This window comes from Loxodonta africana, chromosome 3, assembly GCF_030014295.1.
Source record: "Loxodonta africana isolate mLoxAfr1 chromosome 3, mLoxAfr1.hap2, whole genome shotgun sequence".
In the NCBI taxonomy this organism is placed as follows: domain Eukaryota; kingdom Metazoa; phylum Chordata; class Mammalia; order Proboscidea; family Elephantidae; genus Loxodonta; species Loxodonta africana.
In genome coordinates, this window is record NC_087344.1 from 24,167,951 (window position 1) to 24,273,281 (window position 105,331).

General features: G+C 49.5%; 4 protein-coding genes across 11 annotated transcripts; 3 read left to right on the top strand and 1 right to left on the bottom strand.

Annotated features, from left to right (window-relative positions):
• Positions 1–6,424: 6,424 nt before the first annotated feature.
• C3H19orf38 (chromosome 3 C19orf38 homolog) lies at positions 6,425–19,937 on the top strand. The gene is made up of 7 exons (XM_003413369.3): positions 6,425–6,594; positions 8,087–8,395; positions 10,356–10,448; positions 11,143–11,170; positions 12,001–12,044; positions 13,705–13,742; positions 19,204–19,937. The coding sequence occupies exons 1-7, from the start codon at positions 6,564–6,566 to the stop codon at positions 19,351–19,353; spliced, it is 693 nt and encodes a 230-aa protein (XP_003413417.1). The 5' UTR covers positions 6,425–6,563; the 3' UTR covers positions 19,354–19,937.
• Positions 19,938–21,171: 1,234 nt separating this feature from the next.
• Positions 21,172–65,864, top strand: CARM1 (coactivator associated arginine methyltransferase 1). Of its 4 annotated transcripts, none has more exons than XM_064280669.1 (16): positions 21,172–21,394; positions 49,529–49,654; positions 51,354–51,460; positions 52,423–52,527; positions 55,191–55,301; positions 56,204–56,381; positions 58,620–58,710; positions 58,932–59,013; positions 62,481–62,566; positions 62,742–62,831; positions 63,245–63,382; positions 63,495–63,584; positions 63,663–63,775; positions 63,967–64,044; positions 64,373–64,441; positions 64,620–65,864. In XM_064280669.1, the coding sequence occupies exons 1-16, from the start codon at positions 21,172–21,174 to the stop codon at positions 64,760–64,762; spliced, it is 1,830 nt and encodes a 609-aa protein (XP_064136739.1). In that variant the 3' UTR covers positions 64,763–65,864. The 4 variants fall into 4 exon arrangements, with proteins under 4 accessions (XP_064136739.1, XP_064136740.1, XP_023408190.1 ...); XM_023552420.2 differs by lacking the exon at positions 21,172–21,394 and adding an exon at positions 21,916–22,104; XM_064280670.1 differs by lacking the exon at positions 64,373–64,441.
• Positions 65,856–71,153, bottom strand: YIPF2 (Yip1 domain family member 2). Of its 5 annotated transcripts, none has more exons than XM_003413367.4 (10): positions 71,042–71,094; positions 70,840–70,900; positions 70,284–70,444; positions 70,112–70,192; positions 68,590–68,677; positions 67,144–67,260; positions 66,883–67,049; positions 66,618–66,800; positions 66,393–66,528; positions 65,856–66,294 (listed from the first exon to the last, which is right to left on the bottom strand). In XM_003413367.4, the coding sequence occupies exons 2-9, from the start codon at positions 70,868–70,870 to the stop codon at positions 66,412–66,414; spliced, it is 945 nt and encodes a 314-aa protein (XP_003413415.1). In that variant the 5' UTR covers positions 70,871–70,900; positions 71,042–71,094; the 3' UTR covers positions 65,856–66,294; positions 66,393–66,411. The 5 variants fall into 5 exon arrangements, with proteins under 5 accessions (XP_003413415.1, XP_010591646.1, XP_023408193.1 ...); XM_010593344.3 differs by having other exon boundaries at positions 65,856–66,309; XM_023552425.2 differs by lacking the exon at positions 70,840–70,900 and having other exon boundaries at positions 71,042–71,153.
• A 7-nt stretch (positions 71,154–71,160) lies between these two features.
• TIMM29 (translocase of inner mitochondrial membrane 29) lies at positions 71,161–73,021 on the top strand. Its single transcript, XM_003413087.4, has 2 exons — positions 71,161–71,386; positions 71,463–73,021. The coding sequence occupies exons 1-2, from the start codon at positions 71,293–71,295 to the stop codon at positions 72,149–72,151; spliced, it is 783 nt and encodes a 260-aa protein (XP_003413135.2). The 5' UTR covers positions 71,161–71,292; the 3' UTR covers positions 72,152–73,021.
• The last annotated feature ends 32,310 nt before the right edge of the window (positions 73,022–105,331 follow it).

Below are 105,331 nucleotides of genomic sequence, written 5' to 3' on the forward strand. Positions count from 1 at the left end.
CTCAGGATATAGTTCTTTGATCAGGACAGCCTCCTCTCAGCCAGGCCCACAAGCAGACCTCTCTCCGGCTTCTTGGCCTCTGCCCTGCTTGGGCAAGTGTTATAATGCTCTTTTAGCTCTGCTAATAAGTGCCTAGGGGCACCCCACTCCACCAGTAATCCTCAGCCCGAAGGCACTCAGCTCTCTTGCTCCGCTGAAAACCCCTTGCTCCTTGGGCCAGGAAGCCAACTGTGCCATCTCCTGCTGGTCTTCTGGTTGGTCTGCCTCTGCTGCTGCTGCTTCTCTGCCACTGCTTCTAGCTGTCTCTCACTATCTCCGGTGTTACAGCTCACGCTCTCTCTGTCTCTCTTCTGAGTCTAGGCAGTTTCAGTGCAGGGAACCCGGATCGAATGGACGTGCTCCACTCCTACTGTTCTTTCTTTGTGGTGGTAGGTTCCCCTCTGCTCTGGGATTGACTACTCTTTTAAGCCTAGCAGGATGACAAAACTGACCAGTCCCCTCACTAGGGTTCCATATACCTTATTTGCATGGCCCCACCCCCACAAGGGGGCCAAGCACCTTATTCACATTATTAGCAAGCTATCCAATCCACTAGGTGGGCCACAAGCACCTCATTTACATAGTCTCACCCAGTCATTTGGTGAGAGATACCAGACGGGCCATATTAAGTAATTCACTGCACCAAAAGGTCGGTTACGGTTCAGTGGTAGAATTTTTGCCTTCCATACGGGAGACTCAGGCTCAATTTCTGGCCTAGGCACCCATGTGCAGCCACCACCTGTCTGTCAGTGGAGGTGTGCATGTTGCTCTGATGCTGACCAGTTTTCCGCAGAGCTTTCAGACTAAGACAGACTAGAAAGAAAAGCCTGGCTATCTACTTCTGAAAATCAGCTGATGAAACTGTGGGTCACAATGGTCTGATCCCATTATGCATGGGGTTGCCACGAGTCTGGGACTAACTTGACAGCAGCTAACAGCAACAATAAGCTATTGGTAAAGCCCAAGTATTTGGAAATTAAGCACCATGCTTCTAAATAACCTATGGCTCATAGAAAAAATTACCAGGGAAATAAAATATTTTTTCTTAATGATAATGAAACACAACATATCAAAACACAAGTGATGCAGCGAAAGTAGTGCTTAGAGGGAAATAATGAAGGATAATAATCAGCATCAAATCCAAATCCTCACTTTTCCACTTCTCTGATGCCAGCAGCACATGAAGCACTCCTTTTTCTCACCCTGGCCACCTGGAGGTAGGTCAGAGCTTATAAGTTAGGAGAACATTGTCCTTCAGACTGCCAGATAGGCGGATGCCAGCCACAAGTTTGGGAGTCACCCCTGGGCTCCAAAACTTCTGACCTGATGGCTACCAATTCAAGGATTTTCCTTTACCCCTTCGAGATACCAACCTCAAGCTCGGGAGTCCCCTGTGGGCTCCCTCACTTCTGACCTGCTGACTCCCGCTACTCCTTTGGGTTTTGTAATTCACCGAATGACTCAGAATTAATGGAAAGTGCTATACTTTATACTACAGTTTTATTATAGGAAGAAAAGGATACAAAGAGACAAACAAAGGGTGGTCTGTGAGGGTTCTCAATGTGGAGCTTCTATGGCCCGAAAAGGGACACACTACCTTCTCATATATGCATGGATGTCTTTTACCAACAGGAAGCCCATGGAACTTCATTGTCCAGAGCTTTCATTGGGGGTCTCATTATGTCATGCAAACTCCAGGCCTTCTCACCTGAGGTTGGCTGATATCACAAGGTGGTTTTTCTGGTCTGACCAGTCCCTCTTCCTATGATTACAGGGTAATCATGAGGTATTATGTGGTAAGTCTTTCTGGCCTGGCCAGCACCCATCCCAGAGTCACCTCATCACCTCACCTAACCTGGAGTCCTTATGGAAGACACTTATATTCCAAGGTTCCAAGAGTTATTTTTCAAGAGCCAAAGACAAAGGCCAAATTGTTGTTGTTAGGTGCCATAGAGTCGGGTCCGACTCATAGCGACCCTATGCACAACAGAACGAAACACCACCTGGTCCTGAGCCATCCTTACAATCGTTGTTATGCTTGAGATCATTGTTGCGCCACTGTGTCAATCCACCTTGTTGAGGGTCTTCCTCTTTTTCGCTGACCCTGTACTCTGCCAAGCATGATGTCCTTCTCCAGGGACTGATCCCTCCTGACAATATGTCCAAAGTATGTACGACGCAGTCTTGCCATCCTTGCTTCTAAGGAGCATTCTGGTTGTGCTTCCTCCGAGACAGATCTGTTCGTTCTTGTGGCAGTCCATGGTATATTCAATATTCTTTGCCAACACCACAATTCAAAGGTGTCAATTCTTCTTCGGTCTTCCTTATTCATTGTCCAGCTTTCACATGCATATGATGCGATTGAAAATACCATGGGTTGGGTCAGGCACACCTTAGTCTTCAGGGTGACATCTTTGCCATTCAACACTTTAAAGAGATCCTTTGCAGCAGATTTACCCAATGCAATGCGTCTTTTGATTTCCTGACTGCTGCTTCTATGGCTGTTGATTGTGCATCCAAGTAAAATGAAATCCTTGACAACTTCAATCTTTTCTCCTTTTATCATGCTGTTGCTCATTGGTCCAGTTGTGAGGATTTTTGTTTTCTTCATGTTGAGGTGCAATCCATACTGAAGGCTGTGGTCTTTGATCTTCATTAGTAAGTGCTTCAAGTCCTCTTCACTTTCAGCAAGCAAGGTTGTGTCGTCTGCATAACGCAGGTGGTTAATGAGTCTTCCTCCAATCCTGATGCCCCGCTCTTCTTCATATAGTCCAGCTTCTCGGATTATTTGTTCAGCATACAGATTGAATAGGTATGATGAAAGAATACAACGCTGACACAGATCTTTCCTGACTTTAAACCAATCAGTATCCCCTTGTTCTGTCCGAACAACTGCCTCTTGATCTATGTAAAGGTTCCTCATGAGCAAAATTAAGTGTTCTGGAATTCCCATTCTTTGCAATGTTATCCATAATTTGTTATAATCCACACAGTTGAATGCCTTTGCATAGTCAATAAAACACAGGTAAACATCCTTCTGGTATTCTCTGCTTTCAGCCAGGATCCATCTGACATCAGCAATGATATCCGTGGTTCCACGTCCTCTTCTGAAACCAGCCTGAATTTCTGGCAGTTCCCTGTCGATACACTGCTGGAGCCGTTTTTGAATGATCTTGAGCAAAATTTTGCTTGTGTGTGATATCAATGATATTGTTCTACAATTTCTGTTCAGTTGGATCACCTTTCTTGGGAATAGGCATAAACATGAATCTCTTCCAGTCAGTTGGCCAGGAAGCTGTCTTCCATATTTCTTGGCATTGACGAGTGAGCACCTCCAGTGCTGCATCTGTTTGTTGAAACATCTCAATTGATATTCCATCAATTCCTGGAGCCTTGTTTTTTGCCAATGCCTTCAGAGCAGCTTGGACTTCTTCCTTCAGTACCATCCGTTCCTGATCATGTGCCACCTCTTGAATTGGTTGAACATTGACTAATTCTTTTTGGTACAATGACTCGGTATTGCTTACGTCTTCTTTTGATGCTTCCTGCATCATTTAATATTTTCCCCATAGAATCCTTCACTATTGCAACTCGAGGCTTGAATTTTTTCTTCAGTTCTTTCAGCTTGAGAAACGCCGAGCATGTTCTTCCCTTTTGGTTTTCCATCTCCAGCTCTTTGCACATGTCATTAGAATACTTTGTCTTCTCAAGCTGCCTTTGAAATCTTCTATTTAGAAGCCCCCCAGGTTGGAAGGCACTCAAAAGATGACTGGGGTAGAGCTGCCTCCTCAAAGTAGAGTTGACCTTAATGACGTGGGTGGAGGAAAGCTTTTGGGACCTTCGTTTGCTGATGTGGCACAACTCAAAATGAGAAGAAACAGCTGTAAACATCCATTAATAATCAGAACCTGGAATGTACAAAGTATGAATCTAGGAAAATTGGAAATTGTCAAAAATGAAATGGAATGCATAAACATCGATATCCTAGGCATTAGTGAGCTGAAATGGACTGGTATTGGCCATTCTGAATCAGGCAATCATATAGTCTACTATGCCAGGAATGACAACTTGAAGAGGAATCATGTTGCATTCATCGTCAAAAAGAGCATTTCAAGATGTATCCTGAAGTACAACGCTGTCAGTGATAGGATAATATCCATATGCGTACAAGGAAGACCAGTTAATATGACTATTATTCAAATTTATACATCAACCACTAGGGCCAAAGATGAAGAAATTGAAGATTTTTATCAGCTGCTGCAGTCTGAAATTGATCAAACATGCAATCAAGATGCATTGATAATTATTGGCGATTGGAATGTGAAAGTTGGAAACAAAGAAGAAGGATCAGTAGTTGGAAAATATGGCCTTGGTGATAGAAACAATGCTGGAGATCAAATGATAGAATTTTGCGAGACCAACAACTTCTTCATTGCAAATACCTTCTTTCACCAACATAAACGGGGAGTATACACATCGACCTCGCCAGACGGAACACACAGAAATCAAATTGACTACATCTGTGGAAAGAGACGAAGGAAAAGCTCAATATCATCAGTCAGAACAAGGCCAGGGGCCGACTGTGGAACAGACCATCAATTGCTCATATGCAAGTTCAAGCTGAAGCTGAAGAAAATCCGAGCAAGTCCACGAAAGCCAAAATATGACCTTGAGTACATCGCACCTGAATTTAGAGACCATCTGAAGAATAGATTTGACACATTGAACACTAGTGACCGAAGACCAGATGAGTTGTGGAATGACATCAAGGACATCATCCATGAAGAAAGCAAGAGGCATTGAAAAGACAGGAAAGAAAGGAAAGACCAAGATGGATGTCAGAGGAGACTCTGAAACTTGCTCTCGAATGTTGAATTGATGAAGGCCAAATTAGGTAAAGTTAAATTTTTTATCATACAGGAATGTATAATTTGAAATGCTTGTATTAAAAAATAAAGTTTAAAATCAATTATCTAAACTTACACTTTAAGAAGTTATAAAATAAAGAACAAATTAAATACAAGTAGGAGAAAGAAAATAAAGAGCAGAAATCAATGAAATAGAAAATAGAGTATACTGTACTACCTGTACTAGTTGCCTTCAAGTCAATTTCGACTCATAGCGACCCTATAGGACAGAGTAGAACTGCCCCATAGTGTTTCCAAGGAGCAGATGGTGAATTCAAACTGCCAGGGTTAGCAGCCAAGCTCTTAGCTGCTGCGCCACCAGGGTTCCAAAAGTTGGTACTTTGAAAAGATTAATAAATCTGACTCGCCTCTAGCAAGACTAATGAAGAAAAAAAGAGAAAACACCAATTACTATTATCAAGAATGACTGCGGGAACATCACTACAGATCCTATAGACGTTAAAAAGATAATAAGGGAATATGAAAAACTTCATACCAATAAATGTGATGACTTAGATGAAATGGATAAATTCTTTGAAAATACAAACATGCTAATTACAATAAAGAAAAATCACAAGGCACCATGTCTGGAGCAGCAAGGGAAGTTTTTCCTAAATCCAGAGGATTCTGGAGAGATTTTTCAGAGTTACATTTAAGCTGAGACCTGAAGGATGAGTGGGATTTGACCAGGCTCATAAAATTGTGTCCCTGACAGGTCAAACACATGTGCAAAAGCCCTGAGGTCAAAATGAACTTCGTGTGTCCAAGGAAAAATGTTCACTCCAACGGCCCTTTCTGGTGTTCAATGACCACACACCTACATTCTTCCCAGGGGTGAACCTCCAGGTAGACCTGCTTGATTTGAACAGGATCATTTAGAGTGACCAAAGAACCTCACTGGTAGGACAGGTTCTTGGAAGTTTTGGGCTATAAACAGGAGGCAACTAGTCATGCAATCTATGTTTTTAATGTCCTCTGTTCTGGAGCTAGTGGTGCTTTCGCCTGAGTGGTGAAGATTTTCTTCCCTGTGTCTTCACATTTGGAGTACTCAAACCTACTAAGCATTGCATTTCATACCCTAAGTTCTTTGCATCTAATATCCACTACTCTTAGACCCATTCTACAGAGCAGCAAGCTGAGGCTTCAAAGAAGGACCCTGCCTTGCCTGAGGTCACAGAGGCCAAGCCCTAACCACTATACCCTACCACCCTCACCATGCATTTATCTCAATTTTGGCATTGTTTGGGCTGCAGTTTGTGTCTTGGATGTGGGTTCCCCAAAGAGCCCACTGCCATTGCCCTTCCTCATGCCCAGGAGTTCTCTTAGGGGGAGAAAAAACAAACCAACACCCAACCATCGGCGTCTGCTTTTCCCTCCAATCTGCAGAACCACAGCCACCAAGATGCAGAGAGGTGCTAGAATCTGATGTACGTTAGTAAAAGGGGTGGGGAGAGTAGAGAGTGCCCAAGGCTGTGCAACTTCCTGCCAGTGAGGAAACACTGGGCTTCGGTAAGCACTGGTTCTCTTTTCCCCGCTCCAGCCTCACAGGAGGAGTTGGCGGGCAGCCGTGGGCCACTCTGGCCTCAGCCAGATTTCTAGCCACACGTGGGAGGAGAGATGCCCTGGACTGTCCTACTCTTTGCAGCTGGTGAGTCTAACGCCCCCTCTACCAGCCCTACCCCACTGTCCCAGCCCAACCTACCTTGCTGCTCTGGGGGCAGAAATCAGTGCAGAGCTGCCCCTTCCCAGGTGAGGCAGGAAGCTGAGCTCTGATAGATTTGGCTAAGAGCCTTGGAAACTCCCCAGGAGGTGCGTTCTCTTGCTGGGCTCCTCATCATCTCTAAGTCAAGAATATCAGAAACATCAATCCGTTGGAGGGGACATGCCCATGCCTCATAACTCAGTCCCTTCGGCCTCTGTAGCAGGAGGATCTGCTGGGGGTGGAGGGCAGAGGGTGGGCCAAAGTGTGGAGGCTGAACAAGGCAAGGCTTGTGTAGGTTTCATCTGAGCCAGACGTCCTGTTCAGCAGCCTGTGGGCAGCTGGGGCAAACACTGGTCTCTGGGGAAACTTCCTCCTGCATTAAGCCATACTCCGAATCCATATTCTTCACCACAGCCTGGGTTCTGGCCCCTCTGCCTTTCCCTCCTCCTGCTCTCCCCCTTGGCCACCCAACTTTAGCCACTCTGGCCTCTTCACTGCTCTCTTACCACACTCAGGGCCTTTGCTCTGCAGGTCCTTCTGCCCTTCTGCCCCTCTGCCCCTCTGCCCTTCACCAGGCTACTCCCTCACCTTCTCAGGGCTCAGCCCAAAACTCACCTGTTCAGGGAAGCCCTCTGCAGCTGCCCCAACTGATGCAGGCTTCCCAGTACCCTGTCTGCTTGGATGCATAGCACCCCTTGTCTCCTGGACAAGAACGTCAGGTCCAAGAGGCATGCATATCTCTCTGTCCTGTTTACTGCTCTGCTTCCAGCACCCAGGGCAGTGTCTGGCACGTAGTCAATGCTGAGTACGTATTTGCTGATGAGAGTAACAGGAGTACCGTGTTTTTACGCAAATAACCCGCCAGTTATACTTCTTTTCCCAACCACACAACCTTCCCCATTTTCATAAATGTGCTGTGCCTCGTGTTATTTATATGGTGCGTTATTTGTGAAAACATACGGTATAGTTGTGTTATTCCATGATGACTACCAAGGAGCCCTGGTGGTGCAGTGGTTAAGCACATGGCTGCTAACCGAAAGGTTAGTGGTTTGAACCCACCAGTTGCTCTACCGGAGAAATATGTGGCAGTCTGCTTTTGTAAAGATTACAGCCTTGGAAACACTATGAGGCAGTTCTACTCTGCTCTATAGGGTTGCTATGAGTCGAAATCCACTTGATAGCAATGGGTTTGGTTTTTTGGTTTTATAATGACCATCACTATTATCATAAAATGACTCAAACACCCTGTGCCAGGTACTTAATCACCTCAACCTAGCAGTAGGGCAGGAATCACTATCCTCCTGACACACATAAAAACCAAGGCCCAGAGAGGTGGAGCTACCTGCCCAAGGCCACACAGCCAGGTTGGGGAGCCTGGGCTCCAGAACCTCCACTCTAACCACTCACCCACATGCCCATCTCTTATTCTGCACCCCAGGCTCCTTGGCCATCCCAGCGCCGACTATCCTGCTGGTGCCCCCGCACCCCAGCAGCCAAGATGACCCCATCCACATCGCATGCATGGCCCCCAGGGGCTTCCTGGGGGCAAATTTCACACTGTACCGTGGGGGGCACGTGGTCCAGCTCCTGCAGGCCCCCGCAGACCAGCTCGAGGTCACCTTCAACTTGAGTCGTGGTGGCAATGAGGCTCCAGGAGGAACATTCCACTGCCAGTACGGCGTGATGGGGGAGCACAGCCAGACCCAGCTGTCGGACCTCAGTGAGCCAGTGCAGGTTACCTTCCCAGGTAAGACCTTCCCACGCCGCATGGCCAACAGCTCCACTTCCACACCACTGAGCCTTTGCATATGCTGTTCCCTAGCCAGGAACTCTGCATAGGAAAAGCCAGGCTGATAACTCGCCGTGGCTTCCTCATCTCTCCTTTCTTAATCCTCACAACCATCCCATGAGATGGGTACAGGGATTCTCCCCATTTTGCAGATAAGGAAACCGAGGCACAAGAGGCAAAGGGACTTGCTCAAGTCACACAACGAGCAGGTGGCCAAGCTGGGATTCCAGTGGGCTCCAAAGGCCAGGCTGTAAACCACCACACTAGACTACACCTTTCCCTTTCGGCCACAAACATTTGTGAACACCAACTCTGTGCCAGGCACTGCAGAGAGTGAGACAGTGTCCCTGCCCTCCTGCAGCTAACATTCCCTGGCGGAGACGGAGGATAAATAAGCAGTTCAATAAATATTCAGTATGTGAGCAGGGATAAGTAAAGTTCAAGGAAGAAATACACCCTGGCAAAGGGTGTCATTTTAAATAGAACATAAGGTGGCTACAGGAGGTCCCTCTGAAGAGGTGATCTTTGAGAAGGAGCCACCATGTGAGTATCTGGGGCACGATCGTTCCAGGCAGAGGAAACAGCCTGTGCAAAGGCCCTGAGGCAGGCTCCTGCCTCAGGAGGAACACGGAGGAGCCCAGTGGGACTGGAGTGGAGTGAACAAGGGAGAGAGAGAGGAGAGGAGGGCAGGGAGAAGATAGGGGTAGAACGTGCAGGACCTTGTGGGCTGCAGTGAGGATTTTCCTCTGAGTGAGATGGGAGCTGGGGAAGGGCTGATGTATCTCCAGCCTCTCCAGGAGAGGAGACAGGGTGTGGGCTCTGAATCCAGGCTTAAAGGGAGGAGCGATGCTCCCCCAGGGGTTCCACCTCTCCAGGTGGACCACTGTGTCACCCACAATCAGAACTTTCTGCTGCAAAGAGGTCCTTGTTGCCAGCAGAGGCCCGTATGCTGTGTGACAGAACAGTCTCTGTGTGCTTCCCCGCCACAAGTTCTGCTGTCAAAGGCCCCCTTCTCTCACCTCAGCCTTGTGGTCTTGGGGTAGGGAGGGGGCAACAGCCATCCTACCCAGATGAATGAATAAACAAGAGCTGACACTGTGAGAATCCAAGTGTGAGTCTCTCCGTCCCGCTCCTGGTTTAGCTCCTAACCTTTGCTGAGGTCAGGGCACCTCCTCCTGAACCCCCTGAGAGATCTCTTCTCTCTCCAGGGAGAGGCAGCTGAGTCCTTTGCAGAGAAGAAAATTCTGGAGCTGGGGCTTCCATCCTTCTGTTTCTGACCTCTGTGTGGGCCTCGGAGTCCACTATGTGGCTGGAGGTGGATTTGTCTGATCCCCTGGGACCCAGGCTGAAACCACCAGGACTCCTCAGATAGCAGTAACTAGAAACTTGACTCAAACTGGCTTAAGTAACAAAAGGGAATTTGTTGGTTCATAGAATTGGAGAGTCCATAAGGATATTGCTTCAGGTGTGGTTGGACCCAGGTGCTCAAAGAAGTCAGGAATCCTTTGCCACTCGCCAGTCCCACTTCCGTCTGTAAGAGCTTTATTCCCAGGCAAGTCTTCCCTGTCACGGTGGCAAAATCATCCCCTGCAGCTCCAGATGTACATCCTACCAGTTTTGCAATGCTAGCTTTGCAGTGGTCCAGCCAAAGTACCAGAATTAGCTGTCATTGGCTCAGCTTAGGCCACATGCCTTCCCTGAACCAATTGTGACGATCAGAGGAGGGAATATGCTAATTGGCTAGGCTCAACGCTTGCTTATTCCCCAGGGTCCAGCTATACACAAGCCATATGGCTGGGGAGCATGGGAGAGAGCTGGCTCCCCAAAGGTAACCTGGGGGAACCACAGGTGTCCCACCCTCTCCCTCCCCCTACAGCTCCATGACCTGCCCTCTCTCTCTTTTTCCATTTTCTCCCAGTACCCACATGGATCCTGGCATTGTCCCTGAGCCTGGTTGGAGCCCTCCTCTTCCTTGCTGTGTTGGTGGCTATTGTCATGGTGATCAGGAAAGGTAACAGTGGGCACAGAAAACACAGCACTGGCTGCCAGTTTTTGACCCCTGGAGTGCATAAACGTGCTCATGTTCACACCCATTTTTTTGGAGCACAGAGGAAGGCAGTATGGACAAATCTCACTCTAAAACGCAGCAGTGAATACTGTTCCATAAGTGAGATAAGGGTGGTAGACAGGGGGAATTGTCTGAAGTTTTTCCATGTTACCTCCGTAATTGAAAAAAAAAAAAAAAGACATGTTGGCAAGGGCTCTCCTGGTGAGTGGCAAACTTGCCAGATGAGAAGGTAAGGCTGGGCTGTGAGTGTATGAGGGAAGGAGGGGGGATGCATTCAGGGTTAGGGCTGGGGGCCTTACCAAAACCAAGCCTGTTGCTATTGAGTCGATTCCAACTCATAGCGACACTATAGGACAAAATAGAACTAGAACTGCCTCGTAGGGTTTCCAAGGCTATAAATCTTTACAGAAGCAGACTGCCAGATCTTTCTCCCGTGGAGCACCTGGTGGGCTTAAACCACCGACCTTTCAGTTTGGAGCTGAGCGCTTTAACCACTGTGCCACCAGGGCTCCTTAGGGGGCCTTACAAACCGGAAATTGCTGCTTTCTCTCTGAGATCTTTGGAGCTTTAGAAACTTGCCAGATGGGACTGGAACCCAAATCTAACTATATTTATTTGTTTTGTTTTTTGTCTCCAGTTAAAGCCACAAATGCTCAGAAGAAAAGGTGAGACAGTCCCTGGAGACTCTCGGAGGGTGGTTTTGGGGACAGAAACACTCAATCCCAGCCCAAGAGATCCCGATGGGTGTCCAAGAATCTTTTGCTAAGGAGCTGGGCCTGGTTCTTGGATTCCTATCCCAAACAGTGCCTACCAGTGGGAGGGCCAATTAATAGGAACAGGAGCCATTTATTAAGGGCCTACTGTATGCTGGTCACTGGACAACTAGGAGACTCCCAAGTAGGACCTCACATTATCCTCACTGCACCCCTGGAAACAGGCAGTATTAATAACCCCATTTTACAGATAAGGAGACTGAGGCCCAGTGCTCAGTCACACATAGAGCAAGTGGTAGAGCCTTCCTCACATCCCCTTATTGCCCGCTGCTGGAAAATTGCTGCAATTCATTTAGAAATCTATGACGGGGGAGGGGAGGGTCTGCTGGGGTTGCTCAGCACCGACTTTGCACCCCCTAGGCCGTAGCCCCGGTTCCTGGGCATCAGAATGTCTGCTGGCCTCCACCTGAGGTTTGAATCATAGCCTCACCTGGCTGAGGGGCTCGGGCAAGCGAATTTCTATTATTTCATTTTCCCATCAACCTGGCCAGGCGGTGAGAGGATGCAGACGTGGGAAGGCTCACCCAGCGTACCAGCTCCATGGATCAGGCATTGTTGCTTTCCCTCCCAGGGCACTCTGTAAGGAGGCTGTGCGGATGGGTAGGAGCTGAGGGCCAAATACTGGGGCTGCTTTGGGGCCGGGACTTCCTAAGAGGCCACCCCAGAGTGCTGGTAGGAGGCTGGGCAGAGTCCTTCTCACTTTCTCTTGAACTCCTTTGCAGAGAGCGAGAATCCTGCTGGGCCCAGGTTAACTTCGCCAACTCAGGTATGAGCCTCCTCACTCCTGTCCTCCTCCCCGAGAATGCCAGCATGCCTCATTACTCCCTACTTCAACCTTCTCCTCAGTGGCTCAGTCCCCTTAGGGTCAAGAACACCCCCTCCACCTGCCAACATCACCTCTCACCTGCTCTCCTTACCTTTCACTCACTCGCCCCTCAACCTGGAACACTCTTCTCCCTCAGGGCTCCTCTAAAAGTCACCTCCTCTAGGAAGCTTTCCCTGACCCCCAAGACAGGGTCTTGGCTTCCGACATAATACCCGTTGCTGTCGAGCCGATTCCAACTCATAGTGACCCTATAGGACAGAGTAGAACCGTCCCATAGGGTATTCAAGGAGCGCCTGGTAGATTTGAACTGCTGACCTTTTGGTTAGCAGCCGTAACTCTTAACCACTATGCCACCAGGGTTTCCTCCTACTTAATGCCTCCCCTCAATAAAAGCCAAACCAGTTTCCATCAAGTCAACTTTAACTCATGGCGACCCCATGTGTGTTAGAGAAGAACTATGTTCCATAAGGTTTTCTTTTTTAATTTTATTTATTTTGTTGTTGAGAATATACACAGCAAAACCTATACCAATTCAACAGTTTCTACATGTACAATTTAGTGACACTGATTACATTCTTTGAGGTATGCGTAGAGTTTTCAATGGCAGATTTTTTGGAAGTAGAGTGCCAGGCCTTGCCTTCAAGGCACCTCTAGGTGGACTTGAACTACCAGTCTTTCAGTTAGCAGCCCAGCACAGTAACCAGTTGCATCATCCAGGAATTCCCCAGCACCCGTCAATTCTCCTTACCCCTCAGCAGCAACACAAATAATCATTGTGTGCTTCCTACTTAACATTCACCGCCCCTGCTAAAGGATCAGCTCCACTGCAAAAGGACTGTGACCGTGACTGTCTTTCTCCCCGCTGCACTTGAGTGCTGTCCTTGTGCCTGGCAGGGACCACTCAGGAAATACTACTTGTCTTCCAGAACCTGTAGTTCTGCCAGTCTCCACTAGGGGGCAAGAGGCAGCCCGCCTGTGAGATGTGCTGTGTCTTGAGTGAAGAAACTCAATTTTTTTGTCCTACGGGTTTTTTTTTTTTTTTACACATTTATTGAGCACCTACCATGTGCTAAGATCTGGGGGTGCTGCAACAACCAGGGCAGACGTGGATTCTGCCACAAGCCCACACTCCAGCGGGGAAACTGCCCATGGCAGGGCTGGACTTTGGGATGAAGCGGTCAGCCCAGAAAAAAGTGATATTTAGGCGGAAACCTGCAAGAGGAACAGGGAGTTGCTCGGTGATAAGTTGGGACTGGGCACTTGGGAAAGAACCTGGAGAGATGGAATCGCCTGGAGGTGTTCCGGAAGGTGGGAGTGTGAGGAAAGTGTGAGTTGAGACAAGGCCTCCATCTTCTGAGAGCCGTCAGAGGCTGGAGGGGGGCTTTGAGCAGGGGAGGAACATGGTTCTGTCTGTAGGTGGAACAGTTCACTCGTCACAGAGGGTTGGAAGGGAGCAAGAGAGGATGCTGGGAGATGGGCCCTGCTCCCTTCCCCCAGTGGACTTAGGGCCTGTGGGCTGGGGGGAGGCTGAAGAGGAGGCGGTGGGCAGGGAAATTTAAACTAGTCTCAGCCCTGGCTTTTCTCTCTCTTTCTGTTACAGACATGTCCTTTGATAACTCGCTGTTTGCCATCTCCATGGTGAGTGGTTCGTTTTCTTGGTCCTAGTTGCCTGCTGACTGTCCTAACCACAGGAAGGCAGGGATTATGACTGGGCTGGGCCAACCTGGTGTCTCTGAGCTTTGGTGATCAGGAAGAAGCCCAGATTCACTGAAGAGGAACCTGTTTGTGAGTGGACAGTTGGTTCCGGAAAGTCTCGGCATGAGAGGATTGAAGTGGCATGTTGGCCAGGCCTTGGTGTAGCAGTGGGCAGGCCCCTGAAAGACACTTGCTGTGGTTGTCAGCCTTGCCTGTGCCTGCAGACAGGGATGGGGTCATGGACCAGCCTTCCAGGATGGCGACAGAGGACTTAGAGTGACCTGGTGCCCTCTTTGGGGTCATTGAGACTTGCGACAACCTGATGCATGCTGTTGTCCTCTCCTGGTAAAGGAGAGTTTACATCTGTGTTTGCTTCCAGGGAGTTCAGCTTAAATGCCCCATTGTGTGTTTCCCTTTCAGAGGGAAGGGTCTCAGAACTCCAGTTTAGTGAGGGGTGTGGCTCCTCCAGGTCACACAGTGTCAGAGCCAGTATTTGAACCCTGGTCTATGGGACTCCTCTACCTAGGTGCATCTAGGGGTGGCCTTGGCACTTGTACTTTTTTTTTTTTTGATAAATCAGAGAATGTCTGACCCATGAACACCATGGACCAAGGAAATGTTCACCCGGCTCCTCGCAGCCCAGGGGAGAGTACAGACCTGGGGTGCAGATGGCTCCACTAGAGGCAGCCAGCCTCAGAGTTTCCATTTGGACAAATGGACATTTCAGGACTACCATCAGGGAGCCTGAAGCTGAGTTGATCAGTGTGATCACTGTCTTAGTTATCTAGTGCTGCTGTACAAGAAATACCACCAGTCGGTGGCTTTAACAAACATTTATTTTCTCACAGTTTTGGAGGCTAGAAGGCAAGAAGTCTGAATACAGGGTGACAGCTCTAGAGGAAGGAAGGCTTTTTCTCTCTTTTGGCTCTGGGGGAAGGTCCTTGTTTCTTCAGCTTCTGTTTCTTGGTTCCTTGGAGATCTCATGTGGCTTGGCATCTTTCTTCCCCCATCTGTGCTTCTTGGCTTAATCTACTTTTACATCTCAAAAGAGATTGACTCAAGACACACCCTACACTAATATTACCTGATTAACATAACAAAATCCATTCCCAAATGGGATTCTAACTACAGCTATAAAACCCCTTGCAGCTAGGGTAGTGGATTCCAACTCACAGTGACCCTATAGGACAAAGTAGAACTGCCCCATAGGGTTTCCAGGGCTGTAATCTGTATGGGAGCAGACTTCCACATCTTTCTCCCACAGAGCAGCTGGTGTGTTTGAACCACTGACCCTTTGGTTAGCAGCTGAGCATTTAACTACTGCACCGTCATGGCTCCTTAACCATAGCTGCAGGGGTAGGATTTACAACACATAATTTTGAGGAACACAATTCAATCCGTAACAGCCACCATGGACGGGGATGATAGTGGATTGGGCCAATTGGCAACCCTAGCGGGAGAGCATTCAACACACCCTTCTAGGGCATCTGGATGGTAGCAGGTGGAGACATTGGGAAGAACAAGACTGTTTCACATAAACAGAGGATGCTACGTAGAATGGAACGATGGGGTAGGCGGTGACCAAGAAGCGATTTTAGATGGGAGGCCAGGAAGAGCCCTTCTGAGATTGAGCAACAAGGAGGAGGTAGCTGGGGAAGAATGGGAATATTTGATCTAGGCTGAGGACACATTCTTGGGATGGTCCAGAATAGCTGGGATGGAGTGGAGTGAGGAGTCAGAGAACTTTGGCTTTTATTCCAAGTGAGGTGGAGCCATGGAGGGTTCTGAGCACAGGAGGGCGTACCCTGTCTCAGGTGTTCACAGGCTCCCTCTGGTCACTGTGGGGAGGACAGACTGTGGGGGGCGAGGGTGAGATCCAAAAGACTAGGGCGGACGGACAGCACTGGTCCAGGTGTGCGAAGTAGTGTATGGCTTGTTGGCAGTGGAAGTGGAAGGAGAGGTCAGATGCAGGGTAGGGGAGATTCAGGGGATGGGAAAAACAGGAAGGGGTTGGGTTGGAATGAGGGGGCTGGGGGCAGCCTACGGAAGGAGGGAGACTGGGATGGCTTCTAGGGTTTTGGTTTGGATGGTCTGCCCTTTCTTGGGATGGGGGAGGAGCAGGCTTGGAGGGACCAGGACAAAGAGACAAGTCGCCTCACCCGGTGGTGCCCAAGAGCAGATGGAGGCATGAGTCTGGAGTTCTGGAGAGAGGTTCGTTCTGCAGTCAGCCTCAGAGTCACCGATATACAGATGGTGGGGGGAAGGGGGCTTGGCACAGCTCATGGAACAAACCCCGAGCTGTTAAGGAAAACCTCACAAGCAGCGCAAATTCTACAACTTCCCGTGAGGAGCCACGCTGCCCAAGGCACCAACCTGGTGATTTTTCCTTTTAAAGGCATTTTATGTGAAACATTGGAAAACAGAGAAAAGCAAGGAGAAAAATCATTTGTTTCTGGTGATTTTTGTCACCATTGTTCCTGGTGACTTTTATAAAAAATTATGCATTTTAATTGTTTAAATTTTCACATGTGCTGTGTGTTTATATATCTGTATTCAAAATTATATATCCAGACAAGTTTCCTTCTATTGCTAACCCCTCTCCACCCACCAGCCCTCCCTCTACATGTACACAGGTAGTCACTGTTAGGAGCTGCTTGGGACAAATGCAAGCCATGTGAATATTGTTGTTGTTGGCCCCTGACTCATGGCGACCCCATGTGTTACAGAGTAGAACTGCCCCCTAGGGTTTTCTTGGCTGTAATCTTTATGGAAGCAGTCTACCAGGCCTTTCTTCTGCGAAGATGCTGGGTGGGTTCAAATGGCCAACCTTTAGTTAGCAGCCGTCACAAATCAGCAATGTACCTCCAGGCTCCTCGTGTGAGTAGTGTTGTTGTTAGGTGCCTGTCTTCGTTATCTAGTGCTGCTATGACAGAAATACCACAAGTGGATGGCTTTAACGAAGAGAAGTTTATTCTCTCACAGTCTAGGAGGCTAGCAGTCCGAATTTAGGGTGCCAGCTCCAGGGGAAGTTTTCTCTCTCTGTCAGCTCTGGGGAAAGGTCCTTGTCATCAATCTTTCCTTGTGGAGGAGATTCTCAGTGCAGGGACCCCAGGTTCAAAGGACGCACTGTTCTCCTGGCTCTTGTTTCTTAGTGGTATGAGGTCCCATGTCTCTCTGCTCGCTTCTCTCTTATTTCTCAAAAGAGATTGGCTAAAGACACAATCTAAACTTATAGACTGAGTTCTGCCTCATTAACATCATAGAGGTAGGATTTACAACACATAGGATAATCCCATCAGATGACAAAATCATGGACAGTAACACAATACTGGAAATCATGGACTAGCCAAGTTGACACATATTTTTAGGGTACACAATTCAATCCATGACAACGCCATTGTGTTGATTCCAACTCATAGGCACCCGGTGTACAACAGAACAAAACCTTGCCTGGTCCTGTGCCATTCTCACAACTGTTGTTATGCTTGAGCCCATCGTTGCAGCCACTGTGTCAATCCTTCTCATCCATGGTCTTCCTCTTTTTTGCTGATGCTTACCTTAAGCATGATGTCCTTCCTGAGGGACTTGTCCCACCTGATAACATGTCCAAATTACCTGAGATGAAGTCTTGCCATCCTTGCTTCCAAGGAGCACTCTGGCTATATTTCTTCCAAGATGGACTTGTTCGTTCTTCTGGCAGTCCATGATGTATTCAATATTCTTCACCAACATCATAATTCAAATGTATCAATTCCTCTTTGGTCTTCCTTATTCATTGTCCAGCTTTTTTGCATGCATATGAGGCGATTAAAAACACCACAGCTTGGGTCAGGTGCACCTCAGGCCTCAAATTCATAAGGTTTTCACTGGCTAGTTTTTTTCAGCTGCTAGGTCCGTTTTCCTAGTCTGTCTTAGTCTGGAAGCTCTGCTGAAACTTGTCCACCATAGGCGACGCTGCTGGGATGGGAAGCTTCCAGCATCACAGCAACACTCAAGCCACCATAGTACAACAAACTGACAAGTGGCTGGCATGTGATTATAGCCCATCTATACCCAAATCCTCATCTACGGACTTGGACTTGAACGTGCAGGAGATTGTGACGATGACGCAGGACTAGTCAGTGTTTGGTTCTGTTGTTCATAGTTGCCTTAGTTGGAGTTGACTCTATGGCAGCAAACAACAATGATATATCCTTATTCATTTTTTTACACAAACCATAGCATGCTGTACCCACTGTTATGCACGGTGCTTCTTTTCCTGAATGGTAAATTCTGGAAACCTTTTCTTGTGTCTTTCCAAACTGTTAGCTGTGCAGTTGGTTAAAATAACAATGAAGCAGCTGTCATGTCTTGAGCTTTTACTGTGTTGAGAGCCTGATATTCAGCTTTACACCCTGTGAGGTGGGGTTGACAGTTCTATTTACAAATGAGGACCCTGAGGTTGGTTATGGGCCTTACCAGGGTCACCCAGCTAGGGAGGGACTTTTGTTTTAGCAAGTTCATCTCTCCTTGACTGGCATTTGCGGCAGGAACCTCCAAAGTGGAGGAGGGAGTAGACTCTTGAGGGAGCCTGGAAAGGGAGGGGAGGAGGTAATAGTAATTGCTTTGTTCATTTAACACTTACCAAAAACCAAAGCCAAACCCATTGCATTGACTCCGACTCATAGCGACCCTATAGGACAGAATATAACTGCCCCATAGGGTTTTCAAGAAGCGGCTGGTGGATTTGAACTGCTGACCTTTTGGTTAGCAGCCTAAACTCTTACCCACTGTGCCACCAGAGAGCACTAATAATGTGCCAGGCATTTCACCTATTTAATGCCTTTATTAAAAGCCTCATAGCAACCCTATTGTTGTTGTATGCCCTCGAGTCCATTCCGACTCATAGCAACCCTATAGGATAGAGTAGAAATACCCCATAGGGTTTCCAAGGCTGTAATCTTTATTGAAGCAGACTGCCGTATCTTTCTCCCGTGGAGCTGCTGGCTGATGGACCACTGACCTCTTGGTTAGCAGCTAAGCCCTTAATAATCATGTGTCACCAGGGCTACTATAGCAACCCTAAGAGGTGGGTATCAGCATTCTTCCCATTTTGCAGAGGGGAAACTGAACACAGATGAGTTAAATCACTTGGTTCAGGTCACACAGCAAGGAAGTGGTGGAGCTGGGATGTGAACCCAGGTTGTCTGGCCCTCTATGCAACAAAGAGGACAGGAAAACTGAAGCCTGGGTCACATGGATGAGCCCAAGGACCCTGAAGCTCTATGCGTGTGTTGGGGGGAGGGCAGTGTGGTGAGATGAGATCTGATGAGCTAGGGAGTCTCAGGCTTAGAACATGGGGAAACCCTAAATCCTGAAACCTGAAATCACCCAGTTCTCTCCCACTTTTCTTCCATGGACAAAGAAAATAGCTTCAGACGAAGATGTGGCCACCCTGGATGCTCACTCTAGCTCCACTGCAGCCTCCAGCGTCTCCGTGCCCCAGAAGAGGCCCACCTCCACATCATCCTCACCTGAACCCCCCAACTTCAGCACTTTCCGGGCCCCGCTCTGATCATTGGGGCCCCTATGCCTGTGTGTCCTCCATTCTGCCCTCTCCTTCAAGCTGGCCAAGCCGTGAGGGGTCTGTGCTCCTTCCAGCTACTTCTGGGGGCTCTGGCTGGTGTTTTCTCAGGGAATTGAATAGACAAGATGAAGGGGCTCCTAGCCTTGGGAGCATCCTCATGGAGGAGCAGGAACAGGAGGGGCACAGGCATTGGCCTGTAGCCTGGACAGAAAGCAGGAAGCCCCTCTTTGGATTCTCAGCTTCTCAAGACCACCGGGGAAGGAGATGGGGATATCTTTTGGCCCCCTAACTGGGCCACAGGAGGGCTGCGCTCTCCACAGGTACCTCTCTCCAGCACCTGACTGAGGCACCGGGTTTTTGGAGCTTAGGGTACCTGGAGGCATGGCTAAATTATTAATTATAACACATGTTGAGGTGTTTCTAAGGCCCCTCTAGAGTGTAATTTTTCAAGCCTGGGACCCCTGGGGTCCAATCACTGGATACCTGGGGGGCGGGGTAGTGCCTGTTCACTGGTTGTTTGAGGCACTCTCCCTCAGCTGTGGTCAGGGTGGGTGTGGGGAAGCCTGTGAGAGCAGACGGGTGCTACACTGGGTTTCCAGTAAGGTCCTTGCACCGGTGGGTACAGGAGGTGGAATGATGTGGGGAGGGAATTGGGGAGAATAGGGAGTAAATGAGGAGGCCCAGGGAAGGGTGGGAGCTGGGGAGGATGGGAAGTGGCCCCAAGCCACCTTGGGGCCCCCAAAACGGGATGGGGGCTTGGAACAGTGGAGAGGGGGGAAAGGCGGCTCCGATGGAAGATTTGTGTGTGACGGGGAAGGGGCACTTAGCCCTGCTCTGCTGGATTCTTGGGCTATCATTTGAGGGAGGGGAGAGTTACTGTAGGAAGGAAGGAACTGAGAGGGCCCAAGGGGCTTTTGAAGGGGTCAGAGTTTTTTTCTGGGGGGAGGCGACAGTGAAGGCCGCAGGTGGTGGAGGAAGCAGTGGGAAGGAGGTGGAGATGATAGAGAAAGGGAGAAGGAGCGGTTGAGTCCTAGGGGAGGGGGCGTCCAGACAGGGTTCAGGTCGAGGACAGAGACTGGATCCATCTCAAAGGGCCTTTCCAGGCAGGGAGGACCGGGGTGGGTGGGGCTATGGGCCGGGTGGGGCTATGGGCTGGAGGCGTGTCCCTTGGCCTTGACCTCGCCCCCCAGCGCCGGTCCGGTCACAAAGCGAGTCTCAACTGAGGGGAGCAGGGCAAATACAGTGGTGGGGCCTCGTTGAAGCTTGACTCCTCTTCTCTGCGGGCAGCCTTACAATACCAGGCGGGGCTAGGGGGCGGGGCCCAGCTTCAGGAGCGTATCCGAGCTGTCCAGCCCGGTCAGGGGAGCCTTCTCACAAAACTCGACCGTTGGGGAGGGACGGGCAGGGACGGGGAGAGACGGGCAGGGACGGGGAGGCGGGGCCCCGGGGCGTGTTCGCGCTGCCTAGCACCGCCCCCTGACGCACGCTCCCGCCCCCTCCGCTCCTGGGCCACCGAGCCACCTCACAAAGCGGCGACCGTTCACGTGGGGCGGGGCCGGGTGCGCGTGCGCGAGGCCCGGCCCCGCCCCTGGCGCGCTCTCTCCCCGCGCCCAGGACCGCCGCCAGGGGCCGCTGCGCCACGGGGCCGGGCCGCGGCGGCGGCGGTGAGGCAGCGCGCGGCCGGCAGGCGGCGCTGCCCGGCTCGGCCTTGGCCTCGGCCTGCGCGGCGGCAGCAGCGGCGGCGGCTACGGCCTGGGCCCGGGCGCGGCGGCGGCGGCGGCGGCGGGGCCTGGAGCCGGATCTAAGATGGCAGCGGCGGCGGCGGCGGCGGCGGGGCTGGGCGCGGGCGGCGCGGCGGTGGCAGCCCCTGGAGGTGCAGGGCCCTGCGCAGCCGTGTCCGTGTTCCCCGGCGCCCGTCTCCTCACCATTGGCGACGCGAACGGCGAGATCCAGCGGCACGCGGAGCAGCAGGCGCTGCGCCTCGAGGTGCGCGCCGGCCCGGACGCGGCGAGCATCGCCCTCTACAGCCGTGAGTGCCGGGCCGCCGGGGCGGGCAGAGGGTCGGGCGGCGCGTGGGGACTCGCACGAGGCCGGCCGGGATGGGGGTTCCTGAGGGGGCCACACAGGTCCGAGGTGCGGGGCCCGGGGGCCCGAGCGTGAGGAACCCTGAGCTGTGGGGGCCTGGCGGGGGTCCCTAGGGCTGAGCTGAGGCCTGGAATGAGAGCCGAGGGACCTGGGTGTGGGGGGCCCGGAATGAGGGGTGTGAGAAACGGTGTCACGGGGCCGAAAGAGAAGAGAGGGCGTGCGTGGCGGCCAGAGGGGTGAGGCGCCCAGAGTAAGGAGGGACGCGGGAAATGGGGGAGCGAGGGGCTTGGGATTTGGGGGGCAGGGTGGGCAGGAAGTGGGGGCTGAGAATGGAAGGTGAATTCCGAGGAAGCAGGGCTGTGGGGGCTGGGTGGGAAGGAAAGAGGACCTGGGGTGTGGGAGGGCTGGGAGCCTCGGGGGCGGGTGTGGCCGCCTTGGCCGGGCGGAGGGTGGGCTAGGGGCTCAGGACAGTCGGACAGTGGTTCCTAGACTGAGGTGGCCAGGAGGACCTGGTTCCCCCCATCTGGAAGGCTTGGCCGTCAGGATCTCCGGAGTGGGCAATTCCTGGATGCGGGTGTGTGAGCCGCAGGATGTGCCCCTGGTGGAAATGTGTAGGGACAGGGCCGAGGCTGAAGTCCGGCTTGGAAGTAAGAGGTAACCTCCTCTCTAGCCACTGTCCTGCCTTCTTTTGGGAGATGTGAGAAGCTGGTTACATCTTCAGAAGCTGATTTCCAAAACTGACATTTCTGTGGAACAGAATCTTACATGTGTTTGCCAAGTACCCTGAGTCTTTGTAGTTCCTCCTTTTCTCTTGTTACTTTCTTTTCTCATCTATTCTCTTGGATTCCTGGTTCACATTTTGCTATTCTGTTTCATTCTGCTTTGTCTCCCAGGGTTTCTCGTTTGGATGCTCTGGGGAGGGGGGATCTGTCCTGGCTTTGGCCTGTAAGAATTTTTGGCCACTTCGGGGATGCTGTGTTCCAAAGAGAAGCCTCGAGCAGTGGGTTCTGGGAGAGTTTTCTTTGCACCTTGGTTTTGAAAAGATAGGCTGAAGTGTGATGCCCTCTCTGCTGGTGCAGGTCTGGGGTCTTCTTGGACCAAAGAAGGGAGAAGGGTATCCCAGGTGGGAATCATCACTCTGGACAGATACTTAAGCTCCCTCTTAAGCTCAGCAGAATCTAGAGATCATAAGCACGGCCATTCATTTGGCAAGCACTTGTGGCTAACTATACTGGGCGGAATAAAGTAGGGCAGTTTTTCTCAAACTAGGATCCCAGAACTTGGCCTCAGAGGGCTTACTCTCAAGGAGTTCCAGGGTTTGTTGTTGTTGTTCGTTTCCCAATAAACTTTTTTATTTTAGAAGTTTTAGATTGATAGAACTATTGTGAAGATAGTACAGAGAGTTCCCATATATCCCATTCCCAGTTTCTCTGATTTTTAACATCTGACTCCAGGAGAGATTTTACGTTTTGTGTTTTTGTTTGGTTGATAATCTTGAAGTTATTACTTGTACTAAAGACAACACTTCTTTTTTAAAGGTAACTCATAACAGAAACGTGCTTAAAGAGGAAAAAGTCTGCGTTTTTCAAGCTGGGCTCCTTAATCCGGGATGATGTATTATTAAGTAACTGGAAGTTTTTTCATTTATGATGCTCAAGTAACAGTGGCGTGGGGTTAGGAGTGTGGCTCCTGGAGTCGGCCAAAGCTGGGTGTATCAGTTTTCTACAGCTGCTAAACGGTTACCATAAATGTGGTGGCTTAAAACAACAGAAATTTATTTTCTTACAGTTCGGGAGGCCAGAATCCGGAATCAAGGTGTCAGCAAGGCGGTGCTCCCTCCGAAGTTTCTGGGGGAGGATCCTTCCTTGCCTCTTCCAGCTTTTGGTGGCTCCAGGTGTTGCTTGGCTTAGGGCAGCATCACTCCAATCTGCCTCTGTCTTCAACACGGCTTTTTCCCCATTGTCTTTGTGCCCTCATCTTTTCTTGTAAAAGCACTTGTCATTGAATTTAGGGCCCACCCTATATCCAGGATAATCCTATCTCGAGATGCTTAGTTATAGCTGCGAAGACCCTTTTCTCAAATAAGGTCACCTTCAGAGGCTCTGGGGGTTAGGATGTGTTTATATCTCTTTTGGGAGACATTGTTTAATCCACTATATGGGTTAGGCTCATGCCCTGCCATTTTACTAGCTGTGGGACTTTGTGCCTCAGTTTCCTCATTAAATCGTGTGGCATAAGGTGTGTGCTCAATAAACGAACGAAGGTAGCACCTGCTCCGGTAGTGGGCTGGTGATGGCCACGAAGTTGGCTGGGTTACTGCTCAGGGCGAGGCAGCACTTGTTCCTGAGAAGGATGGGAGAGAGCGGGTGCCCAAGATGGAATTGCTCTGAAGTGTCCCAGGGAGAGTACAAAGTCCTGGTGTTGGGATGTGGGGCGTACGTATGTTTGGATCTGAGAGCAGGCTAGGCTTGGAGCACTCACCAACAGTTCCCTGGAAGAAGAGATGGTCCAGCCACTGCGGGGACGTGGGAACTGGGCGGGCCAAGGGGAAACACCCCCTCATGACTTAGGGGTAAACCAGGCTATGGAAGCTTTAGGCCCTCTCTCTCTCAGTCTTTTTTTTTTTTCCCAGTTGTAAATATATGTAGCAAAATGTTTGTCATATCATCACTCCTCATATGTACAACTCAGTGACATTGTGTTCATCATGTTCAACCATCACCATTAGGTTTCCAACGTTTTTTCATCATCCTTAACAGAAGCTCATTGTCGCCTAAGCAGTGACTCTCCCTCCTGCCCACCCTTGGTAACCACTAATAAATTTTGGTCTCTATACATTTGTCTATACTAAATAGTACATATAAGTGGGATCATGTAATATTTGTCCTTTTGTGTCTGACTTGGTTCACTTAGCCTAATGTTTTCAAGGTTCCACCAAGTGGTAGCGTGTATCAGGATTTCATGCTTTCTGGCTGAGTAGTAGTCCATTGTATGAAGGGATCACATTTTGTTTATCTATTCATCTTTTGATGGACGCTTAGGCTTCCACCTTTTGGCTATTATGAATTGTGCTGTAATGAACATTGGTGTACATGTATCTATGTTCCTGCTTTCAAATCTTTGGGGTCTATACCTAGAAGTGGAATTGCTGGATTGTATGGAAATCCTATGTCTAACTTTTTTGAGGAACTGTTTAGGCCTTCTCTTGGGATGAACTTCCTTCCTTGGCTTCAGCATTTTCCATCCTGGACTCTTCCAGGGCCTGAGTGTTTTGGCCAGGTGAGCAGGTGTCAGGAATCCTGTTTCCCACACCTGCCCATCGTAATTCTCTGAAGGAGAGAAAGGCAGGCAGCAGACAGCAGACAGTGTACTGCAAGCTGCTTGTTCTTCCAGATTCCCAGCATTTCAGTTGGTCGTGTTGGTGGGGACATGGGGTGTAGTCCAGGACACCTACATGAATCCCGCATTGCTTCATGTGTGGGAGGTGGACCAGAGGCATCTTTGGGTGCTGGCGAGGGCCCTGAATGTGGGGTCTAACTGGTGTGGGTCATCACCTATGTGGCCTTGAACTAGCCATTTCATTTCCTGAGCCTGTTTCTTCACTTCTAGCAACACTTGCCTGCCCACAGCCTCAGTTTCCTCATCTGCCGTGGGAGTAATACCACTTGGATCTCGGGAATGTGGGTGAAGTGGAATGACGTGTGTGCAGCAGGGTGCCAGGAGGTAGCAAGCATTTGGCAAATGGTAGATATTTTCGCAGAAATTCTTGACAGTGATGTTACCAGTATGGAGTAGTGAAGAGCTTGCCTTTCTAGGTTGGATCCCTTATGCTGCAGGGCTTATGCCCTCATGCCCCGCTCTCTTGCCCCCTTGGACAATGGGAGAGAGACTCCTGGGCCATGACCTTTGCCTGACTCAGCAGAGCCCAGAGAAGGGAGTGGGGAGCAGGACTTCCAACCCTGTTCCCTGACGTGTGCACCTCCATGTGAAAAAGCTGACAGCTGCAGACGGCCCTGTCCTGGTCACTTAGCAGTGAATGCTAGCCCCACCCCCACCCTTTCCTGCTACTTGAAGTCACCTTGGCCTGTGTCCATGGGGTTGGCCAAATGGCAGCTACCAAAACCAGGCCATCTTCCCTGGGCAGAGGTAGAGGCCTTTGGCATGGGCTTCTTGGGCCTTGAGGAAGCTTTGGCACGGCCTCTGGATTTCTTGGACTCCAGCTGTCCTCCCCTTGAAAAGGAGGCAGCTTCTTGGGGAAGCCCGTTGTGGGACGGCCAGGGCAGAGAGCAGAATCAACTCTCAGTTCCCCAGTCCGACGAGCCTTTTCTGGATTTGACTGTGTCACTTTTCCTTGGTCAGCACAAGTCAATTTGGTTGGTTCTCTGGGCCCGCCCCGCCCCTTGCTAAGAAGAGCTGTGCCCAGGACTGGCTCTGGCAGGGTCTGAATTTCAATTTGTGAGGGCCATGCGAGGGGCTGGAAACTCCAGAAAAAAACCCTTCTCAAAAAGAGGGCTGGAGCACTATTCACAATAGTTAAAAGATAGAAACAACTGAAGTGTCTATTGCCAGATGAATCGGTAAAGAAAATGTGGTATACCAGACCATGGGGTATAAAAAAGCTGTAAAAATAAATGAAGTTCCGATGCATGCTACCACGTGGATGAATCTGAAGACACTATGCTGAGCGAAATTAGTTAGACAGAAAAGGATAGATACTGTGTGATCCCACTTATGTGAAATATGTAGAATAGGCAAAAGCATAGAGACCAAAGTTTATTAGTGGTGACCAGGAGCTGGGGAGAGGATGGAATTATTACTGAAGGAATTCTGAGTTTCTCTTAAGGGTGATGAAAACCTTTGGAAATGCATGGTGGTGATGCCAAGTTGTACACTTACAAATGGTTAAAATGACAAACTTTGATACATACATTCTACCACAATAAAATTTATAAAAAATTAAAAAAAAAAAAAAAAAGGCAGAGAATGGCCTGCTGCCACAGAATCTCCTGACTTTCTCCAGCCATACTCCTGGGACCCTCTGTGTGGGCTAGGGAGGGTAAAACAAACAAACAAACAAAACACAAACCCATTGCCCTTGTTGATTATAACTCATAGTGACCCTATAGGACAGAGTAGAACTGCTCCAAAGGGTTTCTAAGGCTATAATCTTTAATCTTTACAGAAGGAGCCCTGGTGGTGCTGCGGTTAAGCACTCGGCTAACAATGGAAAGGTTGGCCGTTTGAACCCACCAGCAGCTCTGCAAGAGAAGGTTGTGGCAGTCTGCTTCCATAAAGATTTACAGCCTCACAAATCCTATTTTGCTCTGTCCTATAGGGTCTCTATGAGTTAGAATCGTCTCGATGGCAACGGGCTTGGTTTTGGTTTTAGGACATTCAGTGTTAAGGTGGGGTGACAACTAAGAAAGCTGATAACACTGTAAGGGCATTAGTGTTTCGTTGGTGCCTGCCAGTCGCTAATGGCTACTGTCATTTATCAAGGATTTGCTGTGTACCAAGCTCAGCATCAACCTACACTGATACACTCAAATGCTTGACCTTGGAAGGACCTCGGAAGGAGCTGGGGAAAGGATAGTAGTATGAATCAAAACCAAAAAACCATTGCTGTGGAGTCGATTCTGACTCATAGCGACCCTATAGGACAGAGTAGAACTGCCCCATAGGGTTTCCAAGGAGCGGCTGGTGTATTCGAACTGCCGAAGAGCAGCTGAGCTCTTAACCACTGCACCACCAGGGCCTTGTAAGAATCTAAAAAACCAAACCAAACCCGCTGCCGTCGAGTTGATTCCGACCCATAGCGACCCTGTAAGACAAAGTAGAACTGCCCCATAGTTTCCAAGGAGCTAGGGGTCAGCCATCAATGGCCTGTGGGCCAAATTGGGCCTGTGGCCTATTTTTATACAGTGAGAGCTAAGAGAAGTTTTTTACATTTTCGAAGAGTCTATTTAAAAAACAAAACAACAAAGGAGAATATTCAACTGAGACTCATAGTGACCCACGAAGCCTAAAATATTTACTGGCCCTTTACAGAAGGAACTTGCCAGTGAAGTGAAGTAGGCAAGGGGAGGGGGAGCCCTTGGGAACTCGGCCCCAGCCAGCATTGCTAGATTTACCACAGCTCTGAGAAACGGAAAAATCCTCTCTGTGTATGTTTTTGTTTTGTTTGTGAAGTTTCCTTATCGTGGAGGCCAAGTAAAGTCCACTTTCTGGAGATTGCGTGTGGGCCAACTGGCCTGCCAGTCGTGGCCCTTGCTGTATGTTACCACTAAAACCAAAAAAAACCCAAATCTGTTGCCACTGAGTCTATTACAACTCATAGTGACCCCGGGGGACAGAGTAGAACTGCCCCATACTGTTTCCAAGGGGTGCTGGCTGATGGATTCAAACTGCCGAACTTTTGGTTAGCAGCTGAACTCTTAACCACCACGCCACCTGCGCTCCGTGTTATCACTACTAGTCCTTAACCCTGTGAGCTCAGCGATATCAATTCCATTTTATTGGTGGAAAACAGAGGCGAGAGGACTTGACCCAGTTACCTTGCTGGTAGGCAGCAGAGCTGGCTTTGGACTTCAGGGCTGTTGGACCGCCTGCCTCACTTAAAGGGAAGATGATCAAGATTCAGTTTATCTGTGCAAAAAAGAGACTCAGAGTAACCCTGTCTTAAACAAGATGCCATTTTATTTCTCACGCTAAAGTCTGGAAGCCAGCAGTCCAGAGCTGGTGTGGAGGCTTTGCTCCAGGAAGTCCTCAGACCTAGGTCTTTCCAGTTAATCCCTCTCCACCATTTCTGTGGTAAGGTCTTATCATTGTGGTTCAACATGGTGGCTGGAGTCCTGCCATTACACCATCATTTCCAAACAGTGGGTAACAGAAGGTTCAAAGGAAAGGGTATAAAGCATGTGGGCCAGGTATCTGTTGAGGAAAGTTCCCGGAGGCTACTTCAGGACTCTTCTGCATTCATTCCATTGGCTAGAATGTAGTCACGTGACCACTGCTAACTGCAAAGGAGGCTGGGAAACGTAGGCTTTAATCTGAGCAGCCATGTGCTCAGTTAAATTCAAGGCTTTTTCTGTGGGAAGGAGCCCTGGTGGCACAGCAGCTAAGCGCTCAGCTGCTAACCAAAAGGTGGGCCGTTAAAACCCACCCAGCAGCTTTGCAGGAAAAAGAGAGGGTGATCTGCTTCCATAAAGATCACAGGCAGGAAAACTCTCTGGGGCGCTCTACTCTGTCACAGGGAGTTGCCATGAGTCAAAAATCAACTCCATAGCATCTGACAACATTTATGTGAGAGAAAGAGGGAACAGTACTGGGAGGCAGTCAGCCACCTTGGCTGCCTTGGGTAGGATGTGTTGTTGGGACCGGGTCAGAGTGTTGGGAAGGGCATTTCTGGGTTATGGAGAGGTACTCAGGGGGACAGGAGGGCTGTGGCCTGGCTTGGAGCAAAGGAGCTCTGCTGCCTGCCAGCAGTCACACTGGGTCAAGCCCTCTCACTGATGTTTTCCACCAGTAAGATGGAATTGATATCACCGAGCTCACAGAATTAAGGACTAGTAGTTGTAAGGAGCCCTTCTGGCACAGTGGTTAAACATGCAGCTGATAACAGAAAGGTGGGTGGTTCAAACCTAGCAGACGCTCCTTAGGAAAAAAAATGTGGCAGTCGGCTTCCATAAAGATTAAACCAAAACCAAACCAAATCCAGTGCCGTTGAGTCTATTCTCACTCATAGGGACCCTACAGGACAGAGTAGAACTGCCCCACAGAGTTTCCAAGGAGTGCCTGGCAGATTCCAACTGCAGACCCTCTGGTTAGCAGCCGTAGCACTTAACCACTACACCACCAGGGTTTCCCTCCATAAAGATTACAGCCTTGGAAACCCTGTGGGGCAGTTCTCCTCCATCCTGTAGAGTTGCCATGAGTTGGATTCAACTCAGTGGCAACGGGTTTCATTGGTAACATACAGCAGTGGAGGAGGTGAAGGGGAAAAGAAGCTTGGGCCATGCATCAGGGCCTTTTCCTTATATGCTGGCAGGAGCCACACAAGGACCTAATTTGAAAGAAATAGTGGTTTCTGAAGCACACTGTGGCTGGATCAGGGAGACGCCCGAGGCAGCTTCCCGACTAGAGGACGCAATTGGAATGTGACCGAATAATTTCACCTTAGCCTGCTCCAGAGCGTGTCAGCACTCAGAAGTCATGTCATGGAACAAAAGGTGAATTCAGTCCAGGGCATTGGATATCAGATGGCAAAGGAGTGCAGACTTGTGGCCAGGGGTCGGGAATGACCTGCCACTGGGGGTCTGCTGGCTGCACCATGGTTAAAATACTCCAGTATTTTTAAAACTGGATGATTTCATACTAAAACCTGACTTTATACCTTAGAAATATTGAGAAGGCTGACACTATGGCCTCCATGCCCCCCCTGGCTGAACTGAACAGCTCTGTTTCAGGAGAGGCTTGCCCGCCTGGATGGGCCAGAACCCCTCCTGCCTGCTGTCATGCCAGCATGGAGGACTGGCACCAGTTGCCGGGTGTCCTCTCATTTGCACTGGTTTATTTCTTAAAATAGAGAAACATTTCTCTGAACCCAGCTTTCTACCAAGAGTGGGAGCTTGGCCCTTCACCTCAGCCCATGCACTCGTTTTCATGACCCCTGCCCTCCCTCTAGGCGCCCCGCCCATTTGAGTTTGAGCCTCCTGGGGTGGTTACCTGGAGTTCCAGGGCCCAGGTCTGGTCTCCACCCCCTAGCTGTGCGCTTACCTCCCCGACCCTTTGCCTTCTCATCTGTTCACAATCCCTCACTGGCGAGCTGAAAATCAAACATTCTGAAAACCTATCTTATTTTTGCTACCCATTTGACAGCAAAATGTGACCTGACCTGACCCATATGGTGCAAAATCTGACCCAAACTGACGTGTGAGGCTATTTATAATCTTTACGGAGCCAATTAAGCATGCACATTCACACTCTTCCCTGCAGAAATTGTGCTTGATGACAGTGTTGCTGAGACTGCCAGGGAACATTGTGCATTTTCTGTACCTTGTTACTTTTGCAAAGCCCGAAAAGTTTTTAATTTGAAACACTTTCAGGTAAGGGGAGTGTGAGCTTGTCACAGTAACAACCTGTCGGGGTTGTTGCAGCAGTTATGTGACATCATGAATAGAATACAGCCCGCACCGTGAGCGACGCCCTGAGCTCTGGGATTACACATGTGGGTCTGGACGAGGGCATCTAGGGTCCTTTAGAAGGGAGGAGTATAGTGTGGACTCCCCAGTGACTCTGAGATGCCAGCCGCAGAGACCAGGAGACTAGCAGAATGGAGGTGAACGGCCTCCTGTTCTGTGTCTGCTTTTGCCAGGACATCGTGGCCAACAGGAGAGAAAGACCCACTGAGGAGAGAGGCCTGGGATGGAGGGGGAGACCTGGGAGCCGCAGCCAGAGGTGGAGAGTCAAGGCCAGGAGACAGTTCAGTGCATGGCTGGACCTCGGGGGCTTCCAGGATGCCCTCAAAATTGTACGCAGTTTTGCGTAGTGGTGACGACCTATGCCTGGGTGGAAGGACGAGTCGGTGACTGTGGCCTTGCATAAGCCTCCCAGCCTCAATGTCCTCATCTGTAGAGTGGGGTGACAGTAGCACCCCCCCCCCCCCGAGGAGGTTATGAACATGAGAGAACCCGTGTAAAATGTTCCACACCAAGCGTCTGGCACTGAGGAAGCACTTTGTAATCTGGCCATGAAGTCACTCTTGGTTCTCTGTGCATTTTTCTGGAGAGAGGCTCTCTGCTTTTATCAGATTCTCAAAAGGGCCTGTGGCGGAGAAAGGTTGAAAGCCCCCGGAGGGCAGAGACAAACAGAGGGCTGGAATGATTGTCCCTGGTTTTCAAAAATGGTTTTAAATGAGGTGAAATTCACATAACATAAAATTAACCATGTAACAGTGGCATTTTCCCGGAATAATTCAGTGGGATTTTAGTATATCACAGTGTTGCGCAACCACCACCTCTGTGTATCTGCAAACCATTTTCATCACCCCGAAGGAGACTCAGTAGTACCCATTAAGCAGCCACTCCCTGTCGCCACCGTTTCCCCCAGCCTCTGGCCACTACCAGTCTGCTTTCTGTCTTTATGGATTTACCTCTTCTGGGTATTTCACGTAACTGGAATCATACAGTACGTGACCTTTTGCGTTTTCTTTCAGGGAGCATGTTTTTCCAGGTTCATTCGCATTAGTAGCACTTGCCAGTGATTCATTTCTCTTGGTGGCTGAGTAATACTCCGTTGTATGCCTGTACCACACTGTTTATCCATTCATCTGCTGATGGGTATTTAGGCTGTTCCCACCTTTGGCTGTTGGGAATAGTACTGCAGTGAACATTGATTCAGTCCCTGCTTTCACTTCTTTTGGGTATGCGCTTAAGGCTGGCACTGTCAGGTCATATGGTAGTTCCGTGTTTAACTTTTTAGGGAACCTGCCCCTGGTTTGTAAGGGATGGGGTGTAATCGGTGAGCAAAGTGGGAGGTCTGAGCAGGACAGAGGTGCCTTGCCTGGGGTGGCGGGACAGGCTTTGAAAGGGCAGGAACAAGAGGTCAGCGGTGTCAGATGCTGCCAAGAGGTCAGAACTGGAGAGCCAAGGAAAGGTCACTAGAGATCTAATCAGGAGGCCGTAGGCATCCTTGGAGGCTGGCCCCCTGAGGGCTGTGTGGGGGAGGGGCCCAGCCAGATGGCAGGTCTGGGGACAAGGATGGTGGAGATAGGAGTGAAGTGGGGAAGCCCACCTCTTCCAGCAGGAGTCTGAAGCTCACCCTGGACCCCCCCACCCCAGTTCTTTGATGATGGGGAGACCTGACCTTTCATTCATTCAACCAGAAGTGTGTATGGAGAATGGACTGTGTTGTCATTTTTGCATACTTACCACTTGTTCAATTTTAAACCGCCAGCAAAAATTTATCGAGTGCCCACTGTGTGACTTTTAGGAGCTAGGGATATGGTGATGACTGAGATGAACACAGGGTCCCGTATCTGGAGGTCTGGGGCCAGTGGTACCACAGGCCCTAAATCAGCAATCACATAAACACCCTCGTGTCCAATACTCATCTATGCTGTGAAAAAATAAGCTGAGGTGCTCTAGAAAGGCTGGGCAGGTCTGTTTAGATGGGGAGGGAGGGCAGGGTGGAGGACTAGGTAGGGGGGTGACTAGGGCCTGCTCAGGAAGGGGCATTAAAGCCACCACGAGAAGAGCAGATGAGGCCAAAGGCACAGTGGGGCCTGGTGATTAAAAAGCGCAGACCAGAGCCCGCTGCCTGGGTGACCCCTCTGTGCCTCTGTTTCCTCATCGTAAAATGAGGATCATAAGAGCGTCTGCCTTAGAGGGTTGTTGTGAGTTAATAGAAACCAAGTTCCTCTGAGGTATGTGCAACTTCCCAGGCCACAGGGAAGGTCTGCCTGGGAGTGGGCCTGTGGGCCGGGCATGACCAAGGGGCCAGTGCGGCTTGAGCAGCGGGAGCTGGGAGAGGTGGCCTGGCTGGCTGTGTGGGCCCCAGCAAGGAGCTTGGCTTTTATCCTGGGAGTGATAGGGAGGGAAGTGATGCCTGTGGTGGAGGCCAGGGTGAAGCCCGATTCTGCCCTGTCCTTTCCTAGCAGGGTGACTCCTCAGTTCCCTTGTCAGCAGGGTGGATTCACTGAGGGGCTTTGCTGGTGGAAGGCAACTTTAGCAAGAGTGGGGATCTGGGCCCGGAGAGACAGCCCTGAGCAGGTTAGACCTGGTCCCTGCCCTCGGTACCCCCCTAGTCTTCGGGAACAGAGAGAAGGTGGAGCAGGAGCCCCATCTCCCTGCCGCTGGGAAAATGGGTCAGGGAGCAGGTGTTGAAGAGAATGGCAACCAAGGAGCTAAGGGTGCGGGTGGGGAGTGAGTTGAGGTGGACAGGAGGGAACTCATGGGGACGTGGAGGGGCAGTGGCTTGATCCGGCAGCTAGGGTCTGCAGTCTCTGGTGTCTTACCTGCTGCTTGCCTGAATTCCCTGTCCCTACTGCTTCCACTTCCCCCTCCACATCCTGGACCAGATGCTGGACTTTGGCAGCCCTCTATGGGTGAGAAGCTGCTAGAGGCTGTATTAGCATGGGCTGTGGGCCAGGCAGACCTGGATCGGAGGTCTTGCCTCTCTTTGGCCTGTGACCTTGGCCAAGTCACCCTAGTTCCTCTCTCTCCACTTTCTCCTGTAAAATAGAGAGCAGTTTTAGATTTGTGATGTCCTTAAGCCGCCCCCACCCCCAGCCCCTTACATGATAAAAAGAGTAGCAAATAGTGCATCCTTGGTCCCCTAAAACCTGCCATGTGGTCTGGAGGAGACAGTGTACCCCAGTGTGCCTGGCATGGCCAGACAGTAGGGCAGGTCAGAAAAACCTGGGCAGGTGGAGCTGGGAGGGCCTCAGAGAGGTGGCTCTGGGAATCCTTCCCCAGACCCTCTTTGTCCGGAATGACTTTCCCCCTTCGTGTGGCTTCTCTGGCCCCTCAGAGGCATGCCCCTTCATCCTTTCAGACATACACCATGTACCTCTGTTGCGGGGGCATGCTTGGAAAGCAGTGGGATTTGGACTCCCAGGAATAGGGTGTGGCGGGTACAGCATCCTTTAAATCTTCTCAGAGAAATGATGGCACCTGACCTGCCACTCTTCACATGACACATTAGCCCCGACATTTAGTGAAAGGGTCCGGAGTCCCTCTCCCCTCCCTGATTGCCCCCTTTTACCCATAAAAAGCAGTTATGTGAAGAAAATCCAGACCAGGCTCACCCCAGGCCCAAAGGAGATTCTGTGAGCGCTCCTTGGGTCTCCTCTGGTGGGTTTTTCTTTTTATTGCTTATTTATTTCAATTACTATTTAATTAACACACACAGATGCCCAGGCCTTAGGTGTGCTGGCTGATGCCTTTGACAATTGTATACCCCAGAGTAGGGCCGCCCAAAGCTAGACATTGAATGCAGCCCTCACTCTCTGGCAGTTTTTGTTCAGCCAGGCGGCCCCTCCTTCCCGTCTGCTCCTCGGGTGGCCCCTCCTGCCATTTGTTCCTTGCTGCCAGGTTGCGGGCCATTCTCGAAAATGGGTCCAGACTGGTTTGGGGGGCTCTGTTCCTCCCCCGCTTGCATAGTGAGGGGAGAACCCCCGTTTTATTCTATACCTTTGTCTGTCTCTTTAAAACATTTCATTACCCAAAGCTTTGGCAAGAGAGGCTCTGGGCTGTTTTTCTTTAAGATTGCTGGCAGGTTTTCTTCCCAGCTAATTGTGTTCCTGGAGCTGGGGTTCGTTTTCACTGGACGAGTTACACATGTACTAGCGTAATGGTTTTCTGTATAGAAAGCTGCCTGACATCGTGGGCACGGCTGGAATTCTGGGCAAGGACGGCTGGAAGGACCCAGCGCTCAACTCGCTAATGAGAAAGGGATGCTCTTGTGAGGCCCCCCTGAGGAAGGGGAATAAATAATCAAAGACAGATTGGGGGGCCTCTTGCAGATCCAAGGGGGACATTCCAGAGGATTCGCCATATTCTTCCTTGAGGTGGAGGGAAAGCAAAGGCAGACCCTCCTGGGACCAGCAGGCTGGAACTTCCAGGCTTCCTTTTGTGGCCAAGGTCCCTTGAGGGGCCCTCCATCGGAGCCCTGGCTGTGTGACCAAAGGCTTGTGGTTGGCAGTGTTGGATGAGTCACCCTCTAGCTGCCAGGTTGCTCTTGTCCCCACCTCCTGGTGGCCCTACTTAACAGTGCTCTGGAGGCCTGCCGATGTTTAGTGAGCACTGACGATGTGCCAAGGGGCACTGGTCCAAGCACTTTACGTTCATTGACTCGCATAGTCATCAGAACAACCCTGAAGGCCGGCTGGCTGCTGCGTACAGTTGGTAGGTTGTTCGCTGCACAAGGGTACTCAGCAGCAGTGCGTTGGGGGGTGAGGCCTGCCTGTTCTGTGGTCCCCAAGCCGTGCCCCTCTGGGAAGCCACAGTAGTCATATTTTATAAATGGGGAAACTGAGGCACTGAGTGGTCAGCAGCAGAGTCAGGATTCAAACCCCGCCAGGCTTTTCTGCCTCTCAAACCACTTCTCTGAGCCCTTGATGCCTCAACAGGTAGCAGTGAATTGGAAAGATAAAAAAGGATTTAGCACCTGGTGTCAGGGACTGCGCCCAACTGAGGCTCATTGCTCCCTCCCATCCCACTCCGCTGGTCTTTGTCCTGTGTAAGGACAGTGGCCACGTCCGACTCTTCTGGAGCTCGCAAAGCTGGACTGGCCTCATTCCTGCCTCATTGCTCATTCCATTGTGGTGTTAGGCAGTGTCACCCCCTCTCGCCTGCTCCACATCTGGAGTCACATCTGGTAAGGCAGCTTGCAGACCCCGGGTGGGAGAGGCAACCCCCCTGACTCAAACATCCTGCTCTCTAAGCCAAGGTGGGGCCAGGGGGCCCGTGGAGCCCTCAGTGGCCTGGTGGAGGCCCTTCTGGCAGCTGTGGAGGTGCAGCCCCTGGACATCCTGTTTCTCCCCTGGGCTAATGGTCAAAACCTTCTTTGAGGCTGGGACTCCACATCTGCCTTAAGCCCTGGGCAGTTTTTTCCGTGACCCTACTCCTCTGTGGTCCATTCTCCGCTGAGCCTGCCCCTGCTGCATCTGCCTCTTCTGGCGTGGACTCCCTAGAGCCACCCAGGTGCCCTGGTTGAGGCCCCTCAGCTGGCCTTAGAGCAAGCACTCCCTCTTGCTCCGCAGCCACCCTGACCAGCTCAGCTTCCCTGTGGTCATGTTCTCCCCCTGCAGCCTGGGGCCCTCCCGCTGCCTGTCAGGCCTCATTCCAACCCAGCCTCCAGGCCTTCCTGAGTGTCCGCTCTGCTAAGGGCCTCTCCTGCCTGCCTTGGTCCCCAGAGCACACCGCTTGCCCAGCCCCACCCAGGTTTGGGATGCAGCACTGGCGTCTGCCCAGCTCTTTCTGGTGTCAGAGGCAGGGGAGACCATCGGCGACCTCCTCACAGCCCTAGGAGGCAGGCCCTGGGAAACAGCCCCTACTTGCCGTGGTCAGCCAGCCAGCCCTCGGCCAGGCCTGGCCCTACTTGGGCCCAGCGCTCACATTGTTCCCCCCATCCTCAGCGTGGGTTCCCTACAGCTCCCCTGGCCTCCCCAGCTGGACTCTGCTCCCAGAGGTGGGGTGGGGAGAGTTGGCTTTCTTTAGACCAGCAGCTGGGTCCCTATACTGAGGTGCTCAGAACAGATCTCTCTGTGCCACGGTTTCCTGTCCTGAACCTGGGGCTAAGGGTGCCCAGAGGGTGGCTGTGAGCTTTAACCATAGGGCAGATGCCTGAGAGTGCTGCCTGGTGTTCCATAAATCACAGCTTCAGAATCCCAGCAGCCAGAGAAGAAAGGCAGGCCAGGGAGGCCCAGTGTGAGGGTGAGGGGGCCTGTGCAGACCGGTGCTATTGCCTTGCCCCCTCTATTCTGATAATTATTCTCTAAACTCCCGTGCTTTCAGGGCCTAGGAACCCCAGCACACATCTGCCATCCCTTTTGTAGCTCACAAAGCCCCGGGTGGCTGGCAGGCAGCTGATTAGCATGGCTGGGGTCGGGGGGGGGTGGGGGGGGGTGGGCATTTGCATGTAATAGCTCCCACCGAATCAGGGCCTGAGTGTTCTTTTCAGAAAACCCAAGCTCTTTGTCTTGTCCTCCTTTTCTTGGGATTTGCCCTGCAGCACACCCCACTATTAGATTTGTGTTCAGGCTCCTCTGGACCAGGCTCAGGGAGCTTGAAGCCTTCAGCCCCTGATGGCAGAACTTCCCCCTTGGGCACCACTGAGGCCCCCCCCACCTCCTACCTCCTGAAACCACTTGCTGATGATGAGGTTTGAGTTTCCTTGGTATAGGGGCCCTTCTCTGTCCCCATGCCGCCCTGGGTACCACATGTCCAGCCTCGCGTTTCTCTGGGTCCCATCCCAGGAGCAGCCCCAGCAGTATCTTCGGCTTCAGACCCAGCAGGAAGGGCAGCTTGCAACCCAGTAGTTCTGGGGGCCGCGGAGGCCTTTGCCTCCCTAACGGCTGCCTCTGGAGCACAGGAGCCTGGTCCAAGGCCAACCCTCCCCAGTGTCTGGTACCACTGGGGCTGGGTGACTGCAAGAGTGAGTGTTTTGCCCCAGACAGCCTGTATTCTCAGAACCTCTCCTGAAGTAAAGATTGGACTTTTTGATTCTGTGAGTTGCCCCCACAAATTGCCAACCCTGGACCCCAGTGCGAGCCTTTTGGGCTAGCAAAGATGATAGTTGGTTAAGTTATCCTGAAATATTTTAAAAGAAATAAAGGATAACATATCAAACACCCATGCGTTTTTACCCCCACTTTAAGAAATAAAATATTGCCATCTAAGATGCACCAATTGGTCTCAACCCACCTGGAGCAAAGGAGCATGAAGAACACCAAAGACACAAGGTAATTACAAGCCCAAGAGACAGAAGGGGCCACATAAACCAGAGACTAAATCAGCCTGAGACCAGAAGAACTACATGGTGTCTGGCTACAACTGATGACTGCCCTGACAGGGAACACAACAGAGAATCCCTGAGGGAGCAGGAGAGCAGTAGGATGCAGACCTGAAATTCTTGTAAAAAAGACCACACTTAGTGTCTGACTGAGACTAGAAGGACCCCGGAGGTCATGGTCCCCAGACCTTCTGTTAGCCCAAGACAGGAATCACTCCCGAAGCCAAATCTTTAGACAGGGATTGGACTGGACTACAAGACAGAAAATGATACTGGTGAGGAGTGGCCTTCTTGGATCAAGTGGACACGTGAGACTATCTAGGCACCTCCTGTCTGGAGGGGAGATGAGAAGGCAGAGGGTCAGAACTGGCTGAACAGACATGAAAATAGAGGGTGGAAAGAGAAGGAGTATGCTGTCTCATTAGGGGGAGAGCAACTAGGAGTATGTAGCAAGGTGCATATAAATTTTTGTATGAGAGACTGACTTGGTTTGTAAACTTTCACTTAAAGCACAATAAAATTAAAAAAGAAAACGTTGCTGATAGAGTGCAGTACCACCCATCACTTCTCCCTCCCAGAGGGGTAACCGGCACCCTAAATCTGATGGTTAGCATTCAGAATGAACCATTTGACCTGGGAAATCTAACCTGTAAACTTTTTAGCTTAAAACGAAGACAGCAAGCATGTGTAATGCTGATCTTGCCATGTCTGCCACAGCCACATGGCTGTTCCCATGTCTGTGAGGGGCAAGTGAGGCTGGGTGTGGGTACCTGGGGGGCCTCCCGGCGGGCTAAGTTTGGGAGTGGCCAATTGGGGGACGAGGCCAGATGCTGATCTGGGCCGGGCATGGCCTGGTGTCCAGAAGTCTCTCAGGGGCTCCCTGTCTCTTGCCTCCAGCCAGAGTGCCTTGGGGACATGGGAGCTGAGCCTAGGGGTTTGCGACAATCACACCCACTGTGTGCCTGTGGATCTGGGGCATGGGAGCCATGCATAGCTATTTATTTTTCTTAGATGAGAAACCTGAGGCTTAGGGGGGTGGCTGAGTTGTGATTCAAGTGGTTCGGGTCCGGTGACGGCACCAGGTTGGGAGGCCTCCGGGCTGAGGGAGAAGAGCTTTCCCTGGTGACAGCCCCATAGAATGCAGGCCATGAGATCCTGCTGCCCTGGGCTTGAGGAAACCCGAGCCTCTACTGGCCTCGGGCGGCCTCGCCTGCCCCACCTCCATTACACCCACTGAGGGGTGCAGGGCCCAGAAAGGCTCAGAGAGCCCTGTACTGGCCCTCCAGCTCTCGGAGGCAGCAGAGACTCGGTGTCCTGTGTCCTGTGCCCTTTGTCGCGGTGACAGCCTGGAGGCTGCAGAGGGTGGGGGCGCAGTGCCTGCTCTCCCTTCCCTGCCCCCTGTTCCATTGCCCACCAGCCAGCAGGGCCTGAGGGGTGGACAGGTGGATGACCTCCAGGCCCTAGTCCTCCTAGTCCGGCCTGGTCAGTGGGGAGGGGCCGGATGACTGGAGGGGACAGTCCCCTGTGGTCAGCACTGCCTTTTGTTTAGTTATCTTTCGCGTACAGGGTAGAAATTCAAACAGTTTAGAAGGGCATCAGAAGTGAAAAGTCAGTTTCAGTCTTTGTCTCTCGGTCTGTCCCCACACCACTGGTTGTCTTCTGAGGTGGCCTTCCAGCAGGGTTTTCAGGCACACACAGGCATGCATGCATAGGTGTGTGCTCTGAACCAGCGCTGCAAGTTCTGCTCATTTCAACAACAGGAAAGGAGGATGTGGTAGCACCCTGGACTCGCTTCCCAGAGACTGTCCCCCAGGCCTTTGTACTGCGTTTCTAGAGAAGCCCCTTGTCTGCAGTGCCTGTGGCCCCCCCGTCTTGACACCCAGGGTGTGTATCTTTTCCATTGTTTTGCCCTTGACAGTGTGGGTTGGCCATCTGAGCATGTCAGTTTGTCCAGATCTAAATCTGTTTCTTTGGGGTGGCTGCACTGATTTACCCAGCCCCACACAGGTGGGGATTGAGGTGACTTTCTGCTTCTGATCCAGGTCTATCTTGCAGACCTTTTGCAAGTAGAGCCGTAGGATAAGTCTGCCAGTATGGAGACTTCTGGGTTAGAAATCTTTGACAGATTTGCTTGGAAGAGATGCTCAGGCTTGGATTGACACTGCCAAGCCACAACGCCAGGGTCAGCGATGCTCTGGGGCTCCCGGGTCTGGGCGCTGGCGGGGAGGTGCTGGCATTCACCTGGAGGGTAGGGCCTGGCCAGAGAAGCTCCGGGTGATCTCATGGTCCTCAAATACCCGAGGGCTGGGCAGTGTGTAAGGGGCCCCTGGTGGTGCAGTGCTTGAACATTCAGCTGCTAACCAAAAGGTTGGTAGTTCAAACGCACCAGCTGCTTCAGGGGAGAAAGATGTGACAGTCTGCTTCCATAAAGATCACAGCCTTGGAAACTCTATGGGGCAGTTTTGTCCTAGGGTCGTTATGAGTTGGAATCAACTTGACAGTAACGAGTTTGGTTTTGGGGGGCAGTGTATGGTGGCAGCTGTTCTGGCACTTCTCCAAGGATGGCGTCTGAACATCCAGCTTAGGTTATGGCAGGAAAGAGCATCCAGGACTGAGTTAGGATCCTGTTTATTAAACACTTACTACACATTTTGCGGAGTCCCTGGGTGGTATAGACGGTTAACTGCTGCTAACCTAAAGACTGATGGTTCGAGTCCACTGAGACATGCCTCAGAAGAAAGGTCTGGCTTTCTATTTCTAAAAAATCAGCCATTGAAAACTCTATGGAACACAGTTCTACTCTGCACACATGGGATTACCATGCGTTGCGTTGACATGATGGCATGCGGAACATATGCCTTCAGTATCTCATGGCAAAGAGGAGTTTTTATCCCATTTTATCCCTGTTTTACAGATAGGGTTCCTGAGGTCAGGGATGAAGGCAGGTGGTGGGTCAGGGATTAGAACGCAGGGCTAATAGACTCCACCAGTCCCTGGGGCTGTGGAGCTGGCTGCCACCATGTGGCTTATGTCATTTCACCTGTGGGATGTGTCACAATTGTGTCCACAAATGTGGAAAGGAAGGATCAGAGATGAGAAGCGGTTTGCCCGAGGCCACACAGCTGGAGAGCATGAGCTTGGCCCTGAACCCAGGTCCTTGACTTCAAAGCTGGTCATTTGAACCACCACTCTCCTTGGCTTTCCCTGCTGAATGATCCCAGAGTGATCTCTACTCGTCCCTGGCCATTTGGGTGCCAGGCCACACAGGGACGGAGGGGAAGCTTCTGGTGCCTACAGTTTGGAAATGAGTGGGTGCTGCCAGGGCAGTGGGACCTGGTGCTTCTAGAAGTGGGAAGCCCTTTTCAGAAGGCAGGCCCTTGTCACTCGATGTCTTAGTTATCTAGTGCTGCTATTAACAGAAATAACCACAAGTGGATGGCTTTAACAAACAGAAACTTATACTCTCGCAGTTTAGGAGGTTAGAAGTCCAAATACAGTGTGCCAGCTCCAAGGAAAGGCTTTCTCTCTCTGTTGGTTTTGGGGTAAGGTCCTTGTCGTCAATCTCCCTGTGGTCTAGGAGCTGCTCAGTGCAGGAACTCCAGGTCCAAAGGACACGCTCCACTCCCGGGGCTCTTCTTTCTCGATGGTATGAGGTCCCTCTCCTCTCTGCTTGTTTCTCTTTTTTACATCTCAAAAGAGATTGACTCAAGATACAACCTAATCTTGTAGATTGCGTCATGCCTCATGCCTCGTTACCTGCTTCAAATCCTGCCTCATTAACATCATAGAGGTTAGAATTTACAACACATAGGATAATCATATCAGATCACAAAATGATGGACATCCTTACAATACTAGGAATCATGGCCTAGCCAAGTTGACACATATTTTGGGGGGACACAATTCAGTCCAGAAGTGTCAGCCTGGCTCAGGTGTCTCCTCCTCCCATGGTCCACCCAGGCTCTGAATTGCACCCCAGCTGTTGGCATCCGATCACCCTTGTTCCTTCCTTTCAGCGTTAGCTCCAGCTCCTATTACCCTCCCTTCTCGGTGCTGGTGTGCTTCCACTGCAGCCTGGGTGCTGGGGAGGTCGGGCCTTGCTCTCTCTTTCACACTGGGTAACCACCACTGCAGGATCTGCAGGATCTGCCAAAGAACCCTGCGACCCTGAGCAGAGAGCTGTCACCTGGGGGGGCTTAGGAAAGCACCTGGATTTTTCCATGCCTGGAAGGACTTGTCCTCCCTTTCCCCCAGCTCTGCTCTTGTCGTCTGGAATAGTTCCTCTGGAAGGTGAATAGTCCATGTTTTATTTGGTGATTCAATAAAATACCTCACATTTGGACAAACGTTTCGGCACACTGCGCCCTACCCCAACAAGTCTTCCAAGATAAATCGCTTTAATTATTCCTCTGCGTAGTAGCTGTAATAGCTTTCCTGCTGGAGAGGTGAGGGCTTGAAACGTGGGCTTTTTTTTTCCTCCTGAGTTGGTGGCTGCTTTCCCGCCTCGCCCTCACCTCTCTGCTGTCCATATGGCAGAGGACTTCTCTCCCCTTGCACAGGGCCGGAAGGTTCTACAGGAGGAGAGTTTAATTTCAGGCCTGTGTCCCTATCCCGCAGGCCCCTCTGACCCAGGTCAGCCCAATAAGAGGGACTGAGGACCCTCGCCTATTCCATTGCTCCAGCTTCCGGAAGCCCAGGAGAGGGGGAGGAGAAGAACAGTAATAGTAGGCAGCGCTACTGTGCGCCCAGCCTGTGCCTAATGCCTCACCAGCAGTAAGTGACTTTCCCAAGGCTGTGCACACAGTCGGGGTGTTTGGACCTGGGCACCTGGGCCGTCACACTCTGCTGCCTCCTGTGCTTGGAGAAGACACTGGTTCCCGAGGCACCAGGCCCTCCTGACCCTGCGCCTCCGGGGTCTGTTCAGGTTGCATTCCTGATGGCTTCACGGATCCTCAGGTGGGTGAGCAGGACAGTGCTGGAGGACCTTGAGGGGGAGGTGCCAGGGAAGCAAGGCAAGAGGGGATGGGTGATCCAGGCCAAAGGCGCCCCAGAGGCCAGAAAGCACCAGTGCCCATGGTCCAGGGAAGCTAAGGCCAGGAGGACCCAACAGGAGAGATGGAGGGGGCCGTGAGGAGGCTGCAGGTGTTGGCAGGGGCTTGTGAGCCTCATAATGAGTTTGGGTTTGTTCCAGAAGACTCTGGCAATCCATGGAGGGAGAGCCCTCAGCTCCACCTCCAGCCCCGTCCCTGTCCCTTTCCCTGTATCCGCTTTCTCCACTGTGCATCCCCAGCGGCATCTCTCACAGCACAAGGTCTCCTGGTACTGCCTGTGGTCCTGGTACGTCCTGTGATCCTTCAACGAAGGTTCTGTGGAGCAGCACTTCTTGCCTGGGAGTCTTCTCTCAGCATCTTCCCTGCCAGCCTGCTGTCTTGATCATCCTCATTCAGATGTGTGGACCCTAGTCTCCAGCGTTCTCAAGCTGGAAGCTTCATTCTGATCCTCTTGTCATGCGCCACCTCTAGGCTCCCACAGTATCCATCATCTGGGGATGTCATGGCCCAGCTGCCTGTCACTCTCCCACTTGGCCCTGTTACTCTCCCGCTTGGCCCTTTCACCTCCTCTAGAATGAGAGCATGTGTCTCCGCAGCTCAGTAGATGAAGAAGGGGCTCACGCTGTGTCTCTGTGCATCTGTGATTCCAGATGGTAGATTCTACGGCCTGCGGGACAAATCTGGCCCACAGCCTGGTTTTGTAAATAAAGTTTTATTGGAACTTAGCCACATTTACTCATTTATATATTGTCTGTGGCTGCTCCCGTGCTACAACAGCTGAGTTGAGTTGTTGCAGCAGAGACCACATGGCCTGCAAAGCCATATTTACAGAGAAAGTTGGCCAGCCCTTGCCCTCGTAAGTACCGAGAGGTTGTACAGCACGTTGGCTAGGATGGTGGACCCTGGTTCCAGCCACCTCTGCCACTCAGTAGCTGTGTGACCTTGAGCAAGATGCTCAACCTCTCTGAGCCCATTTCCTCATCTGAGAAAATGGGGATGGCAATGGTAGATACACACAGGGTGATGCAAGGAGTAAATGAGGGGTCTGTGTAGAGTGCAGGCATAGAGCCTGGCACTTAGAAAATATTATCACTTGTGCTGTGACATCCAGCTCAGACTCCAACCTCAGCAGGGCTTGGGCAGGCACTGGGCCTTGCTTATAGGGGGAACTCGGTGTGTGACATGGATACACAGGGGCCTTGGAAGAAAGGCATGGTGCTCTACTTCTGAAGAATCAGCCATTGAAAACCCTATGGAGCACAGTTCTGCTGTGACACGCATAGGGACCCCATGAGTTGAAGTCGACTCAGTGGCAGCTGGCTTTTGGTTTGCTTCCTGGGGAGCAAGACAAGACTGCCTCAAAGATGGGACGCTTTTCCTTTGCCGCCTGAGTTCTCACACCTTGAGTGCTGCTCACCTGTGGCATTGTCGAGGTTCTGGCCCCGCCTCCCCGGCCCCAGAGCTGGAGCGGCCCGACTTCTTGGGGTGGCAGGCAAAGCCAGTGGCACCAGGCTGGAGGTACGGTCAGGGCAGACATACCTGTGATGGCCGTGGCGTCATGAAGACGCCTCAGTCTGGGTCGATTTTTTTTGTGCTCCTTGTCCTTTGCACAGACCCCAACTTGAGAGTCTCTCTTGGAGAAGCCATCCTGGGGAGTGGGCTGTCCATAGCTCTGGCTGTCCGTTCCTTCTACTGCAGGGAAAAGAAATCCCAGCTCTGCTTCAACCCCACTCAGTGGGGACCCCCCCTCTTTCCGCTGCCTCTGCATGAACCACTGCAGCAGCCTGCTGACCCAGCTTCTATTTCCTGCCCCCACCTTTCCAGGCCATGTGCACACAGCCCTGAATATGTCAGCCTGTGTGGCAGTGGGGGTGGTTCCTGGGTTGGTGGTTCGGAGGTAGGGCAGAGAGACTCTTGAGGGCCAGGGCATCTTTCTAAAGCTGGGCGTCTCTGAGAACTGTACTGTCCTCAAGTCCCTTCCCCTTCCATGGCTCACGCACACGTGGGTGAAGAAGGAAGTGACTGGAGAGGATGGGCCCCAACCTTTGAGTCTGCCAGGAGGTTTCCTTGTGGACAGGACCACGGCTGAAGGGAGTCCCCTCTGCCTCTGCTGGGTCCAGGCCCCTGTGGGTGTTAGACCCCAAGGCCCCTTTGTTGGGGGCAAGAAGAACTCTACCCCAGGACCCTCTTCCCTGGGCTGCCATTTGGGAGGTAGAAGGCAGGTGTGCATTTCTACCTGACTGTGAGTGACCCTGGACCAGACGCTGAGCCGAGCCCACTTGGCCACTAAAAAGGACAGGAATACCGCCTAAGAGCTGTCCTAGTAGGGGGAGGGAGGAGGAAGGGGAAGGATGGAACTGCAAAGGGAACAGCGTGTGCAGGGGCTGGGAACGACATGGCCTTGGAGAATGGGCTGGGAACAGAGAGACTTGAGGAGTGAGGATGAGTGCAGGTCATGCAGGGCCCTGACTGCCAGTCTGAGAGCTTGGGCTTGTCCTGGAGGCTTTATACAAGCAGGAAGGAACATGGTGCAGCTTTGTTTTGGCTTGTCAAACATTTAGCGAGTGTCTCCTATGTGCCAAGAACTTGCCTGGGTGTATAGCTATGCTGATCAGAAAATGCGGGTTCCACGGGCTCTGCTGCAGTTGTGACAGACAGATCGTGCTCCCTCACCCTAGCTTCCCTGGCCCAAGCCCAGCCCCTGCTGGATGCAGCCAGGCTTCCCTCAGCCACAGATTCTTGTGGTCGCCCACCTGGTGCCAGGTTGAAGGGGGGCGTTGAGGGCAACTGGTTGGGGTGCCAGGCTGGTTCATAAACAGCGTCCCTCCCTGGGTCTGCGCCTTATCTCTCAGGCACAGCTGATTGATTGACTTTATCTCCTGCCCCAGGAGGGATGTGAATGTGGGCATATTGCCAAGGCTTGGGGTCCCTCGCTGGGACTCACTTGGGAGCACCTTGTTGTGTGTCCCTATGGGTGCAATGTGACGGTGAGCTGGGACAGTCATCTGCCAGTATCCTCTTCCCTCCTCCCCATGGTCAGGAGGTTTGCGCCATGTGCTCTCCCCCACCCCCACCCCTGCCCCACGGGCAGCACCTGGGTCCTGGGATGTGAGGGGGCAGCCCTTGCCGGTATCTAGTGCTCAGACTGCACAACAGGGGAACAAGTGACCACCTATGAGACCCTATCTGCTCTCATCAATTGGGAACTTTTTTTTTTAGGGTGAAATTCACACAACATAAACCTTTTTAGAGTGTTCAGTGGCATTTAATACATTCACAGTGTTGTACGACCACCACCTTTATCTAGTTCCAAGACGTTTTCATCACCCCAGAAAGAAACTCGTACCCAGCAAGCAGCCACTCCCTACTCCTCCCTCCCTCCAGCCTCTGGCAGCTGCCAGTTTGCTTTCTGGCCCTGTGGATTTACTATTCTGAATATTTAATACAAATGGAATCATACAGCATGTGGTCTTTGTGCCTGGCTTCTTTCACTTGGCGTAATGTTTTCCAAGCCCATCCTTGTTGTACATGCTACATGAAATATATCAGTACTTTACTCCTTTTTACAGACGAATATTATTCCATTGTATGGATATACCATATTTTATTAGGTATCCATTGATGTGTGTTATCAAAACATCCATTGGTGGACTTTTGAGTTGTTTCCACCTTTTGGCTGTTAGGAATCGTGCTGCTATGGATATTTGTGTACCATGCTTGAATACCTGTTTTCAGTTTGTTTTTTTTTTGGTGTATTCCTAGGAGTGGAATTGCTGGATCATATGGTAATTCTGGAAACCCTAGTGGTGTAGTGGTTAAGAGCTATATCTTCTAACCAAAAGGTCAGCAGTTCGAATCCACCAGGCGCTCCTTGGAAACTCTATGGGGCAGTTCTAGTCTGTCCTATAGGGTCGCTATGAGCCGGAAACAACTCGATGGCAATGGGTTTGGTTTTGATTTTTATGGTAATTTTGTATTAAATTTTTTAAAGAATTGTCAAACTGTTCCACTGTAGCTGTGCCGTTTTACATTCCCACCAGCAGTGGACTGGGATTCCAATTTCTCTATATCCTGGCAAATACTTGTTATTTTCCATTTTATTTTTGTATTTAAATTATAGCCATCCTAGTGAGTGTGAAGTGCTACCTCATTGTGGCATTGATTTGCATCTCCCTAATGACTAATGGAAACCCTGGTGGCACAGTGGTTAATAGCTACGGCTGCTAACCAAAAGGTCGGCAGTTCTACTCTGTCCTATAGGGTCGCTATGAGTTTGAATCAACTTGACGGTTTGGTTTTTCGGGGTTTAATGACTAATGAAGTTGAGCATCTTTTCATGTGCTTGTTGGCCATGTGTTTATCTTCTTTGGAGAATTGTCTGTTCACGTCCTTAGCCCATTTTTAAATTGTCTTTATTGTTGTTGAGTTGTAAGAGCTCTTTATATATTCTGGATACTATATCTTTATCCGACATATATTTTCTCCAGCTCTGTAGGTTTTCCTTTCACTTTCTTGGTAGTGCCTTTTGATACACAAAAGTTTTTAATTTTGTTGAAGTCCAACTTATTTTTCTTTAGTTGCGTGTGCTTTTGGTTTGGGGTAGTTCTACTCTGTCATATAGAGTCACGATGAGTCAGAATAGATTTGTCAACAATGGTTATTTTGTTTGTTTCTTATATTCTAAGGATCCATGGCCAAATCTTGAAGGTCATTAAGATTTACATCCCTGTTTTTCTTTTAAGAGTTTTATAGTTTTAACTCTTATATTTAGATCATTGATCCATTTTCAGTTAATTTCCATGTGTGGTTGAGGTATAGGTCCAGCGTCATCGTTTTGCATGTGGAGATCCAGCTGTCCCAGCACCATTTGTTGAAGAGAGACTGCTCTTTCCCCACTGAGTGGTCTCGGCCTCTTTGTCAAAAATCATTTGGCCATAGTTTAGCTCTTCGGTGTGATTGGGAACATTTTGCAACATTTGCATTCCTGCTTGTGTCTGAGCCTGTATTTTGTTGTTTGCTTAATGAGCCATTCGAAAGCAAGTTGCAGACATCGTGAGAGATCACCCCAGATCCTTCGCACGTATCTTCTAAGAATAAGGGCATTCTTTTTCAGAACCACAATACTGTTGTCGCATCCAAACAATTTAACATTACCTTACATACAGTTCATATTCAAATTTCCCTGGTTACCTTTTATAGCTTTTTAGACTTTTTAAATTGGGCTTTAGCCCAGGATCACACTTTGCATTTGATGGTCAACTCTTCTTAGCCTGCTTCTCTCTAGAATAATTCCCAGCGATTTTTTTTGTCTTTTCCTGACATTGGCAGGCTGGCTGTCTTGGAGAATGTCGCACAGCCTTGAATTGTCTGTTGTTTTCTGTGACTCTGCTTAGGTTAGAGTAATGCACAGGTGCTACCTGTGTTCTGCTGTGCGCGTCAGGTGGCACACACTTCAGTTTGCCGTGTGGCCAAGGGGGGGGGTGCAGCACATGCTTGTTGAATGAGTAAATGACTTCATCATAACGATGCTAATGATGGGCACATTGATACAGTGCTTCCTGTGTGCCAGGTGCTCTAATGAGCGTATGTAAGAACTTAAGGAGCCCTGGTGGCTCAGTGGTTAAGTGCTTGGCTGCTAATCAAAAGGTTGGCAGTTCAAATCCACCAGCTGATGCTTGGGAGAAAGATGTGGCAGTCTGCTTCTGTAAAGGTTACAGCATTGGAAACCCTATGGGGGTAATTCTGATCTGTCCCATGGGGAGTCACTGTGAGTTCGAATCAACTCAGTGGCATCGAGAAGAACTTACTGGATCTTTGTTCCACCATTACCCCATTTGGCAGATGAGAAAACTGAGGCTCAGAGAGATTAAGTGAGCTGCCCACATGACACACTGAGTAAGTGGCATAGGTGGGGCATGGGCCCACGCAGTGTCCACGTCCCAGCCACTACTCCATGGAAATGCATGCATGAAAGGGCTCCCGCTAAATAAAGCAGAGGTACCTCCAGGAATTCTTTCTTGACACACCCCTTGGTCACAGCCCACAAACCCACCATGTGACAGAGTAGGATTGCAGAATGAATGGCTGACTTCCTCAGCTAGGGCTGGGTGCTCTGCCAGATTCCCATAGCCCCTCTGACCCTCCTATGGTTGCCCTTTTCTTGCCTGTGTCTCCCTGGGGACCAGGGCTATGCCTGGTGGACCCACAGGGCCCGGCACCAGGAGGTGTTCCCTGAAAGAATGTTCTGGCAGAGGTACCCTACATCAGACGCCTTCCCAGCCCCTAGGCTAGGCCTCATGGCAACGGGGCTCCTGATCCCAGCCGGGCCTTCCGGACATGTGTCCTCTACCTGAACAGTGAGCTTCTGAGGGCACAGGCTGGGAGTACAGCTTATGAGGTACCAGGAAGAATCTGGAGGGCTGGCGAGAGAAGGGAGGGTGAGGGGGTGGGGGAACAGCCTTGACAAAGGCAGCCCTAGGGACTTGTCACCTCATGCCCGTGCTCTCCTCTCGTAGATGAAGACGTGTGTGTGTTTAAGTGTGCAGTGTCCCGAGAGACGGAGTGCAGCCGTGTGGGCAAGCAGTCCTTCATCATCACCCTGGGCTGCAACAGCGTCCTCATCCAGTTTGCCACGCCAAATGGTGAGTCCCTTCTGCCCCTGGGGCCTGGTTAAAGCATGGCCCATCCATCGGTACCCAAGGTCAAAAATCACGTTCCCACATAGAGATAGACCAGCAGTAAGAATCCATTCCTGCCGCCTGGAATGCTTACCCAAACCCTTCCCCCCAACCCCGCTGGTTCCTTGTCCCCTCCCCCAAGTGGCCTGTCCTGACCACCCAGTCTCAGCAGCTCCCAGGCCTCCTGAGGGAGCCTGTCAGGAAGTCGGGCAGTGGCTGGACCATAGCTGATGCAGGAAGGGTGAGACCTTAGAGGTAGGCAGAGGATTTGCTCTGAGTGCAGAGAGAGGCCTGCCTGACTTCTCCGGTGGGGGCACAAGTGGACTCACGAGATGCCTGAGGCGGGCTGTGGAGGGCAGGCTGGTGTGCTGCTGGTGAGGTGGGTGCTAGCCATGGAGGTGGGCTGGAGATGGGGAGGCCGAGCAAAGGGGATGCTCACTGGAGAACAGGATGAGTCTCCTGGTTGATGCAGGGTTGAGGGCAGTGGAGAGGTGATGTTGGAGAGTTTGGCCATCTCCAGCTTTTCCTAGGACCCTCTCTTACCTTGCTTCCGTACCCCCAAGGAGGCATCTCCCAGTGCCCAGTTGTGCCTCAAGCAGGCCACTCATGCGGCATTGCAGAAACTCCCTTGATGTCTGCAACTTGCTTTCGAATTGCTCGTCAAACAACAAAACAGGCTCGGAGAGAAGCAGGAGTGCAAATGTGGCAGAATGTTCTCAGTCACCCCAAACAGCTAAAATAAAGCTGAAAAGGAAGAACAAAGTTGGAAGACTTGCACTTCCCAATTTCAAAACTTATTACAAAGCTACAGCAATCAAACCAGTATGGTATTGGCATAAGGATCGATATGTAGGCCAGTAGAATTGTTACTCCCACAGTCTGCTTCTTTGTTTAAGTACATAAATCATCCAAATTCATTGTTTAAAAAAGTAAGGTTAAAAAAACATACACCGGGGATAAGCCTTAACACTTGGTAGTATACACCCCTCTGAACTTTTTCTGTTCACCTTTAATTTTTTTTAAAGATCATTTTATTAATACTGTTCCAGTTTTTTTGCTTGCTGTGATGTTGGGGTTGTCACCATGCTAATTAATACGGATCATTTTAAAGGGTTACATAGCCCTCCATCCTTTGGACAGGTCATGGTTTCTCCTCTTTGTGCTTCTCTGTGGTCACTGTAGTCCGTCTAGGCTTTGAGGTTGCACACCTTGTGTCCACTGCTGTGCACAGACGCTGCCATGAGCCTCTTGGTGGATGCGCAGTAGTTGGGGCGGATTCTAGAGATTTGCAGCCCGGGTCAGTATCAGGTGCCCTTCCAGGCCTTGGCCCACCTGCCCTTCAGCGAGGACATGTCCAGACCCTCTCCCACCAAACGCGCAAGCACACTCCACCCCAGAGTGTGGAACACCTGCCTTTGCCTTGTGTCAGTTACCAGTTGGTGGGCTTGATTGCCCTTTTTCTTTTCCTTTAAATTTAAACATTGCTTTTGGGGAAAAGAAATCACCAAGTCCCACATGCTCCAGGTAGAAAAGTCAGGATGTGTAGCCAGATAGGAAGAAGACCACCAGCACATGAGAAACCCACTCCCCCGGGTGGCCATGTGCACTGGCCTCCTGAGGTGAATCATTGACCACCCCTCGGTGACCTAGCTTCCCCTTCCAGATTTCTGTTCCTTCTACAACATCCTGAAAACCTGCCGGGGCCACACCTTGGAGCGGTCTGTGTTCAGCGAGCGGACGGAGGAGTCCTCTGCCGTGCAGTACTTCCAGGTGGGTGTGGCACCCAGCCATGGCCAGGCCTCCTCACCAACGGTCCCATCCCACCAGGAGGCCGTGATGCACCATGGCTGCTAAAAGCATAGGGCAGGCAGACCTGAGTCTCACCCTGGTCCTGCCCCTTATTAGCTGAGTAACCTTGGGCAGGCCTCCTATGCTTCCTGGGCCTCGGTTTCCTCATCTGTGAAACAGAGGTGCAAGTGCCTGCCTACAAGGATTGCTGTAAAGATTTGATTGCAGAGGAAGCTCAGGTTCACAGGAGTATTAAATGATAGAGCAATTCAAATTTATTGATCACGATCACATGCCAGGGACTGTTCTGAGCTCACTTATGTGTACAGAAGCAGTTGAATTCTCCCAACAACCCTAGGAGGTAAGTACTGTTATTGTCCCCATTTTACAGATGAGAAAACTGAGGCTCAGAAAGGTTAAGTGACTTGCTCCAAGTCACCCAGCTATTATGCAGCAGAGCCAAGACGGGAAGCCAGATCTGTCTGATGCCAAAGCCTGTGCTCCTGCCCAGGCGCTACACTGCCTCCTGACCGCCTGTTGTCTTACAAAGAGACACTGCACCTCACCTACTTGGCAATCTGAGTTCTAGGGTTCTGTTTATCTGCTCCTCCTCCTCTTGGGGCACCTAGGATGGGGCAGGTGCGCTGACCCCAGAACCCCACCTGTGGCTAATCTGAGTTCTCCTGGGTGGCGTTCAGGTCCAGGCAGCCTGCTGCTGGGTCCTTCTAGCCACAGTGGCCGTAAGGGTAGCAGTGGCCCTCCTGAGGGCTGCCCTCCAGCTCCCTGCTCCCTCTCCTGGAGCAGCTGCCAGGTGCCATCAGAGGGCTTACAGCCTCCTGAGCAATGTCTGTGCCCCAGACGGCCGCCCTCTGCTGCAGGGTCACCAGGGTCTTGGCCTTCTGACCCTCAGTGTGCCCTGCTACCATCGGTGTGTCTCTTTCCAGTTTTATGGCTACCTGTCCCAGCAGCAGAACATGATGCAGGACTACGTGCGGACAGGCACCTACCAGCGTGCAATCCTGCAGAACCACACCGACTTCAAGGACAAGGTGAGCCCCGAGCCCGGGCACGGGCACATATGAGGATTGAAGCCCCGTGGGCCTGGGCTGCTGAGGCTGGGGGTGAGCAGGAGGGCCAGGGCCCTGGAAGTGCCAGGGAGTCTGAGCGGAGCCGCTGGGCCCTCTTGCCCTTCTCCCTTCAGTCGTGGGCTTCCTGTGCCCCTTCCCTCAGCTCCTCCCTGCCCACCTCAGGCTGTTAGTTGCCTCTACTTTTTCTTTTTTTCTTTGATCATTGATTTTATCTTTACTTTTTCTGATTACAAAAGTAAAATCTACTCATTGTGGAAACTCAAGGAACACAGTGTGTACAGTGTAAGCATGAAAGGCCTCTAGCAACCACTGCCAACCATATAAAGTCTCTTCTTCCATGTCTTTCCTGTGGGTATCCCAATGTATATTTCAGAGCAACTTTATATATATATATACTTTTTTTTTTTAAACAAAATAGGATTATAGTAAGCATACCTTTGCTGCAAAACACTGTTTTTCCCATCTAACAGTGTGTCTTGTGGCATCTTTCATGTCAGTGAGCACGTTACATTATTGTATAGTGTTTTCCCTGTGTGCGCATGCTGTAGTTTGTTCACTCACTTCTCTGGTTCCTTTTAAATCTTTTTAATATTACCAAGTCGTATATGTTGTTAGTTGCTGTCTGCCTGTTCCATTGTTGCAGCTACAGTGTAGTGCCTTCCAGCCTAGGGGGCTCATCTCCCAGCACTTTACGGGACAACATTCTGTTGTGATCCATAGGGTTTTCATTGGCTGATTTTTGGAAGTAGATCACCAGGCCTTTCTTCCTAGTCTTTCTTAGTCTGGAAGCTCCGCTGAAGCCTGTCCACCATGGGTGACCCTGCTGGTATTTGCAATACAGTGGCAGAGCCTCCAGCATCACAGCAACGCACAAGCCATCACAGTATGACAGACCCACAGACGGGTGGTAGAAGTAATGTAAACTCATGATTAAAAAGAGAGAAGAGTCAGTACACAGTACGTATGTTAAAAAGGGAAAGTATTCCTCGTGTGTCCTGTTGCCCAGAGTTTCTTTTTATTTTTTAACCAAATTGGAGCCTGGGTTTTTCCTGGACGCATCTTGGGTTCACGAGGACCTGCCTCATCTAGCACCATGGCGCTGTACCCCCTGCAGTGCGAGAAGCACCTCAGGACACTGGGTTCCAGTCCCAGGGCCCCTGTGGCCTGGGGAGAAGTTCTGACAAGCCACGCTGTTGTGCACCTCGCTGTCTGCCCTCCTGGCATTCCACCTTCTTCCCAGCCGCTGGTTGGAGCCATGTTGGAGCAGTGCTGGGGGTCCTGAAAGTGTTTGCTGTTTCGGGAAGTCCCACTGGCTCTCCCAGGATGGGGATCCATGTCCTGGTTCAGGTTCAGCTAGAGCTCTGAGAGGTACCATGGGGCCCTTGCTCGGCCATGAGCATTCTGCCTGGCACTGCGCCCAGAGCATTCCTCCTTTGGCACTCTTGTGCCCATCATGTGCCGTAGCCGTCACTGCCTCTGCCATATTCCTGCCAGAAACATCAGTCCTGATTCTTCTCTTGAGTGAACAATCACAAAATCCAGAACAAGGGACAGTCTACCAGACACTGGCCTGGACTCTTTGAAGACAGACGTGGGGAGACCACTTGCACCAGTTGGGCATCTACTTGCCTTAGCCAAGCCCCGGGTTACTCTCTGGGCAGGTGTCAGCATGGAGCCAGGAAACACTGCCACCAACTCGCCCCGGGGCCCTTTTCTCCCTGCAAGGGCAGTAGAGGCCAGAATGACACCTCTCTGCTGTAGCACAGGCTTGCGGGGGGCATGCCCTTTACCTCAAATGAACCAGCAGCCTGAGTCCACAGGGTGGAGACCAAGTGGGAGCTTTTCCTGGCGGTTGCTCCCTCATGTCCACTGTGTGGGCCTGGCTGGTCCATGTTGAGCCTCAGTAGTCATGCTGTAGGACCCCGAGGTGTCCCTGCCTGGTGAGCACTCATTCCCAGAGAAGCTGCGGGGACAGTGTGACAGAAGGGTGCTCCCCTTCCTGCAGAAACAGTTCACAGCCCAAACTGGTGCCTTTTTGAAACTGGTCCAATAATGTGCCTTTAGAAATCCTGTCCTACCACCTTCTCATCCAGAACCTGGGGCTCCCACGTGCTTTCAGGTAGTTCTCAAACTCCAAGCTGTGGGCCTCTGGCCTGTGTTGAGGGGCAGCGAGCTGCAGGGCAGCACCTGAGGCTGAGAACTCAGGCTTAGCCGTGGGCCAGGCCCAGGGGCCGCTTCTTCACTGTGGGAACCTGCACGGGCTAGTCCGGCCTCAGCCTCTCCCTTCCCGCGGTGGCCTTGGGAGTCAGTGGGATGACACAGCACAGGTGCTTCAGCAGGACCTGGCCCATGGCTCAGTCTTATTTATTTCTTCTCTGTTTGTTTTGATCAAGAGCCTGTGAAGGACAGAAATTGAGAGTGAAGCCAGGTTTGGCTGTCACCCCTGGTGCCACCATTCACCAGCTCTGTGACTCTGAGCAGGAAGAGCTTTATTAATGGTGTTAAACGATCCAGTCGTGCACAGAGAATGCTGTTCACTTGAACTGGCCATAGTAAGCCTGACAAATGTGAGCACTGTAGGGTCACTGTCACCTCACTAGTGTCTTCTCACCTTCCTGCCCCAGATCGTTCTTGACGTTGGCTGTGGTTCTGGGATCCTCTCGTTTTTCGCGGCCCAGGCTGGAGCAAGGAAGATCTACGCGGTAGAGGCCAGCACCATGGCCCAGCACGCGGAGGTCGGTAGCCTGCTGGGACCCCACCCCATCCTTGCCCTGCCCCCTGGCAGCAGATAAGATGTGGCCAACAACAGTATTTCATTTGCTCACTCTGAGTGTCGTTTTCTTTTTTTCTTTTTGCACTCAAACTTGCCCTCAGAAGGTTCAAGATGCAAAAATTAAGTGGGGAGACAGTGAAAATGCTACTCCCCCTCCTTCCTGGCTCCCAGACCCCTCACTGGAGGGAGACAGAAACAGAAAATCTTTCTAGAGCTATATTGTGGATTTGTCAGTGAGCACGTCCTTCCCCCTACCGCGCCCCCATTTCTCACAGAAAGAGCAGCATGCTGCCATCTTGCACCTTGTTTTGCTCCCTTTACGCTGTATCTTGGGGCTGTTCTGGGTCATTCTGTAAAGACCCGCCTCATTCTTTTTAGTGGCTGGAAGCACCATTGCCAATTTAGCCAGTCTCCTATTTATTTGTGTTTAGCCTGTTTCCCAGTTTTTTCCATTACAAACAATGCTGCATCGACCCCTCACAGTGTGTCACCTCTCTTGCGGGTGACCAGCTATGGATAAATCCCTAGCCCTGGAGCCCTAGGATAGGAAGATGTGGTCAGCTCTAAGTTTGGTACCTGTCTTGACTCCCAGTGATAGTTGCCCTCATGGGGTGGAGGTAAGGGTCAGGGGCTGTTGTGGGGGAGGCTCTGGGAGAGGGTTCTTGGTGGGTCTTACTAGTCATGGCACTGGGTAGGGTGGAGGGTGCTTATAAGGGAGGCCAAGGTGAATTTGCTGGCCGGATGTGAATGGAGGCCCTCCCTCAAGAGAAGATGAGCATTGGTGTTGGGCTCCAGAGAGGACCCTGTGGAGGATAGACGCAGGGACCTCTCCATGACCCCTCTAGCCTGTCTGCCCACCTGTAGGTCTTGGTGAAGAGCAACAACCTGACTGACCGCATCGTAGTCATCCCTGGGAAGGTGGAGGAGGTCTCCCTCCCCGAGCAGGTGGACATCATCATCTCGGAGCCCATGGGTTACATGCTCTTCAACGAGCGCATGCTGGAGAGCTACCTCCACGCCAAGAAGTACCTGAAGCCCAGCGGTGAGTGTCCCCACAGCATGTAGGGTTGTCTGGGCGGCTGCCAGGCTGTGCCAGGTTGCGTCGGTGGGAATTCTGGGGGCTCTCTGGGCCCCGAGGCCAGGGGCGCACCCACCAGTGTGTTTGGGGTTTAGCTCCCTCCTCACCTGCATTGGGTGCCTAGTGAGCAACGGGACTCTGGGCCTTTGTCCTTGGCTCCCCAGCCTGACCCCAGCTGCTGTGGCTTCAGAAGCTTTGGGCCCCAAACAAGGCCAGACATCTGCCTGCCTAACTGCTCTTGGTCTGGGTGTGGAGCGGCCCCCTAAGGACCCCAGAGAGCCTCAGGGCTATACCTGCTGTTACGTGCTTTGACCCCCAGGGACAGTCTCTGGCTGGGGATGGCGGTTGTGCCAGGGTGCAAAGAATGTAATTATGTCCTAAGGCAGGCAGTTTCCCTGAAGAGTTAATCTGTCTTCTTCACCCTTTAGCTATAAACCTTTCCCTTACCTAGGTGTGTTGCCCTGATAGGCCTCTGCTCTCCTGAGAGCCAAGGAGATTGGGGGGCGGTGGGGGGAGTTCATGAGAGAGAGATGGAGAGAAGGTGGGGGAGGCTGTATGTGTGTATGTGTGAGTGGGCGGTTGCTTTATATATTATGACTGGGTGAGTGGGGGATGGCAGTTGCCTGGTCTGCCCATCTGTCACCTCCTATTCATGTCACCATGCCTTCCTATCCATGCACCTGGGTGTGGGCCGCTTCTGAGTCATTGGATGACTGTTTGTATCTGCATATCTGTCACTGGGCAGCTGTGCACAGCCCTGAACATCTGCCAGTCTGTGTCACAGTGTGTATCCACTTCCTGCTCAGGTCTGGGTATGAGTCTGAGTGTGAATATTTCTGTCCGGTTAAGGGGTTGTGTCCCTGTGCATGTACACGTGTGTGTGGCACAGAAGGTTCCCAGCCAGGGTAGCAGGCAGGGGGCAGGGCATGGGAAGCAGGTAGATTGGCGAGGCCCTGTGGCTACCAGGTGACTGGTCTGTAGGGAAGTAACCACTTGGATTCTCTGCCCTCCCTGGATCTAGGTTGCAGGGGCCAGCCTGGAGCTCTGCGTCTAGAGGTGGGAGGTGGCTGCCATTTCCCTGCAACTGTGCCCCACATCCTGGGTGGGGAGAATGGAGGAACACGGCTGTTCCTGGGGCTTGTCCTGGCCCTGATCAACTCCTGCTGGTTGAGGCCTTGGGCAGGCCACCTGCCCTCCCTCTGCCAGCCTGGATGAGTGGGGCTTTAGTCCAGCTGAGAAAGCTCTTTGGGGGATTACAGGGAGCTCACCCCCCAGCCGCACATCTCCTAGCCAGCAGGAGCCAGAGTTGCCCTCTGGGCTGGCGGCATTATTCCCCATGTAGCCCCCAGGGTTCTAGCAGGATCATCCTCCAGGGCAGGTGGTCCAGTGAGTGTCCTCTGAGCCAGAGTCAAGCATTTCTAGCCTCTGGTTCAGCCTGAAGTGGGCAAGGAGAAGGCAGCGTCCTGCAGGCATCTCAGGCCCTCCCTCCTGCGGAGAAGGAGGGAAAAGGCCCACATCTGGAGACTGGGTGATCTGGAGCCCTAGGCTCCCTGAGGGTGGACAGGGCCTGTGGAGCCCTGGCTCCCCAGTTACTGGTCCTGACTCCCCTATTCGTCGAGTCACACAGATAAAGTACCCTGACCCCCTCTAAGCCCCGCTTTCAGGTCATGGGCCAGACCAGCCTGGCCACTGCCAGCCTGATGTCTGTGCCAGAGCCTGGGCAGTCCCTGTGGTGTGGATTCAGCCTCTGGCCTCAGCTAAGTTCTGTAGACACAACCTGGGCCACAGCCACAGCCTGGGGCCAACCCTTGCTCTATTTGGAGCAGCTTTGCTTTGCTTTCCCTGACTGCAGGTCTGTGGACAGACTAACGTCTCACAGACATAGCCTAGCAGGGCCCATGTCCTGGGTCACCACTTCCTTATCTGTGAGGCTCTTATCTTTGAGGTCCTTCCTGCCTCCCAGCCCTAGTAATGGGACATAATGACAGGTCCACCCGCCTTCCCGGATCATCGTCCAGATTCAGTGAGACATTACATGTCCAGTTCTCATGTGGCCACTGGCTCTCAGTACCTCTGTGTTGAATAAATGCATGCAGGGCTGGGAAGGCCCAGGGTTGGGGATCTGGGGCCCTTAGAGGCTCTGCTGGGCCCTGCAGGATGTCCCACGCTGACGCCAGCACCCCTTCCTGCCTCCACTCCCAGGAAACATGTTCCCCACCATTGGTGATGTCCACCTTGCGCCCTTTACGGATGAACAGCTCTACATGGAGCAGTTCACCAAGGCCAACTTCTGGTGAGTACCCACATGTATCCTGGGTCCTGCCCTGGGCCTTCACTGGGACAATCTCCCAACCCCCCAGGTGGCCCTTCCTCTCTTCTTTTTTCCCCTCATCTTGAATAGTATCTGAAAGACTTGGCTTGGCGGAGGACCAGGTGGGAGAGAGGGCAGGGCTACCCCACCTGCCTCTCCTGCTGCTGATGACTTCGCTGTGGGGACTGGGGGGCTTTCTACAGGTACCAGCCATCCTTCCATGGAGTGGATCTGTCAGCCCTCCGAGGTGCTGCTGTGGATGAGTATTTCCGGCAGCCTGTGGTGGTAAGTGGGGCAGCCAGGGTGCTGTCACAGTTAGCACTGGGGATGGCCCTCATCTGGGGTGATGGGAGGGGGCACGGGCTTCACTGTCAGGCCTCATCCAGGCCATGTTGCCCTAGGGAAGTCACTGCCCCTCTCTGAGCCCTCGTTTCTGCCCCTGCACAGAGCTCTCTGCAGACCTGTTGGAGACTAAAGAGCAGTGTGTGTAGAGCACTTAGCACCCAGTGAGCACGCAGTATATGTGAATTCCTATTGGATAGGTTCTTGGTGAACTGATTTTATTTTAATTATTGACATTTTTGAACTGTTACACAGATCCATCATTCAAAATCAAGAAAGTAAAAAAGTAAAAAGCCTCCCCACCTCTGTCCCCAGTTACAGTTCTGTTGCCTGTAGAAATACTGTAGGCAAACAGTATTTCTAAGCTTTATCTTTCCAGAGATTTTATACCTAAACATACACGTACACGTTCATGTATTTTTTAGCCTTTTTTACGCACAAAGTATATAGCATAACCAATACTGTCTTAATCTCTCCGTGGTCAGAGAACACACTGCATTATTTCAGTCCTTTGAAGTTTATTGAGACTGCTTTATAGCCCTAAGTGTGGTCTCTTTTAATGTTCCATGTGCACTTAAAAAAATGTATACTAATCATTTGAGTGTAGTGTTGTAGTAAAGTCAGTTAGGTCACATTTCTTTATTGTGTTTGTCAGATCTTCTCTATCTGTACTGAGTTTTTGCTCTGCTTTTTCTGTCGCTGATTGTGGGTTTATTTCTCCGTTGAGTTTTGACAGTTTTGCTTTATATATTTTGATACTATATAGACTTAAGGTTATTATATCTTCCTTTTGGAGTCCTACTTTTTCTGATAGTAGTTCAGCTACACTGGTTTTCTTTTGATTAATCTTTGTACAGTGTATCTTTTTCCATCCTACTTTCAACTTTTTTGTATTATCGTACTTAAGGTTTCTCTCTTGTAAGCAGCATATAATTGGGTTTTGTTTTATAACAAGACTAAAAATTTTTGCCTTGTAATTAAAATATTTAGACCATTTAAATTTAATGTAATTTTAATATATATAATATAAATATGTGTGTGGTATGTATATGATATGTTTGTGTGTGTATAAATCTTTCATCTTAATACTTTTATATTTATCCTGTTCTTTGACTCTTTCTTGCCTTCTTCTGGTTTAATAAGGTATATTTTGTTATTCTGTTTCCCCTTTCTTGATGTCTTTTGCTAGTTTTGAGAGACTCTTGTACAGTATCTCTGTAAACACCACTCCTGCCCCCATTTCCTTTCTCCTGGGACTCCACTGACATGACGTTGGACCTTTTCACCATGCTGCAGATGATTCTTTCGCTCTTTTCTGTGTTTTCCATCCTTTTTTTCTCTCATTACTTCATTTTCATATTTTCTACTATCCATTTTCCGGTCCACTAATCTCTTTGCTATGTCTAATCTGTTGTCCTACCCATTTTTTGAATTCTTAATTTCAATTATTATAAGTTTTCATTCTTAAAAAAACATTTTATTGTGTTTTAGGTGAAAGTTTACATATCAAATTAGGTTCCCATTTAACAATTTTTATATAGCTTGTTCCGTGACATTGGTTACATTTTTCACATATGTCAACATTCTCATTACTTCCATTCTACGATTTCATTTTGATTATTTTATTATTCCAGTTCTCTGTTAAATTTTTTACCTTTTTTCTTAAACATATTAATTGTAAGTCTCCAATTACTTCAGTATGTGGATGAGTGGTAGGTGTGTTTCTCTTGTCTATTAGTCCTGGTGATTTGGTCCTGTCTCTTGGCATGCGTGGACATTGGATGCCAGAATGAAAATGCATAGAAGCTCTGGATGATGTTTTTAATTCCAAAGAAGATTTATTTTCCTTCTGGCAGGAAAATAGCCATATGGACAGATCACCTTGGTTTTATTAGGCATTCGAGCTGTTTGGAGGCTAGTCTATTTCCTGGCTTCCCTGAAGGGCAGTGGTTCTCAAACATTTTGGTCTCAGGATCCCTTCACATTGTTAAAAACTGAGGATCTCAAAGAGCTTTTGTGTACGTGTGTTACATCTATTGATACATTGTCAATAGTTATTGAAATTAAAAATTAAACCCACTAAATTAAAAAAAATTTTTTTAAGTACATATTTATTAATTCATTTGGAAATAACCATAGACCCATCACATATCATACACATTAGCATAAATAGCATTTTTAATGAAAAATAACTATTTTCCAAAAAAAGTTTTCAGCAAGAATGGTGGCAGCATTTGTTTTACCATTTGCAAACCTCTAATGTCTGGCTTAATAGAAGACAGCTGAATTCTCATAACTGCTTCTGCATTCAATCTGTGGTGATATCACAGGTGAGAGAATGAATGAAAAGGGCAAATATTATGAAAATGAATTTGATCTTGTGATGCCCTGGGAAGGACTACACTTTGAGATCCACTGCTTTAGGGCAAAGCCTTCAGTGGTCTTGATGCAGCAGGGTGTCTTACAGCTTCTCCTCCCAGCCTTCCCGGCACCAATACACTGCTGACCTTTCCTTAGCTTTTTTCTCTTAGAAGCGGCTGCCCCTTGATCTCTTGGCAGCTCGGGAATTGACAGATAGCCTGGAGGGAAACTGAATGCCCAGTGGCCAGCTCACTTCCCTGCATTTCCCTTTTCTTGAGCATCTTGGCCCCTTGAGCCCCAGCTGCCTTGAAACCCTGAGCTCCCATTTTTTCTTCCCCACCGAGAGAGGCTGCTAAAAGAAGTAGGTAGCTGTTTTCTGCCCAGCCTTTGTGCCCTGTGTGCATATCGGCAAACACCCCCAGGAGGAAAAGTGGAGGCAAAAAGGGCTCCCCTCAATGCATATCCTTTTTCTCTAGGATCTTAGCCCTGTAACCCTGGCTGCTGTGGTTGCTGTCCAGTGCTTTTAAACCATTTTTGGTTTTTTCTTTTTTGCCTTTTATTCATCTTGTATAGTTATTGGCAGGAGTGTTAGTCTGAGACAAGATCTCCATCATAACTGGGAGTAGGCGTCAGCACACAGTTCTGTAACTCGCTTTTTTTACTTAACAGTTTCTCTTGGAGCTCTCTCTGCATCACAAAGAACCTCTTCGTTCCTTTCGATGGTCACACAGTCTTTTATGGATGAGCCATCATTGCTTTAATTAGATGGTTTTCAGTGTATCATTACTACAAACAATCTGTAATTATTTGTGTAGGTTTGTCATATATCTGTAGGTTAAACTCCTGGAACATTGTCATAGTGAGAGCTGGATTGTACCAATTTATCCCCCCCTCAGCATGTCTGAGAAAAGCAAAGTTGGTTTTAGCCAAATGGCTCTAGAGCCACGGCCAGACCCGGCCTAGAACCTTCTCCCTGAGAAGGGTACAGCTCTCCCCTCCCTCGATGGCCCTGTGCCTCAGAGTCAGGTCACACCTGTGGTCTCTTCCAGGACACATTTGACATCCGGATCCTGATGGCCAAGTCCGTCAAGTACACAGTGAACTTCTTAGAAGCCAAAGAAGGAGATTTGCACAGGTACCAGCGCCCGTGCCCCATGGTCCCAGGCCTGGCTCAACGCCACTGATCAGATGAAGTTCTCCTCTGCCCCAGGGCAGGTGGGCGGGGGCACCGGGACTCTGCACCTGGCTACCCACTTCTCTCCCAGCAGCCCCTTTGGCTTTCCCAGCAACCACTGCCCTTTGCCTTCCAGGATAGAAATCCCATTCAAATTCCACATGCTGCATTCAGGGCTGGTTCACGGTCTGGCCTTCTGGTTTGACGTTGCTTTCATCGGCTCCATGTGAGTGCAACCAAGCAGACCATGCTGCCCCCGGTCCCACTCCTGCGCCCTTCCCTACGGTGTGACCCCTAGGCCTGGGGGGTCGATGCTGAGCTGTGGTCTGGGAGGTGGGACGCGACTCCTCCAGGTTCCACTGTCCTTTTTAAAGAGCAAGAACTCCACTTTGTGCAAGAGACTGTTGAGAGGGGCATGTCTGTCTGTACTGACTGTCCTTCATGGGACCTTACCTGTGTGTGTCCCTCAGCTTGAGTATGTCAGGGTAGTAGGTGTACTGTGGTTGAATGTTTCTCGTGTGTGTGCGCGCGCGTGTGCGCATATGTACGTGTGCACCAGGGAGAGCTCAGTGTGTGCAGGGTGGTGGCCTGACTGGTGGCTCTGGCCTAGTCAAGTGTGTGCCTGTTCCTGCTTGGCAGAATGACCGTGTGGCTGTCCACGGCCCCAACGGAGCCCCTGACCCACTGGTACCAGGTACGGTGCCTGTTCCAGTCACCACTGTTCGCCAAGGCCGGGGACACGCTCTCAGGGACATGTCTGCTTATTGCCAACAAAAGGTGCGACTGGCCCCTGGGGCTAGGGGACGTAGGGTCCACCCACCCCACCCAGCAGGGTAGACCATAGGGCTGAGCTGAGGCTCAGGGCTGCCCTCCCCTTTCCTCTTCACAGACAGAGCTATGACATCAGTATTGTGGCCCAGGTAGACCAGACGGGCTCCAAATCCAGTAACCTCCTGGATCTGAAAAACCCCTTCTTCAGGTAGTACAGGCCCTCAGCCTGTGTGGGGGGGCCCTTCCAGGCCCTGCAGCCCTGCCCATGGGTCCATCTCTGCCACAGATACACAGGCACGACACCCTCGCCCCCACCTGGCTCCCACTACACGTCTCCCTCAGAGAACATGTGGAACACAGGCAGCACCTACAACCTCAGCAGTGGGATGGCTGTGGCTGGTAAGTCGTACACCCAGCCCACAGCCCAGGGCCCACACCTTTGGGGGAAGCATTTACTGGTCCCATCTGCTGCTGCTCCCCTGGGAAGTGCTGGCCACCTTTGGTGGCAGACCCGGCCCCTCCTCTGTCCCAGGCCTGCCCCTCACACCCTACACGGACACTGCCCCTGACATCTCTCTCTCTGGGCACAGGGATGCCGACTGCCTATGATCTGAGCAGTGTTATTGCTGGTGGCTCCAGCGTGGGCCACAACAACCTGATTCCTTTAGGTGAGTGTTACCTGGGGCTGGGGAGCGGTGGGGGGGCAGAGCCCAGGACTGACCTGGGCCAGGTAAAGGGCTGGTGGCCCAACCCACCTTGGCTTTTGCTTGGTCCTTTTGCACCATCACCTTTTCCTCTTCCTGGGGGCTGTTGGCTGAGGCCCTCCGTTCCTCTCTGCCTTGCTCTGCCATCTCTGCGCCCACCCTCCCCACACCCCTGGTGCGAAAGGCGAGTGAGCGCCCACCCTGCGATGAGCGTGGACTGCTGTCACAGCCAGGGCAGGCTGGGGGCGGTGACGCCGTCTCCCTTCCCTCCTTCCTCCCTCTTGCTGCGCAGCCAACACGGGGATTGTCAATCACACCCACTCCCGGATGGGCTCCATAATGAGCACGGGGATTGTCCAAGGTAACCGTGGGAGGAGGGGCGGTTCCACGGGTGGGGGCGGGCAGCTAGTGTGTGAGTGTGCTGTCCTCCGGGCCACGCCGCTGCCCTCTCGCCTGCTCTCTCTCCTCTGACTCTGCTGTGGGTCCAGGTGGGCGAGAGGGTAGAGCTGGCCCCTCAGTGCTGTTGCCCCACCCCACAGGGTCCTCCGGCGCCCAGGGCAGCAGCGGCGGTGGCTCAAGCGCCCACTACGCAGTCAACAGCCAGTTCACTATGGGTGGCCCCGCCATCTCAATGGCCTCGCCCATGTCCATCCCTACCAACACCATGCACTACGGGAGCTAGGCACCTCCAGGCATCGTCAAACGGACTGACAGCACCAGGAAACCAAATGAAGACCCGCCCACCCCCCCGTGCCGGTGGGGGCTCTTTCCCTGTACTGGAGAAGCCCGAACCCGGTCACAGCCCTCTTTGCTATGGGAACTTGGACACTTTTTTACACAATGTTGCTGCCGCCCCACCCCCCAGCCCCACATCTTGGCCCTGAGCGTGTGTCGCAGCCATACTTTACACAAGATCATGTTGTGGGAGCCCTTGTCCCCCGCCTGCCCTCTCCACCCTGACCTGGGTTTGACATACTCTGTAACAGGCATGTCTGGGCCTGACAGCTGCGGACCCAGGAGGGGAGTGAGAAAGGGAGGCAGCTGCCCTGCAGCCCGGGCTGCCCAGCCCTGCCCCAGCCCGTCCCTCTGCGCCTACCCCTCTTGCCTGTCTCTAGTGGGAAGGCAGCCCTGGCTGGGCGGGGCCTCCCTCTCAACTACCGGGCCTTGGTCACAATGGGCGTGACATGCTGCTTTTTTTTAATTTTATTTTTTTACAAAAAGAACCAGTGTCAATTCACAGACCCTCTGAGAAACCAGGCCGGCCGGGCCGAGCCAGCAGCCCCTCTCCCCAGACTCAGAGGCTCAGCAGTGAGGGGCAGCCCGGCCGAGTCTTCAGGGGCGGGCGTGGGCCAGACCTCTGGGGCACCCGCAGCCCCCCCACCAAAGGGTTCACCTCACACTTGAATGTACAACCCAGCCCGGCTGTGGGGAAGGCCCTCCGTCCTTGGCTCCTGCCTCTTGCTGCTGTCCTGTCCCTGAGCCCCTGCAGATCCCTCTCCACCCTCAATAAGAACTAGAACGGGCGCCCCCCGGACCCAGCCTAGGGGGAAGGTTCGCCTGGAGGCCGCTGGGGCAGACGCAGAAACCTCAAGGATCTGTCATGGAAGGCGCCTCTTTCCTGTAGCTGACGTTAGGCCTGTGTATCTCCCCTCAGAACCTGTAGATGCTCCAGTCCCTACTTGTATTATGGCATTTTGACCCCTCTTACACGTGGGAAGGGGGCTTGCAGGGACCTCTCCCTCCAAAAAAAAAAAGGCAAAATAAACGAGGAAATGGATGTTTCAGCACAGGCAGTTTTCTTCTACTTCTGCTCCCCCTTTTTCTAACACCCGAAATTCAGATGTGGGGGAGCTCAGTGTAGGCCCAAAGCCCCACTCATTGTGTACCTAGGGAAGGGAAGACACAGTGGAGGCCAGGGCCAGCCCCCTCCCGTCCTCGGCCAGGTGTCAGGGAAGAAGGCCCAGCAGGCAGGCTGGGGTGGGCAGGCCCCGGCCCCGCTCCCACGCAGTATTGCCCGGGCTGCACTGGAAGCTTCCTGCTCGGCTGCCCCTTCCCCGTCTTTATATAAACTCTCTGAATCACCTTTGCATAGAAAATAAAAGTGTTTGCTTTGTAAGAAAAGTCTGGAAAGTAGCAGAGTGATCTTCAGGTATCAAAGGAACCTGCAGTCATCATCTGGGGGCAGGACAGGCAGAGGTGTCCCTTTTGTTTTGCCTGAAAAAGAGAATCCTAGGAGTGGCCCATGACTTACAGCCTGGGGGTCCCCTTGGCTGGGCAGCTCCCCTCAGCCACAGCTGGAAACCAATACTTACCTACAGGACCACAGCCTTCCTAGGAGGCTGTGATGGACTGTGGCAGGGTGGGTGTCAGCAACGTGTGGGGAGGCAGAGATGTGGCTTGGGGTGGAGGTGCCGTGTGTTCTGGAGGCAGCGTCTGGAAGAAGTACAACTGGACCAAGCCCCCAGGGTCAATGTCAGGACCAGAACCAAGCCCACCCCCGGCCCTGCAGCTTGGCCTGTGACCACCCACACCTATACCTTGCAGCCCAGGGCCAAGAGGGCATGGAGCAGCACCACTGTGGACAGCAACGCTGCGGCTGCCAGCCTGGTGTCCTCACGAACAACAGGCCAGAGGGTGAACACCAGGCCAGTGGCTGACAGGGCCAGGGCCAGCGCACCAAAGAGCCACTGCAGCCATGGGACGGGGATGAGCCACAGGATCTGGGGGTGACATGGGCCGCTCGCTATCATGGTGTCCAGCTGTCTACAGTATCCACACCCACCCTGCCCGAGCCACACTCACCACGGTGGGGATGAAGACAAAGAGGGAGTAGCCGTAGATGCACACTGTCTCCAGGAAGGTGTACGGCCCCAAGCGCTCCCGGACGCCCTTGCGCCACTGTAGGAAGCCCCACAGTGCCAGTGGCACCAGCCATGCGTAGCAGTAGATGGTGATGCCTGCCACAGTCACTGGGGACAAGAGGAGACCTCAGGCAGTTAACCCCAGGGCCCCGCCAGCACCCCCAGCCCCGCAGACCTGCTGTGCCTTGCCCGCCTGGCTTACCCTTGTGGAATTGGGGGCTGTAGTGGATGGAGGGGTCCCTCCTCTGGGCTAGCAACAGTGTCAGGTTGCCAGTGATGGCCAAGACAAAGGCCAGTGTGGCACAGATCCAGAAGGGACCTGTGGATGGTGTGCAATCAGGATCTGGGCCTAGAGCTCCTAGGACAGATGGACTCATCCCATCTCAAGTGTGCTGGGACCCCAGCCTCTTCAAGCTCAGGGCTGCCTCCAGCCCCACTGCTCTACTGGCCGGATTCTTGGCCAGGTCACCAGTGACCTCAAATCTTTCTTGGCCTCACACTAGTCTCATGTAGCTTATGTCTTCTCCTTCTGGAAACACTCTCCATGTGGCTTCCGGGACCCCACACACTTGGCTTTTGTCTCACCTCAGTGGCAGAACTCAGCCTCTTGCTGCATCTCCTCACCCCCGACCTCTACGATGGACAGGGAGCCTGGGGCTCAGTCCTTGGCCCTCTTCTCCATCTGCACTCACCCTGAGTGACCTCATCTAACTCATGGCTTTATATACCGCCCCCATGTTGACAACTGCAAACATCTCGAGCCTAGGCCTGTGCCTGGAACTGCAGGCTCCTTCATCCACATTTCCACATGGGGGTATCCCAGGCATCTCACACTCCACCCCACATGCTTGCTCTCCCCTCTAAAGCCTGCCCCAGCTTTCCTTATCAGTGAGTAAGCAACTCCATCCTAGTAAAACCATCCTAGTAGTCCAGGCAAAATCCTCGGAGTTATCCTTGGCTTCTCTCCTCCCACCCCATATCCAGTCTGTCGGAAAATCCTGTCCTTGAAGCTCCACCTTCAAGACGTATTCTAGAATCCAACCACTCCTCCCTGCCTCCAGAGCCTCCACCCTGGGCCAGGCCCCACCATCCATACCTGGACCATGGAAGTCACCACCTCCTTGGTCTCCTGGCTTCCACCCTTGTGCCTTACAGGGCTGGGGGGTGCCGGTGAGCATTTAACCCTGATCCTTTTCCTCCTCACCACGGCACAGAAGGCCTGTGCAATCCATCACTTCTGCAACCTCCTACCAGCTCACTCCACTCCAATGACACTGCTGCCAGCACTTCCAGGCTGCTCCAAACCCTTCCGGGACTCTCCATCACCCTCCTTTTGCCCTGGGTGTTCCCCCTTCCTGGAATGCTCTCCCCCTGCTCCCCTTCACCTGCTACCACTCTCTCATCTCCCTCCCCAGAGGCCTTCCCTGACCAACCATGCAAAACAGCATCATTCTTCATCCTCTAGGCTGCTTTGCTTCTCTTCCTGGCACCAAGGCCCTCTGCAGTCCCTCTGTCTCCCTAAACAGAATGTAAGTTTCACGCTCTTCATGAACGACTCTTTCTTCTCAGCTGTATTCCCAGGGCCTGACACTCAGTCCACATTTGTTGAATGAATAATCAAACGGACCGAGTGCACGACGTCACTCACCGTACAGGTCTGGCCGACTCCGCAGATGGTGCCGTACAAAGTTGTGGCCAGGCCGGGGCAGCAGCGAGCCTTTAATCCGGTCCAGGACCTGGGGAGGCAAGGCTGCGGCCTGGGTTGGAAGCCCACTTGTGGCTCCTCACCACCCTCAGAAGAAAGCTGACAAGTTCCTCCCTGGGCCTTTCATGCTTTTCCCTTGCTGGGTGACCTCCAGTCTCCTCTCCCTCTAGACCCCAACTCAAAGAGCTCTTCCTTCTGGACTTCTGCAGGGCCTGGAGCTCTCTCCTTGGCTGGCTCCCAGACAATGTTTCACTTTAGAGTGGTGTCCCACTTCTGGGCCTGCCATCTTCCTGTGTGCTGCTTTCCTCCTCCTCTCAGTTTGCTGCCCTGAACTGGCCTTGCTACTTCCTCTCCCACCTCCCAGTGAGAACAGTCAGCAAGCCCCTGACATTCTCTTTCCTGTAACTCTCTCCAGTACAACACATTCCCAGTTTATCATCATCTCCCAGTGTGGTCTGGGGCTTCGGATCTACATTCCACACAGCACGTCTGCTCATCCCACTCCTGCTCTACACCCTTCCACAGCTCCCCGTCACCCTCAGGATAAAACCCAAACTCCTTAACTTAGCTCACAAGGTCCTCTGTGATCTGGCTCCTGCCTGCCCATCCTACTGCATCCTGCAGCACTGTCCTCGCTTCACACTCTCCAACCAGATTTGGTGACATGCAGCTTCCACAACACGTCATGCCTTCTCTCACCTCTGGTCCTCTGCTTACATGATTCCCTGTGCCTGGAACACTCCTATGCTTCCCTCCACTCTGCCCAGGTAATTCTTCTCCATCCTAAACCTAACCCACTGCCGTTGAGTTGATTTCGACTCATAATGACCCTATGGGGCATGGTCATACGGCTTCCAAGGCTGTAAACCTTTACAGGAGCAGACGGCCACATCTTTCTCCTGCGGAGCAGCTGGTAGGTTTGAACCGCCAACCTTTTGATTAGCAGCTGAATGCTTTACCCACTGAGCCACCAGGGTTCCTCCTTAGGTCTCAGCAAGTTCCTCACCTACTGAGGAGGCCTTTCCTTGACTCAGATCAATTGTAACTCCTGTGTTCCCATAAAGGCCAAAACCAAAAACCAAACCCACTGCCGTAGAATCGATTCTGACTTATAGCGACCTTATAAAACAGAGTAGAACTGCCCCATAGAGTTTCCAAAGCTGTAAATCGTTACAGAAACAGATTGCCACATCTTTCTCCTACGGAGCTACTGGTGTGTTCAAATTGCCAACTTTTGGTTAGCACCCGTGCACTTAACCAGCATGCCACCAGGGCTCCTTGCCACAGCCCCATTGCCAGCATAATCTTTATACAGTGGCACAGTTATTTCTATCAGCCTGGGTAGGACCCATGTAGGTATGGCCAGCACCATGCCTGGGGCCTGGAACACAAGAAGCGTTCAGTGAATACTGGCTAAATCCCATGCAAGATTCCGAGTCTATCCCACCAGCTTCCAGGGCCTGACCTGTGAGGTGTCCACATCGAAGAAGCTCTGATAGTAGCCAAAGGTCCAGAATCCTGGCTGCTGCTTCTCTCCCTGCAGGAGCTACACAGCAAGGCTTTCAGTGCCTGCCCCTAGAGCCTGGGCCAGCAAGGGGCCCAGTGGGGGCAGGGCCCAGGGCATGTATATAACTCACCGCGGCCTTGTCACTCTCCTCTTCCACCTCCTCCTCAGCTCCATAGCTGCCACCCGAGTCCATGGCCACAGCCACATGTCCCTGTGGGGTCAGCTGGTCATTTCTGCTCCTGGTGGTCGCATCTGGGGTCTTGGCTAGGAGATCAGTGGCTTCCTGGAACTCTGTGGAGAAGGAATATGGGCAAGGGGATGTTTTGGGGACTGACTGACATTCAACTGGACCCCTGCTCAACTGGGAGCAGAGCTCTGGCGATGGCCACCTCTGTCCTTTCCACTGACACCAGGGCAGCCAGACTTCCTCAGTCTGGCAGATGGAAAGGACGCCTGTACCTTACTAACATATAACTGCAATTTAGGGTCTGGGGTAGTTCTGTTCTAGAAGGGGTCATGGGCTAGGCTAGAAGCTCTAGTTTGAGGTCTGAGTTCAGGGCTTGAACGGGGTTGGAGTCAGAGATAGATTTCATCTCCGGGTCAGGGTTCACAGCAGACTAGGGTTTGGGTTAGATATGAGCTGGAACCTGGGTAAGTGTTTCCGGCCGGGTCGGGGCTGCACTCACCGTGGAAGGTGAGCTCGTCTGCCGCTGCCATGGCCGTCCAGGGGCGTCACCGCATCCCGCTCTGAGGACAGAGACCGATCAGGCCCGCCCCCTCCGGCCCCCTCCCGGGGCCTGTCCCTCGGCACCGCCTGGGGGCTAAAGGCCCCCACGGGGGCTTGAACTAGCCGCCTGGCTCCAACAGGTGTACCCCGCCCCACCTCACCTGAGGCTACTCAGCCGGCGTGGCCCAACCTCTCTGCGCCTGCGCGGCCCGCCTACCTGCCGGGGCCGAAGAGCCGTAGGCCGAGGCCACAAGCACCGGAGAGTAACATCCGGCGCCGGTCCGTTTCCTGTCCTCTTCCGACGGGAAGCCATTTCCGGCGGTGTTGGCCGTTGCACAGAAGTGACTCCCGGGCCTTTTACTTCGTGTACCAAGCGTTTCAATTCGGAAAACGGACGCCAAGCCGGAAGAGAATGGCGGCGGCCGCCCTAAAGAAACTTTGGTCCCGAGGCCGCGGAGAGGCGGGGGACGCGACGGTCGCGAAGCCGGGCGTGTGGGAGCGTTTGGGTGAGTACCAGCGGGAGGCGGCGGGGTGAGTGGCCACAGCGGCCGGATTGCTCTTACTGCGCTTATCTCCCCTTAGGCATCTGGTCCCGCGCGCTGCTCCGGGACTACGCCGAGGCCTGCGGGGACGCAGCAGCGGCAGCGCGGGCCCGGCCGGGACGGGCGGCGGTGTACGTGGGGCTGCTGGGTGGAGTGGCGGCTTGTTGCGCCTTGGCGCCGGGCGAGGCGGCCTTCGAGGAGGCGCTGCTCGACGCATCTGGGACCCTTCTACTGCTAGCGCCGGCCACGCGTAACCGCGAGTCCGAAGCGTTCGTGCAGCGACTGCTGTGGCTGCGGGGCCGCGGCCGCCTGCGCCACCTGAACCTGGGACTCTGTTCGCTCGTGTACGAGGCGCCCTTCGACGACCAGGCCAGCCTCTACCAGGCCCGCTGCCGCTACCTGCAACCCCGTTGGGCCGACTTCCCGGGCCGGATCCTGGACGTGGGCTTCGCGAACCGCTGGTGGGTGCTTGGGGCCCGTATGCGCGACTGCGACATTAACGACGACGAGTTCCTCCACCTGCCTGCGCATTTACGCGTCGTCGGGCTCCACCAGCTGCACTCCGAGGCCAACGAGCGGCTCTTCGACGAGAAATACAAGCCTGTCGTGCTCACCGAGGATCAGGTGGACCAGGCGCTGTGGGAGGAGCAGGTCTTGCAGAAGGAGAAAAAGGACAGGCTCGTCCTGAGCCAGGCCGACTCGTTGGTGCAGTCGGAGGCCCCGAGGTGAAGCCCCGTGGAGCCAGGGTTCGGACGAGGGTTCGAAAGGGCTCCGAGTGCTGGCATGCTGCCTGGGATTTTGTGCAGTTGGTGTGAGGGGGCCCAAATGCAGAGTGCCTCTCGCCGCCAGGTATTTACAAATTTGGGGAGCCTTTCTGCTCCTCATCTTGTTCCTGGTTAGCTGAAGTTAATCCAGAGCGGCCTTGCTCTAGGGGTTGGGAAGAGTAGAATGACGTGATCTTATAACGTTTATTATTGTTAGAGCTAGTAAGGAGGATTTGACATAAACTGTTTACCTTGGGCCTTACGTTCCCCCAGCTGAGGTACCACATTTGTTGTCAGGTCCCACCGCCTGCTCTCCTAAAACTATGCAGATGTGGGTTTGTTTGTTTGTTTGTTTGTTTGGAGCAGAAATGTTTTTATTCTATGATCTGTTTTTCATTTTTATAAGTAACTTTTTATTTTGAAATAATTATAGGCTCATTGGAAGTTGGGAAAATAATAGGGACAACCAGTGTACCTTTCACCCAGCTTCCCCAACGGGTAACGTCTTTCATAACTAATAAAGTATTGCAGGCAAAAATTGATGTTGGTATGACCCTTTGGATTTTACAAGGAATTTTTTATTTAAGTATCTTTGAGGGATAAAGCATTTCTTGATATGGAAATCTATGTGAAATCATAGATTGTGGTTATGTTATACTTCTCTAACCCTGAAAACACAATTCTGTAGCTGAAAAGAAATAAGCAAGTAAGTGTACATAGATGGTACTTATAGCAGTTATAGTGATCATACTCTTAAAACGAAAATGTGAGGGGAATGAGACTTTATCTTCAAGATGGTCTGTGGCTAGTTAATAAAACTAGGAGGTGAAACATCCATCTTTGCTGTAATGTTTGTGTGTTTTTGCCGCTATTAAGTTTTGGCACTTGGGCTTTCCATTCATAATATGGGTTCATTAGGCACATGGTAATTTTTATATCTTTATTTTGGGGGTAGAGGGAACACCTTATAAGTCAGCATCCCCTTTTTACAGAGAAAAAAGCTGAGGTTCAGGAAGTTGGTTACTTTTACAGAGCCATGAGTCACTTAATCTCAGGTTTTAGTCGCAAAATTATTTCATTGTTATCTCTTGCTATAAATAAAATACGAGTACAGAAGTAAAGAAACAAATACGAAAAATAAATACAATGAAAACAAACACAAGACAAATGATACTAGATTCTAATCCTATGCTGTTACCTGCCAAAGGTGCTGGACCTAAATACTACAGTCTTCGTTAAAGAGACAAAGATTAGCTAACTTCAGAAAAGGGGTTAAGCCACATTGCCATCAAAGCGTGACTAGTTCCTCACTGCTCGGAGAAGTATTGAAAGAAAATTACATATCTTTATTGCTTGAGTCAGTTATTAAATGCCATTTCTGATTTCCAGTCACGCACACCCCTTGTAGCTGCAGGGAGCTGTGAGTCTCAGGGCACAGGTTGGCATTGGTTGGCAACAACCAAACAGCACTCAAGTTTTTGCGTAGGAATTGCACGTGTGGAAGAATTACCTGAAGTCTGTGTGGCTTGTCTCTTCAGAGGGCCGGCCTTTCCCGGAGCAGAATCCACACTGCATTTTGGCCCCCCATCCAGTGCTCCGACCTCCTGGGTCTGATGTAAGAAGTGAGTTGTTAGAATGGCCAGGAGACTGGGTGGAGCTGGTGCTGTGCACTGTGGGGCTTGGACAGGCTCCCTGAGGTCATGTCCAGGTCTTCTTGTTCACTGCTGAGCTCCCAGCTCCCCACAGTGCTCAGCCCAGTGTGGACCTCAATCAGTGTTGAAAGAGTTAACATACAAGATATTGCATGTGTGGGCTGTCGGTGGGAGCTGGTATGGTCCTGATAGAGGGGAAGCAGATCAAGGTTGGATCCCCAGCCTTTGGCCAGCCCAGGGGAAGTGGCCCTCCAGTCTCAGCCTGCTCAGTGCCAGAAACAGGGCAGAGTGGGGAGATTGCCTATGTTCCCATAAAGGCAGTAGGATCTCAAGGAGAAGTGGGCTTTAAAGTCACAGTTACACTTACTAGGTGACTTCTCTGTGCCTCAGTTTCCTTAGGGGAATAATTTTTTTCAGGGTGGGTAAAAAAAATTAGTAACCATGCCAAAGCCCTTGGTATGTAGTAGGCATTCACAGCCTGTAGGATGCCTCTTTGAGGAAGATGATGGCCCCAAACCCATCCTCTCCCCTTCCTGAGTTAATCTTGAACGAGGGGCAGTGTTCCTCAGCCTCACTGCCCGCCTGTGGTAAGTGGGAATGGAGGAGTGTAGCCAAGGTGTGCTTGTCTCTCAGGATCTGAAGACACTCAAGTTTAATACGAACATGTTCAGGGTCTCCCTTTTCCTTAAAATTTATTCTGAATTAACTTGTCCTCCAGTATGTGCTCAATGCTGAATCTTTCCAGTTGTTGTCATCGGAAAGACCAGCAGAGGGCACCAGAGATTCAGAGACGCTGACGCCATCCTTGCCTGAGCCCACGTGGGGTGGCTAGCCCGTTTTCTTTTGTTCTGTGAAGCAGCGAGTAGATGGAGTGCAGTTACCACATGCATCAGTTTGCCACTCTTTAGAACCAGATAATTTTTTTAAATGATGGCAGATGGAGCCCTCACGGCACAATGGTTAAGTACTCAGCCAGCTAACTTACCGTAAAGATTACAGCCTTGGAAACCCTGTAGGGCAGTTCTATTCTGGCCAGTTGTGTTGTTACAAGTCAGAATTAATTCGGTGGCAATGGGTAGATGATGGCAGAAGTCAGGGTTACGGAGAGGGGTCACATTCATATGCATCCCAGGAATGTGCACCTCCACCTTGTTGGCAGCAGTTGAAGGAGGCTGTGAGCGGTTCTACTGGGATAGGCAGTGCCTTCCCCTTGAGTAAACCTCTCCTGTCTCCTAGAAGTTCCTCTAGGGGCAGGATCACCTGGTCGGCCCTGGGATAATGTCCATTTCCCTAGTTCGCTGGAAGTTGTGTTGAAGCACCTAGGACCATGACTAGGGTGAGGGAAGCAGGTGCACAGAGCACAGAATTTGAGGAGGCACTCCCTCTCAGGGTCATGCAAGTGCTTGCCTCACCCTGGTCCTCACCTTGCAGCATCCTGTACCCAGCTGGGTCACCTGCGTGGGTGACACCGCAAGCTCTTACAAACCTACACAAGTAGAATAATACAACAAACCCCATGTACTCATAACCCAGTTCAATAGTAATTAAGATTTTGCTACCTCTAAGGAGTCCTGGAAACCCTGGTGGTGTAGTGGTTAAGTGCTACAGCTGCTAACCAAGAGGTCAGCAGTTCACATCCACCAGGCACTCCTTGCAAACTCTATGGGGCAGTTCTGTTCTGTCCTGTAGGGTTGCTATGAGTCGGAATCGACTCAACGGCAGTGGGTTTGGTTTGGTTTTTTTTTAAGGAGCTGTGGTTGCGCAGAGCTTAAGCACTCAGCTGCTAACTGAAAGGTCAGTGGTTTGAACCCACCAGCTACTCCGTGGGAAAAAGATGTGGCAGTCAGCTTCTCTAAAGATTGACAGCCTTGGAAACCCTATGGGACAGTTCTGCTCTGTCCTATAGGGTTGCTATGAGCCAGAATTGGAAACACTGGTGGCGTAGTGGTTAAGTGCTACGGCTGCTAACCAAAAGGTCAGTGGTTCAAGTCCACCAGGTGCTCCTTGGAAACTCTATGGGGCAGCCCTACTCTGTCCTATAGGGTCGCTATGAGTCAGAATCGACTCGATGGCAGTGGGTTTTGAGTCAGAATTGACAGCAGTGGGCTTTGGGTTTTTTGTTTTTTTTTTTTTTGCTTCCTCAGCCTGTTTTCTGTTTTTCTTGCTGAAATATTTTAAAGCAAACCCCAGACATCATATCATCTCACCCGTACAATTTCAGCCTGCATTTTCTTAAATAAAGACAGTGGTATTATACGCACCTAACAAAATTCAAAATTCTTTGGTATCATCTGGTATGCTATCCATAATTGCATTTTCCTGATGGTTTCAGAAATGTCTTTTTACTGGGCAGCTCCTGTCCGGAGGTGAAAATGAGAAGGCAAAAGGGGCCGGGAGCTGGTTGAATGGACACGGGAAATCCGGGCTGGAAAGGAGCAGTGTGCTGTCACATTATAGGGAGAGCAACTAGGGTCACATAACAAAGTGTGTATAAATTTTTGTGTGAGAAACTAACTTTAGCTGTAAACTTTCACTTAAAGCACAATTAAAAAAAGAAGTCTTTTTATAGTTGGTTTGGTTGCATTTTAATCTAGAAAAGTCCCCTGTCCCTACACCTCTGACTTATTGCAGAAAGTGGGTCAGTTGTCTTGAGAAATAGCCCACGTTCTGGATTTGTTGGTTTCTTGTGCCATTTAACTTGCTCCTTTATCCCCCATTGGTCCTATAATCAATAACTCTCAACATTTGAGTGTTGGGTCCACGTAAACTAAAAAAACACCCAAACCGGTTCCTGTCAAGTCAATTCCAACTCATACAACTGAGCAGGAGGACTCAGACTGCCGACCTTTGGGTTAGCAGTTGAGCTCTTTACCACTGCGCCACCAGGAGTCTACCTAAGGAACATTAAAAATCTAGGTCCCGCTTCAGGCCAGTTAAGTCAATATCTGGGAGTGGGGTGCAGGCAACCACACTTTTTAAAATCTCCCCAGAAGATGCCAATAACAGCCATGTTTGAGAACCACTGCTCGAGAGGTTCGATTAGAATCCTGTCCACCTGTCTAAGCAAGCCTGCTTGTGCTACGGCATTCCATCAGAAGGCGAGTACTGTCCAGTCATCCCACTCTCCAGGACTGGTCCCTCTCCTTTTTAGGTTCCCTGTCAGTCTCATGTCATGCTTTAATCATTTTTGATTAACACCTGAGCCAGTCATTTCACTAGGGGCTGCGAAAGGAGCCCAGTACTTTTGGTCTTGTAATCTCATTTGGAATTTGTGACCTACAGGCATCCCTCCCACGTTACTGATCCACCCTGACCTACCACTGGAGTTCCCGGGGGACTCACTGCCCTAAACATGACAAGTCCTGAACTTGCCCTTTTGAGATTTCGCTGAGGGCAGCTGCAAGGTTTCCTTCCCCCTTCTTGTGACAGCGGAACTGCTATCATGAATAGCCATTCACCACTACATCCCTGAAGGAGCCCTGGTGGCTCAAGTGGCTCAGTGGTTACGCACTCAGTTACTAGCAGAAAGCTCGGTGGTTCGAACCACCAGCTGCTTCATGGGAGAAAAGATCTGGCAAATTTCTTCCATAAAGATTAAAAAAAAAACAAACCCAGTGCCGTCGAGTCGATTCCGACTCATAGCAACCCTATAGGACAGGGTAGAACTGCCCCATAGAGTTTCCAAGGAGCGCCTGGTGAATTCCAACTGCTAACCCTCTGGTTAGCAGCCGTAGTAGCACTTAACCACTATGCCACCAGGGTTTCCTCCCTAAAGATTACAACCTAGGAAACCCTATGGGCAGTTCTGTGTCCTACAGGGTCACTGTGAAGGAATCAACTCGGCCGTGCACAACAACAACTATATATCTGCATGCAGCTGCTAACCAAAAAGGTCGGCAGTTTGAACCCAGCCAGCCTTTCCACGAGAGGAAGATCACAGCCTAGAAACCCCTAGGGGGCAGTTCTGCTCTGTCACATGGGGTCTCTATGAGTCGAAATCAACTTGATGGCACCTAGCACCATTATATACCTATGAGTATGGCCATCTCTGTGCCAGGTGAGACTGGACCAGGGGCACATGGCCAGGAACTACCCTCGAGTCAGCTGGAACTGCAGGCTGCCTAGGGAAGTGCTAACATCTTAGGCAGCCAAAGGGAGCACACCAAGAGTTTCCCGGGGTCCACTGCAGCTGTCAGAGATGTCCCAGAGATTCTTTTTCCTAATTTTTTTAAACCCCTCTTTATTCCCTATATAATATGCTTGCTGTATAAAATCAAGACAAGGCAGAAATTAATAAAAGAAATTGTTGTTGTTAGGTGCCATCAAGTCAGTTCTGACTCAGTGACCCCATGCATAGCAGAGGGAAACACTGCCCAGTCCTGGGCCACCCTCACAGTCGTTGCTATGTTTGAGCCTATTGTTGCAGCCACTGTGTCAGTCCTTCTTGTCGAGGGTCTTCCTCTTTTTCCCATCCCCCAGAGTTAACATATTCTTCCAGATTCTCACCAGGGCCTTTAAAAAATACAGTTTTGGTTTTTAACAATACCAAAGATGATAAGTGGAAAAGAATATAACCCATGAGTATTGTGCTCCTTTAAAAAATCATCTATATGAGACCAAATGGTCAACAATTATCCTAAAGCAAAGATAAGAAGGTAAGGGGGCAGGGAAACTAGAGTACTGGAAACAGAACAGGATTAATGAGAATGTTGACACACTGTGAAAAATGCAACAAATGCCACTGAATAATTTGTGTAGTAATTGTTAAATGGGAACCTAATTGGCTGTGTAAACTCTCACCAAAAACAATAAAATATTATTAAAAAAAAAAAAAGTAAAATGGAAGAAAAAAATCTGTATATGAGTAAGCTGTTTGCTAGATACCCCCAAATGATAGGAGATGCTAATTTTATGGCCATGTTTTTTGAAAGCTGGGTCAGTGGTTGATGCTTGTATTCTTTTAGTATTTGCAAGGCTGTCGGTGCAGAGGCTCCTGGTGAGTCCCTGGATGAGGCAGTGGGCCTGAAGAAGTAAGAGACCGAAAGCCACGCTCATCCTCTAGTGAATCTCACCAGAGCACCCCAGGCTGGAGTCAGCCTGGAAAAGTAGGAACTGGATCCCAACAAAATACCATCTCAGTTATCAGATTGCCAAAAGTCGGACAATATCAAGTGCTGGTCATTTGTGGAGAAACAGGAGCTCTTGTACAGCTGGTGGGAATATAAATCGGTGCAACTGCCTTGGAGAACTGTCTGACCACAGTCTTGCTGAAGGGTGGGAGTGTGGCTCACAGGACATGTGTGTCTTCAACCACTGTGAGCACATGTACGCATCCCCTAGAGAAGGTCCCGCACATGTACACCCATATTGTTGTATGCAACAAGACTTCATTTCCCTTTCTGGCTGAATAGCATTCCATTGTATGAAGGTGCCACATCTTGTTTATCCATTCATAAATAAATGGAAAGATGTTCCATGTTCATGAATTGGAAGACTTAATATTATTAAGTTGTCACTCCTACTCAAAGCATTCTATAGATTCAGAGCAATCTCAATCAAAATTCCAACAGCCTTCTTTACAGAAATGGAAAAACTAATCTTCGACTCCCCCACGTGTATGTCAGTTTGTCCTGCCGTGGGGGATTCCGCGTTGTTGTTCTGCTGGAAGCTATGTCACTGGTATTCAGATACCAGCAGGTATTCAAATACCGTATGAAAGCTGGACGGTGAATAAGGAAGATGGAAGAAGAATTGACGCCTTTGAATCATGGTGTTGTTGAAGAATATTGAATATACCATGGACTGCCAAAAGAATGAACAAATCTGTGTCGGGAGAAGTGCAGCCAGAATGCTCTTTAGAAGCAAAGATGGCAAGACTATGTCTCACATACTTCGGACATGTTGTCAGGAGGGAACAGTTCCCTGGTACAGTAGAGGGTCAGTGGAAAAGAGGAAGACCCTCAACGGGACAGATTGACACAGTGGCTGCAACAATGGGCTCAAGCATAACAACGATTGTGAAGATGGCACAGGGCCTGGCAGTGTTTCATTCTGTTGTACATAGGGTCACTATGAGTCCGAACCAACTCGACGGCACCTAACAACAACAACTCCTCAACTTCATGTGGAATGGCCTCAAATAGCGTAAGCAATGTTGGAGAACAAAGTAGGAGGAATCACATTCCTGATTTTAAAACATATTATTTAGCTACGGTAATCAAAACAGGCTGGTACTGGTATAATAATAGACACATAGACCAATGGAATAGAAGTCAGAGTCCAGAAATAAACCTACACGTCTGTGGTCACCTGATTTTTGACAAGGGTGCTAAGTCAATTTGATGGGGAAAGAAGAGTCACTTCAATAAGCGGTGTTGGGAAAACTGGATTTCCACATGCAGAAAAAAGAAACAGGACCCATGTCTCACACCGTACACAAAAATGAATTCAAAATCGGTTAAGAACCTAAACGTGAGAACTAAAATCATAAAATTCTTAGCTTATAATGTATTTTTAAAATTTCCTTCCACTTGCTTCAAAAGATACTAGTTTTCAATTTATTATGATAGAATGTTTTGTTTTTTACGTAACGATTTTTAAGTTAGTGAATTTTTATGCAGTTAGTAATAGTACAAGTGATGTGGCCAAAGCCATGAGCTTAAGGAGAAAGCCCTTTGTCTCCATTAACCTGAGAACAAGTGTGGTCACCACTTCTGAATATGGGCCTTTACATATATTTTTACTTATATACATATATTTTAGTGGTTTATTTTTGTTGTTATCTTTAATCCTGCTACTGTAGTTATAATGCAATTTATAGTACTGTAGTTTTAACCGAAGAGATTGTAGTGCTAGTTTCGTAAATAACAGACTAAGAGAGAACCTGGGAACTGGGAGCTACTTCAAAGCTGGCTTTGAAGTCTGGTGGGGGCAGCAGAGGGACACTGCCAATGAGTGTGTGGCAATTGGTGAGAAGCAGAGGGCGCCAGAGTTCCCCTTTTTCCTTCTCTTACCAGGTAGAACCCGGTGAACCCAGTGCCATCCAGTCGATTCCGACTCATAGCGAGCCTGTCCCTGCTTGTTCTAATCCACAGTTCTTTTGCTCCGAACTAGAGTTAATATGGAAACCACTGTGGATGAAATTAAGTTGGACTTGCTTCCTTTGGAATAAAAGCCAGGGTTTCATGACTAGGTATTTCCCTTGGAATTGATGAAGATTTTCTTGCCTTCAGCATTCACGGCGTTTATCCAGAATAATGGGCTAGTATCTTGCCCCACGCACCCTGGTGGCGTAGTAGTGGTTAAGAGCTACAACGTACTATAGCTGCTAACCGAAAGGCCGGCAGTTGGAATCCACCAGGCGCTCCTTGGAAACCCTATGGGGCTGGTCTACTCTGTCCTATAGGGTTGCTACTAGTTGGAATCCATTCAATGGCCATGGGTTTGGTTTTTGGTTTTTATCTTGCCCCAACTGGAGCCCTGGTGGTACAGTGGTTAAAGTACTCAGCTGCTAACTGAAGGGTCAGCAGTTCAAACCTACTAGCCGCTCCCCAGGAGAAAGACATGGCAGTCTGCTTCCATAAAGATTTACAGCCTTGGAAGCCCCGTGGGGCAGTTCTACCCTGTTCCACAGCGTCGCTATAAGTCAGAATTAACTCGACCGCAGTGGGTTTGGTTGGGTGACCTTGCCCCAAAGGAAGTTAATTGAAGCACCATTTGGACTGTCTGTAGAGATGAACTTGGTGGTGGGGAAACAAAAAACAAGCAAACAAACTGCCTTATGTCACGTTACCTCCAACTTATGGTGGTCCCATGTGTATCAGAGTAGAACTGTACTCCACAGGGTTTTCAATGATAGATTTTTCGGAAGTAGATCACCAGGCTTTTCTCCTGAGGTGCCTCTGGGTGGACTCGAACCTCCAAGCTTTTGGTTGGCAGCCAAGCCTGTTAATTGTTTACACCACCCAGGAGCTCCAGCCCTGAATCCTGGACTTCCCTTGAGTGCAGTGACAGCAGCCCCTCTACAGAGGAAGCCTGGGACTTGTTCAAATTAAAACCAGGAGTCCAGGAGAAGGAGGAATCCCTTGAGAAATGTGTTGTTTTGGTCTGAGGAACTCACCTAGAGAGGACGCCCTCCTCTGCCTAGCGACCACGTTGTGCAGCTGTTGCAGTCAATGGATGGAGCTTCCTTCTGGGTGCGAAGGTGGCCTGCAGCCCGGCAGCATGCAGGCTCCCCAGTGGGTTCAGACGCACATGTGATGGCCACCAAAAGCGGTGCCAGCATTGTCTTCACCCCACAATGTCAGTTAGGGCAGGTATTGTCTGCTCATTAAATACTGATTACTCTTTAAGAGGAGTTCCTGGGCGATGCAACAGTTAATGAGTTAATGTGTTTGGTTGCAAACTGAAAGGTTGGTGGTTTGAGTCCACCCAGAGGTGCCTCAGAAGAAAGGCCTGGTGATCTACGTCCAAAAAAATCGGCTTTGAAAACCCTATGGAGCACCGTTCTACTCTGACACACGTGGGGTCACTGTGAGTTGAAATTAACTTGAGGGCAACTTCTTTTAATGAATTCATTAAGAGCTTCAAACATAAGGGGTAAGAATCTTATGCTTACAAATAGGTTTTTAATAATTCCTGATGAATTATTACATGCTGAATCCTATTGAGGGAAAATTAGGAGTGTAAAGCAATTTCAGTGTTCCCATGGAAACTTGAGTGAAGTTAGAACTCTTTTAGGAGACTTTTAAATTTCTACTCAAAGTTATTAATCATAACTGCAAAAGTAGATTTACAGAGCCAAATATCAGTAACAAAACAAGAGGGAAGTAAAACATTCCAAGGACATCTCGAAAAGTTCCAAAGGAACACACCCAGAAAAGAAAAAGTTGACATACTGTCGATTCCAACTCATACTGTCTGTGTAGGACAGAGTAGAACTGCCCCAAAGGGTTTCCACGGCTGTAATCTTTATGGAAGCAGACTGCCACGTCTTTCTCCCGCAGAGCAGCTGATGGGTTCAAACCGCCAGCCTTCTGGTTAACAGCCAACCGCTTTAACCACTGCGCCACCAGAGCTCCTTAAGGAACACACACTAAGCTAAAAGTCTAGTTAAGCCGTGGTTGCAGAATTTATATTCATTCCTACGTTTTCTCAGTAAGTTCTTTATGTTTGCCTTTCTCTTTTCCAACTGGTGAAGATTTGGCTTTGCTGTTGAAGAATTCATTTGCGCTTTTTGTAGATTTTAACCTCCAGATATGCCCCTTGCTCAGGTGAATTCACATACGGACAGTGAACCAACAGCCTTCCCATGCTGTACCTCTTGGTGTAGACGACATACTTTTACTTACAATTTGGTTAGAGGACTTTTGTAGTCTGCAAATTGATGGGCTTGGAGTGGGTATTGTGCTTCTGCCACAGCTCCTTGGAGAATGGGGAGACGTGATCTTCCTCCATATGTACGAGACAGCACTGACGTGGTGTGTGAGGTTCTTGCAGCAGTCTGAGGTCGTGGAGGGGTCGAACTTCATGGTGACTGGCAACCTCGTGCCAGGCAGGCTCAAATGGTGTCCGTTGTTCCTTTTTTTAAAAAATAATATTTTATTGTGTTTAAGGTAAAAGTTTACACAGCAAATTAGGTTTCCATTTAACAATTTCTACACAAATTATTCGGTGCTATTGGTTACATTTTTTCACAGTGTGTCATTATTCTCATTCACCCCTTCCTGGTTGTACCATTTCTAGTACCCTAGTTTCCCTGCCCTCTTACCTTCTCATCTTCGCTTTAGAGTTGTTTTTGACCGTTTGGTCTTATATAGATGATTGTTTAAAGAAGCTCATTACTCATGGGTGATAATTGTTTATTTTATGAGCCAATCGGATATTTAGCTAAAGGTGATCTCAAGGGGTAATACTGGTTTTAGGTTTAAAGAATATCTCAGGGTGATAGTCTCAGGGCGTCCTCTAGTCTGAACTGGTCCAGTAAGCCTGGCCTTTGTAAGAATTTGAGTTCTGTTCCATATTTTTCTCCTGTTCTGTCAGGATCCACCTACTATGACCCTGATCAGAACGGTTGATAGTGGTTGCCGGGCCCCATCTAGTTCTTGTGGTCTCAGGGTAGATGAAGTTATGACTCGTGTAGGCTCCCAGCCCTGTGGACTAGTTTCTTCTCTGGGACTTTGATTTCCTTTTTTCTCTTTTGTACCTGAGAAGTAGAGACCAATAGTTGTATTGTAGATGGCCCCTTGCAAGCTTCTAAGTCCCCAGAAATCACTCACCACATTGGGCTGTAGCACATACACTTTATGACCTACGTTACGCGCCCCTCGTCCTTTTGGAGGGAAATGACATCAGCTCATTTTGGTGAATCCAGACCAGCCTGGTCAAGGATAAATTGACCCAAAACAGGACCTTGAAAAAAAGTCCAGCCCCTGTCCACCCCGTGGTATTTGGGTTCCTCAGACCCTCACACACCTAGATTACCACCACCTGCCTCCAAAAGCCAGAAGAACCAGTCCATCCTGAAGGGAGAGGTTTCTGTGAGCCCACCTCAGGGGTCAGGGAGACCTAAAGGATAATGAGGGGCATCCCAGGCACGGGAAACAGTGTGTGCTGAGACCACCAGGCCCTGTGACTTTGGGCCCTGGTATGGCACTGGATTTGATCCTAGAAGCAGTCAGGGTGGGACATGTATTTTCACATCCACCTCCCAAACATTCCCTGCATCGCCCTCCTGTCTCCTGCCTCAGGGCCTGTGCTCCTGCCATTCGCTCCCCAAAGTGTCCTTCCCACCTCATCTCTGCCCAGCAAAGTCCTCAGTGTAAACTTCCCTCTGCCCTCACTTGCTCATCACTGAGACACACCTGTCATCACCCGTTGACAGTGACGTAGGAAATGCTGTGTCCCTGCGTGATGCTACTGTGGGCAATGGAAATAGCTGAGCAGTGGAAGACTGTGACAGAAGACTGGGGAGATTGGAAAGACAAAAGAAGACGTGTCCCCAGGCAGGATTCTGGCATCCGTGGCAGGAAAGTCAGCAGCCCCAAGTCGTGGGCCTCAGTTTGTGAGCACCCCACCTGTGTCACCTCATTGAGTCCTCATGCAGACCCTGAGGGCAGGCACTCCTGCTGTCCCCCTGTCTCCACTTGTCTCAGTTTCCTAAAGCTGCTGTAGGAGAAATACCACAAATCGGTGGCTTTAAAGAACGAAATGTATTGTCTCACAGCTCTGGAGGCTTAAAGTCTAAAGCAGGGTCTGGCCATGTCAATTCTTTCCGTCAGCAGCCCTGGATCTCCCTTGGTTCTTGGTGATCCTCACGTGGCGTCTGTCTTCCCCTCTGCTCACGCCATTCCAGTCACACTAGCTGTCTTGCTCTTCTCAAATACAAGTACCCCAAGCACTGTCCCACCTCAAGGCCTTTGCACTTGCTGTTTCTTCTGCCCAGAAGCTCTTTTCCCAGATACCTTTCTGGCTCTGTTCTTTAATTCTGGGCTCTGCTCAGCATCACCTTATTGCAGAGATCTTTGCTGACCTCCCTGTCTGAAACAACACCCCACTCTATCACCCTCAGAGCCCTGGTGACACAGTGGTTAAGAGCTCTGCTGCTAACCGAAAAGCTGGCAGCTTGAATCCACCAGCTGCTCCTTGGAAAACCTGTAGGACATGTCTACTCTGTCCTGTAGGGTCGCTATAAGTTGGAGTTGACTTGATGGCAAGGAGTTTGTTTTTGTTTTCACCCTCAGAAGCCCTGGTGGCACAATGATTAAGCACTTGGCTGCTAACCAAATGGTTGGCAGTTGGAACTCACCAGCCACTCCACAGGAGAAAGATGAGGCAGTGTTGAAAAGCAAATATGTCACCTTGAAGACTAAGGTGTGCCTGACCCAAGCCAAGGTGTTTTAATTTGCCCCATACACATGTGAAAGCTGGATGATGAATAAGGAAGACTGAAGAAGAATTGATGCCTTTGAATTGTGGTGTTGGCAACGAATATTGAATATACCATGGACTGCCAGAAAAACGAATAAATCCGTCTTGGAAGAAGTATAACCAGAATGGTCCTTAGAAGCAAGAATGGTGAGGCCACATCTCACATACTTTGAATATGTCATCAGGAAGGATCAGTCCCTGGAGAAGGACATCATGCTTGGTAGAATAGAGGGTCAGTGAAATAGAGGAAAACCCTCAACAAGATGGATTGACACAGTGGTAGCAACAATGGACTCAAGCCTAACAACAATTGTGAGGATGGCACAGGACCGGGCAGTGTTTCATTCTGTTGGTACATAGGGTCGCTATGAGTCAGAACCAACTGGAGGGCACCTAACAAGAGCAACTACATTCCTGACTCTCTTTCTTCCTCTGTTTCTCCAGATGAAGAGAGACCAATTGTTGTAACTTAAATGGCTGCTTTTTTAAGACCCCAGGCTCTATTCAATGAACTAGGAGATGGAACAGAAGTACTAAACACAACATTGGGACAGCTATCTGAGATGTCCCATGAAATCATAACCCTAAACCTCCAAACCAAGAAACCAAATCCCATGAGGTGTTCGGTTGTACCTAATAAGCAGCCTCAGTCGCTGCTCTTTTTGTCGTTACCGTTGTTGTAAATACGTCTATCACACAACTTTTGCCACTTCAACTTTTCCGTAGGGTTTTCAGTAGTAAATCACTAGGCCTTTCATCCAAGGCACCTTTGGGTGGACTTGATCCATGTTTCACTTAGCAGCTGACTACGCTAACCATTCGTACCACCCAGGGACTTCACTTGGTTGTTCTTCATAGCTAAATGGGTGAATGTACATCCTGTATGTTGTGCTCTTTGGGGAGGGCTTTGAGGTGACCTTACAACAGCAGCGTAATTTGCTGCGAATGTGAAATCCTGCCCACTCATTGAGCAGTAATTGGCACCGACTGGATGCCAGACATTAGATCCTAGTGGCCATAGGTTATGTTTAGGCTTCTTCCAACCACAAGGTCTTTTGTTTTCCCCCCAAAGTGTGAGATTCCTAATTGTCCCCATTCTTGAGTCTGTAGCTCAAGGACTTCTACTTTTGGACATGGTCCCTTCGCCTGCACGATTTCAGGCTACAGTGCCATGAAGCTCTGCTTTGTGATGCTGCCTTACAAAACAGTGAGACCCACTATGAGCCTTTCTGCTCTTTAAAAATTGTTAGCTTGATCTATAGAGATGGGAATTGTTCAGAGATTAAAAATATGTACCAGCATCTTTTCCCCTCCTGGTATATCTTGTTCCTGTGTGACCATGTTCTTGGAGAGAGGAAAGTGATGTTGACAGGGCACAAGGTTACCATGGAGACAGCTGGGTGAGCCTTGTCCTATGAACCATGTCATTAGAAGGACGAAGATGATGTTGATGGGGTACAATGTTACCATGGAGACAGTGGGGCCTGGTCCTAAGAACCATATTCTTGGGAGGATGAAGGTGATGCTGACAGGGTACAGTGTTACGGTGGAGACAACTGGTCCTCGTCCTCAGAACCACGTTCTTGGTGGGATGAAGGTGATGTCAATAGTGTACAGTGTTACCATGCAGAAAGCTGGGCCTTGTCCAATGAACCATATTGTCAGAAGGATGGAGATAATATTGACAGTGTTTCCATGGAGACAGCTGGGCCTTGTCCTCTGAACCATATTCTTGGTGGGATGAAGGTGACATTGATAGGATACAATGTTACCATGGAGACAGCTGGTCCTGGTCTTAAGAACCATGTTCTTGGAGGGATGAAGGTGTCATTGATAGGGTACAATGTTACCATGGAGACAGCGGGACCTGGTTCTATTAGCTGCAATCATGCTAGCTATTATCTTAACAAAAGGGGTGTGAAGAAATTAATTTATCAGCAGCTTCTGGGGTATGTGACTGCTCAAAGTCTGAATCTGTATTTTATGTTTCTGCTGGTGGATTAGCAAATATCTGCTGGAGCCATCAGGAAACTGGAATATGCAAAATCATCAGAAGCCATGTCAGAAAAAATCTGTCTACTGCTTTGTGAAGCCTCTGTTCCAATGAATAGCAAGATGAAGCAGAAGTGTTTGCACCATTAGTTTTAAAGCATAAATACAAAGGAAAATAAGTTAAGCCAAGACCAAAAAAACTCACCTTGATAGTTCATGTTCAATCAACGAAGAGACTTGAAGCAAAGCTAGATATATGCCTCTATGGTGGGGTCTATTCCCAGATATTTGAGCAAAATTTTAGTTTCATTTCAGTAGGCTCACTGTTTCCCACAATGAATTTTCTGAAAGGAAATTTTCTATTATTGTCATAAATGACAACCAGCATCACTTACTTTACTTCGAAGATAACGGTAAAAACAAGTATGATGAGAACATAGTTTTAGTGGACGCTGCTGCTTGCAAAAGTTGCTGTGCTGAGCCCTGCCAGGGCTCTGTTATGTGGTGTGTGAGTTTCCTGGGGTTGTGTAACCAAATAATACCAAATGAGTGGCTTAAAACCACAGAAATTTATTCTCACATAGTTCTAGAGGCCAGAGGTCCGAAATCAGGATGTCAGCAGTGTTGATTCCTTCTGGATGCTCCGAGGGAGAATCAGTCCCACGTCTCTCTCCTAGCTTCTGGTGACAGCAGTCAACCCCTAGTGTTCCTTGGCTTGTGGCAGCATAGCTCCAGTCTGCTTCTGTCTTCACACGGCTGTCTTCCCTGTGTGTCTGTCTCTCTCTGTCTCTCCTCTTTTTCACAGTGATGCCAGTCGTATTGGATTCGGGCCCACCCTACACCAGTAGACCTCATATTAACTAACTTACGTCTGCAAAGACTATTTCCAGAGAAGATCACAGTTACATGTTCCAGGGATTAGGACTTGAACATATCTTTTTGGGGGGCTCAAATCAACTCATAACACATGGAGAGGTTAGCAAGTGGGAGAGGTTGAAAAGAACCCAGTCCCACACTGAGAAGGGCACGCATTCCTCACAGTGCTGAAACCTTACATATGTCTCCCACTCCACTTATGACACATGTCCACGCTCCAAAAAACACAATTCTAGTCTGGCCACTGGTCTGGGAGGTTGGCAACCCATATACTGTTTTAACCCATTACTGTTGAATCGATTGCGACTCCTGGTGTGTCAGAGTAGAAATGCGCTCCATAGCGTTTTCAGTAGCTAATTTTCCAGAAGTAGATTACCAGGTCTTTGTTCCAAGGTGCCTCTGGGTGGACTTGAACCTCCAACCTTTTGGTTGGCAATGAACGTTTAAACGTTTGCACCACCCAGGGAGTCCGTGTATTGCTTTAGTGAGCTCTTTTGTGGGGCTACAGTTGAGAAGAGAACAAGAGAGCTCAGGAGAGGTGGGGCAGCAGGAGTGAGAGTTGTCTTCAGAAGAAGGACTTCTGGTGTGGTCAGCAGCTAAGGTAGCTCCTGGAAGTGAGCAGCCTGCTGATTTGTTACTGAGTGCCCAGGCCCTCATCAATAGGCACCAGCGTCTCAGGCCTTACCTAGTACGTTCACACCCTCTCCCTTGACGATGACCCAAATGCTTCAATACTGGAAGAAAACACATTTATTTATAAATAAAACAAAACAAACAAAGAAACACCAAACTTGTTGCTGTTGACTCGATTTTGACTGATAGCGACCTAAAGGACGGAGAAGAACTGCTGCATAGGATTTCCAAGGAGCGACTAGTGGATTCGAACTGCTGACCTTTTGGTTAGCTGCCAAGTTCTTTAACCACTATAGGACCAGGGCTTCATTTGTTTATCCAAAACCCAACAAAACCAAGCACATTGCCAGGGAGTCGATTCCGACTCATAGCAGCCCTAAAGGACAGAGTAGAGCTGCCCCAGAGGGTTTCCAAGGAGCAGCTGGTACATTCCAGCTGCCTACCTTTTGGTTAGCAGCTGTAGTTCTTAACCACTACACCACCGGAGCTTCATTTGTTTATAGTCCCCACAAAATCCTGACACTGGAATACGGCAAAGACCATCCTGGTCCCTGCCTTCAGAGAGTTTACTGTTTACTGGAGGAAATGGATTGGGCAACTAATTACACACCCCAAAAAATTTTAATTCAAATTCTCACCAATGCTTTGAAGCAAAACTGGGGACAGATGCTCTGAGCACCCAGCTCTTCCAGATGTTATCCATGCTAGAACTTCTAGGGTGTTCTACTGTTTTGGTCCTGCAAAGAACTGACTGGAAACCCTGGTGGCGTAGTGGTTAAGTGCTACGGCTGCTAACCAAAAGGCCAGCAGTTCAAATCTACCAGGTGCTCCTTGGAAACCCTGTGGGGCAGTTCTGCTCTGTCCTGTAGGGTCACTATGAGTCGGAATTGACTTGATGGCAAAGAGGAAGAACTGACCTAAGTCCCTAAAAAACAAAAAAAACAAACCCAGTGCTGTCAAGTCGATTCCGACTCATAGTGACTCTATAGGACAGAGTAGAATTGCCCCATAGAGTTACCAAGGAGCACCTGGCAGATTTGAACTGCTGACCTTTGGTTATATGCCTAAGTCCCTGGATGGTACGAATGGTAAAGCACGTGAGTAATAACTGAAAGAGGTTGGTAGTGGGAACCCACCCAGAAGCGCTTCCGAAAAAGACCTGGTGATCTGCTTCCGAAAGGTCACAGCCTTGAAGACCCTATGGAACGCAGCTCTACTCTGACATACATGGTGTCACCATGAGTCGGAGTCGACCCGACAGCAATTTTTTTTTTTTTTGAGAATTTACCACTTAGCCAATGTAGACAGTGTGCTCTGTAGATTGGTTCAAACGTTATTCTTGGGACAGCTATCTGGGACATTCTCATCACTCTCTGTCGGGACCACACTGGCTTCCTCGAGGCGCAGCTGACATCTGCAGCCCTGTCTGCTCCCAGCTGGCTCTCTAATCAGCAGCTTTGCTAAAAATCGGCATTCTGAAAAATCTCTTGACTTTTGAAAACAGGCATTCGATGTGTTGTTTTTGTGTGCTGTTGAGTCGATTTCAACTCACAGCAACCCTATAGGACAGAGTAGGCTGCCCCATAGGGTTTTCTAGGCTGTAATCTTTACTGGAGCAGATTGCCAGACTTTTCTCCCATGGAGCAGCTGGTGGGTTAGAACCACTGACCTTTTGGTTGGCAGCTGAGTGCTTAACCATTGGGCCACCAGGGTTCCTTCAACATTGAGTATACCCCAAAAAAAACCCAGTGCTGTCGAGTCGATTCTGACTCATAGCGACCCTATAAGACAGATTAGAACTGCCCCATAAGGCTTTTGAAATAATAATGTAAGCTACACCCGGTGGGGGCGTGAGGGGGTTTCAAAAGCTGCTGCAGAGTAAGAATGCTTTCAAAGTTTCGGGGGGGGGGGGGTGCGTAAAATTGTTGAAAATGGAGTCATCTTAGAGTTGCCCAGGGGAACAATGGCTAAGATGGGAGCAAGGACGAGCCATTGTCTGGACTTGAGTTGCTTCTCCTGGGCAGTTCCTGGCCTGGCCCATGCAGCTCAAAACGGTGAGCAAGGATCTTTCAGAACTCAGTGTGATGGGGGAAGGCTTGAAAGAACAGACTCCTGCAGCCCAGATGTTTGCTCTCAGCTGCAGTGGTTCAGTGGTAGAATTCTCACCTCTGTGCAGAACTGGGTTCGATTCCCAGCCAAGGCACCTCATGCGCTGCCACCACCCATGTGGCAGTGGAGGCTTGCATGTTTCTATGACGCTTCCAATGTCACTATCTTCATAAGTTCTCAGTGAAGGACCTTTTGGAGGAGAGCACAGAGCAGACACTTCTAATGGTGTGATCAACAGGCGTTACTTACTCACAGAATAAACAGAACTGGGATGAGTAGGACAGCAAACATCATCAGCCTAGTTTCCCCAAAGTTAGGCTCCTGTCCACAGGGTTAGATTTTACACCCAAGCATGCCCCAGCTCATGTTTTGGGAGAGGATGCTTAAGTTCCTCTCTCCTGGGATTTAAATACTAACTGGACAGCCATGTCTACGTGCCAAATAGCTGTGTACAGAGAATAGGTAGGAGAAGGGCGATGAAAGAGGGCAATAAAAGCTAAAAGGGGGTAATGAAAGGGGAAGGCCCCCTAGGCAATGGCCATCATTTATCGCCCCTCAGACTATTCTAGATTTACTGGCGCCAGAGAACAGCCCTTCCTCCTTTACCCTGCTCTCAGCCGTAGGGGTTCAGTGGTAGAATTCTCACCTCCCTGCAGGAGAACGGGTGCAATTCCCAGGCAATGTTTAACAGAGTTCTGGGCTTCTTTAGAGCATAATCATCTTCCCTAAGGTACATACCTTGTGTCCATTAGTAGCTCTTCTGCCCATTTGCAGCTAGGGAGACAGTGAGGGGGCCATTATAACAGAGCACATCTGTGCATCCAGCAATGCTGAACAGCTTTCGGCGGGGCTTCCGGGCTCAGATTCAACAGCAGCTAACAAAAACAAATGGCCATTCACTTCTCTCTGTTGATATTCGTGGTCTGCAATTTCTGGGCATAGAAATTTGCTTGGAAGTGACCTTGGAAGTCCTCTAGATAAATTCCTTCACCCTATGTAGGTGGATGGAGGCTGGGGGTGCACAGGAAATAAATAATGAAGGGAAGGTATTACCTGATTTGGGTCCATGCCCTGGAGCGGTCGAGCCAATGAAACATACTCCAAGTCAGAAAGAGTGAGAAAGTTTATTAAGGAGACGTATACATCACCGGGGACCCAGCAGGAACACAGGCTGTTTCTATGGAGTCCCAAAGAACAATTTTACATTAGAGCTTACACAGACTCTTCCAAGAGTCAGAAGTGTCTTTGTAGTCCGCAGATGGCAAGGCCAGAGGAGTTATTCATTACAAGATAGTGACAAAAGACTTTTTATCAGACTAAAGAGATACATGCTGGACATCTCTTTATCAGGCTAAAGATAGACCTGTCAGACACCTGGGCTCTGATTTTCCTTTGGAGGGGTTGTAAGTCACAGGTGGTCAGACAGAACAAAACAAAGATATTTGCACCAGATCAAACAAAGAACAAAGTCATTAACATTAGGTCAAAACAAAATCATTAACAAAGGTATGTGAAGGAGGAGGCAGGCTAGAGGAAGGAGAAAAACTTACAGGTTCATCACGGTGTTAGTTACGTCAAGCTCTCAGTCACCCATTTTGACAAAGGAGAAAACATGCTGGGGAGTATTTGGTTTTTAGTGGGGTTGTGATCGCAAAGGGACAGCGTCCTAGCCATGTAACCTCTAATACGCGTTACCTGATCAGTCACTTCCAGAGCAAGCTTCTGAGGCACGCTCCATTCCAGCCAGAGCAAGGTGAAAAGAAAGCAAGTCCTTTCAATCGAGGTGGCATACCAGTTGCCGTTGGGTCAACTCTGACTCATGGCAACCCGGTGTGTGTCAGTGTACAACTGCGCTCCCTGGGTTTTCAGTGGCTGATTTTTGGGAAGTAGATCACCAGGCTTTTCTTCTGAGGAGCCTCTGGGTGGACTCAAACCGCCCACCTTTTGGTTATCCGCCAAGCACATTAACTGTTTGCACCACCGAGGGACAGCCCTTCAAGGTGGAGATGGGTTCAATAACAAATCTGGTGGCCTCCTCCGTGCCACCATCACACCCAGGAGTGTCTGCACAAAGGCTACTCTTCTGTTATTCTGGGACAGTTAGAAGACAGCGCACTTCTGTTATTCTGGGAGAGTTAGAAGGCAGTGCGCTGAAACGGTCACTGAGGAAAGTCACTTTCATTTTAAATGATTAGATGGTTAAATGTAGCCTTCAGGAAACCTGCAGATGTGAAACCTTAGTTTTAATATCCCACAAGCGGGCAAGTCTGACTGTTACCAGAGAATGGCCTTGGTTCTTGTCTTCCGTGTAGGAAAGAATTCAAACACTGGGACAAATAGTGCAAAGCGAGCAGAGGTTTATTAGCTAGCAGAGGGTTAATAGCAAAAGTACACTTGACTAGGAAGCGTCAAGCGGGCTACTCAGATAGGGAAAGAATCTGAGTGTCCCCATAGTCTTTTCTTAGGGTTTTATACCCTTTTTGTCTCTTGATCTGTCTCTATTAACATTTAAAAGCCAGGACAAGACCCCCCTATGAAGACTATTTCCTTGGCTTAAGGTTTAATTACCAAGTTAGAGATCTTTTCAAGTTAGAGACTTTATCAAATCAAAGACCCCTGTAACGATCATTTCCTTGGTTTAAAGTTTAACTACTTTAACTACTTAAAAAAAAATTTTAGGGACACTCTTATTGAGGAATGTCACTACCCCTGTCTCTTCCTTTGTCGGGACTGTCTTATTGAGGAATGTCATCACCCCCTGCCTCTTCCTCTTCCTGAGTACAAGCTCTCCCCCTCCCCCTTACGTGACCATACCTGAGAAAGAAAAATATTTTAAATCTGGACTTATTTCAAACCTATAGAAAAGTCCCCAAAACTATATACCAATCAGGGCCACAGTAGATGGATCCTGATAGAATGGGAGAAAAATGTGGAACAGAACTCAAATTCTTAACACAGTCCAGGCTTACTGGACCGCTTGAGACTTAAGGATTTCCTGAAACTATCGCCCCAAGATACTCTTTAAACTTTCAACAAAACTATCCCCTACGGTCACCTTTTAGCTAAATAAAAGACTGGCTCAAAAAATAAAGAATATCATCTGTGAGGATTGTGCACCTTTAAAAAATCTCTGTTGCTGTTGTTGTTAGGTACCACCGAGTACCAGTGGCAACTCACAACCACCCTGTATACAACAGAACAAAACACTGCCCAGTCCTGCGCCATCCTCATAATTGTTACTGTGCTTGAGTCCGTTGTTGCAGCCACCATGTCAGTCCATCTCATTGAGGGCCTTCCTCTTTGTCACTGACCCTCTACTTTGCCAAGCATGATGTCCTTCTCCAGGGACTGGTCCCTCCTGATAACAAGTCCCAGTATGTGAGACGAAGTCTTGCCCTCCTTGCTTCTAAGGAGCATTCTGGTTGTACTTCTTCCAAGACAGATTTGTTCATCCTTTTGGTAGTCCATGGTATGGTCAATATTCTTCACCAATACCACAATTCAAAGGCGTCAATTCTTCTTCAGTCTTCCTTTTTCATTGTCTGGCTTTTGTATGCATATGAGGCAAGTGAAAACACCATGGCTTGGGTCAGGAGTAACTTAGTCCTTAAAGTGACTAAAAAATCACTTATATGAAACTAGATTACTGGAAATGGAACATGGAACTTCTAGAACGGAATTAATGAGGATGTTGACATACTGTGAAACATGTAACCAATGGCACTGAATAATTTGTGTAGTAATTGTTAAATGGGAACCTAATTTGCTGTGTAAACTTTCACTGAAAACACAATAAAATATTATTTAAAAGAAAACTGTATAGCAGCCAGCCACGTGTTGTGTTCAGAGGTGACAGCGATGCTTGAGTTGGCTCTCAGCTATCTGCACTCACTGAAGCATGACTTCTTTCTTCTTAAAAGAAAAAAATAACGACCAGTTTCCCTGGGCGTATCATCACTGTGCTTTGTGGCACCACACGTGTGCACTGGGCTTTGAATGTAAAGGGCTGGCTGCACACAGATACGCAGGGCAGCTGTTGGGGAGGGCAGGTGGCAGGCTGGGACTGACGGGCAGTGTCTTGGAACTTCCACATCATCATTTTCACAGAAACCAGTTTCGAAGAGGGCTGGCTGTCTCTGTAGAACCTCCATTTGCGCTGTCTTTGCCTAAATCTGGTTCAGCTACTAACCAAAACGTCGGCGGTTAGAATCCACCAGTTGCTCCTTGGAAACCCTATGGGGGAATTATACTCTTTCCTATAGGGTTGCTATGAGTTGGAATTGACTCGATGGCAACAGGGTTTTTTTTTTTTTTTCCTTTATGGCTCCTCCTTCAGGTCTCACCTGAAGCACCCTTTTCGGGTGAAAGGAGACCTTGGCAGGGTCCAGGTCCTCGTTATACACTGTCTTCACAGCATTGCCACGATTTGATCATATCTTTATTTGTACAATGATATTTCTCATGCCACTTCTCCTACCTGACACATGGCATCTGGAGTGGATCTGACTGCTTTGACACCACATCCTTGGGGTCAAGAACAGTCAGGGCTGGAGAGGCATTTGCTGAACTCTGGCCACCAGAAACATGTTTTGTTGTAAAAGTATATACAACATAACATTTGCCAATTCAACATCTTTCATGTGTACAATTTAGTGACAGCAATGGCAATAATCGTGTTGTGTAGCCATCACCAGTATCCCTTACCAAATTTGCCATCACCATAAACAGAAGGAAGCACTTTTTAAAAAATTAGTTCTAACTTCATTTTTCAACCTCACAATACTCTGAGTTATTGCTATTGTGTTAAAGTCAATGTTCGTATAGATTTACCCCCATCTGCCACTTTTTTTTTGCTCAGCGTTCCTTCTTGGGTCTCAGACCTTCCACTGGGATCGTTTCTCCTGCTTGAAGTGCATCCTTTACAATATTTTCTAATGAGGGTCTGCGGTGACAAACTCCCTCAATTTTTATTTGCCTGAAAATGTCTTCCTTTCACTATGCTCTTGAAAACTGTTTCTGATGCAAAGTTGACTTTTTTTTTTTTAAATCAGTATATTGGAGATATGGTTCTTCTGAGTTCCATTGTTGCTGTTGAGATGTCAGCTGTCGGTAGAATTGTTCCTTTGAGGATAATCTGTCTTTTTATTCTGGTTGATCTAAAAATCATCTCATTGTTTTTGATGTTCTACAGTTTTGTTCCAATTGGTCTAGATGAAGGTTTATCATTTTGGTAAATTTTAAATCGAAGAATAACATGCATTCAGAAAAGTGTGCAGATCGTAACCCTATAGCTCAATGGGTTATCACAAAGTGAAGACACCCATGTAACCACAACCCAGGTGTGTTAGTTTCCTAAGACTGCCATGAAAAACCACAAAGTGGGTGATTTTAGAGCCATAGAAACAGAAGTTTATTGTCTCACAGTTCTGGAGTCTGAGAGTCCATGATCAGGGTGTTGACCATGTTGATTCCTTCTTAGGCTTTGAGGGAGAATCCATTCCATGCCTCTCTCCTAGTTTCTAGTAGCCCCAGACATTCCTTGGCTTCCAGCTGCAGTGCTGTTTGGCACCTTTCCATTGTCTCCCAGTCTTTGTGTATCATCTCCTCTGTTATCAGAACACCAGTCATGTAGAATTAGGACTTACCCTACACCAGTACAACCTCATCTTAGCCTAACTGATAATATCTTCAAACACCCTCTTTCCAAACAAGATCATACTCACAGGCGCAGGGGTTAGGGTTAGGATATGTGGGCGGGGGACACAATTCAATCCATAACATCAGGCTAAGAAAAAGAACATTACAAGCACCCTAGAAGCCCCCTTCCTGGACCTTCCCAGTTATTACCTCTCTCTCTTCTCCAAAGATAACCACCAGTCTATCTTCTAGTACCATGGATTAGTTTTTCCTGCTTTAGAAGCTTAAATAAACAGACTACAGTTAATATCTAGGAGAATTGCTACAATTTTCCAAAGTGTTTCTACCAATTTTCACTGCTACCAACAGTGAATGGGAGTCGAGATTGCTACATATGTTCACCAACACTTGGCATTGTCAGTTTTTTAAATTTTAGTGATTCTGCTGAGTATATGTTGTTGTTGTTAGGTGCCCTTGAGTCAGTTCCAACTCATAGCAACCCTATATTCAACAGAAGGAAACACTGCCAGGAACTGTGCCATCCTCACAATTGTTGCAGCAACTGTGTCAGTCCATCTCAACAGCATTAATTCAAAAACATCAATTCTTCTTCGGTCTTCCTTATTAAATGTCCAGCCTTTGCACACAGATGAGGCAATTGAAAATGCCATAGCTTGTGTCAGGCATACCTTAGTTCTCAAAGCGAAATCTTTGCTTTTTAACACTTTAAAGAGGTCTTTTTGCAGCAGATTTGCCCAGCACAATACATTGTTTGATTTCCTGACTGCTGCTTCCATGGGCATTGATTGTGGATCCAAGTAAAATGAAATTCTTGACAACTTCAATCTTTTCTCTGTTTATCATGATGTTGCTCATTGGTCCAGTTGTGAGGATTTTTGTTTTCTTTATGTTGAAGTGCAATCCATACTGAAGACTGTGGTCTTTGATCTTCATCCGGAAGTGCTTCAAGTCTTCTTCCCTTTCAGCAAGCAAGGCTGTGTCACCTGTATAACGAAGGTTGTTAATCAGTCTTCCTCCAATCCTGATGCCCCATTCTTCTTCATATGGTCCAGCTTCTCGGAATATTTGCTCAGCATACAGATTAAATAAATATGGTGAAATGATACAACCCTAATGCACACCTTTTCTGATTTTAAACCGCACAGTATCAGGTTGTTCTGTTACAACAACTGCCTCTTGGTCTCTGCACAGATTCTGCATGATCACAACCTAGTTAGCCAACCAAAACTTCAAACAAACACCTGTATCTTTGAAAATTGAAACAAAAAATTTATATCATTACTGTCCCAGTATTAATTCCTAATATTAGGCTGAAAAGCCCAAATCTCCACCATCTGCCTGGGTTTCAGCATCTCATTCAATAAAAGTCCACTGGGTTCCTGCAATATAGGAATGCCTGCAAGCACTCGAAGTCCACATTTATTATACCTAGAAATATATCCTAAAGCTTAACAGTGAGAGGTGCCTAGGGACTTTGGTCCACCTGATACATTCATTGCATTAAAGTTACAGGGCTTCATAGTTATTTTCAGATATAATGGCATATTCTTTATGGCAGCTCTTTGGTTATGAAACTTGCTCTCGTAGACCATCTTTCAAAAATAAAGCCTCCCTTTTCTCCCAATTCTGGAACAAATAACCTGGGCAACTGTGTTGTCAGCACTGCTGGATGTTTATTGAGCAGCCTCTGGGTTCTTGGTACTTTCCAATGTTATTCAAAGACGGGCTTCCCCAGGGAAGAACAGTAGCCTCTTTGCTTGATGAAAAAGAAAATTGGTGATGATTGTACAACACGACAAATGTAATTGATGTCACTAAATTATACACACGAAAAATGTTGAATTGGCAAATGTGTGTATGTATTTTTACAACAAAAAAAATATTTTCAAAGATGAATTTCTAATTCATAACCTCCAGGCAAGTCTCTGTATTGCTCTTCCTTTCTTTCTTGTCTCCCTTTATCATAATCACTGTCATAACTTATTCCCATTTCAAGTTTCCAGTTCCCTCTCTAACTACTTGACTTTTTTCTTTAAGCACATTTTAGAACTTGTCTCATCAGTATGTTTTTCAAAGCCCTACACCAGCAACTAACGAACTGCCTTCCTTCCTTCCTTCCCTCTGTAAACGAATCGATTAATTTTTAGAAAAGGTTGTAGTTACAGTAGTGACCAAGACAGACAAAGTACCTGGCCTCATTGGGCTTACATTTCAGAGGGGCTTAGACAGTGTCTTAGTTATCCAGCGCTGCTGTAACAGAAATATCTCAAGTGGATTGCTATAACAAACAAATTTATTCTCTCACAGTTTGTTGTTGTTGGTGTTAGGTGCCCTCGCGTCGGTTTCCCACTCATAGCGACCCTATGTACCAAAGAACAAAACACTGCCCGGTCCTGCACCATCCCCACAGTCATTGTTATGCTTGAGCCCATTGTTGCAGCCACTGTGTCAATCCATCTCATTGTGGGTCTTCCTCTTTTCTACTGCCCTGTACTCTACCAAGCATGATGGCCTTCTCCAGGGCCTGATCCCCCCTGACAACATGTCCAAAGTATATAAGACACAGTCTTGCTGTCCTTACTTCTAAGAAGCATTCTGGTTGTACTTCTTCCAGGACAGATTTGTTCATTCTTTTGGCAGTCCATGGTATATTCAATGTTCTTCGCCAGCACCACAATTCAAAAGTGTCAATTCTTCTTCGGTCTTCCTTATTCATTGTCCAGCTTTTGTATGCATATGATGCAATTGAAAATACCATGGCTTGGGTCAGGCACGTCTTAGTCTTCAAGGTGACATCTTTGGTTTTCAGCACTTTAAAGAGGTCTCACAGTTTAGGAGGCTGGAAGTCCGAATTCAGGACACCAGCTCCAGGGGAAGGCTTTCTTTGTCAGCTCGGGGGGAAGGCCCTTGTCATCAATCTTCCCCTCGTCTAGAAGCTTCTCAGCACAGGGACCCCAGGTCCAAAGGACACGCTTCGCTCCTGGGGCTTCTTTCTTGGTGGTATGAGGCCCCCTCTCCTCTGTGCTCAATTCTCTCTTTTATACCTCAAAAGAGATTCACTCTTAAAGTACAACTTAATCCTGTAGATTGAATCCTGCTTCATTAACATAACTGCCTCTAATTGTGCCTCATTAACATCATAGAGGTTAGGATTTACAACACATAGGATAATCACATCAGGTCGCAAAATGGTGGACAACCACGCAATACTGGGAATCATGGCCTAGTCAAGTTGACACACGATTTTGAGGGACATGATTCAATCCAGAACAGGCAGATGGTAAACAAACCAGTAAACGGGAGCTGGGAAATAGATATAAATGCTACAAAGAAAACAACAGAGGCACCCTGAGTCCTCTTTCAGAGAATGGAGTCTGGGAAGCCCACTTTGGTGAGGCAACATTTGAACCAAGATCTGAATGAAGTGAGGGAGGATGCCATGAGTGCTCCAGGTGCTGGGGGTGGGGTGCAGGTGGGGACAGGAATCCTGTTGGAGGGAGCAGGAGACATACATCCTGAGGTAGGAACGACTTGGCAAGAAGGCCCACGAGGCTGGAGCAGAGGGAAAGATGATTCTGATATTTTTGGTGCTGGAGCTGGCATTGATTGCCAAACAAGTTATTTTATTTTTTTAAAACAGTGTATTAAATTAAAAACAAAGTAATTTAGAATGATTTACATTTTGGTAATTCTTCTCACCCACCGAACACTTTCAAATTCTAAACCAGTGTGTTAGGTTCATTAATTCATTCACTTGAGCATTATTTTTTAAGCACTTATACTAGATATTGTTTGTAGGCACTGGATATGCCAATGAACAAAACAAAGACCCCTGTTCTCACTGAGCTCATATGCTGGGTGGGGGGGGAGGGCGGGCAAAAAGGGAGCTAGCCAACACACTATCGGCATAATAAATAAGTAAACTAGAGAGTGTGTTAGAAAGGAATAAGGGCTATGGAAAAACGGAAGAGTGCAGAGCAGAGTAAGGGAGCCTAGGAGAGCTGAGTGCTGAGGGAAGAGCTGTAATAATAAATGGTGAGACTGGACCAAAGACCTAAAGTGGGTGAGGGAGGAGCCATGCAGATATCTGGGGGAAGAGTGCTCCAGGCAGAAGGAACTGCAGGTTCAAAGGCTTTGAGGCAGGACCATGAGGCTGGTTGGAGGAATAGCAAGGAATGGCCAGAGTGGAATGAGTGAGGGCAACTGGGAGGAGGTGAGGGCATCAGTTCATAGGAAGGATTTCAGCTTAGATAAATGGGGCCAGTTTCCCTAGATCCTTCTTATTATTGTTAGGTGCTGTTGAGTTGGTTCCCACTGATAGCAACCATGTGTACAACAGAACAAAACACTGTCTGGTCCTGTGCTATTCTCATAATCGTTGCTATGTTTCAGCCCATAGTTGCAGCCACTGTGTCAATCCATTTCATCAAAGTTCTTCCTCTTTTTCACTGACGCTCTACTTTGCCAAGCATAATGCGCTTCTCCAGGGACTGGTCCCTCCTGATAACACGTCCAAAGTATGTGAGACGAGGTCTCACCATCCTCACTTCTAAGGAGCATTCTGGCTGTACTTCTTCCAAGAGAGACTTGTTCATCCTCTGGCAGCCCATGGTATATTCAATATTCTCCACCAGCACCATAATTCAAAGGCATCAGCTCTTCTTTGGTCTTCCTTATTTCTTATTCAATGCCCACGTTTTGTATACACATGAGGCGATTGAAAATACCAAGGCTTGGGTCAGGTGCACCTTAGTTCTCAAGATGACATCTTCTCTTTTTAACACTTTAATGAAGTCTTTTGTAGCAGATTTGCCCAATGCAATGCGTTGTTTGATTTCTCGACTGCTGCTTCCATGGGCGTTGATTGTGGATCCAAGCAAAATGAAATTCTTGACAACTTTAATATTTTCTCCTTTTATCATGATGTTATTTATTGGTCCAGTCGTGAGGATTTTTGTTTTCTTTATGTTGAGGTGTAATCCATATTGAAGGCTGTAGCCTTTGACCTTCATCAGTAAGGCTTCAAGTCCTCTTCCCTTTCAGCAAGCAAGGTTGTATCATCTGCATAATGCAAGTTGTTAATGAATCTTCCTCCAGTCCTGATGTCGCATTCTTCTTCATATAGTCCAGCTTCTTGGATTATTTGCTTGGCTTACAGATTAAATAAATATCATGTAAGTATACAACCCTGATGTATACCTTTCCTGATTTTAAACCACTCAGTATTCCCTTGTTCTGCTAGAACAACTACCTCTTCGTCTATGTAGACGTTCCTCACGAGCACAGTTAAGTGTTCTGGAATTCCCACTCTTCACCATGTTATCCATAATTTGTTATGATAAACACAGTTGAGTGCCTTTGCATAGTCAATAAAACATAGGTAGACATCTCTCTGGTATTCTCTGCATTCAGCCAGGACCCATCTGACATCAGCAATGATATCCTTCATTCCAGGAGGGTTATCTGAATCTAACTTGAATTTCTGGCAGTTCCCTGTCGATGTACTGCTGCAGTTGCTTTTGAATGATCTTGAGCAAAATTTTACTTGAGAGTGATATTGATGATATTGTTCCATAATTTCCACATGCTTTTGGATGACTTTCTTTGGAATAGGCACAAATATGGAGCTCTTCCAGTCGGTTGGCCAGGAAACTGTCTTCCAAATTTCTTGGCATAGATGAGTGAGCACCTCCAGCACTGCACTGGTTTGTTGAAACATCTGAATTGGTATTCCATCAATTCCTGGAGCCTTGTTTTCCACCAATGCCTTGGGTGCAGCTTGGACTTCTTCCTTTAGTACCATCAGTTCCTGATCATATGCTACCTCCTAAGAAAATTCCAGAGGCTCTAATTTCAGAAGCAAGAAATGTCTTTCTCTTGCACAAGAAACGTAATTCATGCTGTTTTGTACTAGAAAAATAATTCATGGCTTCTTACACTTTGTTCTGCTGGAAGTATGAGGAAGAATATAAAGCCAGGCATCTAGGGGAGTCTGGCTTTGAACAGCGGGCATCTCAGTGATGGCTGGTAGCACTACAACCAAGGGGAGATTGGAGGAGTGATAAAAGGGAAACCAGTCACCCAGTTGCTCAAAGAGCAGTTTTTCCTCCTTTCGCTTGCTGAACGCGGCCTCTTGTCATTAGTTACTACATGTGCCACTGACTCACTGCCAGGCTGGCAGCTTCATAATCCCATCGTGATGCGTGGGAGGCAGAAGGAATCTCAGAAGGACCTGCTGGCAGAGCATCATGATGGGGGCCTCCACGTTTCCTCCATTTTGGAACAGCCCATAAATACAGCAGTCATGATTTTGAGCAGATGAAAATGACCTCTGGATTTCCCAGATGGGTGAATAAGTGAGTAGATTCTCAATTATCTGGGGCTGATTCTTTTCAATTGGGTGATTTGACACATCTCTCAATTGGCACCCGAGGTTGACCGTGTGGACCGCCCAATCCCCAAGGAAGCCCTTTAGGGTTTGGATTTATTATGAGTTATAACAAGGAGCCCTGTGGCTTGACTCCTAACTGAAAGGTCAGCAGTTTGAACCCACCAGTCGCTCAGAGAGAGAAAGATGTGGCAGTCTGCTTCCATAAATGTTGGAAACCCTATGGGATGGCTCTACTCTGTCCTATAGGATCACTGTGAGTTGGAATCGACTCGATGGCACACAAAAACGTGAGTTATATCCACCATCTGTTAGTTTGTTGTACCGTGGTGGTTCGTGTGTTGCTGTGGCGCTGGGAGCTATGCCACTGGCATTTCAAATACCAGCAGGGTCATGCATGGTGGACAGGTTCAGTGGAGCTTCCAGACTAAGACAGACTAGAAAAAAGGCCTGGCAACCTACTTCTGAAAATTAACCAATGAAAACCTTATGGATCACAATATTGTCCGACTCACTTGATCTGGACACATCATTAGAAGGCATCAGTTGCTAGAGGAGGGCATCATGTTTGGTGGAGTGGAGGGCCAATGAGGGCAAGGAGACCCCAATGAGATGGATTGACACAATGACCTTGACAATGGACTCAGACACACCAGCAATCCTAGTGATGGCGCGGGATAGGTAGTGTTTCGTTCTGTTATGTGTAAGGCTGCCTTGAGTTGGAATTGATTAAATGGCAATCAACAGCAACAATGAGTATTAAGAGGCTGCGTAGAAGCGTATCTCAGCTTTATAAAGTTGTGAGAAGAATGGATGAGCTGCCCCATGGAGAAGTAACACAGAGATAAGCCCAAGACGGCAAAACTCATCACCTGGGAGAAGCACCTGCTGAACCCCAGTTCCTTCCTCCCCCACTCCCTATCTTAGTTACCTAATGCTGCCATAACAGAAATACCACAAGTGGGTGGCTTTAACAAAGAAATTCACGTTCTCACAGGGGCTAGAAGTCTGAATTCAGGGCGCTGGCTCTAGGGGAAGGCTTTCTCTGTCTGCTTTGGGGGAAGGTCCTTGTCTCTTTGCAGCTTGTATTCCTCTGTGCCTTGGTGATCTTCATGTAGAATGGCATCCATCTTCCCCCATCTTTGCTTCTCCTTTTAATCTGCTCTTTTATATCTCAAAAGGGATTGATTTAAGACACATCCTACACTAATCCTGCCTCATTAACATACCAAAGAAAACCCATTTCCAAATGGGATTATTAACCCCAGGTATAGGGTTTTTTTTTTTTTTTTTACAACTCATATTCTGGGGGACATAATTCAATCCATAATCCCCCCTTCCCTATCCTCCAGGAGCTCACCCTTCCTGACAGCCCTGGCTGATGGGGGTGCATCTGTGTATGGGGTTCTTGGGACACCCTTGGAGAGTGTCTCGTTGCTCTGGTTCAGGTTTGGACAACCTGTTCTGCCATATCTCACAGCTGCCACTCTCAGGCTTAATCTGGGCTTCCCAATGAGGTCAGTGGAAGAAGGGGAGGAGAGTGTACAAGGAGAGGCAAAAAAGAGGTGGACAGAGAGGGTTCTGCCTAAGCCACGGCCTGCCCCAGGGCCCTCTCAACCCAAGTCCAGGGGTGGGGCAATAAGTCATTCCTGCTAAGGCCCTCCCACGAACGGTTAGAGGTAGAAGTAGGCTTACCCAACCAAAATCAGTTGCTGTTGAGTTGATTCTGACTCATTGCAACCTTATGTGTCGCAGAGTAGAGCTGTGCTCCGTAGGGTTTTCATGGCCGTGATCTTTCGGAAGTAGATCACCAGGACTTCCTTCCAAGGTGTCTCTGGGTGGACTGAAATCTCCAGCCTTTGGGTTAATAGCTGCACACTTAACCATCTGTGCTCCCCAAAACAACAAC

Coding starts and splice junctions, on each gene's coding strand:
- C3H19orf38 (XM_003413369.3), top strand. CDS start 6,564: ATGCCCTGGACTGTCCTACTCTTTGCAGCTG. Junction 10,449..11,142: donor TGTCATGGTGATCAGGAAAG/GTAACAGTGGGC, acceptor TTTTGTCTCCAG/TTAAAGCCACAAATGCTCAG. Junction 13,743..19,203: donor CGCTGTTTGCCATCTCCATG/GTGAGTGGTTCG, acceptor CCATGGACAAAG/AAAATAGCTTCAGACGAAGA.
- CARM1 (XM_064280669.1), top strand. CDS start 21,172: ATGGCAGCGGCGGCGGCGGCGGCGGCGGGGCTGGGCGCGGGCGGCGCG. Junction 49,655..51,353: donor CCAGTTTGCCACGCCAAATG/GTGAGTCCCTTC, acceptor TTCCCCTTCCAG/ATTTCTGTTCCTTCTACAAC. Junction 55,302..56,203: donor CCATGGCCCAGCACGCGGAG/GTCGGTAGCCTG, acceptor GCCCACCTGTAG/GTCTTGGTGAAGAGCAACAA.
- YIPF2 (XM_003413367.4), bottom strand. CDS start 70,870: ATGGCAGCGGCAGACGAGCTCACCTTCCACG. Junction 70,445..70,839: donor AGACGAGCTCACCTTCCACG/GTGAGTGCAGCC, acceptor CCTTCTCCACAG/AGTTCCAGGAAGCCACTGAT. Junction 68,678..70,111: donor TCGATGTGGACACCTCACAG/GTCAGGCCCTGG, acceptor TTGCCTCCCCAG/GTCCTGGACCGGATTAAAGG.
- TIMM29 (XM_003413087.4), top strand. CDS start 71,293: ATGGCGGCGGCCGCCCTAAAGAAACTTTGGTCCCGAGGCCGCGGAGAG. Junction 71,387..71,462: donor GGGCGTGTGGGAGCGTTTGG/GTGAGTACCAGC, acceptor ATCTCCCCTTAG/GCATCTGGTCCCGCGCGCTG.